Source organism: Melitaea cinxia, chromosome 22 (assembly GCF_905220565.1).
Source record: "Melitaea cinxia chromosome 22, ilMelCinx1.1, whole genome shotgun sequence".
Taxonomy (NCBI): Eukaryota; Metazoa; Arthropoda; class Insecta; order Lepidoptera; family Nymphalidae; genus Melitaea; species Melitaea cinxia.
The window spans coordinates 7,831,188-7,975,366 of NC_059415.1; the positions used below are offsets into that span (position 1 = coordinate 7,831,188).

The following is a 144,179-nucleotide window of genomic DNA, read 5'->3' on the forward strand; positions in this document are numbered from 1 at the left end:
ATTTACTAAATAAAACCGCATCGAAATCCGTTGCTTAGTAGGTATTAAAGATCTAAGCGTACCGACAGCGGGAAGCGACTTTGTTTTAAACTATGTAGTGATTTATTAATAACTATATATAATAAATATATTAACGAATAAGTGAAATATATAATACACTAACGTAAAGAACGCTTGACGTTTAAATTGAAAACTAGAATGTCAGAATACGAACGTCGGTGCCAATGAAAGCAATTAAACCATATAAGTAGCTTCTAAATACATCAAAATTAGAATGAACTAAAGTAGGGCGCAGCGGGTAATTTTATGCTCAAAATATGGAGCAGACGACTTGGTTAGTACCTCGATCTTACAGAAGAACACAGCAAAATAATACTGTTTTCTAGTAGTGCTGTGTTACTGTTGGTGAGTAAAGTGACCAGAGCTACTGGGGGAAATATGGGATAGGGTAGGCAACGCGTTTGTTATGCTTTTAGTGTTACAGACGTCTATAAGCTACGGTAATCGCTTACCATCAAGTAAGCCGAACGATTTTTTGCCGACCTAGTTATATAAAAATAAAAAACAAAGCAAATACAAAGCTACAATTTATTACGTTAACGTTATTGTAGAATGTACCCCTGGAAGCCTACAAATTTATTTTAAATTTTCAATTTCACAAATAATATATAATAAAAACAATAACAACGACGTGTAAACGTTTGATTACATTAGAGGGGTGATGTCGATGTATTTCAGAAGCAAGCTATGATGACATCGAGCCAAAATTAATTTTGTACGAGCGTGAAACTCAATTAGCACATTCTAATCATGTACCCACTGCTACCCCAGTTTGAAAATAATAAATAATATACTTGGAAATATTTAAATGTTAACAGAATACATGTTATTATGTCTACAATTGTAAATGCAGAAATTTGTAGTGACTGACAGCTTTGTACAGATAAAACTAAACTAGTTGTGTTATCGCCTTTGTAATAATTTAGAAGATTTAAAAAAATAAAATGGGAAATACATTACTTAGTTAGGTAATACCAATCAAGTCAGTCCAGTGACTGAAACATATAATATCATGGATGTTAGTCAATTCAGCCTATTGAAGTCCACAGCTGGACATAGACGTCCCCAAGTTTGCACCAGATATTCCGGTTTTCTGCAATCCTCATCAATCCTATGATTGATGTTAGTTAAAGTTAAATTCTGAGTAAGCAGTAATATTTTTCTAACATTTGCTTAAAAACATGGTTTAACCCTTTAAGCGGAGAATCAATTACATCGTGAGGAAACTTGAATGACTTATTTCAATTATCAGATACGTAAATTTCAAGGTTACAGTCAAATAACACGATGAATGAAGCCCAATCCTTCCAATTAATCGGTTAAAAAATGTCGGAACTTTCATTGAACGTAATCAAGAGAACTCGGTAGAAAACAAACTTTAGTCAGTTCCTTTAGGCATCTCTATTTTTTCCTTAACCCTTACCTTCGTTAGTTATACAAAACATCAGTATAATATTTACAGTACAGTGGTATAGCTTAGATTATACCTGTAAACATCTAGTTTCCAATTAAAACATCAAGATACCAATAAAAACAAAAACATTATACAAATTATAGCCGGCGAGAGAAAAGTTCAATAAAAGAAATACCCAAAAACATTCTCCACAAAAAAATACATTTAATATGTCAATTTACAATTTCTGAACTCTGGGTGCATTGACATTTGATAGGTACGAACATTTTGTATGGGAAAATAAATTTGAATCTTTGACTTCTCTCCTTGCAAATTCTTTATACTTTCGCCCGTTTTGAACCAATTTTGAACGATTCCTTGGACTACTACAAATATTTCAAAACCAAACTTAGTCAAATCCGTTAAGCCTTTCTCGGTTTTATACGTAACAATCGTTATTTCATATACTCGTAGTATTTATAAACAGATGAAACATTAATTTGATACCTCGGCCACTAGAACTAAATTATCCTTTAGTAAGACATTAAAATATACGAAATTGGCTTAAATTATTTGTACTAAGCCGTCCCAAAGTATTTTTGTATTCAGCATAAATATTGCTGAAAAAGATCAAAACAACGCATTTTACGAGTTTAATTACAAATTACAGGGAAGTGCCGCAGCGACAAGCCCTAATGTTGTCAAAATTCATCGAAGCATTACAGGGAATGGCTTCATGCGACAAACTCGGACCTCCTGTCTTAGTACAAGTATGAAAATAAACGTAAAATTACTTTTTATTACTTAATAAAATTATTGAAATATTGAGACGACGAATTTTTCTTAAAAAAAAAAACTGGAAAGTTTTTCATAATTAAAACCAAGCAATTTTTAACCACCGAAAATTGTTAAAAATTTGAGTACCGAAACATTAAACGTAAATAATTATTAAGCCCAAACTAAAATCTAGCTAATCCCAACCATATAATTTACTTAAAAATAACAAAACTTAACGTTCTCGGTTCGTAACAACGTAAAATTTAGTTCTTGAGTCATTTTAATAATAGAGTCTAGTTTACGTCGTCACCTTGCTGAAATGAAAGTAATTTCACATTAAAAATATATTTAAGTGTGCCCCTTTGCATAATGCGGGCCACACTTTAACACACGAGTCGTGCCCTGAGTTCGGACAGCCTAATTAAAATATTTCCCTTGCTAAAAAGTAAAATTTCTGTGTCGACTTAATTATTACTTTAAAAATGTTTTATATGAACGGAAATTTTACGTAAATAACTGCCGCGAAAGACATTCGAATATTTGTTGAGTGGAAGAAAATTATTAAATTTTGGCAATCAAATGCTGTTATTATCTATATAAATAAAAATGAACGTTGCTAAGCGCATAACTCAAGGATGGCTCAAACAATTAGGCTAATTTATTTTTTGTATATTCTTTAAGGTCCACAAAAAAATTAAATATATTTCATAATCCATAATGTCTAATAATAAATTAATTATGAATTAGTTTTAAACAAAATTAAATGTTTTCTTTCCTTGAATTTACTTAAATATACTAGAAAATTGATAATAAATAATCTGAAGCACTACTTTATACTCGCTAATATAAACATTTTACTCATCTACATAATTATAAATGCTTGATCATGAATTATTTATTATAAACAAAACTAAACTCACGATGTTTTAACCCTTTAACTTTGATTAAATTTTTCATCAAAAAACACAGACATTAAGTTTAAACCGACCACTATTAGGAACTATTGACTATGTTCGTGGTGTATATTGTTAGATATATAGCTAAAACGAACCTTTTTATACAACTAGTTCGGCAGCGCAGCGTAAGCGTATGGTGCCATCTGATGGTGAGTGATTACCGTAGCATATAGACGTACAACACACACCAACGACGACGAACACCAAGACGTGCAACACCAAAAGCATCGCAAGTGCGTCGAATTTACTCCTGACTTTCCCCATGAATTCTGGCTACCTTACTTACCACAGGAACACACCAGTATTATTTAGCTGTGATGTTCTATAAGATCGAGGTACTCCCCCAGTCGGGCTGCTCAAAATTTTGTGGGGAAAATTTTCTGCTGGGCCCTACGTCAGTTAAAATATTCAAGTTAATTTTGTACTTAAACTTTAAAAAAAATAGTTATTGTTTATAAAATAAACTTAAATACAATTTTAATACAATTAATTTAATAAATTCGACTGATTTATCAATGTTTAATGGATATAATATATGGAGGTCGGTAACATTGTAGAGGCGAACAATTTGTTACAAAGAAAAATTTTCTTAATATACACAAATTAACTAAGAACTAAATTATCATTTCTGTTTTTTTAAAGGTATAATAACAATTTTGTAGTGTTAAATTAAAACGTTCATATAAAAAACTGCAACATAATCAGCATATTTTAAATTCACATGATGACATCGTTTTAAAGTTACGACGTCTGTCTTTTCTCATTTCAATTTCTGTCTCTTTTTTTATTCTAAAAATTAAGAAAATTTACGCATTCGCTTAAGCGGCCCAATAATAAATATCCCGTCGTCTTTATAGTTCCGGATATAAAATTCAAAAACCTTTTAATTAGAAAAATCGTTAACGGAACGTTACAAAGTGATTTTTAATCTGTCGCATTTTACTGTACAACATGGATTAACAACGTTTTTACGATTAGTAATGACAAGTAATTACGAACCGTAAAAAAACAATTTACAATTTTACGGTCTCTTAAACTTTTATGACTTGCTATCTTTCTACAGTGGTCTGCGCTGCGTCGTTAAAATAATTGAATGTTTCTAGTTTTCTACATTTTCGTTTTCATTCAAATTCCTTTCAATTAGGACTTTTATATTTTGAATGCGAATTTAAGAATAAGAAAGAGAATAATCTAAAAAACAAATCTAATAGTGTTAGCTCGTTACGAAATCACACACACGTAATTCACTTGTAACTTGTACATAATACATACACCACACTGTAAGCACTTGGTGCAAAGTCCAGTATGCCTCAGATTAAACAATTATCTCCAAATGTAAATACATTGACATCCCTTTTAATCTACTTACAAGCTTTACTCGAGGTGAAAATCAGTAGCTTTCAACATTTACAAACCATTTTGCGATCACTATCTGGTATCAACATAGGCTCTGCTCTGTTACGTATGTTTGGTTACAATGCAATATGGTGATAACATCGCAATAATTCTGTAATGAAACCTGTATGTTGGGCTTAATATTCTAATCGATCAACAGTAGAATACTCAAATTTGGGTTAATCTTTGATTTACGCACTGTTTAATTATTTTTAAATTATCAACAAAGTCCAAAGGATTTTCAATTAACTGATTGAATTGATAGTAGATTAGTGGTTACATTTGACACCAACAACTTTAGGATTATACGGCTTCTGGAATAGAGTCCTGAGATGAGCAAAAGAATTGACATGATAATACAAAAGATACTCCTAAATACAAATTATTAAAAATATAAATATTCATTTTCTTTGTTCTGATTTTGTAATAATAATTCACAATGATCCTCATCAAACACTCACTGAATAAATAATTTGTGGTTATTAATATAATTTTATATATTAATCGCATTTTTATCGTTTTATATAATAAATAATTCGTTGAACCAGTTACAAATACATCAAATACAAAATAATGAATTTATAATGATAAAGTCTCGTATTACATACATCATTATTTTAATGAAAAGCAGTTCTCATTTCATACATTTTTGCTCCACTAAAAACTATTTTGTAAAACATAACTATTGACTATAGGTAGATAAAAGTATGATTCAAAAACTATCCTGTCAAAAGGCTCGTTAAATCCCAGCTGTCATTACACATTCTTACAAGATTTATTTTAATAATAATATATTTTAAATAAAAATATAAATGAAGTAAACTATTTAATGGACAATCAAGAAAAAAGTGAAAACAATGGAGAAGAATCAAGAAAAGAAGAAATAAATGATGGAAATAAAAAAGTAACAAACAAACCAATTACACAAGTCTTAGACGACGCTGGTCCTTCAAGAGTTATAAACCTTCCTGGGGCTGTTCCACACTGTTTGAAAAACAACACAAGATTAAAACCGGGAGTATCAAAATCAGAGCATAGTATACGACAAATTATAACAACTAAAGATGTTGCAAATGCACTGAGACTTACTTCACTAAGTTATGCAACAAACCAGACGCAAATCGCTGATTTGACAGAACTTAAAATTCCCATTCTAGATAAAAATGATACAGAAAATGACGATATAACTTTAGTAGAATTGAAACGTTTTATGGCATCTTGTTTCAAATTAAATAAAGACGCGCCTGTTGTAAATGAAACATCAAATTTAAATGTACACGCGGCAATAAGTACTATAACTAATGATCTGGTACAGAACATTCCAGAAGTTAGTCTTACTGCGAATGAGAGAAACTTTAATAAAACAATAGTTAATAGTACTGATCATAAACAACAAGCCGTCGATAAAAATAAAAACAAAAACTCGGACAGTTTGTCTGAAAAGTCCGACTTCGGAGTAACACAAAGGGATTCTCTCTCGAGCATCGGATCAAATGTTTGCAGAATTTGTATGACCAGAGGAAAGGAAAGGTTAGAATTTAAATTTTATTTTTGTCCAAAACTTGAATATAACGCCAACAATAGGTATAGACAATAAGTGCAGTGCGCGGCACAACTTGTGCATGCCCAATTTCCTGCTAAGAATTTTGAAAAAAAAATATGTAAAAAATATAATTTTCAGACTTCAATCGACTGAATTAAATAAAATAATAATTGCTAAGTTTCGCTTTTAAATAGATTTCTTCATACGTAGAAATTTTAGTAAAGTTTATTGTTGAAAGATTTATCTTTTCTAAAATTTTCAATATAATAGATAAAAGATATCATTAGTACTTGCTTTCACAAATTGTAAGCTTTCTCAAAACTGTTTACATACATTATGGTTATTCATACTAAACGATATTATAATTTTCAAATCGATTTTTACGACGATGAAAATACATCAACATAGTTCTATACCAGAAGTAACATAATTATCAGTGCTTCCAGGGTACGCCAGGGTACGGAAGCTTCATTAAGAGCCGTCGAATGAGTTTGAAATTGCGTTCGACATTACCGAATTATTTTCGACATGCTTGCCTAAAAGGAATGTTTTGAAAACCGTTTCATCGTTATTTATGTAGACATGATTATATATGACAATGTCGTTTGCGTTTACCATGTATATATATAGATATATATCTTTGATCGCTTAATATCTTAATGAGTTATTCTATATTCGCCAACAAACTTGTTGATATCTGCGTGAAATGTGTATCTGTATAATAAGAACTCTACTGACAATTATTTGTTTTATATTTTTTAAAGCTTACATAATCTGCTATCTAGTTTTAAGCAGTTTTTGATGATGTTTTTCGTATTCGATATAATTCGACGCTGTAACTGTATGTGTGTGTGTACATAAAAATACAATTGTCACTGAGCGTTCCCTATAGTTTTTCGAACTATTTGTTATTTATAAAAACAATGACCCATGCTTTTTTACCTTTTTAGGAAATTGAAAAAAGAATATCTATATGTAGCTATATTAGAACATACAATAAGGACACACACTTTTCTACTCCACATGAAATATAATTTTGTAGCCAGCCTTTCAACTGGTGACATTGAACGCAGCGTTCTAATTTACTACGATTTAATTGGTCAGCTTGCCTAAAGCTTTACTTGGTAGCAATGTCTGTCTATTTCTAATCAGTTCAGCCACACTCCACAGTCCACTGCTGGACATAGGCCTCCCCAATTTCGCGCCAGACATCCCGGTTTTTTCGCAATCCTCATCTAGCCTACACTCAATCTTACGTAGATCGTCGGTCCAACGGGCCGGAGGACGTCCCACACTGCGTTTGCCAAGACGTGGTCTCCACTCCAGGATCCGTTTGCTCTAACGGCCATCGGTCCTGCGTCACAGATGACCAGCCCCCTGACACTTCAACTTGCTAATTCTGTGGACTATATCGATCACTATCGTTCTCTCGCAGATAGTCACATTATAACATAATATTACTATTTATAATACTTAACACAAAATGCACAAGAGTGTTAATTATACTAATTACTTACTATATTTAATAAAATGACAAACTAACTAAAACATCCAAGCATATTGCTAAATTTAGCGAGAATGAAGACATTTTCTTAATATTTTGTTTATGTTACAGATTAATATCGCCCTGCAACTGCAAGGGTTCCTTGGCAAACGTCCATCTGTCCTGCCTACAGAGGTGGCTCAATCAAATGGGAAGGAACCATTGTGAGCTCTGCGGCTACAGGTGACCTTAATACCTTGTGTTATTTGACTAGGTTTCGACCTATACGTTTCTGTTACGTATTTACGGAACATATGTACATATATAGCTTTACTTTATACGGTACGTACTAAGATATAAAAGTATGCTAAGTACACTTGACAAATTTAAGTATCATATGTATACGTTATATGTTATAATTATTGACTTCTTTGACATAGCTTTAGGTATACTCTAAAATTGCCGAGCGTGGTCTGGTCGAAAGGTGCTGGTCGACCTTGGCCTCCTTCTGCGAGGAGGTCAACACGCTATAACGATGAGAGAACTGCTGGGTTTTAGTGGGTATTCTGGGTCGTTCACTTCGGACCGGCAGCCCCGCATTCCCGCCGGCCTCGTCGGCGGGGTGCGTAAAAGCATTTCCTAGCGATTAAAAAAAATACCATAAAATATTTACATTATGCTAACAAACTTGCAACTTGCACCTAGAGACATACCTACGTTTGAGACGATATGAGAGCGCAACATGTTTTAAGGCAGTTAATTTACAGTCGGCGGTGTTGCAAGTATTTTATATACATAATAAATAAATTTCTAAAATAAAAATAGCCTAAGTTACTCCTTATGACATAAGCTATCTGCCAGTGAAAGTCCTGTCAAAATTGGTCCAGCCATATAAGGAATTCACTGGAACAAACAGACAGACAGACGGACAGACAAATTTTTTATAAAATGTTATTTTGGTATATGACACTCGTATGAACTTAGTAAAAAGCGTTTAATTTAATATTACAAACAGACACTCTAATTATATTTTTTTATATAGATGTATAGATACATGTATTTTATTTTATAAAACTGCGAACTGAACAATAACTATTTGTTAAATTCTACGCGGACGAAGTCGCGGGCAGAGCTAGTATACAGTAATAATAAATTACTTTGCATAATTAAGCTTAAAATTTAAATTCTGTTCCTTTCTATTCTAAGTATAAATACGATTAAAATATATCTTGCTACGTATTTAATGGTACTTGAATAAAAATACAAATCCATAATAACCTCACTTTTATGTCCGTTAAAATATCACAAAAACGTAAATTTCGTTTCAGTGAAATATTTTAATTTAATTTGTGTTCGTTTAGTGAACGTGCTCATTTATAAATTATTGAAATTTTAATAAACCAATCCGATTAGCAGATTCGGTAATTAAACGGTGGAATGACTACTGAATTTATCTTCATTGCACAAAATGTGCCCTGAATGGGACAAATAATTGAATACCATGCAATGAATGCAAATAATACGGAGCAAATAAGAGTGAAAACGACGCAAACATGAGATCTTTATTATAGAAAATTAAATTAAGAAACAAAATTGTCCATCACAATAATTATTTTATCGTTTTGATTCGATAAATCGTTGTTGCGTAGCACAGGCCTATTCTCCTTATAAAAGGATGGTTAGAGCTTAATCCACCACGCTGCTCCACTACGAGTTGGTGGCTGCGTTCTCAACTATGAGTAACAATCATTATCAGCTGTCTATGATAATAACCGGGACCACCAGCTTCACGTCTTCTCTGAGGCAAGGTTAGGAGACCCACAATGACAAACTTCCTGACCAAAAAAAAACGAGTGCGCTTTAGACCACACAACTAAAGTAAACCTTACGAAACGTAACTCTTTCTCTTTCTATCTTCACTAACTTATATCTCCCTCTCAACTTCCGTTCGCCTCACCCGATCACTCTTTTCGTAACATTTCACGCATACACCGGCTTACTTCCCAAGCCAAGCGTGCGTAGAGAAGTTTTACTTCAAAAATATTTGTACAAATAAAAATGCCAGCCGCCAGCGCAACAGCCGCAAGCCATTGATGTGATCGTTCCGCCAACGCGTCGTCAAAGATAACATAAAAACCGGAAAATAAAATAATTTGACAATTAATTCGGTAGCCCGTCTGCGCTACTCCGAAAGCTTTTAAAACGTACCTCGCCAGTAATATTTCATTAGTAAAACTTATTTAATGGCCCCGATCGTAACAGTTGTCCGTAGATTACAGTTCGCTTGTTCCTCTTTTAAAGATTGAATTTCGAAGAATTGTTACTTAATTATTTTGATTTAGATGAAAATACTATTACATACATTTTTAATGATTAAAATTCTTTTTTTTTTTTAAATCTAAATGCTAAAAAGTTTGAAAGGCACTATAATTTTTCTATATATCTTTTATAAAGCTTAATCGAAATATTGAGATAGATTTGTACTGTTTATTTAGTATAAGGATACAAGATAAAAATATAGTGAATGTTATGTAAAACGTGAATGTTATGGACCGACCAAATAGTTTGGATCCCTTTGAAAATAAAGTTGGCTGGTCTCTTGTTGTCATTTTAGTATAAAAAAAAAAAAAAAAACAACAACAATCATGTAACCCACGTATGCGTACATATTTAAATTTGTATTATTTTCTAGATACATCGTTTAATGTAGATACAGTTAAAAGATAAATAGTGTTCATGTACAACAAAGAAACAAGAATGAAATATACAAGGGTGTACCGGAAGTTCTTGCTTCCATTGGAACGGACATCTCCGACAGATAAATCACATCAACTAATTGCGGGAAATCGAACTGATTACGGTTGGACCGAGACGGTTTATCGTGCAAGTTCGAGTATCCGAACTAACTGTAGAGGGTTGCCAGATAGAATAATATTTATTATTTATTTATTACTTACTAATCCTAATTATAAATTCTTGCTGTGCTTTGCCCCGGTTTTCGACTGTTATTGTTGATAATTTGACATACGTATTCAATATGGACTAAATCCCTGCACGCACGCTTGTTTCTGTCGTTCTATTTGTTATAGCTACTTAACAGATCTTCCTTCACGAACAAAACGCTACTATTTATTAATTAATATTATTATTTAGTATTAAGGAAGCATGTATAATCAATTTATAGTTTCGCTCATAAAGTAAGTTACTTTTAAATAACTATAGATATATAAATAAATTTCAATATTATTTTTGCTTTGCTTTTTAAAACCTTAATATTGCATTTTCTACTATTTTCTTTATAATATCTTGATTTAATCTAACCCTTACAGAGATTATGCCAGACACAAGTTACGATGTATCTACGATTTTATTACAATTCCGTATAACCATAAGCAAATTGTTTATGCTAAAACTCAATATAAAACAAAAATACCAGTAAATTAAGATTATATTTATCTGTGTAATAATAATAATAATAATAAAATTTATTGTGCACCAATAACAGACACATTACTTAGCAAAAAAAAAGATTTTAACAAAGTATAATAACGTACAACGGGTGGCGTTATTGCTAAAAAGTTATCTCTTTCAGACAACCTTAGGGCAGAGGAAATGGTGTCTCAGTTTCATGTGAAAATATTTCAAAATTTACAACTGACAACCCTCACAGATAAAATATCTTCGGTCGTTTCAGTACCACTTTTAACCAGTTTCCGATTTCCTCAGTCTGCCGGCGATCGAAACTCATTAAACACTTTAGACTTGATTTTAAATAGTGCTAACCTCAGACCTAGATCATTTGTACACTATCTCAATTTTAACTTACTGGGAACTTACTTCCTAAATCAGTTTAATTACTTAATCTAAACAAATAAATAAAATTAGAGTGTCTGTTTGTAATATTTATTTTCACCGCTTTTTACTAATACATGTCTGCCTGTCTATCTGTTTGTTCCGGCTAATCTCTGAAACGGCTGGAGCGATTTCCACGGGACTTTCGTTGGCTGATAGCTGATGTAATAAGTAGTAACTTAGGCTACTTTTGTTTTTGAAAATTTATTTATTTGATAACTCTGCGAACTAAGAAATAACTTTTTTGTTAAATTCCACGCGGACGAAATCGCGGGCACAGCTAGTTCTTTATAAAATGAATCCCAATTTTCGTTAGTCACGCCATAAATTGAGAACGAGTTTACCGATTTCTTTCTTTTAAGCTATTGCATAGCTTCTATCGCGGGCCTTGAGCGCGGGGACCGAATCCAGAAATTCCGTAACGAAAAAAACCTCACGCTCCCTACTCCGACGGGCACGCAGGTGTGGCTTGAAGGCCGTGCATCGTCTAACGTCGTTTCAGTTCGGCAGTCTTCGACACGGCGTTGTGTGCGTGCGTTAAGTCGCAAACTTATGTTTCTTATTTCAGTTATCTTAAACCTATAGTGTCAATGATAAATATTCCTGGATAACCAACAGCTACTGTAAGATAATAAAACCCACATGTATTGTAAAATAATAAAAATATTTTAAACAATATTAACTTTTTATTTATTTAATAACAGAAAAAAATTTGTTTTCTTATCGGTCACCACGCTCAAAAAGTGTAACTTGAATTAATATCAAAGAAAAAGAAATACTGCATAAATAAAATAAATAAATAATTATAATTGCATAAGTTGATACAAAATGCTATGCAATAGCTTTACCGCGGCAGTCCCCGAGTGCCACACGTTATTTTTTTTTTTAATAACCTTATACTTGCAGAAGTTTTTTACTCTATAAAATATTGAGAAAATTGGGCTAGATATAAGATTATTTATAAAAAACTATTTAAATTTCAAGCGTTAGAAAGACAGGATATTTTAACGTACAGAGATTTGTTACAAGGCGTATCAGGTTGGTGGGCGTCGTGGTAGTGTGCGAAAGCGATCCCATGGCGTCCCCACATGGTGTCCCCACATTGCACTTTAGGCTGAGATTTCCACACTCCCGTCCCCACGTGTGGTGGGGCTAGGGCGTAAATTGCATTGCCCCATCTATAAAAAAAAGGCGTATCCGGTTGATCGCTTGAAAATAAAACGTCGATTAAATATCTCAGGCGTATACTATACGTAACTGATGACAATATATCATTTATCTGTTACAATACTTGTGACGCAAAGCTATTTACTTATTTATTTATTAATACTTTATTGCTCAATACATTAAAGAACTGTACAAAAGGCGGGCTTAATGCTAAAATCATTCTCTACCAGCCAACCTTAGGACGTACAAGAGCAGAAGTTTCTAGATGTGCAAAATCGGGTATTAGTACAATTCAGATAAAGAAGAAGAAAAAAGGGAGGAAATGTAAAGTAACGTTAGTGGCTTAGTATATACATGAGCAAATAAATTCATATATATATATATATATAAAATATAAACATACATAAACAGATACAACCTTGTATACATATTGATTTCTATTGGTGCTAGTGTAGTGAATTCGATCCTATCCTGGCTTCTCTAATTGTCTAGAGAAATACCCATAGCAGACTGCCTCGTTCCTACGAAGAATCAGGAGCCTTATGGTTCAATTATCACTTGCCAGTTCGGTATCAACTACACCCAACCAAAATTACTTAACACAGCCAAAGAGTACTTATTACAATAATAATATAATATTATTATTTCTTCTTCAGTCAGTGTCACTTTTTTCACACTCTGGCATATATTTATAGACAAATACTGGCAAAACACAATTAATGACACTAAATCGTCGTATAGGTATGCAATTGTAAGCAATAGGCAAAAAATAGCATGACCAAAGTTTAGCCCCAATGAAAAAAACTTATAACGATAAAATCTTCAAAGCTACCAATGCTTATTGGTTATTATATTATAGCATAATAAACCTTACAAAATTATTACTAAATCATTACATTGAAAATGACATACACGAACAATTCTTAAATTAAATATGTTTCACTAAAGTAACTGAATTTTTTTATTCGTTTGAAAACAATGTACAATAATAATTTTGACATTACATAGTTTCATCTCACAATCCACATATTCTCAAACAATTATCAATCACACTCGTAAGTTGGTAATTACAAATTAAAAATGCGAACAATTTATTTATTTTCAGTTATCCAGCAATTCGCACGCCTCGTTACACGGTTCTTCAGGCGTTGCGGCTGTGGTTTTGTAATCCACGAAATAGGAGTCATCTACAGGTGAATATTGTGCGGTATCGTATGTCCATAGCATTGTAAAATTGTGGATTTGGGTCACTTTTTATCTGTAACTAGCTGACCAAACTTTGTAGCCATATTTCTTTTTTCATGAATATAATATGATTTTATTATCTTTAAACAATAACTATATTTCTGTTCATTTTTGAATATTTTTGAATATCATATCAAAAATTGACCGCTCCAGCGGGATTCGAACCCGCGTCTCCGACTGACCGTGTCGGCGCTCTAGCCAATTAAGCTATGGAACGATATACCGCTAGAGCGAAATTTTTGATATGATGATTTTTATTTTCGGTATTATTATATTTCTGTTATTTATTTTGTTTATTATATAAATAGATCTATTCTCGTGTATTAAAAATCTATAAAAGTGTGTTTAAAATCAATTTAACTGTGTTTTAAAATTAACAAATAGTATTTTTATAGTTTCGTCTACCACTATCATTAATACGTAAACCATTCCAAAGTAAAGAATATCTCGTTTTTCGTCAAACTCCATTTCGCTAAAATACCTAATAAAGCACTTTTATTTTTAACCTACAATCTATTTTTTTTAATATTGTCTTCTCCATTAACAACACGTTCTTACTTTTCAATCAATTATAAATCTGTAATTAAATTTGTTATTTGTTTGAAAAAAAAATGTATTTTATTTTATATATAACCTAAATAATAGTCAGTCAATCCACAGGAAACAGATTAATGTTACCGCTTCAATATCTAAATAAAAGTTTATAATCCGTAGAAACATTATTTTGATTCTTCCATTACAATTTCACGCAGTTACTTTACAGTACTGAAACTACGAACACTTCATTTTGCAAGTCTTTTCAAAATCCAGTCTTCCATTCCTAAATTTAAAACCATAGTCACACTAATTCTAGCCCATTTTTCTTCGCGTACCATTTACGGTCGGCCGGCCATCCGGCAATACGTCTTCGCATTTTTGTCCGCACTCTGAATTTTTTTTTTTTTTGTAGCAATTTTTTCGAACGCTCGAACTGGTCCTTCGCTTTTAAAAGGCCATTTACGTCGGAACCTTTTTTTTTACGATTTGAAACTGATGAAATCTAAATGATACTCCTTGATTAGTGTTATTTTATATTTTTCATTTTCGTGTTATAGTATGCAGTGTTCTAATGAATCATTTAATAATTGTGTTTTCTCGCGAACTAAAAAAAGACCAACTTCAATTTACATCGACCAGTAATACAGGTCAGTAAAATAAACAATTTAATACGCATTATTAAGGATAGCTCAAAATATATTCATTACTAGTCAGGTCTCTATTAAATGTAAGTGGAACCACATGACAAGCACCAGCTTACATTTAAAAAACGAATCATCAAAATCGGTACACCCAATAAAAAGTTCGATACAGATATAATGAGTATTGAGAAAGGACTTAAGTTAATTTAAGTTGAAAAAAAATCAGAAGTACTAGGTATTTCATGTATTATATGTAACTATTCCACTCTGACGAAATCGCGGGCAAAAGATAGTATCAAGGAAAAATGAAATATGTTTTCGTTCAAGTGCCTTCATATAAACATAAAAAGATTAATAATTTGGTTTACATTTGGAATTCAACTTAATCATTACGTAATCTAAGGATATTCTTGAATTTTGTTAATAAACTTGACCTAGCCACCAAGTTTAATTACTCATTTGATTAATTGTCTATCCTTCAACAAAACAGAGGCAATTAATCATCAACCTAAATAACATTGTTGTATAGAAAATCTATGTACCAAAAAGTAATGTAATACGCACGTGAAATATCAAATATCTTTCTTAATTGAATTTTAAATAGGCGTACTCATTTCTATAAAAACATTTTCATTGTTTATAGAAATTTTCTCGAGCTAATTAGCAATAATGAAATGGGACAATTAAATTGAGTATTACGAAAAATTCTTAAGTATTCATCTGAAATGATAAGATGAACAGCGTTAATACGGCGTACGGTTGGAATTTAATTTATCGGCAGGCGCATATCACGTCCCTTTGTACGCACTTTTGAATAAGCATTTTCTCATGACTTCACTCAAATTCTACATGGATGACGCTCAATGTAATCTCGGAATGAAAAAGTATAATCAAATAGAATTTCAGGAATTCATTATTATATTAAAACTTTAATGAATAAAATAGTATTGTAGGTCATCTATGATTTAATTTTTTTTTTTGTATGTTTAATTGAGGTAGAGCTTAGCTAAAAGTATTTTGTTAAAAATCTTGATCATCATTACCAGGTACTCTACCTCAACTTTACAAAGAATCACAGGCAGATAATACTAGTCTAACAATAAGTCTCAAGAAGTGTTACGTTCCTATGGTGAGTAGGGAAGTTGGAGCTCTTGAGAATGCCTGATGCTACGGGCGTCAGTAGGCTACGAGAAACGTATATGTACTATCAAGCTCACTGTACGGTTCTTGCCACTCTAGACTAAAAACAATGTTCTTATTAACTGCTTGAATGATTTTGAATGAATGAGCAGAGTTTTAATTATAATTTTTTTCTGGATGTGTGCTTTAATTACTACAATACAAATTATTTTGACATTTATTCTGCAGCGCTTTTTACTGTCCAATTCTTGTTTTATTATAATGTCTTGACTCATCAAATTATTTTTTCTTGTAATCTCTGAAACGGCTACGTCGATTTTAACGGGACTTTCACTGGCTGATAGCCGATGTATTAAGTAGTAACTTAAGCTACTTATACTATATTTTAGAAATTTATCCCCCCGTCAAAATTCTGCCTAGCCGTTTCGGAGATTAGCCGAAACAAACAGACAGACGGACAGACAAAAATTGTAAAAAATGTTATTTTGGTAAATGTACCATGTATACATCATGCATTTAGTAAAAAGTGGTTATTTTAATATTACAAACAAACACTCCAATTTTATTTATTTGTATTGATATGTTTATATGTCTATATATGTATACACATCTCCATACTGTCTAATTTTTTGTCATGTCCTTATCATGCTAGAGGTTGTCTGGAGGAGATCACTCTTTTAGCGATAAGACCGCCTTTTTTACTTGTTTATGTTTTCCTTTTTGATATAAAAATTTCCACGCCTAGTGTACAATAAATTATAATTATATTATAATTTTATATATATAAATGTTTACGTTATTATCGACTGATAGACATATGGTTTTCAAATATTCTCTTAACTATTATTTTATACTAGCTATGATACCCGGCTTCGTTCGAGAGTTGATATGAGATTACGTGGTAGTTGAAATAAAAAAATAAGATAACTTTTTCCTTTTCGTTTTGAAATCGCTTGTTTCGCTGTTCAAATCGAACTAACTCTGGCGGGCGACACCGGGCTCTTATATATTCAGAGAGCTAGGCTCTAGTATATTCGAGAAAGTTTGAGAATATTTTCTTTCTCACACTTTCTAGAATGTTCTCGACATTATCGTCCGCCGTAACAATAGGTTCTGCAGCTGTAGCATACGCAGTAAAGGCACGAAATTTGAAAACTTAAATTTTAAAATGTTTTCAGAACTAATTTGAATAACTAAAATTATGTCGCACTAAACTCCAAAATATAATTTAGCTACTGCTGTTAAATACATAAAATTTAATAACTTTACTATAGTAACAAACGTAATTTAAGACATTAGAGAAATTGGAATTTTAAATTTCGCGCCATCACTACACATGCTGCAATTTCTCGCAGCGCCTTTCGAAATGCAACCCAAACAATCGTTGTTCTGAATGAAGTTCAAATACTCGACAACAGATGGCGCCACTATGCTTAATTTCCAAGTTGAAGGGTTGGAAAAGCCCTTATATCTTTAAAAACACGTCCTTTAGGTTAAAACGGGAACTTTCTTGTTCGATGGAGGATAAAGGGCTATCACACTATATAAGTCCCTTTATCGTGCCGGGACTCCTTTTTAAGTTTTATCGGCACGCACATTTTATCAACTTAGTTTTATTATATATAATGATAATGACGATCAATAAACTTACACATTAATATTATGACATATAACTAATGCTCATACTAGGAATAATTAATTAAATTGTAACGCTTCTCAAACCAACGATATTTTACCCTGCGACCGCAAGAGGCCTTAGCCCGCTAACCGCTTTAAAGATGGCTGCCATCTGACGTGACACAGCGAGCATATTGAATTTCTATATCGCCTTTGTCATATCTTATTAAATTACTGAAGCTAACGTCTAAAATATACCTAACATTAATTTATTTCACATTTACATAAACAATGTCGCGAGGAGTGGAACATTTGCTGATGGATAACGAAGACGAGTTTTTATGAAAAATATGTTTAATAGCAAAATTGTGTATTAATTTTGATTTTCACTAACTAACTCGAACTGTATATATAGTTTTTTCTTTCCTTTTATACAGACTTTATTATGACAATAATAATGAAATCTTCCCATTCGTTGCAGTCGTTCGAAAGTTATACGCCTACATACATTTCGGTTATGTATTTTTATTTATATCAATTGCTATTTTGATTTTTAATTGTTTTAATCCAAAATACCGCGTTTAGGAAGTCTTAAATAAATGTTAGTAAAATTAAAGCGTGAAAACAGAAAATTATCTCCTCTTAAATTTAATATTTTCTTTTTGTTTGCAGTCGGATTGTCTAATTTTTTGGCTGCTCTCAACAGTGACTGCCGGTTTGCTAGCTGTGTGCATCGTTGGCACACAGTACTTTGTGATTGAGGGTAACAATTTTGGTAAGCCCGATGCTGTTAGAAAGAGCGAAGGTTTGTTTTTTTAATTTTTTTTAAATACTTATCAAAAATTTAACATCATAAAGCAGGGGCTCCCAAACTTATTTTGTCTACTGCCCACTAAGAGAATAAATTATTTTATAGTGCCCCCTTCGAGCAATATTTTAATGAATATCAGTTGATGTTCACAAGTTGTAGTCGAGTGTCCTTATAGATTAAATGAAAAATCGCCCCCCAAGCTTCTACACAACGACACCATTTTTTTTTCTAGGTCTCTTACTTTTAGTACTACAGCGCTTACAAGGGGGCGTTATCGCCCACTTTGGGAAACACTGTCATAAAGCCTCATCAAAATTGACTGTAACACATAAAGATTGTTGACTTAAAATATTAACTACATATTATTTTATTTATAAAGATTCTAATAAGCATTCAACCTTTACCGTTTTTTTTTTTTAACATTGAAATAACAATAATAATAAATTCTTTATTTGGACCAAATATATTTACAATTACTCACACTTACACTAAAAACTAAAACGTCAATTAAACAACATGAAAAGACCACATTAGTATTAAGATTATTCTACATTCTGTTAGTTGTGTACCCGCGAATTTACGCTACACCAAAAAAAAAAAAACGAGTGTGCTTTAGACCACATAACTGAAGTAAAACTTTCTTAGCTCCATCTAACTTATATCTCCCTCTCAACTTCCATTCACCTCGTCCGATCACACTTTTCTTGCTCTCGTAATGCATTCACCAGCTTACTCCCTAAGTCAAGCGTCGTAAAGAAATTTTACTTCAAAAATGCAAACATAATTACTTATGTTTTTATCTGTCTATTGATTAAGTCACCCTCATCAGTAGTTTTCACTAGAAAACGTGTCATCTATGTGCACAAAACAGATCTCTTTTTTATATTTTATTCCGATATGTTCCTTCACAGGTATATCTCATCGTATAACGGAAACTGCGATGGATTTCTTCATGGCAATAGTGTTGTGTGGCTATTCGGTGACAGTTTACTTCTTATGGAAAGACCACTACGTTATGTGGAATCGTTGGCGGAGGGCAAACGTCAACGTTCAACTGTTACTAACCCCTGATTCAAACCCTGTACCATTTCTTCCGAGGACTAGATATAATGTTGTTTGAATAAATATTTTTTTTCGTTTTACAAGTTGTGTTATTTCAAATCGTAGATATAAGTTCCGAAAATTGCTGTTACACTCAGTTGCCATTAGGTGAGGTTACTCGCAATACTTTAATAATAATAATATTTATTTTACACCATTTAAAGAAATAAAAATAAAAATTATGCTTATAATTAAAGAAGTGCAAAGCTGGTTTTACTAGCGGATATTTTTTTGTTGAGGACCAGGCATTTTTAATTTTAATAATGAATACAAACCGTTTTATTATTTTATAGTTTGAAAAAATGTTAGTTTTTTTTCCATATTATTTATAAGTAAAACTTTTAAATGTACCGAATTTCTTCATTAGATTTACCCATTTTGCAGAAAAACAAATTAAAAGTAGCGAGATACTGTTTTTTTACTTTTAACCGACTTCATTGACCGATATCATACAATATGTTTGGAGATAACTTCGTCGCTTAAGAACCGATTTTGACAATTCTTTTTTTGTTGGAAAGGAATATCCCAAAGGTGGTGCCAAGATAAGGAAACCAGGATCTGATGATGGAATCCCTGAGAAATCGAGGAGCCTCCTCGAAAAACGAATTAACGACTTGTGCGTTTGTTAATTTTTGTCGTCAACTTACGTTGTATTACTTGTCGATGTAATTGAAGTCGGTTTTTTTTTTCGTTTGCTAGTAAACACAATTATTAATTTCATTTTTAAAATATCACCTTTTTATGATATCAAAAGCAGCCAATTGCACACTATACAACCAAAAGATTTTATGGCAACTTTTTATTACAAAATACGAAGACCTTTTCGCCGATGTATTAACTTGGACATTATGATTATAATTAACTATATCTAAATTTTTGATGATCGTAATTCATTGTCTTTGATGACGTCCTAGACACATTAACATCGCGAGATTCCGGCGCATTAGCAATTTTCAGGTCAAACATATTTATGTATTAAAGAGAGAGAGAGAGAGATGGCTCTTCCTGACAGGCCTGCGGGCCTGTCCGGGTACGGGCTTTTAGGCATAGACTCTCCACCCGGGCTGTCATCACCGAGGGACTACGCCCTCGGGATCTGTGTTTTGACCCGATGGGTCAGGGCCATACCTACTTAAAGTAGGCTATGGCCTGTTAGAAATTTAGTTGGGCAAGTCTAGTCCGGTTGGGATTCGAGGGGACACCGCGGTTGCAACCCGGGTGTCCTAGCCGTCGTCGTAGTCATCACTTTCGTCGCCACCGACATCGGTGCTGGGAACCGGCGGTGACAGCAGGAGCTCACGAGGCAGGGGACGTCCGTCTGGCAGTCTCGCGTGAAGCGGTGCGATACCGTGAAGGTGTGTGCACGCGCTCCTGTCCGCGCGGGCGAACATGGCGCGTGCGAGGCGACGCACATACTCCTCCACGGTGGGCGTCTTGGTATCACGGTGTATGACGTCGTTCCTGACGTACCTCGGAGCTCCTACTATCAAACGTAGGCACCGGTTCTGCTGGACCTGAAGCCGTCTGGCCTGGCTCGCCGAGCAGAGGGCGTACCAAGCCGAGGCCGCATACGTCAATCGCGAGCGGATGTAGGCTCCGTAGACCTTCAGCTTGGATCTTGTCGGTAATCTGTATTAAAGAGAGATCAAATTATTTAACATTCTAATAGTGGAAATTAAGGAGAACTATACCTTAAGGAGCGCTTCAAGTATCATTGTAATACACACAAACGCACCCTTAGATCTGAGTCTACTTTGATGCTCAAAACTCCAGCTCACACTAATAAAATAAAATATTGTTTTGGTACTTGGTACGTCTGCACGTAAATATACCTTATGATAACCTAAACTTTTCCAAAATACTTTTCATAATTTAGACGTAAGTTCAGTGTATGCATATATTTTACATGATGTACAACTAAGCCGAAAATTGTTCGTTTTATATGTATATGGCAATTAGCTTGATAATTTATATTGGAGCATATGAAGAGAAGGGTGTTCAACGTACACCTTGCCTCGTGAACGTCGTATAAGTTTAGCCGGGATATTCGGTCCTGATATACCAAAGACAGTTCAATATCAAACAAACGAAGAAAAAACTAAATAGTAAATTCACGTATAAAAGCTACTTTTACAAAAACCATGTCTGTTTACAGTCCGCCAAACAAATGTGCCCCGATTGTGAATAGCTTTGTTATTGAATTTTTTTCTTTTTTCTAATATATACAACCTTTAAGATAAAGAACAGCTAGTATATTTCATTGTTCCTCAGATGTTATATATCTTTTAATTATTTTTATTTTGTGAAGTATAATTTTTCAGTTAAAAAACGGAGCTAGAGTTTAAAAGGCATATTAAAATAAATTTAAATAAAGCTGATTAAATTAATTATATTCTTTTTCATTGGTAGACCCCACATTAACAATACGACATACATATTGTACATATTTTCCATAATACTCATCGTCATAACCACGACTCTGCAGGCCTTACGTCGGTAGTGCTACGATCAAATTAAAATCACATCGGTAGCTAAAGATCGCGATTATTCTATATTGACAAAAATATAATTATATATGAATGGACCGACGATCTACGTAAAATTGATTGGTAAGGTGTAGGCTGGATGAGGATTGCGGAAATGTCTGGCGCGAACTTGAGGAGGCCTATGTCCAGCAGTGGACAGCAATAGGCTGAACTGACTGATAATAATAAGGTTTCATTTTATGTATTAATCGGCAAAATCCTACAAGACATGTAATATAAAAAAATATAATTATAAGTTATTCGTTATGTTTTCATAAGTAAATCGATTATCTACTTACATAATGCAACGTTTATATTTTATATAATTCGAATAGATTACTGAACGTTATGACGTTGAATTGAAACTGGCAACATTTTGTAACGGCAGACGAATGTCACTTGGTGTTCCGCGGCGTTTATTTGTTAAAAACTTAATATTAAAAGATTGTATTTTAAATTGTTCCTTCTAATTATATGTGTATAAATTAATTAAATAGCTTAGTAAAGTGGAAACGTAACTATTTACAATGAGTTTTTCATTTGGTCAAGCTACGACAACTTCTGGAAGTACTTTTGGTACTAATACAGCTTCAGGTACATTATTTTTATGAGATTAATTTAAAAAAAAAAATTATATTAACCTTATAGAATGTTATCTGTCATTTTTACGTAATTCACTTTTATTTAATAACTTATTATATTGTATTCTAATCAAAACATAACCTTCAATTTTGTGTTGATTCTATGCAATTTGTTGTGAAAGGATTTCAGGTGTTATTATCTGCCACCACATACAAGACTATTTTCAAAAACATATTTCATGTTCCTTGGAATTATCATTTTAATTTTCATGATTTATATTTATTGGATTATAATTCGACTTTTTTTATTTATTTATTATTTATTTCATTTGAATTTTCAGGATCATTATTTGGTGGTGGTGGTGACACAAAAGCATTTGGTGCAAACACTGGTACTAACTCATTTTGTAACAATTTTTTTAAGTTAATTTTGCTAATTAAGCTTAATTTTAAAATCTCATAGCAAACTATTTGTATATATATCTAAGAAGAATAATTAGAAGTTATTACAACTGCTTACAAACTAATGTTAGGGTAACAGATTTGGCTTGAAATCTCAAATTTTGTCCAGCACAAATTAAATTTTTAAGATAAAAATTAATTTTCACTATTTAAACTAAATCTTGAAAAAGAAATATAATCATGTAAATATTATTTACAGAAAACAAACCAAGCATCTTTGGAAGTCCTTCGAGTAGTACTCCAGCATTCGGAGGTTTTGGTCTCGGAGCTAAAACTACAGCCTCAAGCTTGTGTAAGATATAAAATTTTATTTTTACTACAGGACTCAGTCTCACACTCTCATTATGAAACTTAATTAAACAAGCCCGAATTTGCATTTTACAGTGAATGGCTTTATGCTCTGATTCCTGGTCTAGGTTGTACATCTAATTCCTAGCCATAGCTACTTTTTATTATATTTATATTGATCACCTTATCAATTCAATCTCCTCTTTCTATTTCCTTTGATTGAACTGAGATGATATACATTAGTTGGTCTGTCCACTTTTTCAGGAGTTAGCCCAGCTTAGATACATATAAAAAAAATAAGATAAAACTTAATTGTCTATTAAATAAATTATGCATTTGCTTTCCCAATTTAAGAGTATATGATATTCGATTGGTTTTACCTTTGTGATACCAGAAATGCTAGTGTTTATAGCTGCTGCTCTTTTATTATTACCCTAGCATGCTAACATTAACCTGGTGGATGGAACTAACGAACGAACTTCTGTCATAACGTCTGCCACAAAGATTAGATTCATCCTGTAACATCCCATTTCTGGGCATAGGCTCTTTCTCCATGTAGGAGAAGGATCAAAGCTAAATCCACCACGCTACTCCACTGTGGATTGGCAGATATATTTTCTACTATGAGTAATGATTGCTATCAGGTATATATAATAACAGCCTGGACCGACTGCTTTACGCTCTCTACGAGGCACGGTGGTGAGACCCACTTGGACAGACATCAAACCGGAAAGAAATATTTAGATAAATACAAATATATCGTATCAAGTTATTATTATCAAGTTTATACCATATTTTGATAATTTCTTCTGTATAATAATATCAATGTAAAATATTACTTTTCTAGTTTCAACCCCATCTACCACCAATACGTCAGCGTTTGGCTCAAACAAACCTCTTAGTTTTGGAGGTTTCACTGCGTCTCCAGTTCAAACTGTTGGCAGTCCGGGCTTCGGACAAGCAAAACCGGTAAGATTTATTGTTACTAATGTATAAATATTATTATTCATAATAAACATATAGTTAGCATAATTCTGTTGAAATCTAACATAATGTTTTATAGTTGTAACTAAAATGAATTTAAATTGCACACTTCATACTCTGAGATACCCAGTAGGATGTGAATTCTGTGTCGAGGGTTCAGAAATACACACAAGCACAAATAAATATACAAAGATTTATCATGATCGGTCAACTCCATGGCCGTACTAGTGCTACAGCCAGATGCAAACTAATTAAGCTTGGTAATTCAAAACATATTTAAGAAATCGTAAAATCAATATTGATGTATCCTGAATTAAATGTATTTTGGTAATTTTTTTAACTTTTTATTTTTATTTTTAGTTTGTACTAGTAAGTATATTTGTACAAGTTCATAATAAGTACATGTTTATTTACACAGTGATCTTGCACTAGTTTAATCTTAAATTATTAAATATTATGAAAATAAATATAATACTTAATGTTCTCTAAAAAACAAGTTTTAAATGTACAGAAATGTTAATTAAAAACATTGAAAAATCAAAAATATCCAAAAGTACTACCAAGACAAGTGTATAAAACTTGTAAAAATCCATAATACTTAGCCTTCTATTTAGAAATAATTATTTATTAGTGTAACTGTTTCATTTAATTATATATTATTTCAGGCTAATGCAACGGATAAACCTCAGTCAGCATTCGGAACCACAACTCAGCAAGCCCCTGCATTTGGCACTCCGGCAACACAAGGTAAACTCAAAATTATCGATATTTTAACACAAATTTGCTCCTTTGAAACTGCTTCTTCGGCAAGACAAGTTAAACTCCCACCTGTAGTCAAATCTATTTACCATGTGGCTTTATGTATAGGTTCTCTTTGATGAAAACTTTATTTTTGCTATAGTTAGGCAGATACCATCTGCATTAAATATGTTTTGGTATGTGAATCAGTAAAATAAAACTTGATATTTTAACGTCTAAAGTTATATAATACTTTGTATATTCATAGCTTTGTTTCCAATCATAGTTTAAAAGTCAGTTAAAAAGTATCAAGTATAGTCTCTCAAGTTAGCTCATTGAAGCATGAATACTGCTCAAATTATACTGATTTGAATACTGAATTATATATACTGAATTATACTGATTTCCTATGTCCTTTTTTTAAATGTATGTCCGGGGATAACTTTGTCGTTTATGAACCGATTTTGATAATTCTTTTTTTGTTGGAAAGGAGATATTCCTGGTGTTGTACCATAATAAGGATCTGATGATGGGATCCCAGAGAAATCGAGGGAATCTCGAAAATCCGCATAACTTTTTACTGGGTGTTCCGATTTTGATAATTTTTAATTTAATCGAAAGCCAATGTTTATCATATGGTCACATTTAAATTTCATCGAGATCTGATTACAACTTTTGGGAGTAATCTTTGATAATTCGTATTTACTTGACTAATTTTTCGTCTACCCACGTTGTATTACTTGTCGATATAATTAAAGTCGGTCTTTTTTCGTTTGCCTGCAAACACAATTATTATTTGCCTTAAAATATATAATTGACAAATATTTTAGTATTTTCTATGATGGTATTTATTTATTAACAGCATCAGTGTTTGGTACATCGGCTACATCTGGATTTTCGTTTGGTAAATCAGGCGGAGGTTTTAACTTCAGTACTCCTACTTCAGGATTTTCAGCTCCACAAGCGCCTGTAAGTTACATATTATATCTACAAATTACTATACTATTACATAGCCATGCAGTTTTGACACGATAATTTCTAATTGCGTAAGAATACTGAGATGAAGTAGCCTATATGTTATTTTGAATCTTCAGTTATATACATACCGAGTTTCATTACCATCAGTACCAATAGTTTTTGTCTGAAAAAGTAACAAATGGACATCTATCCATCCAATCTTACAAATTTTTTGCATTTATTATATTGATATGATTGTTAGTTTCAAATTTATCCATTACGAATTATCTGCTACTAATAGGACTTGGCTGTGTGGCTATGGCGTTAAAGAATATAGCTACCCCCTCTCTTTCTGTGGGTGTCGTAAGAGGCGACTAAGGGATAACACAGTTCTACTACCACCTTGGAACTTATAAAGCCGACCGATGGCGGGATAACTATCTAACTGCTGGCTTTGAAATACACAGGCCGAAGACGGGCAGCAGCGTCTTCGATGCAACAAAGCCAGCCCTGCGGTCCCCAACCCGCCTGCCCAGCGTGGTGACTATGGGCAACACACATAAGTTCACGCCATTTTTGGCGCGAACTTGTGAAGGCCTATGTCCAGCAGTGGACTGCAATAGGCTGAAATGATGATGATGAATAGCAAGTGTTTTTAAATTATACTTTTGTTTCTATGAAACCTACCGTTATTTTCATTTTGAAACTCCCCATATTTCGATATACATTGCAACGATTGAATCGAAATCGAAACTACCATAAAATCAAAAGTGTTAAATGTGAGTTCTTTTTACGAGGCTACAACGATGGCAATGTTTATAATATTTCATTTCATTCCCAACTATCAAATTGTAACTAATTCTTTTTCCTAGGCCACAACATCTGCACCACAAACGACTCAATCACTAAATCAAGCGGTAACAACTCAAAGTTCATTAGGGTTCGGACAGTCAAGTTTTGCTAAACCTTTCAGCTTTAATGCTGCTACTACGGCACCTACTGCAGGTAATTTTTATAATAACTAAATACTAAAATATTTAATTTCATTTAATTGATGTTGCTAAATCTACTATCAAGAATAGTAAGTAACAAGTTACTCATAGATCTTTACTTTTTATATTAAATTATTAAGAAATCAGACTGATTTTTTTATGTGTTTCTTATTATCTTAAAAGATGTAGTTCTTACAATTAATTGATTGTTGATTCATGAATTTCTTGATATGATTTTTTTACTATAAAACTTTAAAATCTAAATAATTGATTGTTAATTTAATATTTTCAGGATCAAGTTTTGCACCAACAACGTCTTTATCATCATTTTCATTCGCGCAAACTAGTCAGCCTAATCAAACAACACAACAACAACAGCAGCAACAGCCACAACAACCAAGCTTTGGTTCAACATTCACAACGCAACAATCAGCATTTGGAACAACAACTACTAGTTTTTCATCCCCAACTTTCGGTCAAACAACTACAACACCGAGCTTTGCCCCTCAAACAAGTCAGCCATTAAGTTTTAATGCCCAAACGAGTCAAGCAGCTTTTGGAACAAGCCAAACGACTCAATCGGCTTTTGGAACACCAACGACTCAATCTAATTTTGGAATAACTCCGAGCCAACCGACTCCTACTGGTTTTGGTACTGCGACGAGTCAACCAGCGTTTGGAACGAATCAAACGACTCAACCATTCGGAGCGACAACTCAATCAGCTTTTGGTTCACCAACAACTCAGCCAAGTTTTGGCACGACAACAACTCAGCCAAGTTTTGGCACGACAACAACTCAACCAACATTTGGCACAACTACAACTCAACCAACATTTGGCACGACTACAACTCAGCCAACATTTGGCACGACTGCAACTCAGCCAACATTTGGCACGACTACATCTCAGCCAACATTTGGCACAACATCAACTCAACCAAGTTTTGGAGCAATAACGACAACTCCACCATCATTTGGCACAACAACAACTCAATCAGCTTATGGAACAACTCAAACAAGTCAAGCACTAAGTTTTGCAAAGCCTCAAACGAGTCAATCAAACTTTTCTTTATCGGTACCCAATACAACCGCAAAACCAACCCAACCAACATTTGGTCAAACGAGTCAAACGTCAAGTTTTGGTACTACACAAAAGCCTACTCTAAGCTTTGGTACGACCAGTCAAACAACTCCGAGCTTGTCTACTCAAACAACTTCAGCAACTACTACGCAGTCTGGATTTTCGTTTGCCAAAACACCTACTAGTAGTCTTTCTTTTGGTACAACAGCATCTTTGTCGTTTGGAAAATCAACTTTGACGACTACGTCTGGTACAAGTAAGTAAAAATGTTTGGCTTTAATAGAACTTATCATTATTAAATCAGTTTATTCAGAAAGAAAAAGTTTTAACATGATGCTTAAATATCTTCAAAAACATTAACATGTGAATTGATAGAAAACCGACAGCAAAATAGAATAGTTGATTATTTTCAATCTTGTCAAATTCTATTTCACAATTATTCCTGCAACATTTGAAAGTAAACTCGTAATTGTTAGTATACAATTTTTTCTAATAGATAGAATCTTATATTCATTTGCAATCCGCATGCATTATTATATATTATTATATTCATATGCAATCCGTCCCATCCCAATCCTCCAATCCACGGGGATAATTTGAAAGATTTTTGTTCAAAATGTTACATACACATTGTTGATAATTAACTCTTGGGCTCCAATATATTTTGATTTATAGATAGATACTTATTTCAATTAAATATCTGTCTGTTAATTTTAATCGTTTGTCAAATGACATTTTGTATTGACATTCAAATGTAAGACAGTATAAGATAGGCATGACAAGTTAGTAGCAGAAATTATGAAAATCTACTAAATTTGATAAATACACACTCATGATAGATATATAATAACTCCTAAAACTCCTAAAACTCCTTAAAATTATTTACAGTCAAAATTTTTCATAGAACAATATGTGTTTATTGTAACTTCAAGTGTTTTATAATGTATAAAGTTTGTTAACTAGTAACAAATTCGTATTTATGATTTGAATTTTATACTTAGTGCTACTAATGTACCACAAATTAAAAAATATAATATTACAATTTGGATAGCAAAAAACAAATGCATAGTGGCGGGAAACTGTTTTTTTACTTTTTAATTTCACTTGTATAATGGCACCTTTTCATGGTACTCACAATACAACCAAAAAGATTTTATTGCAATTTTTTACTAGAAAATACCAAAAGACGTATATCCCGACCTATTATTAGAACACTGATTAGTTCAGTTCAGTTCAGCCTATTGTAGTTAACTGCTGGACATAGGCCCCCCAAAGATTAGATTATATTATAGACACTGATTAGAAAATACTTTAAAAGAATGCTAAAGTTTTTAAGCATTTTTGGTGCAAGGTTCATCTAGAAGCCAAGCTATTTTGGCTAAGAGTAGCAGACAATGTTAGCTTTACATTAAGTCATTAACTGATTTAATTAGTAAAATGACGATTCAAAAGTGCTTTTAAAGCGCACTTGAGTAAAGTAAATTTTGATTTATTAACATAATATTTAACCCTCTGTAATTTCTCTCTGTAGCTATACCAGTTGACTGTTACCCATAACACGAGCATTAACTTGCTTACTTTAGGAACAGACGACTGTGTGTATTGTGTAGATAAAAAAAAAATTGCTCTCTGTAATTTTTCCTTTTTGTATGTACTAGTAAAAAGGGATAAGTACACGGTTTATACTTGTGTGTCACGGCATGTATCTTTTCAAGGTACATATAGGTTATAATAAATTGTTAAATAAATGAATACTGTCTAAATTTTCAGCGTCGACTACAACGCCATCTGGTATAACGGCGTTAGGAAAATCAATCGCGTCTACGATGCCTTCACTGTCAACTACAACTACGTAAGTGGTAGTCCACATAAATGATTAGCAGATAGCGCTTGTTACTCATAGTAGGAAATATATATAGCCAACGCGAATTGGAGCAGCATGGTGGATTAAGCTCCAATCCTTCTCCTAGCCCAGTGCCTATGCCCAGCAGTGGGATATTACAGGCTAAATCATCAATCATCATTCATACAAATATCATAAACTACCTGTGTCGAATTTTACTCTTGATTGCAGCTTGAACTGGCTTTATGCTTTGCTTTGAATTGGTAGATTTACATGTCTCAGGATTGTGTTCAATGCATTACGGTTTCTTCATATTTTTAAACCAAGCACCAGATAAAAATAAAGGTGTGTGTATTTATAGACATATATTTATAAACTAAATAGAGATTTGTGCTTATTTTACAGTACAACAGTAGTGGCCCCCCCAGCGATGATATCATCGATAACATTTGCTCAACTAGAGGAAAGTATTAACAAGTGGACGTTGGAACTAGAGGAGCAAGAGAACAGTTTTATAAATCAAGCGACACAGATCAACGCTTGGGATAGACTGTTGGTTGCTAATGGTGAAAAGGTTTGTTCATTTTAATTTCATGGTATTTACATACTGTTTTTAATACATATTCTTATTATCATAAAAAGACTTTAATATTGACTGGCTTTCCATCTGCAAGGATTACGCGATTTTGGTTACTCCGTTATTTTTCGTTATAACCTATGTTGTTTAGTGATAATGTGCTTACAGTAGTAAAATTCCCTGAATGCGGTTCAGGATTTTTTGAGTTTGTCAATTAAGAACATAAAATCAAATCTTTCCTATTTATAATGTTTGTATTGATTAGTTTCACAGAAGTACATAGATAAATTTAATTAAAACAACTGATTTTTTTCTAATAATTGTATTAAAATTTCTAGATTCTAGAATTAAACGAAGCAGTTGAAACAGTAAAGAACGAACAACAGAGTCTCGAACACGAGTTAGATTTTGTTCTGGCTCAACAAAAAGAATTAGAAGATCTACTCGCCCCTCTAGAAAAACAACTTCTAGAAGATAAGAGCGATAGAATGAGAGATCCGGAGAGAGAGCATATGTGAGTTATTCTCTATAGTTTATTTAATTGACTTACTAGCTAAAAATTAAACTAATATCTGTACCCTGCGGTTTCACCCGCGTTTTTTTTATAACCTAATAATAGCCTCCAACACAAAAATATTTTGCACGACTCTGGCTGTTAATCAAATCTGCAATAAAATTTTGTACATAGACAGCTGGCGAACCATAATTACTTACAGAAAAAAAAAATACAATTTATGTGATAAATAGTGCAGCAAAGAAATTAACCGTTTTATAGTACTGTGTTTCTTGAGTAATACTAAAGTATTAAAGATATTATATACTATTATAAAAATATGCCATTAAACTACAAAAATTACCAGTTATACATGTGAAAATATTTGGGAAAAAAAAATAGCATAGATTACATTAATTTTATAAAACAAAATGTTAGTTCCTAAAGTGTTACTAAAATAAACAATAAAACATTCTAGGTATACATTAGCAGAAACACTAGACACGCAACTGCGCCAAATGTCTGAAGATTTGAAAGAGATCATCGAACACCTGAATGAAACAAACAGAAGTCAAGACAATAATGATCCTGTAAGTTTATGAAAAATTAATATTTTCGAAATATACTGTAAAGTTAATTGTCTCTGCATTAAAATTAGAAGACTTTATTAAGTAACTAGTACCCTGCGTGGCGTCGCTACGCTTTTTTTTTTACTCTGAAACCTTTGTGGGCTCGTGCACAACACAACACTGCTGAAGATCATGACATGATCAAACCCATAGTTTACGATTCTATAAGGGAAATACAGAAAAACATTCATTTTTGTATATAAAGAAGAGATGAGAATTCTACTAGTTTTTGTCTAAATTCATAAGCTAATATTAATTTAGAATTAGGTGTGTGTTATTGTTGTACCTACCTACATTTTATTAATGTAAAGATAATAATGGAACAGACCTATTCTCAAACTAAAATTTGCAGTTTTTATAGACAACCAAATTTTTAATAATTATCTCTGTAAATATTCCTAATTTTAATTTTACTTTATCTTTAATATTTTGTTTCACATTTCAGATTGTTCAAATTGGTCGTATTCTCAATGCCCACATGTCATCGATGCAATGGATAGACAGTTCTATTGCGCAAATTTCTACTAAACTAGATCAGTTAAAAGCAACCCACGATACTTTGAGGAGAGATAATGAAAGATCATTTCAACTGACTTATAATTAATTTTTATATTTTTCAATTTGTAATAAAATACAATTTTCATAATGTTTTATTGTGTCAAGGAATAATATAGGATTAAAATATTTTTCAATATGAACAATTTGTTGATTGATTATGATTGTCAGCCTTGTTTTGTTGTTTGTTATCATTTGTGAAAAATAAAAAGTATGATTAGTCTATATTTTTAACATAAAGGACGTTGATTTCATTTTGTTACACCGTTAAAAAATATTTTGTACATTAGACTTTAGGTCTGGTTTTCTTTGTTCATTAATGAAAGTAAAGTAGAAGGATGTAAGTGCTTCATTCTGCAAAGAATTAAGGATAATTTAATGAATGCTAACAGTCGGTAAAAATTCCTTTAGTAAAATTGGAAGATTTTTTTTTACTGATTCAAAAGAGTACTTTGTCTTAAATATCAAGCTGAATTATATCAAAAATCACTTCTTAATTAGATTTATTCCATGAATCAATCATTAATACTATTGTTTTGATTTACAATGTTGCACTTCATATAGTGGATCGAAATGTAAAAAAAGGAAAGTAATTGTTATGTTACTCTTATAATAAAAAAATAATTTCATACAAAAATAAAGTTTATTTGTTTTATTTACAAAACTAGTTACAACACTTATTAATATACAATTCCAGTAATAAAAAATTGTAACTTAACGTTTTCTTCGGTCTGAAGGCACAAAATTACTAACTTTTTATGTACAATACTACAAATAGTTCTGTTATGAGATATTTGTTCGGAACTTAGGAATATAGAAAATTTCTTAACATCGACGCGACAATAACATACTTTTGACATATCTTCGTTTGCTTGACTTTCCGTCTCCGAATCAGAATGGTCAATTGGTCCTATAAATGTATAAATAATAAGTTTTTCAAAACAAACAAAAACTTTAATAGGAAATGTATAAATCTAATATAAACTACACATGACATTTATTTTGTATTTTCTGCTAAAATTAGCTTGAAACGTACAAAGATAGTATAGTTTCTGTTCAACAATAAAACAATTGCTTCTTTTATTGTTAAACAGAAATTTTAAAACACTAAGTTGATTAAAATGTAATGTATAAGTGCCAAAATTATCACATACTGTGTGGATAATTATCCACAAAACTAAACAAGATTATAATGATTTTTTTAGCTATAACAAAGTAGCTTTTTAGATAGAAAATTAAATTTAAAAGTAAATTGAAATTAAAAGATTTCTAGTACTCCAAAAAGTTACCTTCAAAAGCCTCAACTCTTAAATCTCTAAATCTCGTTGACACCTTAGCCATATTTGTTTTAATCTGCAATGTGAGTCTACCTTCGGCTGAAGCTCTAATAATAACCTCCGAACTCATTGCTCTCATGCGGTCAATTGTTGTCCTTAATTGTTTTAATGCTGGTAATTCTATTGTTATCTAAAATAAGAAATATCCATGAATCAATAGGTTGCAGATCCCGAATCAGGTATTAAAAAATTTTTTTGGTAAATCTGTAAAGATAGTTTTGTACTTGACAGTAAAGATTTCCCTTGACCCTTTACTTTACAGTGAAGAAATGGGCTTGGCATATTCAAAAGTTAGAAAATAAAAATGCTTTTTTTACCTTCACTAATACACTATACTTAAATGCCTGTGAATGTTTTGACCAATCTAAAATTTAAATTATAAATCAATAAACTTTGTTATTAGCTTCGAGTCAGAATGGTTCAAATGCCTTAACTTGAACTTTTGACTGGGTGGACCGATTTTAATGATTTTTTAAATCAAAAAATGTTGTGTCATGTGGTTCCGTTAAAGTTTAATTGGGATCTAACTAGTACTTTTTAACTTTAGCAAATAATGAGTATTTACTTGACTATTTTTTCGTGTGCCTATTATTATTTGTCAATAAAAGAAAACGAAAGTCGAAGAAACAATACATACATCTGGTTGAGGAATTCTAGGTTCTTGAAATTCACTCCACAGCTTTCTCGGAACAACTACAACTGGTATATCATGAGTCACTTGTCTTGTTTGAGTAGATGTTGATGACGGCTGAAAACAATAAATAAAATAAATATCAATACTAGTCTCTTATTTGTGTTTGTGATTCCTGGTTAATTAAAAAACCTGATGTTAATTTAAAAAATCATATTTTTTTTTTTTTTACTCAAATAATAAAAAGCTGAATAGTCTGTATTGTTTATAATTGTGTTTGCTCGCAAACGAAAAAAAACGGACTTCGATTGCATCGACGAGTAGTACAACGTAGATCGACGAAAAAATAGTCAAGTAACTGCGCGTTATCAAAGATTACTCAAAAAGTAGCTATCAGATCTCAATAAAATTTATATGTGACCACATGACAAACATCAGCTTTCGATTAAATTAAAAATTATTAAAATCGGTACACCCAGTAAAAAGTTATTGCGGATTTTCAAGAAGTTTCGTCGATTTCTCTGGGATCCCATCATCAGATCCTGGTTTCCTTATCATGGTACCAAACCAGGGATATCCTCTTTCCAACAAAAAAAGAATTATCAAAATCGGTACATCCAGTAAAAAGTTATCGCGGATTTTCAAGAATTTCCATAAATTTATCTGGGATCCCATCATCAGATCCTGGTTTCCTTATCATGGTATTAAACTTGGGATATCTCCTTTCCAACATAAAAAGAATTATCAAAATCGGTACATCCAGTCGAAAGTTATACGGTATAATACAACGTAGGTCGACGAAAAAAGCGTCAAGTAAAAACGCATTATTAGATATAGCTCGAAAAGTAGTTGTTAGATCTCAAATAAATTTAAATGGGACCAATTGGCACACACCACCTTTCAATTAAAAGAAAATTTGTCGAAATCACTCCACCCAGTCAAAAGTTCTGATGTAACATACATAAAAAAAAAAAATACAGTCGAATTGAGAACCTCCTCCTTTTTTGGAAGTCGGTTAAAAAATACATTAAAAAGTACAGCTAAAAAACTTCTCTTTGTACTAAACAGTGTTATTTTAAGATTTTTGTAATATTTCTAAACATTTTAAAGTTAGTAAAATTATACACACATCAGCCTATCGCAGTCCACTGCTGGACATAATAGGCCTCCACAATTTCACACCAAAAATGGCGTGAACTCATGAGTTTTATTCATAGTCACCACGCTGGGTAGGCGGGTTGGTGAGGTTAGTCTTTCATTATTTCCTTTCAGCGCTATCTATTCCAAAGAACTTGTTATTTCATAAAGTAAAAATATAATATTAATATTAAATACAAGAAATGTAAGAAAATGTAAATATCATCATTCCAGTTTATCGCAGTCCACTGCCGGACACAGGCCAAGTAAGAGGCGACTAAGGGATAACACAGTTCCACTACCACCGTCGAACTTAAAAAGCCGACCAATGGCGGGATAACCATCCAACTGCTGGCTCTGAAATACACAGGTCGAAGATGGGCAGCACCGTCTTCGGAGCGACAAAGCCAGCCCTGTGTTCACCAACCCGCCTGCTCAACATGGTGACTTTGGACGCGAACTTGTGGAGGCCAATGTCCAGCAGTGTATTGTATTAGGCTGAATTGATGGGATAACACAGTTCCACTACCACCGTCGAACTTAAAAAGCCGACCAATGGCGGGATAACCATCCAACTGCTGGCTCTGAAATACACAGGTCGAAGATGGGCAGCACCGTCTTCGGAGCGACAAAGCCAGCCCTGTGTTCACCAACCCGCCTGCTCAACATGGTGACTTTGGACGCGAACTTGTGGAGGCCAATGTCCAGCAGTGTATTGTATTAGGCTGAATTGATGATGATGATGATGTTAATCGATTTGAACTGGTCGGAATGGTTGCATTTCTTCACTGACTCATCTAAAATTAACCCCGATCTAAACTTTTGTTCCACTGTCTGGATTCCTAAATACAATATTATTTTGAATTACAAACTGCCTCCTCAATCCTCCACTTTCTTAGGTGAATGTATTGCCATATTGGATGCTGTTTTGTATATTAAATCCCATGGTCTTAATAAATCTGTAGTATTCACTGATTCTCGAAGCTGCCTCCAAGATTTATTGAAAAGTCCATTTCATGGTAAAACTAATCTTCCCATTACTCTAAAGATAAAAGATATACTGTTCAAATGTCATCAGTCGAATATTGAAGTAGTGCTTGCCTGGATACCGAGTCACAGCGGTATAGCAGGTAATGAGATGGCATATGTGCAAAAGATTCCATTCGCCTAGGTTGTGATTAATATAATAAGTGCTTTTCCCGAGACTTTATATGTTTGGCTAAGCAATGTTTGGATAAATCTTGGGATAGACTATGGCAATCCTCAAGACTAGTTACAGGTAAATATTATGGCAATATCCAGCCATGTATTCCTACCAAGCCATGGTTTTTAAAATACTCCGACCTAGGTAAAATAACTACAACGATAATTATACGTATACAATTGGGTTTCTCCTGTACACCTATGTTCTTGGCTAAATTGCGCATTCGTGACAGTTCCTTATGTAAATGTGGCTGGGGGGAGGATCTCTCGATCATTTGTTTTTTAATTGTCCAAAATTAACTGTATCACTATATGATATGCTCCCCAAAAACATTCCGCAGCCGGTTAATGTTTGTTTTCTTCTAACTTTAGTGCCAACTTCTTTTTGTGTTGTTCTAGTTAAATTTATTATATATTTGATTCTAAAATCAATGATATAAAATTATAATTTACCAAAAAATAAAATTAAATAATCATTTCAAATATTTTCAATTAACCACAGCTTAAGCGGCTTAATCCACTATTGTTCTGTCAAAAACGGACCCTGTCTCCGGACTTCAATACACTTTCAGCACTTGTCATTGGCAAAAACTGAAGGAGCCACAGTCTTTAAAGAAGAAGAAGAAGATGATGTTATAATAACTTACCATGTCAATGTCCAATGTTAAGCACGGGCATTGCTTTTTGGTTAATTTTATTTTTAGGCATTTTGCAGATTTCAGAGTTGTTAGTGATCGTGCTAAATTAGCTGAAATCAGTAAAAATCATCTTTATCGATCTTAGAATCTGAATTACAAATTTTTTGGAGGATAGTATAGACTATCAGAGAAAATTCTATAAACTGTAAAATCTCATAACTATGCTTAGAATGAGCAGTAACCACACACATTAATTAAACATTTAGTTCCAAAAGACTGGGAGCTTCTGCATTCATAATGAAATTATAAAAAGGAACACTCATTTCATTCGCTTATTCATATATATATATAAGCAATTTCTAGAAAAGGAAGAAGTTCTCAACTTGGTTGTATTTTTTTATTTATGGTACTAAAGAGCTTTGACTGGCTGAACCAATTTTGAAGTTTTTTTTTAAATGGAAATGTGGTACGTATCATTTGGTCCCATTTAAATTTAATTGACTGACAAGTACTTTTTTTTATACAGTGATAGGCTTGCGTTTGACCACTATTTCACCTGATGATAAGTGAAAATGCAGTGTAAGATGGCATGGCATGGCATAATTTGGGATGTTGGATTTAGCAAAGTATTCCTAAAAAAAATTCCACAAAACAACTTTTTAATAATTTAAATTCACAAAAATATGCGAAAAATTATTACATACAGCACTAAGAAATTACAATTAGTAATGAAACTTTAAGAAACTACACTAATTATTCAGTACAAAAAGAAACGCACATTTAATTGTCGACAATCACCAAATGGTTAAATACCTGACACAACTCCTAAATAAATATCCCTGTGTTCGTCATCTATTCCAATCATTTGATATTCGGAGAAAAACACATCTTGAGGAATCTCACACCATAACACGGGTGGTGTGGGACCACTATTGTCTTCACTTACTATGAAATACAATTTACTATCGGACAACCGTAGCACACATTCTTTCGATAACTTTGATATGGTGGTTACAATATCTGAAAGCAAAATACGTTTAAGCTAAAATTTTCTATAACTTATTTTATCACATACTATTTTAACTTCTTACTTGAAAATTCTCTCATAGGAGCTGTATCTATCATAACAGCACGAAATTTCATTATTCATGTGAAATTCCACTTATTAGCTTATTACCAGTACTTTACTACTTTACAAAACTTTTTTTAGTAATATTTACAAGCACTTAAATGGGTTAAGTAGGGAAAACAAACATTTAAAAAAAAATTTGTAGATTCGCGCGGAAGTCGCTGTCAAATTGCAATTTCTAACGATAAATTGTTTTGCCAATTATACCAATATTAAAATTAAAAAGACAAAATATTGTCTATACTCTACAATGAAGCAAAAAACGATTTTGAAATATTAAAAGTGAAAATAGTTTTTAAGTATTACAATTCTATTACAATAAGTGGTTTTAAAATTATAGAAAAAGCATTATCATGTTTATACATATTCATTTATGTTAAAAAGGTTCTATTTTGCAATCAAAAAGTGGTAAAAGGAATTATTTTTCGTTAACGTCACTGTTACTTCAATCAATACAATAGAGTCATTATTATCAATGAATTAATACATATGACAACAAAGTAACGGATCGCTGTCTGTACATGGAAGGTATATGAGAAAAAATATTATTGGGACCTTTATCAACGCAAATAGCACCCAAAACAATAGTTGTTAGAATTTTTGTCTGTTTGTCTGTGCGTTTTTGCACGTTAATCTCAGAAACGGCTTATCTGATTTGGTTGTAGTTTTCACTACTATATTGTGGTAGGTTTTAATTAACATTTAGTGTAAGTTTTATGTCAATCGGTTAACAAATAAAAAAATTATGTCAATTTAAAGAATCACATTGAACCTGCAAAGTCGCGCGGACGAAGTCGCAAGTACAGCTAATATACAATATAATTAAATAAATTACAACAAAGAATAAATATTAAAAATATACTAATTTATCAATAATTAAAAAAAAAAAAAACATTTTCGTTAAATTTAATAAAACAAACATATTTTAACGACAAACAAAGCAAAGATGAATAACCATAAAATTAGAAGGTTAAATTACCGAAGCTTCTAATATGAATAATTAAATTATTATAAAATATTAATATCAATATTCAATTCATAAAATACTAAACAATAAAATAAGACTTAGTAATGGAGTTTTTAATAAATTAATTAAAAATAGTTCTAGACAGCTATGCACGCAAAGTCGCATATCTAAAATTATAATTAGTTACTATGTAATCTTTAATAGAAATATATCTTCACATAAATTGATTTTTAAATTTTCACATTCACTATGAACACTTTTTTTAAAATCGATATTCGGCTGATGTTTCGGCGTCGTTGCAGGCGCCATGGTTAAAAGTAACACAGTCACTGTAATATCGGAGAGTTTCGAAATAAAAACAATATTCGCGGTAAGTCCCGTTTCACAAAAGTATTCTCAGTTGATTGGTCATGAGGTTCTCAATTCTACCTTAGAACTTTTGACTGGGTGAACCGATTCCGATGATTTTTTTTTTACACTGGTAGGGCGTGTTTAATGTTAAATGGGGTCCTATTGAAATTTAATTTAGATCTGACAAGTACTTTTTGAATTATCGACAGTAATGCGTATTTACTTGACTAATTTTTCGTTGGTTTATATTGTATTATACCTCATTTATTTTTACTGGGTGGACCATTTAAATTTAATCGGGATCTGCCAAGTGCTTTTTGAATTGTCTCTGATAATGTATATATTGTTATGATGTAATGTATTAAATCTGTATTTTAATTCAAATTTATCAACATTTCTTATAATAAAAACCCACAAAATACAAGGCAGAAGAAATACGGTTTGCAAGCATGAAATTATTAATTAAAAATAATTATTAATAAATAACAACACAGCATCAGCAGATGCGATCAAATAAAAATAAATAAAAGTAGGTACGAACTTTTACTTTCCACGCAAAACTTTATAACTTAAAATAATGTCTTATTGCCGCTCTTATCAATTCGCCGCGCGGGTTGACGCGGTGCGGGAATTCTCACGCGTCGAGTTGAACAGTTTTTGCCCGGAGTGGCAACTTATAAGGGTGTCGGTAAAAACATCTTTATTTAATAACGTCAGAGGTAGCGTTATTGGTTTCGTTACCAAGCCCTGCAACACAGTAAGGTATTAAAATTTCTTTCTCTTAATTCAGCACACATTTACGTTTATTTATTTATTATGGCAACATTTTGTGAAGTCATAGACAAATTATAACCGTACTTCCTACAAAGATGGCGCTTGACGTATCTGGCATACTGATAAGTTTATTTACCCTGGAATTTTTTATCTCTTTCATGTGCTTTAAAATTGACTATTATATGACAGAGACGCATGATGTCCTCTTTTGATTGTAACGAATATTAACGAATTGTGGTTATTTTACTTCAAGATACTTATTTATTATCCTTATTTATTGTGCAATTTTAAACCTTATTTATTATTTATAACTTTATGATTTTGTTAAAGATTTTATTACATACCTTCATTTGTAAAGGATTATTCTAATAAGAGGAATATATATGGAGAATAATGCTAAGTCAAGGTATGTGTACAAATGTACGATCGATAATGTCGTCATTTTATAACCAAACAATATTTCCTTATTTATTCGTTGTTACGAAAAGCTTACCGATTTGTGAATACGGTGTAATATTTATAAAAGACTGAACTAGCAATAAAGGATCGATGTAATACTTATTGTTATTAAAGTGAGCTATGAAATTAAGGTTGCCGTTGCTTTAACGTTTTTCCTTCGAATTCGATCTTCAAATATTTAACGGACTTGTGTTTTGAAAGATGATATTTTAAATGTTGACAGACGGGATGTGTTTATTAAAAAATATTTATGCGTGAACTCTATAGAATTAGCTTCGCCCTACATTTACCTTGGTGGACCTATTCATAGTAATCGTGTATGAAGTAATAGGTTCAATGTCGTCCATGATTATGCAACGTACTAAAGTTTTCATAAATCTCATATCTGTCTGTTTTATTATATTTGAATCGTTAATTAAAGCATTAACGTACTATTTTGCTGTTTTAATTTCTGTTAAACGCATAAAGTAAGGTTATAAACGTATTTATGCGAGGTTATTTTTATCATTCTGATAATATTGACCGTGCCTTGCACTTCTAAATATTGTTTGGAAATTCTTACTAAGAAGTATCGTGTGTTATTTTTCTTCTTTTCTTGTTTTATTCTTCATTTTTTATTAAGTACTTCTAGGTCTCGGAAATATAAAGAGATTTACCAACGCATTTACATTAATTTTCAATTTGTCGTAATTTTATTAACGACTTGACAATTTGTTTTCATTCGTTACTAATGGTATAATAATTACGAGTTATACCTATAATTCGATTCCGATAGTAAATATTAGTAATAATTAAATAATGAAATAATTATACATAGTATACAAATTTATTACAGTTATGCACAATAGAAAAAGTTATTTATTCGATACATAATTACATAATTATGCAAAGGTCTAGATGGTGAAAATGTAAACTTTTTAAAAATTATAAAAAGAAAACGTAAGTTCATTTCACATAAACACTCAAATAATTTCACTACTTATCATTAGATGACAAAAGTGTAGTATCGTATGTAGTTGCCTAGAATCAATACTGGGGAAAGTAACCACATAAAATAAATTAAAACTTGTTTGAAATTATAATGGTTAATATTTGTAATACTATATTATATTATTAAGAGAAAAATATTGTAACATTCATACAAAAAGTTAATTTAAATAAAACAAAAATATACAAATAGTCTAAAGCTTGTTAAAAAAAAAAGTTATTTGGTTTCTACACGGCTTGGAAGAAATTAATATTTTTATTTCTATTATTTTATTGAAAAATATTTGTTTCGAACAAAAAATAAATAAATAAAAATACGTATTATCAATGGTTTTATATTTCGACTGTTCGTTTTTCAGTAACACGGTGGTATTTAATACCTATTATATATTTTTAAATTTTTGTTTCATATAAAACGAATAAAAAACAAAAATAATGTAAAAAATTCAAATATACTCGTGAATATTTACACAATATCCTCTCACTTCTCACGCTACATAATATGCCATTTGCCAACTCAAACATTCATATTTGGAATTTCAATTTTTCCAATTAAAGAGAAAAACAATGTTAAGGAAAAGTAAATAACTACCATCACCTCTTTCTTGCTATTCAATCTTTGCTAATTAACAAACATGTAAATACATAATAAAAAAAAGTTACGTTTCGGTAAATTTATTCAATATATTTAATTTCAGCATGGAAGAGGAAGGAACCAAATCCTACCTGCAGTTTCAAATAGAAAGACTGAAAGCCTTACAAGCGAAACTATCAACGGAAGCCGAAGAAGATTACGTTATCGTCAAAGAGGAACAGTGAGTACTGATTTTACTAATTAAATACAGCCTAATGACGGTATAGGCCAGAGTTAGAGCGTACTACTGTGTGGCTACGGTAGTAAAGAATATAGCCACCCCCTCTCTTCCCGTGGGTGTCGTAAGAGGCGACTAAAGGATAACACACTTCCACTACCACCTTGGAACTTACAAAGCCGACTGATGGCGGGATAACCATCCAACTGCTGGCTTTGAAATACACAGGCTGAAGACGGGCAGCAGCGTTTTCGGTGCGACAAAGCCAGCCCTGCGGTCACCAACCCGCCTGCCCAGCGTGGTGACTATGGGCATAACACACGAGTTCACGCCATTTCTGGCGTGAACTTATGGAGGCCTATGTCCAGCAGAGGACTGTGATCGGCTGAAATGATGAGAGCGTACAATCTTTTTTGTCAAACTAAGAAAAATCGGCATACTTTTGACAGTGCCAGTCTACTATGACTATGCCTTAACTAGTACACAATGTAGATAGAAGGCTGCCCTTCTAAAAAAATCCTAGCTACGTAAAGTCTTAGCGCAAGCTTTCATAGAAATAATATCTATCTTTATATATCGGTATTGGTATCTTTGTAAGTAACTTTGGAAAAACAAGATTATTTTGGTCATCCTTAAATTTGTGAATACTTTAAAATAGCTAGGCATAGAGTTAGGGTACTGGTTAAGCACATTCTAAATGAGTTTTTTTTTACTGTAACTAGTGAATTTGAAACTTACGCTTTAGAGCCGACTTTAAAAAAAGGAGGAGGTTCTCAATTCTATTGTATTCTTTTTAATGTGTACCTCATTATTTTTTGTCATTTTTTTTTTTCGTTTGCAAGCAAACGCAATTATAAAAGAATATAGTTGATAGTAATATTAATAATTACAATAAGTAACATTGCCAGTGGAGGCTGGCTGAGGATTGCGGAAAACCGGGGTGTTTGGCAAACTTGGGGTTCCTATGTTTAGCAGTTGACTTGCGATAGGCTAAACAGAGAGAGTGAGATAACATTTTGGTGTCATACTTAAATATAAAACTCATAAAATGAGTTTATTACTATAAAACTTTCTGCAATATTCATTTTTTCTTACGTTAGGGTATTTTTTCATTGTTATTTTCTACGTACAATATTTATACAAATAGTGAAATAAGCTTATCAAGGTATGTTAAACCATAGCCAATTTAATTTTAATGTCTAAATCACGACTTGTTATCATTCAATGATTATTTATTTGTAAATTATGGTCGAATATGACGAAGAATTTAAAAATAAACCTACCTATCGTAAGTAGTCAAACTTGTCGTCGATCCACAAAAAGTATGTTATCTTAAACCTGGAAGTGGTTTATCCAGTGAATGGTTGCACCGAGAGTTGACGTCATTAAACCAACAATTTAATATCGAAAATATTCTTTTTATACTTATTATTTATATTGAAAAAAAAAAATCTTAAAATTAAACTTTTTTATTATTAAAATAAAATACCTAAGTACTTATATTAAAAACTGGTTGCATTAAATTTTATAATGAAAAGAAATAGATTTTGAGACAACATCATATAATACTATAAAATTACTTACTGCAACTCTTTTACTATTTTTACTAATTGTAACTACTTCTAAATTGTTAAAAAGAATGAAAACTATAAACTGGAATTTCACGACCATTGTAAGTTGTAACCAGGGCGATCCGGGTGGGACGACCATGTTGGTTCCCGCTCTACAGCGCTGCGTTTTCGTTCGTTCAGTCAGGCTCCGCACGCGCTACGGGCAGTGATTCGTCGTGTTGCTGCCGATAAAATTAAAAATAATAAATAATAAAAAAGGACTTTTCAATATTTCCTGTTTTGGCGGCAAAGCTTTTAGGCATTTTATATACCTATAAAGTTTACGTGTTTATGTTATATCTATGATAGTGAAATAGTTCGATGTAGTATGTTTTGTAATGATGATTCTAAGGTCAAGTAATGATAAGGGTGGTTAATTTCGTTATACGCATTGAAATTAGTGTGTAAGCGATGCAATATCAAAGTAATGAAGAGGACGACTTGCAATATCGGATTTTTGGTAAATCCTTTAACTTTCCGGACGAGAGTAATACCTCTGGTAACCGGCGTAAAAAGTGAGTCAAGTTTTTATATTTGTTTACGAAAAATATCTCTTGCCTCCATAGATTATACATATATTATACTTTCTTTGTAATAATTAATAAATATTGCAAAAAAATAATATATTTCGTTTAATTAAGAATGAACTACCTACATCAAATTCATATTTATTAATTATTAGAATTTCTATTTTTAAATTAATAATTAATTAGTTGTCGCTTATCAACATCTATGTTTTTAAGTTTCCATTGTTTTTTTTACAGCTGTTTCGAAATGATGAATAAAATAATTATTATTTAAATTATTTATATTACAATTAACTACATTTGTAAGTTACCATGTAATTCGATTATTATGGTTAACTGATTTTGATAATTATGAGACTACACGAAAATCACTTTTTAAAGTAATTGGGGAGGTATTCTATTGTAAAAGATTAGAAATATGTTATTATACCTACTTCTATATAGGTGTTCTCTTTAATTTTAAGCGGACCGGTATGATATATTTATTTTATTTGTAAATATGTGCGTCTTATAGGATAATTAAATTTAATTGGGAGACATCATACTATGGCTTGATATATCAGACGGGTGGCAAGTAAAATAGCCTAATATGCTTTTTAAAATATTCAGACTACCAGGAAGATCCGGTTTTCTTTACAACTTCGATTGTATGAAACTGCTTTAAAACTTTTTATACTACTCATTATATCGTTTTATTCTTCAGTAATTACAAATGATATATCGATAATATCTTTTTGAATAAGTACTATGAAGACGAAGATTAAGGGTTCAGTAAAAATACAAAAATTAAAAACATGAAGATCTAATCGGGTTTACTATGAAAAGCTTTCAGCTAAATTACTTCTATTCTATAGCGTAGTTTTGAATGCAACAAAATATCCAATAGATATAAAGTATTAAGATATTCGTCGGTTTTCTCAAAAGCCAAATTTGAATAAGCCAAGCGACCTTCAACTCGTCTGGGTAATCCTGCGTGCTCTTATGGACCTTGAAGCATTCCAAGGTCCCGCGTACAATGCCTACTTAACTAGACAGCGGACAAAACCTCTACAGATGATCTGGAGTTATAAATTTGGCCGAATTCTATCGCGTGTAATGACTCTAAGTTGAGCTTCGTTAAATTCCTATTTCAGTCACGTTTTTATTAGTTTACTTATCTAAATTCTTATCAATCTTCATATATTTTTTGTTCTGTTTTTAGACCAATTTTGGGTGAAAATTCAGTGCCGCTTTTATTATTTATAGTTCTCGTATTTAGAAAATGTTTTTATTCAAATTTCGTAGGATCGTATATTAAGGTTGGGCGTCCTACTCATTTGCGAAACATTTTCGTATTCTTTAAATTATCTTTGAAATGAATGGCGTTAGAAAAAATATGTTCATCTACCTATATCCTTTAGAAGTTATATAATCCTCGTAGTTAGCACATCGGAATATGCATTCGAAAGACAAAAATAGCAAAAGCGTCTTACTCTTGTAAAAGGTAATTGAAGAAGGAATTTTAATGTGATAAAAAGTAACTTGAATCACTTGATCGTAAAAGACCGAGCGGCTATGCTGTCGCTGGATTTTTAGCTTTGCTTTTGTATGTGACACATTTCAACTGGAATAAAAGATTGTAACCGAAGTATACAGGTTGTAAAAAAAGTGTGGTTTGTAAAGATTTACCATCGCCAACATCAAACGTGACTAACATCGGACTCTCAAAAAGTTTTACTACATTTGGACTCTCTCCCCTCTTTTGTTTTGGTAGAAAAATATTACGGAAAATCCTTTTTGTACAATTTATTTGATTTAGCTTCACATGTGACGAATTAAAACAATAAAAACATGGTACACTGATTTATTATAATAATTAATAATATAACAAAAATACAAGTTTTTTCTTCAAGTTGTTAACTAGAAAATATTTCATTGAAGTCATCATTCACATACATAGCATTTAAATAAGATATTTGTCACGATGTTTCCGGTCTTATCTAAACGAGTTTCGACTACAATCCGCTCACAGAATTTATATAGCGTATGTATATATTACATAATTATACCTAATTGCTGTAATTCGTACACGTATCAAACAGTGAGTTATTAATTTTTGTTAATATTTTAAAATAGTTTGAAAAATCCAAAAGTATCCCCCTAAGCTATAATTTTTTTTATTATTAAATAATGAATTATTGACTTTACCTCTCATAAAGATAACTTATATTTCGTACAGTTAAAATAATTGATTTATCTTCTAGTTCAAAGATAATAAATAAATAAAGAATATTGAAAAAAAATGTTCATTCCTTCATATTAAGAAGGCTTCTATAGTTTCCTGACATAATAAAAAAACAGCTTAATTCGTCAAGTGCTTCTCGCGTTATTTTGGTATCATTCCTACGTCTAAAAAGTTGACGTGGAACATAATAATTATTTATTTATTAATTCGATTTTTCTTACTGTACTTAACAGTATTCAAAAAAGAATTCAAATGATATTAAATTTACATTTGGACAAGTATTCTGTATAACAGTGTGTATTTTACTGCATATTAATGCATTGTTATATAAATATATAGGTTTAAGTGTAAGCGCCTGCTGTGTGGTTACGGCAGTAAAGAATATCTCCCTCTCTTCCCGTGGGTGTCGTAAGAGGCGACTAAAAGGCCTTCTACACAGTCGGGATCGACCGCCGACCATCGTGTCCATGGTCGGGTTGGTATAAAAATGGACAATGTGGAAAACGGTTGACCCGACCAATATTTGTTTGATGTCAACGGCCTTGGTTTGTGATTTGTCATGTCTTTGGGACATTGGATCCGATTTATACAAAGAAAAGAACCAAATAAACTTCACTTCACTTTAGCATAAAAAAGTTATTGCCACACCCACCTTGTGTTGCTTTAAAAGGCAAAGAGCCATCGCTTCAAATACCAGAAAAGAACTGACAAGTTGAGTCAACTACCGACCGTGTAGAATGAATACAAAAATTGGTTGACCCGACCAAGAACACGACGGTCGGCGGTCGATCCCGACCGTGTAGAAAGCCTTTAAGGGATAACACACTTCCACTACCACCTTGAAACTTAAAAAGCCGACCGATTGCGGGATAACCATCCAACTGCTGGCTTCGAAATACACAGGTCGAAGACGGGCAGCAGCGTCTTCGGTGCGACAAAGCCAGCCCTGCGGTCACCAATCCGCCTGCCCAGCGTGGTGACTATGGGCAAAACACACGAGTTCACGCCATTTTTGGCTTGAACTTGTGGAGGCCTTTGTCCAGTAGTGGACTGCGAAAGGCTGCTGTGATGATGATGTGATGAAGTGTAAGCGGTTCCCGTACTTTTCATTTTGTGAGAGTAATGCACAGCTTCCTTGGAGGTGTGCAATATTTTCAATTGACGCCCTTGTCTATTGCCCTTGTATTATTGGAATGAGAATTTAATGAGATTATCAAATTTGACGGTAGTCGCAATATTTTCTAACGTGACATTGGCGAAATTACCCGTACTATTTGGGCACTACAAAAAGCCATTAATACAAATAAATGAATAAAAAAATTCTCTTTTTTACTTTCCTCTATAGTCAAGAGTTCTTATCACTAAATATATATTAATAAACAAGAATGTGAATGACAAATAGATAAAATTGAAGAAATTTTAAATTGAGGGCAAATTACGCAAGTTTCAAATATAATAGCTTCATTATCGGAATAGGCAATGATGATATGGAAAAATTTAGAAATGCTCTTGATTGATAGTCGTGAAATGGCGTCTTCAGTTTGTGATGCATTGTATTTGTCTAATTATAAACACGCCCGAGGTAGATTAGAACCGTACGCGTTTTGGTGATCCAGGTAAAATGGTCACATCTTGGTAAAGTTAAGATTTTTTTTTCACTTTTATGTGTTTCCAATAACATGGTTTGTATGTTAAAATAATAAAATTTTAGCAAATAAATCGCATTGTGTTTTATTAATTTATTACATACGTGACGAGTGATAAATAGTAAGTAATTTTTTTATTTATAAATATTTTTATTAATTAAATAAAAAAAGTAATTTTTTTTAGATAAATGTTATCTCTTGATGGCCTTGGCTTATACAGCGGTGTAAATGGTCGTTTCCCACACTACAAAAAAATTAAAACAACCTGTTCTATAAAAAATAATACATGTAAAATATTCATTCTATTTCACCCATGGAATTTCCATCGCTTAAGTTTCGGAAACCTTTAAGTGTACTTATAGAATCGTCGATGAATTTCTCGCTCGCTCGACGCTCCATACCTCAGATTAATAAACAAAACTCCATACCTACTTATTAATGTATACAAAACTTTTTTCTTTTTAAAATTAGTAGTTATAAGTATTAGATTTCTTATAAAATATTTCTAAAGTGATTAAAGATCTTGCGATTAAATTGCTAACTTGGGGTACTACGGTACTATATTTGTGTTTGTATTTTGAGTTGATCAAATTAAAAAATGCTTGGGTATTTTAATTGTAAGTCAGTACTAATAAGTGACTTTATAGTTTATATTTCTATATACGAGTATATATACATAACCAAAAGCTTAAAAAGCTAAGAGTTTAGACCTCTTCTCTAAACATCTATAAAAACTATAATTTTAAGGAAACATCAATTCTTTAATCCAAATAAATTTTATGTAGCCTAAGCCTTTTTTATTCAAATATTTTTATAATTAAAACAGTACGTACTTATTTACTGTTCTTTTGATGTGAGAATAAGTACGGACAAGTAGAGTTGACCGCGCAACCCCTCTAAAGGTAAACGACCAACATACGAGGGTGGCACCCCCAAGGGTTCGATGCCTTAATTGCCTCACGTGCATCGGCAGATGGCTGTCAAGGTGCGAGCCAGTGATGACCTTTGCTAACTTATCGATGATTTTCATTCTATCGATAAGGAAGATGTTATGTGGTCGCGTGTTTTACTAGCAGCTGCTAGTGTCATGCAATGTTCGTTTATTTAACTTATATAACAAGTCGAGTTAAATATTATAACATCAAAATGATATTTTATTAGCTTTAACACAGAAACGTAATGTTGCCTAATAATGTGATATTATATTTAATTAAAGCAATTTTAATTAGGCTGACCACAGAGTCAAGGCCCATCCTGTCTTTTCATAAGAATTTGTTTTAAAAAAGTTTCATAACTGTAATAAAGCATTATCGAAAACAAAAAACTCATTTCGATTAATAGTAAATATCAGTAGATCCAAATTCTCCCAAAAATGTGACGCGTAGTTATCGATATCGATATAATTTAAAGTTCACCCTTATCTAACTATTCTATGAATACCAAACTAATTGGGGTGGAGGCAATGGCAGGACGCGACTTTCACACGATGCAACTGAACAACTGTAACTATGCGCTAGTCACTGTAATAACACTCATGCATTATGCTCAATAAACATTCGTCTTTGTGTTTTTTGTATCTCAATTAACATTAGAAAAACTTCAGCTTCTACTTTTGAAAATTCTAAACGATTTTCCAGTGTAAGAGCTAATCTTCTTTCTTAATTAATTATATCTGATGACAATTTATTTTTGGATAAACAATTACATACTCTTCCTGCCAGACATTGGCATCTACTTAACCGAGATAGGGTACAGCAGGAAATTTCCTGCTCAAAATATGGAGCAGTCCGACTGGGGGTAGTACCTCGACCTTACAGAAGATCGCAGCTAAATAATACAGTTTTCAAGCAGTGTTGTGTTTCTGTTGGTGAGTAAGGTGACCAGAGCTCCTGGAGGGAGTTGGGGATAGGGTCGGCAACGCGCTTGCAATGCTTCTGGTGTTGCAGGCGACTATAAGCTACGATAATCGCTTACCATCGGGTAAACTGTACGCTTTTTTGCCGACCTAGTTGCATAAAAAAAAAGTTATTTATATTTATAACCTTATAAGAAGTTTCCCAAATCCCTGTCATTGTTCTACTTTACAGAATGGTGCCGTTAGGACGTACTTTTATCAGTTAGTGACTCAATTCAACTTTTAGGGTAAAGAAGTGTTGTAGGTTTTATTAATAATTTGAAAATAATGCTACGTCATAATCGTAGTAAGAGAAGAAAATCTTGTCGATTCCGTAAAATTTTTGTGTGAGTTATCATTGACAGTCTTTTCACACTACATATTACGCAAATCCTTGTAACTGTTACGTCTGTTGTGGTAGCAACAGTTAACTAAAAAGTAATAATATTTGGGTCCACGTGACTTGACAGCGTTAGTTTTTTCTTTCAATAACATTGAATAGACCAGCTGTTTCGGGGTTCGATAAATACACTTAAAATAAGTTAAGAAATCGGGGGAAGTTTTTGAGCCCGTTCTACGACGGATTCGAACACTTACATCTTTTGTTCGCTACAGACATATTCGCAATGGGCGTTAAGTAATACTTTTTTTTTTGCGAATGAGATGGGTAATTCCTGTATGTGTGTCAAAGTTCAAAATGAGATTTTTACGTCGAATGAATACGAAAATTGTTTTTTGGTCGTGGGGAAAATTTGAAAATATTTTAACGCCATACAACTAATAATTTTAAAATATAATTGTGTTTGCCCGCAAACGAAAAAAAAACCGACTTCAATTACATCGACAAGTAATACAACGTAGATCGACGAAAAAATAGTCAAGCAACTACGCGTTATCAAAGATTACTCAAAAAGTAGTTATCAGGTCTCGATAAAATTTAAATGTGACCACATGATGAACATCAGCTTTTCATTAAATTAAAAATTATCAAAATCGAAACACCCAGTAAAAATTATTGCGGATTTTCAAGAGTTTCCCTCGATTTCCCTGGGATCCCATCATCAGATCCTGGTTTCCTTATCATGGTACTAAACTAAAGATATCCCCTTTCTAACAAAAGAAGAATTATCTAAATCGGTATATCCAGTAGAAAGTTATGCGGTATAATACAACGTAGGTCGACGAAAAAAGCGTCAAGTAAAAACGCATTATTAGATAGGTATAACTCGAAAAGTAGTTGTTAGATCTCAAATAAATTTAAATGGGACCAATTGGCACACACCAACTTTCGATTAAAACAAAATTTGTCGAAATCGGTCTACCCAGTCAAAAGTTCTGATGTAACATACATAAAAAAAAAAGAAAAAAAAAAAAATACAGTCGAATTGAGAACCTCCTCCTTTTTTGGAAGTCGGTTAAAAATGGTATGGTTGTTTTTTATTAAGTGTATTTTGAAGCTGCAGCTTGTTTTTATTTAGAAAAGTAATCTCATAGGTATATCTACTAGCTGACCCCGCAAACGTTGTTTTGCCATATATGTTATTAACCCTCTTAATCCCCCCTCCCCCTATATATTGGGGGGGGGATATCTTAGGGATATGAAAAATAGATGTTGGCCGATTCTCAGATCTACCCATATCAGGTACACAAAATTTCATAAAAAACGGTCCAGCCGTTTCGGAGGAGTATTGTAATTTGTAACTAACATTGTGACACGAGCGAAAATGAAAACAGTGTGAATATATAACTATAAACATAATTTCTTGTAAGTGTAACAAATAACTGTATGAGTGATCTAAATCGGCGCGTGCGCATATCCCGGTGTTTTCGTGTGCTGCCTCTATTGACAGCTGTGACTGTCACTGCTTTTTTTAACATGTTTTTATATTAAGATGTCTGCTCTGATGCAAGATGTCGCAAGACACATCTATAATGTTTAAATATTAATGTAATTGTTATATTCGTATAACAGATTGTTTTTATATATTTGGAGTGAACTGTATCTTTTTTTTGTTTCAATTTCAGATTAACACTGAATCTTTATCTAAAACAATTGAAATGTTATATCGACCAATAATGTTTTTTTTTTCTATAGAATAAAATTTTGCATAAGTCTTAAATAAATAAGTCGTGTTAATTGATATAACTGCAAATGAAATAATGAATACGTATTTGATTGAAATCGCCGGATACTCTTTCATTATCTATATTTTATGTTCATATAAACAGGAAAGTCCCGTCAAGCAACTCCCCTCTAGATATCGCTAAAGAAAATTACACTAGAATTACACGCCTACTTAGTGTTTCTAGACGTGAAGAACAAATAATATAATGTATAATAGTCATATGCGTTTGTGATGCTTTCCGACAATAATATTTCAGTAATAATATTAATTCAGTAATAAATATTTCAATAATATTTCAGTAAGTACCGACAATAATATTTTGTTTTATTTCAAGCAAAGTTTTATTTGTTATGTGACTCTTTTTTTTTACCGACTACCAAAAATTGGAGGTTCTCAATTCGATTCAATTTTTTTTTATATATGTCACCTCAGTATGTCACCTCAAAACATTCAACTGGGTGGACCGATTTCGATCATTTTTGTTTTAATCAAAAGGCTGTACCTACGTGCCATGTAGTCCCATTTAAATTTAATTATTGACTATTTGTTCGTCGACCTATAAATTTTCATTGAATAATACCGATTTTAATGATTCTTCTTTTATTCGAAAGCTGATAGATACTAGTTGTGTATTCCAATTTTAATTTTATTGAGTTCTTTAGTACTTTTTGAGCACTCTTTGATAACGCCTATTTACTTGACTATTTTTTTAGCTACTTACGTTGTATTATTTATCGATATAATTGAAGTAGATTTTTTTTCGTTTGCGAGCAAACACAATTATACTTTTGTGTTATGGAAAGAGTGTTGCTTTTTCTGGTTTTTTTTTTTTTGAAGAATTTGAAACTATTTTTGTAATTTTTTTTTTTACAATATCAGTAACAAATTAAACGTAATTTGAGACATTGATTAGTGTGAGATTAGCAACAATTTGTGAACTACTGGAGTATAACAAATAATTCTAAATGTTCTTTACAGGATATAGGCATAAACTGAGCGCTTTGTTTATCGATTAACACTTAATTTAACTGACATTGTCTTACATTGCTCGGTACCAGCATGTAACTGTATTTTGTTATAACATATATTAATTAAAATTGAATGTTGATCGTAATAATGTTATCGATTCCATGACATAAATATGCAAACCATAAACTGAAAGTGTAGCACCTTTCGAAGTATATTATGCGGGTAGTTCAAATGTTATTTCGAAACTGTGTAGTTACTGGTAGGGTTGTCATTTCTTTCTCAATAAAAATGTACAATAATACTGTTGTAAGTTCTTAAAATTAATATTTATAAAATGGAGCTTGATTATTCATTTAAATGGTATAAAGTAATATTGCCATAGAGCTTACAATAGATTTAAATTTTAGGCTCAAGTTCAAAGAAAAATCTGTAAAGCCATTTAAATGATCCATAGCTGTGACTATTGTAAGCGCGCCATCCCATCGGTCCAAATGCAACAATGTAACTAACTATATTTATAAATATTATAAAGGGAAACCTGTTATTGGCCTTATTTTTTGTAATTTTTTATAGTATGAACTGAAACGCTGTTGGTTTTCTTAATAAATAAATGAATAAATAGTGAATCTTTGTATCTTCACTTCAGCCTAATACAGTCCACTGCTGGACACAGGCCTCCACAAGCTCGGGCTTAAAGGCGTGAACTCATGTCTTTGTATCTAGGGCTTTGAAAAATCATGACAAGAATACATTCAATGTACAATATGAGATTGCATTAATGTTAGCTATTGATCTACCATCTCTAAGGACACTCAAGACACACAGGAATAAAGACGTCATGTATGTGAGATAAAACTGCATATTCCATTGTTAAGCTCATATGAATGTCAAGAAACGAGAAACAGTCCAAAAGTAGTAAAGTACAGAAGCACAAAAATCTAACTTAGGGTAATTAACGATTTTTTGAAATTCTATTATATATATTTATATAAATACTTGTGCCAAGATAGTTTTTGTTTCATAGACATTATTTTGGGTTATTTATTGCACTAATACGCACATCGCAAAAGAAGGGATAAATGCTAAATACTGATACAATTTTCACCAGTCAATTTTAAGAAGTATTCACGAGAATGTTTAGAAGTGCGCAAAAGGGAAATTGGGAAAATTTACATATAAAAGGCTAATAAGAAGATTGTATAGATATATTAGTGTTTTTTTATTTAAAATTAAAAATCCACGGGCTTTAAAACGCCCACGCCATTTATTAAATACTTATCATGCAATTTAATTATGCTTATTCTACAGGCAATTTTTTTACTAAAACTACAGATCGACAGTCCTGTGACAGCCTAGTAAAGCTAGGGACGTTTTCCCACGCTGAAGGAATTTTCCTGTTACAATATCTTAATTTTTTTAACTGTACATACTTAATTTTTTTATGCATATAGCCTAAGCTGGAACTATATGTTATGGAACTATATGCTTGAGACCTTAACAACACTTAAAAGAAATTAATGTCTCTGAAAATAAAAAGTATATGTACCTATTTTTATTTTTATTTAATATCGTTGATGGTACACATTTAAATACAATTGTAGTCAATAAAATAAATCATGTTTCATAAAAATAAAATGAAATAAGCAGGCAACCCTAGATAATATTAAGTGCATTTCGAATACCCCTATAAAGGTAATTTTTACTGTTTTACGGAAACTTTGCCATAGTTTCCTCGGCGTATGAGGGCTTTTTGAATGCTTATCAACGATTATATTGCCTTCGAACATATGGTTGCCGTATTGAAATCGGTTTTATAGATTCGAATCCGGTTTCAAGCGTTTATTAAAATTATTAACATTTTTTTGTGTCCATTTTTAATTTCCTGCTCAATATTTTAATACATTTTTTTTCTTAAGGTCCTTCAATGAAATTTAGTTAAAAAAAACTATTCTGGTAAATATTTTGATTTTGAAAACGGTGTTTCTAATATCGTATAGTACATGATAGTAGGTGTTAGATAATTATAATATAAAATACATTCATACACTATCTTCTTTCTAAAATTATCAAATTAAAATCTTTAATAATAAAAAATTACACTTTTTAATTTATTCACCAACAAGAACTACAAAGTATGTGTAAATCACTTCATTCAAGGAGGCTTATTATAAATTCAATGCTTTATCTGAGTAATATCAATTACCCGACTAAAGAGCATGTAATTGTGAGCTTCCATACAAATTAATTTAATTTATTCGTGTTTATGGTCATCAAGAGGCGTGACCGTCATATTGCACCTTTTTTACGCGCGGACAATTGAGTGTTCTATGGTAAACATTTTAAATATTTACTATCGATATAATTTGTGTACTCTTAGGTGAATAATTTTCTAGTGTTTTAGTTATTTTATATAATAACGATGGTATAAGTATTTTATTTTTTATTTATTTCTTAAATAGCTTTGCCGCTAAGGCGACTTCTCTATTATTACGAGTATACACATACATATATGTATATACAGGTACATGATAACATCTTAAGACTATATTGAAAAAACTTCCTCTATCAATTTATACTATTTCTTTGCCGTACTAAAGTAGTTTAATTTCAATATATTAAAAATCTACATCAAGAAAGAGGCCCATGCCCAGCAATAGAATATTACAGGTTGAACTAATCAATCAATTGATCAAAATATTAAAAATAGTGTACTTAGTATAATTTAGGCATATAGTAAACATTTTGATCATCGTACAAATACACACCTTAATAATTGTTATGTGCATTCGTAAATTTTATGATTTCTTATTATCGATTGACTTTAATGTACTACAAAAAACTGTTTCAGTGTCATTAAAGTGCTACACGTCGTACGTAAGACGTGATGCAATATTGTACGGTATTTATTGATTTCGATGTGAAGATTAACTGGCTGTAATTATAAACTTGTATATCACGTCTGGAGTTATACACGAAGGTAGTTTTTTCAGCATACATTTTAGCATTGTGAGTAATTATTGGAGTAAAACTTCGTTATGAACGGTTACTTGGGGAGTAAGCTAATACGTGACGAGAGCGTTACGAAAAGTGTGATTGGGCGAGGCGATCGGAAGTTGAGAGAAAGATATAATTTATTGAAGATAAAAAGAAGAGATAGTTACGTTTCGTAAGTTTTACTTCAGTCGTGTGGTAAAGCACACTCGTTTTTTAAAGTAAAATTATGTTAACGCTAAAAGTACCACATTATATAAGTACGAGTCCTATCACTAATATTGTAATAGAGTTGAATTATCAGTAATAGCATAAACTTTCTTTTGTAATAGTATTAAAAAAAGTTTCAATTTTTGTTACTTAAGTGAGGTCACATAATTAATTATTATTTTTCTTAATTCAAATTTAAATCGGAGTTATTACCTTGTGGGAGCAATATTTCTCACAAAAGACCTCGATCGTATATGAAAATACTGATTGCAATATATTGCACCTACAATTAATTTAGGGGTGTGAGTTTTGTACTCCCTAAACAATGTGTATTGTGAGGTTCATATGCTGTCATGTAGCTACAGGTAAATGTTGATTCCCACGATTTTAAGAGGGGGCTTGCATATGATCGGACAAAGGGACAAGTCCGCGTGCATGTCGCGGTATCAGACAGATTTCTATAAGTATTTCACAAGGGATGATACGTTTGTTTTGATCCCGTTTATTGACCCCAAAGTTTATTACAGAGAGTAATTGATTCTCTTGTTCAAGTGCTATTTAAAAAGTGCGATTTTTCGAATCGTTTATTTTGAACTTAATAAATTAAATTGAAAAACTACATGTGTTATAAAACAACCAAAAAACTATAATTAAGTAAAATTAACGTAGAGAAAGAGTATGTTTCATTGCGTATGGTAAAGCAATTACAAAACCGATGACGCGTACTTAATTAAACTAATGCACGATATTGTTATCGCATGGTATATACAAATAGTGTTGTAAATAACAAAGCTTACTGTAAATTGCCTATGAGTAGGATGATGTTATCATCTTGTTATGTACAAGTCTGTAATTTTCGGCAGTATACTAATACAAGTTGCTTGGCGGTTTTATTATGACTTTTGATAAAAACGTAAGTAGAACACTTGTTTTGTATAAAAAAAAACCTAAACCATTAATTTTTCATTATTAATTCTATGAAAACACTATGTATTATATCTTATCCATTAACACTTAATAATACATTAAAATTAGCTACATATTTTCATACGAATCAAGATGTTGATATTTCTGGATCGTGTCAAGATGGTGGGTCATTAATTTAAAACAATATTCAGTTTAGGAAGTACGTTGTTATCCCATTTAAAATCCTTGTGTTTTCTTCATGTAAACTTGTACTTGCTTTAGTAGTTGTATTAATCGTACTAATATTACCTATTGAGTATTATAGTTTATGAGGATGGAATAATGAATGTGTATTACTACTTTTACGTAGACTACTGAATTTATCGTAATGAAACTTGTTGCATTCTCGTTTTTTTTTTTTTTTTGTTATTGGAACGAAGTTTTGGAACGAGGTTCCTTACGGCAAGCTTGACATTTGGCTGGGCGACCGAACTGAAAAAATGTGAGACTAAAACCGTAAGAAAAATATGTAACGGAAGTGACGTAATATCAGTCACACGACTGTATAATATGACGTTTGTAAAACTGAAATATTACTAGTAAACTTTATAGAATTTTTTTTTACTAAGTTTACTGTTTTTCTCAGTTCGGTCGCCCACCCAAATGTCAAAGCCTGCCGTAAGGAACTTCGTTCCAATACATTTTTTTTTCAAATTGTGTTGCTTCTATACTATCCGAAGGAACTTCGTTCTTACCTGGTGTCCCATGACACCACATATTCTTATATTATTGTTTTGCTTGTTTCTTTTTCTTTTATGTTACATGTATTGTTTCTGGTTGTACAATAAAGTATATTTGTATTGTATTGTATACATAGCTGGAGGTCCAGAATAACACATAAGCTACTTTTTAGTACGTCATGTCCATGGTATAAAGAATTACGTGGCAAAACCGTTAGGTATAGTCAGTAGGTACATATTTTAATTGTAATAATGGTTCTACTGTCGTTATCTTGTCGCTTTAAATGTTTTTGTTCCTGACGTATTATGATTTCTATTCGCAAGGTAATATTGAGGATAAAATAATATACAGTAGGTAGACATCATGTGGCATGTTAATGTAGTTCCGATAACAGCAGGAAATACACCAGTGGGCTTTATAAACGGATAATAATACAATGTATAAAAAAGTGATTCGAGAATAAAGTATAATCGCTAATACATCGAGTATAACCAGGATGTTAATACCCTTTTATCCAAAAAAGATACATTCAATATTTTTATTAGGGTTCCGCTAAAGTACGAGATATACCTGAATAATACACGAATTTAATGAAATTGATGAAGTCATAGATTTAATTTTATAGAAAACTTGCATAATTTAATGTACTATTTAAAAAAATTACAAAACATGGCGCGTGTGCTACACGCCTTCATCATAGTCACAGTGTTAAATTATTAATTTTGTTACATGTAAATCTTCTATAAATTATTTAAATATATATATTTATTTAAGTTTATGACACTTGTTGTAGTTGTTAAAGTAATTATATTTAACTTTATACGGAACCTATCGTGTCGGACATAGGGTTTTTCCTAGGCTCATCGCAGCAGCTGCTCGACAATCATTGTGGGGGCCGCAGATGGCGCGTGTACTCCCGCATTTGAATTCGATCGATATTTATGTATTATTTTATTATATCGTGTTGTGTTATACATTTATTATTTTTATTTTCGTAGGCCTAAAAATTTACCATTGGAAGTTATCTTCCAAAATGATTCTAATTATGGAATAACAAAATTTTGAATTTTAAGTTTGTTTACTACAAATGAAAATAAATAAAAAATATACAACATACATATACAAATTTTCAAAAAAGTTATCTAATATTTTAACACGATCTTGTCATACACGTGCAGCCGATCGTCACGCCGCTGTCAGACCTTCGCCTTGTCCAAATTTTTTTATCTGCGCAGTTTTTGTACTCGAAATCGAGTCGAACTAATTAATTATTTCCCCGTTAATCAATTGTATCACAAAAGGGTCTATTAAAAAACGATAAACACATTATCAAAACAAAACATAATTTTTGTACTGTTCGAAATCTAATTCCGGATAATTGGCACACGATATCAGTGAATTTCGATTGACACGTGGTTCCCAGATGGCATATCACCTGCCCGAGGCTCGGCGCTTGGTTCAGACTGCATTCTTCGCCACTCAACTACCGGTCGTTGCACTGCAATTTTTTGATTTTTCCAACTCGAATACGAAACTTTGTCCTTTAAAGGATACAGCGAGACCCTTTATAAAAATTAATTAAATTGCCGCCAAACGTCTGGAGCATTTAAAAAGAGTACTTTTTGTTGAGTTTTCTTTAAGTAAGTGTATTTTTACACTGGTGTAACGAATTAAAATGGTCGCACTTTAGCAGAAATTTATTCCATTGCCCAAAAATTTTCACTTTCTGGATAGATCACATGTGATCTGAATAAATTTTAAATATCTCTTAAAAACTTCATTCAGTCTAAAATGAAAATAAGGAATTGATTTCAAATATAGACGACACCGTGTTCCAAGAGCGGATTTGGTCTTTCGACCATTTACGATTTATTGCAACATAGAGTAGCGATAATATGATAAACTGTAACAATTTAGTCCCGTGGCGCTTGGCAGTTGGAACAATGACCTCATACAATAAACACAAGAGGCCCCTCGGCTGTGTGATTGCTTTGTGCCATATATCAGAAACAACGTTCAAGTAAATATAGAATGGTATTCAAGGTATTATTAACAATTTTAAAAGCGTACTGCTAGTCTTAATATGGTTATTTGTAAGAAAAAGTTCGATTATTTGTAAAGCAGGTGATGTTTTATACAAACTATTATTTTATTAAAACATTTAAAAGCTTTTTATACTTCTATACGATTCTATGACCCGTAATTACAGAAAATTCTTCAATGTTCCAACATTGGTTAATTTTCAAAAGCAACTGGTTCATTAGCGCTTTCTCTAAACACCTTTCGGACGCGTGCTGCCTTGTAATTATTGTAAGACGATAATAAGGGGAGGAAGTTGAAAGAACAGAAAAAAAAGCGACTCGGGGTTGAGAAATGTCAAGCCATGTGCGCGGGAGTCATTGTACGCCTTGAGACATTAATCTTAGGGGAAATGACCAGGTGAACAACCCCTAGACTTTTGTTATTCAATAAAATAAGTTTTTATTCATGTTGACTCTGGGATTTGTTCGTCTACGTCTTGTTCGAAATTTAAAAATTTTCTGAAGACGATTTTATATCATTAAATATTTTTATTAATGTCCCGTCGTACCTACAGCGATCGTAATCACCGTAAGGGAACATCTGTCCCTTTATAATTCACCCCACTTTTGTGACTATCCTAATGTCCTTTGCATAATAAAAAAGCAATTACAATTGTTCCTTTACTCATGAAACCAATGTTTTCGGTTTGACCAGGTTTTGGCACACGTGAAAACAAATTATTAGTTTCAAGTCAAGAATTTTCGTTCCCGTAAAGGCGGCCAAGCGATCCTATTAACTGTCGAACAAAAACATCACATGTGCCTTAAAATGTGTCATCGCATGGCATATGGTCTGGCGCTGACGCGTCGCCTGTTTCCAACAAAAACCTGGAACCCCTCGTTCAGTAAACAAGTCGGAAGTTGCTACCAGATTTTTGGCGTTTTTATATCAAAACTTATCACTAACTCTTAAAATAAACGTCCGTTTACAGTTGACATGATTGTATTTAAGTCAATATAACGTTACTATTATTTGTGCCACCTCTAATAAGTAGTTGAAAATCTTAATTTATTAAAAAAGTTGTTGTTTTTTCTTCACTTATAATTTAAACAACACAAGTTTTAATATAATTACAATGACATTCTACGTTGTTTTAAAATTTTAAATAAATTACAAATGACCGTGACGGTGCGTGAGAAAATCGTAATGAATATAAAAGACCACCATTTCGCATATTTCCCCTAGCTTTTAAACACCATTGTCGTCACCTCACGTGTGCACATTAGATGCGTCTATTTGTCTATTCTCAAAGGGATACTGAACCTGTTTGAACCCTCATATGTTTACTTTAGGCTTAGTCTTGTCTCATAGGCGAGACCTCACATCCTCGAAATATTTTAGAGATTAGATAACTAATACCTAAACTCTTCTTACCTAATACTGTACTAATAGTCTGCCTTTTTAAGTAATCGCCTTTTAATAAATTGCGTTATTAAATTAGTTACATGCGTTTCAAATAATTACCTTTTTTATATAACTAGGTCGGTAAACAAGCGTACGGCTCACCTAATGGTAAGCGATTACCTTAGCAATTACCCCCAGGAGCTCTGTTCACCTTACTCACCAACAGGAACACAATATTGCTTGAAAACAGTATTATTTAGCTGTGATCTTCTGTAGTCGAGGTACCTACTACCCCATTCGCTCTGCTCCATATTTTGAGCAGGAAATTGCCTGCTGTGCCCTACCTCTATTCAAGACTTATTTAGGGTTATTATAACATAATTAATCATTAATTTGTTTTAGTTAATTGGAATAAGAGAATAGAATTCTTCAAAAAAGTGTGATCGTTATGTCTCTGTCAGTTTTAATGATGACAAAATTTGTATATTTAGAGATAATGTAACATATACAAAAATTAATTACAGGTATTTAGGTTACCAATATAATTGCTGATAAATACTTATAATAAAATTCCAGTTAACTGAATCATACTGAGAGTATAAAGCAAGGAATTCATATTAGCATCAGACGTCGATTAACATTAAAATAACGTAAAGGGGCTACGAGGGACCTAGGACAGTTATTTTTAAATAATGGATTTTAAAAGAAGGTTAATAATACATGCAGGGTATTATTATCAAACGAAAAGTCGAAAAGACACTGTCTTTGATAACAAAGAAAGCTTTTGCTTGTTTCATATATATGATTGTTTCTGATACATGCTGGGTATTATTATCAAACGAAAAGTCGAAAAGACACTGTTTTGGATAACAAACAAAGCTTTTGCTTGTTTCATATATACGATTGTTTCCATAGTTCCTAAATATTCATCATCGTCATCATCATCATCATCATCATCATCATTTCCATATTTGTTATTCTAAATATTACAATACAGTAAGGGCCGGTTTCACCAGTTGTGGATATTGATACCAATAAGTTACGATAAAACATTAACAGTAGAAGGTAAACTACACCAATAGGACTTATTTCACCAATATATACTTGCGGATATTAATATATCATAAATACAGTGGAGTTCGACGTTCAAAAGGAATAATACATCAAAATTTTTAATCGTTGGATATCGTTATCCGTCAAATAACTTTAACCGCAACTAGTGAAACTGGCCCTAAGTGAAATTGAATAAACAGTGTTTTAGATTCAAGTAAATTTTTTAAGTTTACCCATATATGTAGTATGATGGTCCATAGTTTATAATCAAGCATCTCGAAATAGGATACACTTACATAATATGAATGGCATGGTACATGTTGAAATTATCACATTAAGCGTCGAATATCAGTAAGTATTATATAATATTTTATTAAAATTTCGTTGGTACTGTAATTATGTTATCATTGTTATATTTGTTTTATTATGTATAGTTTTCTTATGTATCAAATATATCCTAATCACAGTCAGATAAGTTAGTGAGTATGTACATACTTTATTTGTGAATGTTTTCGATTTTATGATATTTAAAACTGCAATAAATTCTTTTAAAATTAAGAACGTTACACATATTTGAAGTTATTGGGTGTTCTCGATTGTACTCAATATAAGTTTTTTACTAAGTATTAAAAGTTTTCATATTACTAATTTTATTAGCCCGCACAAAAACCTGTCCCGCTTTGAGGATGAAAATAATTACTTCCAATTCATTGGTCGTATAGTGTTACGTAAAATGCGTCGCCGGAGGCCGGCTAAGTGTTTTCTCATAAAGCAGAATCCGGTGTCGTATTGTCTTTCAAGTACTTGTTTATAGACAAGATTTATTACTATAGCGACACATTCATTTACTTATTATAATAAGTAAAAATATGTCCTTTGATTAGAATTTTTAACCGACTTCCAAAAAAGAAGGAGGTTCTCAATTCGACTGTATTTTTGTTGGAAAGGAGATATCTCTAGTTTGGTACCATGATAAGGATACCAGGATCTGATGATGGGATCCCAGAGAAATCGAGGGAATTTCTTGCAAATCCGCAATAACTTTTTACTACGTGTACCGATTTTAATAATTTTTAATTTAATCGAAAGCTGATGTTTGTCATGTGGTCACATATAAATTTTAGTGAGATCTGATAACTACTTTTTGAGTAATCTTTGATAAATCGCAGGTACCTGACTATTTTTTCGTCGATCTACGTTGTACTACTCGTCAATGTAATTGAAGTCGGTTTTTTTTCGTTTGCGAACAAACACAATTAATATATAAACTTTTTATATTTTAATTTAAATTATTGTTGAACAGAGTTGACTATTACATGAAGTTCACACAAGCTAGTGATTGCAAAGACCAAACTTGATCGAAACTTAAAATAAATCATAATGAAAGTTTTTGACTATTTTTGTACTATAGTATAATAGACATTTACATAAATTAAAACACAATATTGTCACCATTTAATAAACAGCCGCTAGGTGCTACCCTAATTTGAATAATTGCGGCGATATGTGTGATTTCCAATGTCACTTACAAGTGACTAGAGATTTCTTAATAATTTTTTTTTATTTTATTTCATTTTAATGTTTTAACTTGTAATACAATGAAAAACAAAGCTGTAAAGGCTTTAAAGCGTCTAGCCGGTTGAAACATATAATTATTACGTTTGTTTTTATCCTAATTAACATAAACCGAGTTATTTTTATATGAGTGCTTATAACTGTTTAAAATGTTATGGTGGTCACACGTACTCGATATTACAATTTTAATTACTTCTAAATGTAATTTTAAACCAGATGATACAAACTCGTTCTAAAAAAATGTGATTCATTGATTCTGAAAGGCACATTGCATTATCAAAAGACAATCCAATACCAAGAAACAATGCCTCTGGGAACATAAACAGGTTAGTTGGGTAAAGACAGTGAAAAACAAAGAAACTTCATAAACGCCCACATGTTATCGATAAAGCTAGAGCGGGTCGTTATAGAATACAATGTCTTAAATGAGAATGTTAAACATTATGTAATTAAATGGTTTTAATCAAAAACATTATTCTAAACTTTTAAACAAATAAATTTTCATATATACAATACCCAAGGAAACAATCTGTGAATATAATAATTATGTATTTTTGGAATTAATTACCTACTTGATATTTTAGGACAGTTAAGTTTTCTTTGTTGATTGAGAAATGTATAATTATGTTCTTCCAAAACATTCTTAAATGCTTTTCAAAACCTACCCATATTAGTACTTTTCTAATTATCAACGTATTAACAACTTTCCCGAAATGATTACCAAATGTAACGGGACACTGAGGAATTCCTTCTCAAAACTTGTTTGGAGTATCTTCAAGCGCTAATGGTTAAACATTCAAACGGTGGGACATAGGGGACATAAGACAGGAAACATGGAATATGCGTGAGTTAACTGGTCATTTCCTTAAAAACCCCTCTATTTTGATGAATTTCAAGTAAAAGGAACTGTCTTAATACTTGATAATTATCAATCGGAGCTGGTAATACATGACTTGTTTAGTAAAGTTAAGTGTTGTTGTAGAAAGGATGTAGCTTTGTTGGTGGTAAAATACTGAAACAAACTCGTAGATGATTATTAAATACTACCTTCGCCTTGTCCACCGTCCGCATATTTTCCGATTCCGTGGCGATATCGTGATAATTTTTTTAAAGGATTTACTGGTATCTACGCAACAAGTTCCATTACAATCCGTTTAATGGTTTTTAGTAGCGTGAAAGATTAACAAACATACATTCATCCATCCTCACAAGTGTTTCTATTTATAATATTTGTGGAATAAATAAAATAATAATGCGTACAAATACAATGTTTTACGTATGAATATTACGGAAGAAATAACCTAGGATTTCTTATGATATTTTCGAAATTGGTTTAAAAATTATGTCACAAAGAAAAAAGTAAGGACAAAAATGAAGTGATAGCACAATTAGTTAATGTTTCGGTTGGTAGATAATCGGACTATTTCCGCTTATGTACAATCGCGGTTAAAATCACATGTCCGAGGGGTGGTCCGAGGACAGGTGAAAATGACCATAGATGAACTATCTACGGACTTCCTTACTTTAATTAGAATTTATGCTACATTAATCCACCTGACGTTTGTTGCTAAGGATATTTCTATAGTAATGTAATAATCCTTTTATTTTCATAGTTTGTGTGTGTTGTATATTCTTTACTTTTTTTAGAATTTCATATCCTATCCAATGTCTTTTGATTTAGTGTCTGTAGGTGGTACCTTCTTTAGGAAGAATGACTTAAAATTAAAACATGCTACGTCACAAATAAGTTACATTTGCGTGTTATTTCAAAAGAAGGCTGCGTCTAGTTAATATAACTAATTCTGGAAAAGGGACAAGATAAACTTTGTACACATAAGTCATTTTAGTGAATTTGTGAAAGAAAACTCGTGCCATGCGGTATTTAAAAAAAAAAAACTAAAAGCAAGAATGTCATCGATTTATCAATTTTATATCACCGAATTTGGCTCGATATGTGAAAAAGTTTTACTTATCAACATATCTGATTAGATTTTTTGGTATCTGGCAATGCCCTTAGGATGGTTTCAAAGAAACTTTATCATTTTGTATACGACAGGAAGTTGATTTACGATCATCGATTGCATAATCGCTAATTTGTTATGTGATGTCAGAATATAAGTTTAGTTAAAAAAGCTTTTTCTTTACGATAAAGGTAAATTAAGACTACGTATTTAAATATTTTAAAAGGAAATTGAGTAAACAAATGTCAGCTGATAAACATTTGCAACATGTGACCTCTTGAATTTAGCAAAAACGAAAGCGACGGGATGGAATTAGTACGGCATCCGCTAAAGGCACTGTTCAATTTTTTTTTGTTTGTTTTTGTGTAGCTTACTTGAAAGTCCCGTTTTGTGCTAAAGTTACAAGCATCGAAAACGCATCGGGATAATTTATACGAATTCTGTAAAATTTTGTAGCTTGGTAACCATTTTGTTACAATTTTCGTAGAAGATAAATAAAAGAAGGCATGTGAATCGTTTATGTTTATGTTATATAACTTATACACACACCTATATCTCTATGAATGAGAAGTTTTGTGATGTATGTATTAGATTTGCTCATATTTTTTCACTGAATTTGAATACGAATGGAATTTAATGATCTTTGTGTCATATTATTAGTATTAAGGAATAAATTTAGCTCGTATATGCTCACACTAATCAAAACTTTTCTAATTTATTTTTCTATATTTTCTAGCGACTGACCTATCCAACAAAGTTATAAAATCAACTTTCTTTGTCTATGTATGTTGCCTACACCTGCTTGCCTTCGGCTGTGTTGCGTCACAAGTTCCCACCGGAGGGTATGATTTTATACCCGGCTCTCCGTCCTTGTCGCTCTTTTGTATTTCATTTCTCGTCCCTTTTACTGTACCGCGTCCCTTTAAGGGTTTTTGTATTCTTCACCCTTATTTAGTTCTGCGTATGCGTTCTGTGTAGGTGTGTGCGTTGGACTTGTGTGTGTTAAGGATAGAATTTTTCTATACTACAGTGTATGCTTGTCCTTCAGTGAGCGTGCGAGGTAAAAATGTGTTCACAGTTTTAGCGGGAATCGAAATAAATTGTTTTTTGACATTTTTGTGTTTTTTTTTGTATGTGTAAAATGGACTCAAGTGGATAATGGAGATTATGAAGTCTGGATTTCGGCAATCACTGTCGCGTTTTGTTTTTGGATAATAAGACGGGATGTCATACGAGTAAGTCATAATTGTGTTTGCAGGCAAACGAAGAAAAACCGACTTCAATTATATCGACAAGTAGTACAACGTAGGTAGACGAAAAAATAGTCAAGTAAATACGCATTATCAAAGATTACTCCAAAAGTTGTACTCAGATCTCGGTGAAATTTACATGTGACCATATGATAAACATTGGCTTTCGATTAAATTAAAAATTATCAAAATCGGAACACCCAGTAAAAAGTTATGCGGATTTTCGGGTTTCCCTCGATTTCTCTGGAATCCCATCATCAGATCCTGATTTTCTTATCATGGTACCAAACTAGGGATATCTGCTTTCCAACAAAAAAGAATTCTCAAAATCGGTTCATAAAAGAGGGAGTTATCCCCGAACATACATAAAAAATATATACGGTCAAATTGAGTAACCTCCTCTTTTTTTTGAACTCGGCTAAAAAAGAATAAGCCTACGTTACGAATAATCCGAAGTTTTTTGATCAACAATTAATCCGATAATATATTATGAGGTTCCTTAATTTTAATATACTTCTTTATATCACACAAGCCGACGTGTGTGTGGACTTTAATTATTATTTTGGTGATGCAATAGTAAAGTTTTCATCTCGCTCGCATTTCTCCGACTTGAACATAATTATACTATTATTTTTCAATGAATTTTTAGTTCAATAACAATAAAATATTGCCTATAACACTCTGAATAGTGTAGCTTTATGTTAGTGAAAGAATTTTTATAATCGGATCAGTATTTGTGAAGATTACCTCTTTATAATATTAGTATAGATTGGGCAAGTTTTATTGATGTCACTATATTTACCTATCTTTTACTTTATTTTAATAATAGGTACGATTGTTGATACGTTTCATTGCTTTTAATTTTTGTTAATTAGTAGTAGGTAGGAGTCTTTAATAATATAAAACTTTATCGTAACATTTATGTTAGTCAAATTAAAATAACAACCGTGTGAATTTTATAAATATCTAATCGAACTTAATTACATATAAACGTTACATAAAAACTAAAATATATGGATCACACGAACGATACGATACGTTGGTAAAAAGTGATCAAACATGTAGGTACATACAAAAAATTAAGTATTATTCGAAATCCGGTTCTAGTAGTTTTATATATTGTTATCGATTCGGGAGCGACTCGCCCGGCCTCTTGAGGCCTCGTAAAAGACGTTCTCTAATGACATCATAGGTCTGTGTCGAGAATATATGACACCAAAAAAATTTATACTATTTATATTAAAGCTGTATATTCTGGTTATAAAGTTTTGTAGTATATTTTTTAACTATTAAAATTAATGTTAATATGTTTCTTTAAATTTAGAACTGGTAAGTTACTTAAAATTTTAATATTCAAAATGGAAAAATTAAGTATTTTAAGTGAAACAATACACAGATTTTTCTAAAGACTCGAAAGTTGCTACAAAATGTAATACAATTAAGTAATTAAGTTTATGACTCGGGTAAACAACCAATTATAATGTCGCACCTTTTTTTTTTCGTTAAATCAAAGGACGGTCAACAAGACAACAAAAAAAAAAAAACGAGTGTACTTTAGACCACACAACTGACGTAAAATTTCTTTAGTTGCCCCTACAGTAATATACGAAACGTAACTCTCCCTTTCTATCTTCACTAACTTATATTTAACTCTCAACTTCCGTCCTATCACACTTTTCGTAACGCTCTCGTCACGCATTCCCCAGCTTACTTCCCAAGTCAAGCGCGCGTAAAGAAGCTTACTTCAATAATGTAATGTTACAACCAAAAACAGATGTGTGTTACTATTGAGCATATATGTAAGTATTTTTTAAATAAATAAAAAATATTTTTAAACAGTAACCATGATTATTAATAAATCACATAGAACACTAACAGATTGAGACCCGTGACTCAATTCGCATAGTTATTGTCGACATTTCCGCGTCTCAAGATTTGCAATGAATGAGAAATAACTCGTTTCCATCAGCTGATGCTCGACGGCATGCATACATTATTATATTATTTTTATTTCCATTCTTACCTCATCGAAAGTATGGACGCGAATGAATTATAAAGCTTCCTAAAACCGGAATGCCTTATTTATCTACATACTTAAAACTCGTTTTTTGATATTTAAGAATGTTTATTATACATTACACAAACGTGATCTCTATGTGTATGTGTGTAAGTCTTATTATCACACTTTATATTACTGAAATGCCGACATAAACTCGCATCGGCCTTCTGAGAATTCTATTCTGTGTCTACAAGTTGAATGAACGGCGCCAAGATTCAAGTAACTTTTGTGATAAATAGTCTTCTTAATCCTGTTGCGGTCGTAAATAATATTTTTTTCATTGTCTTTCTTTTTACCTGCATCATGGAATGGAAAGAGTAACAGCGATTCATATTACTCGCTAGCGGTCCCGACATGCGTTGTTCTGCCTTGAAAACTTAAACAAGCATGAAGTTGAAGTAATCTTTCAGTTTTCTGAAATTTGTAAACTTTAACGAAATATTTAATTCGAATTTTTAATAAAGTATACGAAAACTTAAAAAATATAGCTGAATTGGTTCAGCCGTTTTAGAGTATTGCTTTGCTATATATTAAACTAATTCATTATATGCATTAGCTTAAAAGCGTGAGCTACTCTAAATTTGCTGCATTAAATGTTTATTTTTGTTTTATGGTAATTAAATTATCGGATTATATGATTTCGAAGTATTGCAGCTAAAATATTAATCAGGATATTTTATGAATGCATCAAATTATCTTTTTTGGTTAGAAAGTCCTTTAAACATGCTGCTACTCTAATTGCTAGATCAAGCGAGTCAAATTTCGGAACGAATAGAATTAAATAGTCGGGACGGTTCTCAAATCTGGCCAGCTTCAGCGATAAAAACTACTTCATGATACCAGAATTTATTTTACAAGAAAAAAATGTTAACAACATTCCCCACACTGACTAGTTTAGACGATTTTTTCTTTTATAGCTTTTACACAGCATAAAATATGATGACTACAAAGGCATGCGGCATTCCAATCAAGGGTATATCTTAATTTGTAACAGAATTTAGTAAATTGGAATGGTCCATTTAAATGTCGACATCTGGTTACATTATGTCACTCATAGAAGCGTTGCAGTATGTTATCGCAATTTTCTTGTTTATAAAAATTTTATTTCTATGTAAATAGCCAAAGTAACGCGAAGAAGACTGATCACGCAAAACATCTAACTCTATCATAAAATAAAAGAGTTTGTTATTTTCAATGCGCGTGTTAGGAAAAGAATACAGGCCGTAAATAATAACGCAACTATAAATACAAAATATTAGGCACATAGGCGCTACCGCCATGATCCGGTGCTATAATATAGGCTTTATTTAGGAATTGACTAAATCTTTTTAAATTTAATAAATTAGAATAGTATGTGTAAACAGGTATTGATACTTTGTTTTTTTTTGTCTGCAGACGTAGCGGGTATGATTCCGAGTCGAGTGAGTATTCAGAGGACTCAGCGGCGTACGAAGATGTGCCGGCTTCAACCAAAAGCTCTGGGCCGAGGAAGAATATTAATAGGGGGAGGTGGACGAAGGAGGAGGTTTGTATAACTCTTCGCCAAAAACTCGAAAAACAGGAAAAAGAAGAGTTAGAAGAATTTATTTAAGAAATAAAAAAGTCGATTATTTTAAATTGATAGTACAATTATGTACCTTCCTCTCTGAGTAGATTTACAACTTTCAAAGTTAGGTTATAGATAGGTACAAGAGAAATTTCTTATCCCTAACAACTATTGTGAAAAGTTGGTTTGTTTGAACGCGTTGGTCTTAAGAACTATTGGCTCGAGTTGTTTTTTAGTATAATATAATTATATAATTTGTAATATTTGGCTAGTCAATTATAAAAGAGGATATTTTGACGTTTTCAGGACAAAGTCCTCAAAATGTACGTTAAAATGTACAACGAGAACTGGGATATGATAGCCGCCCAGTTCTCAGACAGATCTGACGTCCAGTGTCAACAGCGGTGGACAAAGGTCGTAAACCCTGAACTAGTCAAAGGCCCTTGGACGAAAGAGGTAAGTTTGTATACTCTATTTTTAGTTTATTTATTGCACAATTTTTTGCAAATAACACGTAAAAGTAGGTATAAAATGAATAGAGCGATTTATATTTTCAAACTTTTCGATTTCGGAATTTTACAATACAAAGAAGAATCCGGTTATAACGGCGGACGGATTTTTTTTGATAAATTAATTCTTTTATCGTTAGGTTTTATGTATATGTATATGACCGTCAAAGACAAAAAATTTAGTCAAAATATGTATTTGTCAAATGTGCACGCACGTAGATAATGTGCTTCTACGACTAATTCTTTCGCAAAGATTATAATATTGATTGATTTTTTTTTGGCATAGAACAATATTTTTTTTTGGTATTGCCAGAACAGTCAGTTTTTGTCCGTCTTAAAATTTTATAGAATACAATCGAGGCCCCTTGCGATTTGTCTCGCCTTTGGTTTCTATGCTTTAACGCCAAAAACTTTCCCAAAGATCTCTTTAGATTTGCAAGAATGGATACATTCTTGTCTTTAACTGGCGTAGAATTCATAAAAAAAGGGTGTGTGTGTACTTATGTACGCACGTAAGAATTTATACTTCATTGGCTAGCTAACTTCACGTTGCTAACTTCTTCTATGTCGACTAGCTAACCTCAGGGTGTCGGTTTTTTATGACAGTGTGCGCGCGCATCGTAAAAATTTACTTTCATCCTTTTTCCCAACGCGCCAAATGAAGTATAACTTCAATACGTTTTAGGTATTCTAGTTCAAGAAACTAATGCCTATAATTACGGAAACGGTTAAACAAACGTATAGTATTCGCCATTCAGTCTAATAGTGCAAAGGAAGGTGAGTCATCAACTCGGGTCAGTAACTTGCACGCGTGGTGAATGCATCTCACATTCATTCACTAGCGACGACCTTCGTTCTAATTGTTTGTAGGTTGTAAAAAAATGTAGATGAATGTATATATAAATCTGTAGAGGATTATAAGGTAATTTATATTGGATTATATGTATATTGATGATTGTACGATTTTATTTTTGTGTTACATTAGGAAATTCTAAATATTTTTTAATATCATATCAAAAATCGGGATCGAACCTGCACCGATCGAAGACCGAATATATATCTTTTGGTTTATATCTAAGTATTTTTTCGTTACATCAAAAATAAAATCAAACACATTTTAACAAAAAACTTAATATATTTTTATTACAAAAGTAAATTTTCTCTTGTACTAAATTATAACTTATTCCATCTATGGCTTAGTAAACATTAACTATAAAAAAATTTGAATAAACATAGCCAATAAATAAATAGCTTGAAATAATTTTCCTATTAATGTCCGAAATAACTCTACTTTAGTATTCTTTATTTCTCAGATTTCATGAATGAGCCTATTGTCGTTTGAACGCGTTGTGAATTTTAAATTCACAAACATTAACACAGCATTGCTGGCGTTTAATAGGTCTTATGTTGGGTCATGTATGACATCATACTTGAGATACGTATGTAAACTTAGGTTCAATCTTTTGTATGTCAGAATATTTTACTCACAAAAAAAAAATTGCAATAATGATTGCATTACGTATCACAATAAAATGTTCTTTACGTGTTAAATTTATTAACTTAGGTTTGGTACAATGGTCACAGCAATTATCGAGGTAGGGCACATCAAGAAATATTCCTTTCAAAATCTAGAGCAACTCGACTGGGGGAGTGCCTCAATCTTACAGAAGACCACAGCTAAAAAACGTTACTCTCAAGTAGTAGGTTCCTGTGGTGAGGAAGGTAAGAGTTGATGAGGATCGGGAGGTAGGGTCGGCAACACTCTTGCAATGCTTCTGGTGTTGCATACGTCTGTCTATAAGCTATGGTTGTAATCGTACGTTTGTTCCCCGACCTAGTTGTATAAAAAACTAGTTATTGCGCTAGTGTCTGTAGATTAGATGTCGTTCATGACATTATATGCATAGACTACGCTTGTGTTTGTCGTACTTAAGACATTTATATTTATATTGTGTTTCTGAATCCCGTACATATTTATTAACTTACCGGGGATCGCTTTGAGTCATTACCCGACTGTCAAGAAGGGTTATGTTTTTCGTGCGATCTAATATGCACCTTTATTTTAGTTATATTTATATGAATAGCAAAAAGCACTTTAAAATTTATTTCAAAAGACCAAATACAATTCTTTAATTTAAATATTGTGTATATTTATTACTTAAATTTAAATATTGTCGTAAAAGCATAGTTATGTTGATATCATCTGTTAAAATTGAATGCCGACAATTTATTGTATACCACGTCCCGAATGGTATTTACGTTTTTATTAACATAACATAATGCTTATATTTCTTTGACTTATAAAATTATGTACGACTAGTTTTATGTACATCGCCCGTCTTATGAATGATAAAAAGATTTAATGTTTGTAGGTGGCCTGATAAAAAAACACAAGTATTTAACAATATAAATAAAGAGTACTAGATTGTGCACATATTTATTCTTCAAGTTTCTCATATTAAATATACATGTATTGCTACTTCTAAGGAATACCACACCATCTATATTTATCGTAGGTATACTGGAAAGTTTCTAAAGAAAAAAAATGTTAATAATTGCTTCATTACTAAAGTTTTTTAACGAAATTGACTGGTTAGTAAGCTTATAATTTGATAAAAGTATTAATAACGTAATATTAAGATTCTGTGAATGGTTTCCTAACAGAAAAATATCTTTGACGTCCTGCATTGGCGTACTAGATGTACAAAGTTCATATGAATTTATCTTTCTATATCGCAAGAAGTCCTTGGTGGTCTTCTTTGAACCACTCCAATATAAAGATCTATTGATCATCAACACTTGACATAAATACTAATCACAATTTCAAATTGTTATACAGCCGAGTTTTATCTATTGGTACGTAGATGTTATGCTTAGACGACTTCGAGATTTCGACCGTTGTGTAAGTTCATAACTTCTTCTATCAATTTTAACTAATATATTCTGTTATTTAAAGAAAATAAATAAGTTTTGAATACGTTTTTGGCATCAAAAATGTTTTTAAGGAACACATTTCAATTTGCCTGTTTTTATCTTCGTAGTTTTTTATGTCTTAATTAATACACCTACATAGTTGTCCTCTTAAATTATACTGTGTGGGCGTCTCTGAAGTTTCCTAGTATGAGAACAAAATTAATTTGATTATTATTCAGATTAGGCAGGTTCTTCGTTTGCAGTACGTACACTTCAATGAAAGAATATTTAAACGTAATATTATTATAACATTAATTTTTTTTAATATTTTTAACGAGTTAATCAGTTTATATTTAAATATGACAAAATTAAAAAGATAAACTGCTGTTGGTATTTTTTATCAATACAGAGGTTAGAAAGCGTTTTGAAAATGATGTTTTAACATGATTTACAATTCCTTTTATTGTAATTGCAGAAAATTTGCGAAAATGGACGTATGTTTGTTAATATTTATGGTAAAACTACTGAAGAGATTGCAATTAAACTTTATATCTAGATCCAGAATTATACATAGGCTACTTTTTCTTCGATTGCCAAGAAGGGTTATGTTATTTTATCCCGATATTCCCACAGGTTCGGAAATTACGCGGGTCAAAGCGAAATATTCATTAGATGTGTCTATATGTATTTGTATTTTATGCTTCTAGTTACAATAAGAACATAAAAAACTTATGAATTAATTAAAAATAAAAATTAAACAGACGACATCTGACATCATTATTTGATAATATCTGATTACCTACATTTAAACATTTTGCTTGACCTACTGTATTCATCTCTTATTGTATACTTTTTAATGATTTTAATGTCAATTCATGAATAAAATAGTTATTAAAGTTTCTGCTAATATATCAAAATAAAAATCAAAAACTATTTTATTCAAATATGCTTTGTTTTACAATTTATAATTATATTTGTTTTAGTGACTTAATTTACTTACTTACGGCCTTTTACAATAATTTATCTATCTCTCATTTTGCTTATTAGTGATAGTTTTTTGACACAATTTGTATGGTGTTTACGTAAAAATTCTATCTCTAGTAATCAAAATCAGCGAAAAGAGTATTGAAACTGGCCGTAAGTGAACCTTTTTTAAAATATATATAACCAGGTCGGCAAACAAGCGTACGCCTCAGCTACAACAAACGTTTACCGTAGCTTGTAGACGTCTGTAACACCATAAGCATCGAAAGCGCGTTGCCAATCTTATCCCGGATGCTCCCGGGAATTCTGGTCACCTCACTCACCAACAGGAATACAACACTGTTTGAAAGCAGTATTGTTTAGCTATGATATTCTGTAAGGTCGAGGTACTACAAAACAATGTAGATTCTGCAGAGAAGATTCGGCAAGAAATTTCTCAGTTACTCTATTTAAAAAAACTGTGCAGAATAGGACCCCATACAGAATAAAAGTATTGTTTAACTAATAGTAGAGATTAAAGTAGACATATTTTAAAACTTTTGCTTACCTGCCCATGTTAAAGCTCAAGACGTTTAATTTTTTGCCAGCATGTACTTGCAAATGTTAAATAATTGAGTTTGCTCGCAAACGAAAAAAAAAACTAATTTAATTACATCGACAAGTAATACAACGTAAGTAGACGAAAAAAAGGTAAATTAAATACGCGCTATCAAATATTACTCAAAGTCCTCATAAGATCTCGATCAAATTTAAATACAACCACATGACAAGCATGAGCTTTTGATTAAAGCAAGTATTATCAAAATCGGTAACCCAGTGAAAAGTTATGCGGTATAATACTACGTAGGTCGACGAAATACACAGGCTGAAGACGGGCAGCAGCGTCTTCGATGCAAAAAAGCCAGCCGCAGGGCTGGTCACTAGCCTACCTAGCGTGGTGACTATGGACAACACACATACATGAGTTCACGCTGTTTTTGGCGCGAATTTGTGGAGGCTTCTGTCCAGCAGTGGATTGCGATAGGATATTTTTTTAAATACTCTTTCTTATTAAGGGCTCTTTCATCAGTTGTTGATAATGCTATTTGACGGATGGCGGTATTCGACAGTTAAATTTGATTCATTATTCTTTTTTAACATCGAATTCTACTATATTTATGAGATATTTCTATTTGCATGTATTAGTTTTATAATTGTAGTTTATTAATTGAGGAGAAATAACAGGTCCTAATGGCCTATTCTACCTCCCGCTGTCGAAGTCTATTTGTATGTGATTTGTATCGTCATCCGTCAAATAGCGTTATCCATAACCGATGGAAAGGGCCCTTAAAAGTAATTTTGTTTTTGTCCTATAGCCTCAATGTCATAGACCTATGTCCGCTAACCGCTTTTTTAAGGGTTCGCATGCATTTTTTAACATTTTTTAAACTCAAAATAAAGACTAACAAAAAGCATAAGTACCTATTATAAAATAGATATTCTCTTTTTTGAGAATGAAAACAGCATACTCTTGGAAAAACAATATTATTTCTTTAGATAAAACGACTTCCTTTTTAATCTTGTTTCCGTAAATGGTGCTAAGCATAAATAACATTTGAACCAAATAACAAATTTATCTATATTTGAATGGAAAGATCAAAGATTTGAATGGAATGTGGACTAGGCGGGGACACTTGAAATTTTAAATGTAAGATGAAAATATTTTTTTATAACCCATACATACTAAAATGGGTTTTTACAGTTTTGTTATAATTATTTTATTCAACCGTCGTTCAAAGAAATATTATAATAAGAATCAAATACATACATAATTGTGTTTGCTCGCAAACGAAAAAAAAAAACCGAATTCAATTACATCGACGAGTAATACAACGTAGATCGACGAAAAAATACTCAAGTAACTGCGCGTTATCAAAGATTACTCAAAAAGTAGTTATCAGATCTCAATGAAATTTATATGTGACCACATGACAAACATCAGCTTTCAATTAAATTAAAAATTATTAAAATCGATACACCCAGTAAAAAGTTATTGCGGATTTTCAAGAAGTTCCCTCGATTTCTCTAGGATCCCATTATCAGATCCTGGTTTCCTTATCATGGTACTAAACTAAGGATATCTTCTTTCCAACAAAAAAAGAATTATCAAAATCGGTACACCCAGTAAAAAGTTATTGCGGATTTTCAAGAATTTCCATCAATTTCTCTGGGATCCCATCATCAGATCCTGGTTTCCTTATCATGATACCAAACTAGGGATATCTCCTTTCCAACAAAAAAAGAATTATCAAAATCGGTATATCCAGAAAGTTATGCGGTATAATACAACGTAGGTCGACGAAAAAAGCGTCAAGTAAAAACGCATTATTAGATATAGCTCGAAAAGTAGTTGTTAGATCTCAAATAAATTTAAATGGGACCAATTGGCACACACCACCTTTCGATTAAAAGAAAATTTGTCGAAATCGCTCCACCCAGTCAAAAGTTCTGATGAACATACACAAAAAAAAATACAGTCGAATTGAGAACCTCCTCCTTTTTTAGAAGTCGGTTAAAAAATAAATAATAGTTTAAAATGTATTCAGATAATTTTCAGTGAGTTTATTATAAACAAATAGATATTAATAATAAGATGGCTCCGAGAGACGTTGTTAATTCTTCTGAACTTACAAATGCGAAAATCTAATAATCCATTTTCGTAAATTATCGGATTTTTTTGCGCAATTATTTCTAATTTTCCTTTCCGTGCGAACTTTGTAGAAAGAATAAGAAATTTTTAAAAAGAAGAATTAGCTGAATTGGTTTTGAAATATTGCGATCTAGCAACACATTAAGCTATTCTTTTTTTATTTCTATAGATATGATAGATAAACGAGTTTTTATTGGAATTCATACACGTGGGTGTATATGTAATTTATAAATATTTGACTGTATAAAAAAAAACGTGAAAACAATTAGCTCATCAAATAAAAATGACTAAACATCTTCGCAATCGTCGACACGTTTAGTCCGTGACTTAGACCGACCTTGATTTTTTTGTCTGTTTGCCTGTCACAGTAATGATTCTCAACCGATTAGCTGGGGGCTCTGTGCTTAGATCCATTAAGGCAATTGTGTTTTCGAGTCGCTGGGAACCTGTCAAACATATGATGCTAAAAATATATGTATTAACTGTTTAGCAAGCTGTATAAATTACCAATAAAACTCTAAGTGCAAACTAGAGAACGGCTGGACAGATTTGACATTTTTAAAACCTTTATAATACATAGAAGGTTCGTATTGCAAGATATCCAGAAGAATGGAAAACTTCGGAAAATGTAACGATTTTTTAACTTCACGTGTCTGACATTTGGCAAAACAGGACGTCAGTCGGGTCAGCTAATCTATACATATAAATAAAATTGAAGTGTCTGTCTGTGATTTCAAAGTACCGGTTTTTTTAAAGTGTTTTTAGTTATTTACACGAGAGGTACTAAATCACAAACTATTTTCATTTTTTGTCTGTCTGTCTTTCTTTCGATTCGCCCGGACTAATCTTCGAAACGGCTGAACCGATTTTTATGGGACTTACACAAGAAGATAAAGGAGATTTTGGAGTAACATATAGACTACTTTTTTATCCCGGAATTCTCGCGAAATTAGGATTTACGCGGGAAAACGTGTTCCCCGCGCGAGAGTACTTACCGAAATAGATATGAAATAACTCAATTTTTGAGAGCGAAATTTTTTCGAATTTATGTCTACAACTACGATATTATTGAGCTGAAAAGTTCGTTTTTTGCTTAAACGCGCTATTCTCAGGTACTACTGATAGTGGTTCGAATCGAAAAATTCTTTTTGTGTTGGATAGCCCATTTACAGAGGAGGCCATAGGCCATTTTTCCTCAAATTAATGCGGATGAAATCGTGCGGAATAGCTAGTTTGAAATAATTGTACAGTTTTATTTAACAACTGAACTCATATGTTTTGCCCATAGTCACCACGCTGGGCAGGCGGGTTGGTGACCGCAGTACTGGCTTTGTCGCACCAAAGACGCTGCTGCCCGTCTTCGGCCTGTGTATTTCAAAGCCAGCAGTTGGATGGTTATCTCGCCATCGGTCAGCTTCTTAAGTTCCAAGATGGTTGTGGAACCTTGTTATCCCTTAGTCGCCTCTTACGACACCCCCGGGAAGAGAGGGGGTGGCTAAATTCTTAAAACATATGAGTTCACGTTATTTTTGACGTAAACTTGTGGAGGCCTATGTCCAGCAGTGGACTGTATAGGCTGTAATGATGATTTAACAACTAACTTGTTGGTATAGATATTACAGTAATATAACGTTTCGTTTAAATAATATATACTAGAGGTATTACTCAGTTTTACCTGGGTTTACAACTATTGGACAACGCACTTCCCAATTGCTAACAAGTGGCTAACAGACAGGCTATTGTCTTGTATTTATTGTGACCAAACAAAAAATAAGACACGAAACTCATTACTTTAATCGACTTAAAAAGGAGGAGGAAGGAGGAAAAAGGGGCTGTTCTCAATCCGACTGTATTTTTTTCCCTTTTTTATGTCTGTTACCTCAAAACTTTTTAGTGGATGTATCGATTTCGGTGATTCTTGTTTTAACCGAAATCGAATGCTTGTCGTGTGGTCCAAATTAAATTTGATCGATATCTAACTAGTTATTTTTGAGTTATTTATAATAATCCGCATTCACTTGACTGTTTTTTCGTCTACCTACGTTGTATTACTGGTTCATGTAATTGAAGTCGGTTTTTTTCATTTGGCAACAAACAGTTATATTTAATTAATGGTACACCACATATGTACACTTATGATTGTACAAGATATAATTAAAAAAATAGTTAAATAGCGTTTTAAAACGTAAACCTCAAAAATATGTGTCTAAACTGAAACAATCTGAAAATATAACAAAAAAAAAATCTTTTTAAGCTAATTCACATAAGCTAAAAAACTAAGTATACTCAATCGAATGGAGAAGTCTGATGAAGATCTTTCTATACGAGAAAGATAAAAAAAATCTTTAGTATTATTCTTAACAGCCTTGTCGGCAAAATGTCGGCATAACCTACAAAAACAAGAAAAGCACATGTCACACAAAGTAATGCCTAGTTAAATTATAAAGATGATATAATCAACAATCGTGACCGCGTTCTCAAATACCCAGTGAATATTAGTTATAGTACTAGGATCCAAGGACGCCAATTATACACATGAAAGAATTTTTTGTACAATAACAATAGTAAAAACGTGTATTGAATATTACTATTTATTATTAGTATTGAAATTCATTTTAGGCATGACCAATTTGCTAGAGCAATTTTAGCACACGATAAAATCGATTTTTAATTCATATTACAAATTTAGAATTTCTTAAAAGCAATATCGATAAAGATAGAAAAATGTATTGTATTTAGAAATCTGCACTAGTGCATTACAAAATATAATAACAATTTGCTTAAAAATATATTTTTCCGTTTCCTTTATATCAAGGATGGTTTGGGCTGTAAAAATTTATTAACCGACTTCAAAAAAGGAGGAAGTTACTCAATTGGACCATATATATGTATTATGTATGTATGTTCGAGGATAACTCCTTCGTTTATGAACCGATTTTGATAATTCTTTTTTTGTTGGAAAGGAGATATTCCTAGTTTGGTACAATGATAAGGAAACCAGGATCTGATGATGGGATCCCAGAGAAATCGAGGAAAACTCTAGAAAATCCGCATAACTTTTTACTGGGTGTACTTTGATAATTTTTAATTTAATCAAAAGCCGATGTTAATCATGTGGTTACATTTAAATTTCATCGAGATCTGAATACAACTTTTGGAGTAATCTTTTATAATGCGTATTTACTTGACTATTTTTTTGTCTACCTACGTTGTATTACTTGTCGATATACGAGTAATTGAAATCGGTTTTTCTTCGTTTGCCTGCAAAGACAATTATAATATTTATTATTCACTCATACGACTACAACGGTGTATCTTTAGTTTCGGTCACCTTAATAAATACTTGAAACAATACGCTCATCCTGAAGACAATCGACAAAAGTAAAGGAAAAAAAATGCTGTGAAATCTCTTTGAAATGATAAAAATGGCTTTACATTCTTTCAAAGATGTTTTATATGTACCGTGTCTAAATCATAAGACAAAACAATAAATAGTTTATTGCAACTTTAATTATTATCGAATCGTAGCAAACTTTTGGTTATATGTTGTATGAAATGTTGTAATTGTACCTTGTGATGGATATATTTGGCAGGTTAATGTATAGTATAAAACTATTTATAAAAATTTTACACTCGAAAAGTACTCGGAAAGGATTATTATTATAGGAAATTACTTTTGTAAATATTTTCAACTCCAATTATATATAAATATATTGGGTTATGTTATTATAAATATATTGGGTAAAAGCTAAAAAATGATACTAACGTCAAGTCTTTCGCCATACCGTTGGTAATACCTATGTATTACAAATATTTAACTAATGTAAGTTACATTTACTATACTACTGTAAGTTACTTTGAATGTGAGTTACAAATATTAAAACAAAACAAAAATGTGTGTGGGCAATTCACACACGGCAGATGTGATACTTCTGATGAGTTCTGAAAAGTAGTAGAAAGTAGTTAAGTGTATATTGTAAGTAGGCCAAGTAGGCCATAAGTGTACATATACGTTAACTAGACAATAAGTGTACATATATTATAGATAGCAAGTATCTATAATAATAATAATAATTATAATAGTGACAACAATAATTAAAGTAAGGCGCAATATAATTCTGTCTTTTTGCATGTAAGATATCAATTAAGTTTAGCATAATTTTGGTCGGTGGACTCACGTCTGCATTAGGGATACTAAGACAGAATAATTAGTTCTCTTAATGTAAGCTGCAGTAGTGTAACAAGTAAACGATCAGTAATAAAACTAAAAATCGGAATAACAAAAGCATGGGCACTTTAAGCCTGTGGACATAACTTTATTTATAAAAAAAAAAAAGAAAAGTAGTAGAAGAATTTTTTCACTGAGAATATAAAATACTGTGTACATTCTCTCTTGTGCATTTATGTCTTTGTTTCTACATATATCGTAACGCATTTTCGTTTCATCGAGTTGCAAATCACAGCGATTCCACAGAAGTTTCACTTCAAAAATGATTGCTAAAATGTAATAAATGATAATGAATAATTTGCATTATAACTCCATTCAAATTAGGATTTTAAATTAAAACATAAATATTTTATTCAAAATTATGTCCAAAAAAAAATGACTGTATACAGATTTGAACACTTAAAAGGCGAATGTTTGCCGTTCGACGAGTATATTCAAACACTCGCCGCTCAGCTGATTCAACGGATATATTTTTATAATATTTTTTACAATACTCGATCGCCTTGCAAAATAACGACTTCTCATATTGTAAAGATAGCATATCCTTTTGTTTTTTATCGTTCTGACCATTGATAATTTGATGATTGCTTTTTTTGTGATTCTTTTATTGATGTACTTTTGATGTAATGGTATTCGAAATTAGTGCGTAACGAATGATTGAGATAATGTATAGAACTCGACTATCTTCATGCAAAGCCTCAATTTAATGGAAATTTTAGGATTAAATGAAAACTATCACTTAATCTTTGTCTATATCTATATACGAGGTTTTGTCCTAATCATCAAACACTTACTTGTGCGAAAGAAATAATAAATCACTACACAAACCCGTTGCATTCATATAATAAATGCGATAGATACATTTAATTCAAATATTGACCGTATAGTAAATAAAATGTAGGTAAGACTGGTCTTGTAACGAAACAAAACAACCTCTCAACTCATATCATGGCGTTTGTTTAGGATATTAATTTGTTCTCTAAACTAACTTCTAATATATATGAAGACGACGCGTTGCCACAACGGTCACAGCACTGGTTTGTGGCTGTTGCGTTGGCGGTTGCGGGTTCGATCCCAGCACACGACAATTATATTGGCCATATAGATGTTTGCCGTGGTCTGGGTGTTTGTGCGGTCCTTGTGGGGTCTCCCCACCGCCCTTCGGAGAGCACGTTAAGCAGTCGGACCCGGTTGTTATCATGTTGACAGCGATCGTTACTCATAGTAGGGAATATATCCGCCAATCCGCATTACAGCAGCGGTGGATTAACTGATCCTTCTCCTACATGGGAAAGGAGGCCTATGCCCAGCAGTGGGATACTACAGGCTGAAGCGTATGAAGTGTAATATATATGAATATTATAGATACATAAACGTTAACTGTATATTAATTACATATTTTTTTACGTTTCAGGAGGATGAAAAAGTAACGGAGTTAGTTGCTAAGTTCGGTCCAAAGAAATGGACATTAATCGCGAGGCATCTGAAGGGCAGGATAGGAAAACAGTGCAGGTAATGCTACTTTGTTATTTCCTATTTACTTTAAAATGAATAATTATTTATCATATACTTAATATATAAAAAACTCAAGGTTTTTGTAATTATAATAATAATTATTTTTAAGTTGTGACCGGTACTTACAATTGATATTTTTGTTGATCTACAATTTTTTTTTCTGATGAAAAGCATTATGGCTTCATTATTATGTCAATCGATATTTGGCCATATAGTTTTTGCTTCCTGTTAGTAGTTTTATTTCATGTTCAAAAATAATAAGATAAGTTTTTAATGAAATTTAGTTTAATTAATTTACTTAATTTAGATTCGAAGGAATTACAATAATTGTTACGTTCACGAATATAATCAGGTTTAAAGGTTAAAAGCATATGAATCTGTAAAGAATTAATTATATAATCTTTATAAATGGAATTTTAGTCATCGTTTATTACGTATATAAAATTATGGATTGACGATATAATATATAGAATTTAAAATTGACCAAGTTGTGTGTATACATACAGTATATAATGTATTTGTGTATATATGTGTGTCAGTATAATATGTATATTGTTTATATGTATGTATATGAGTATAATATGTGCATGTGTATGTTTATTTGTATGTATTTGTATATATTCCTGTTACATAAAATATTTGCGCCATGTTAGTCCTCTGCCCAAAGGTTGCCTGGAGAGATCGCTGTATTAGCGATAAGGCCGCCTGTTGAAACTGATGCAATTTCTATTTTTTAACCGAATTCCAAAAAAGGAGCAGGTTCTCAATTCGAATGTATTTTTTTTTATGTATGTTACATCAGAACTTTTGACCGGGTAGACCGATTTCGACAAATTTTGTTTTAATCGAAAGGTGGTGTGTCAATTGGTCCCATTTAAATTTATTTGAGATCTAACAACTACTTTTCGAGTTATATCTAATAATGCGTTTTTACTTGACGCTTTTTTCGTCGACCTATGTTGTATTATACTGCATAACTTTCTACTGGATGTACCGATTTTGATAATTCTTTTTTTGTTGGAAAGGGGATATCCCTAGTTTGGTACCATGATAAGGAAACCAGGATCTGATGATGGAGTCCCAGAGAAATCGAGGGAAACTCTCGAAAATCCGCAATAACTTTTTACTGGGTGTACCGATTTTGATAATTTTTAATTTAATCAAAAGCTGATGTTTATCATGTAGTCACATATAAATTTTATCGAGATCTGATAACTACTTTTTGAGTAATCTTTGATAACGCGTAGTTGCTTGACTATTTTTTCGTCGATCTACGTTGTATTACTTGTCGATGTAATTGAAGTCGGTTTTTTTTTCGTTTGCGAGCAAACACAATTATTTAATATCATTTTTCGTATTGTTAAAACCTTGTATTGGTTTGTGAAAATGTATATAAATAAATAAATAACATATATATTTTTCTGACCCATATATCTCTATATATTTACTCTTTATTTAAACTCAAAGCTAAGAGTTTTTTCGTAGATGCTATCTTACTTAGAATAATGAAAAAAGAATTAATAAAAACTACGTATTATATTGATTACGTCTGTTTCTTTTACAGAGAACGCTGGCACAACCACTTGAATCCTTCAATAAAGAAATCCGCTTGGACGGAACACGAAGATAGAATCATATACCAAGCTCACAAACAGCTCGGCAACCAGTGGGCTAAAATAGCTAAGTTACTGCCAGGCAGGTGAGTTAAAAGTATAAATATTGGTTAACTTATTGTAATAAGCATTTTCTTGATATCCAGTGTGAATAAAGTTGTATATATATGTATGCATGTATGTATGTATGTATGTATGTATTTATGTCTCACTTTAAATGGTATATTACAATTTGTACAACTACACCAACACAATAACATCTCTCGGCAGCCCTTTGCACATTAAGATACTTTGTTCAAGTCAATCTGATATGTTTTATTTCTGTTTTGGTGTACAATAAAGTGTGTTGTTTTGTTATGTTGTTATAAGTAGTGTTTACTGTGTTAGACTAGCATTAGCCTGTTAATGTCTAATTAACTTGCCTCTTCTCAATAAATATTTAGGAGAAAGGTAAGAGCATCCAGCTCGCTTCTGCACCGGGATTCGGTAAATTGTTTTCCGAACATAGGAAACGGTTTGTGATTACAACCAAGACTAATGTTTTTACTTGCTCTCCGAAATCGAATAGTGTTGGTTCACATTCCTAAGGATGAACATCTAAATCAGGAAAATATTTTCAATTTTTTCTTTCTGATTCCATTGGTTGCTATGTATTTGTCGTTATAAATACCATAGAGATTTTTGTTTAAATAATCATTTAAACAAAAATCTCGTAAAAATCTAAACAATTTTAATAAAAACTAGTACATTATTATTTATAATAACATTATGTTAATATCTAATTCCAGGACAGACAACGCGATAAAGAATCATTGGAACTCAACAATGAGGAGAAAATATGAGCCTGAGCTGTTAGATAGTTTTGAGAACATTAGAAAGAAGAGAAAGAGATACGATGGACCGGAGGACCGAAGGGTTACTGTCGCTTATAATGACGTTAGTTTGCTTGCTTGCCTGCTTATTTTTAAAATATAAACATAAACGCTTCACAATTAATGGCCCCAAATATGATTTTCTCCGGTGTTGGAAACACAACACACAAGCAACACCTATACATACATTTGTATTGGTCATACATCATATGTACATCTGTATGACCAATACAAACGTTTGTTGTGAGCGATGAGCGAAGGCGACAAGCACTGAATAATGCTTGCATCAGATGCGCCAACGCGTCGTCAATTTCTTTAGTATGTGTGTCTTTAATTTGTTATTAATAGCTTAGCAAAGACACGTATGGTATGCCTGATGGCAAGCGGTTGCCGTGAATCCCATATACAATCTTCACGCGTACGTGGAAACTATAAAAAATTACCTTTGTTCTAAGGTTTTCTCTGAGCCATACAATTTAGAGGCTTTCAAAGTTTCAAGCATCGAGTATGCAGTCTTATTTTTTCTAAACGCTAGGGGCAGCAAATTTTGTATTTTATGATGAAATATATCGGATTGTACTGTCTGATCGCTTGTCCCATTATAAAATATGTAAAAAAAATTTTTTTGGGATCCTCCTGTTAAACAGTTAGACTTATAATTCAATGCGAATAAGAAATTAAACTTGTTACAGAAAATGATACAGTGATACCTCTTTATTATATTTCTTTGTCTTATTATTTTGCGCTTTATGTTAATAAATATGCAATTGTGAATTAGTTATTAGTAATAGTTTTGTGTTTGTTAGTGAACTTTATATGTGACGTGTTTAACTTTTGTGTTGGTCAAAGCCTTTTTATATTTATCAGCTATAATTTTATGTTAGAAGAACTTAAAAATTTTAACGAACTATATAATAACATTTTAAATCAATGCCAACTATTATTTCCTTTCCATTCAATAAATTTGTAAAAGCTTTATACAACAACCTGCTTCACTTGCAGTTGATATTTTAGAATTAACCTCTTAAAACATTGTTGGTGACTTCAATTGCTAACCAACTTCTACTAAAAAAAGTTTAAATTTTGTCTTCTTCCAAATAAAATAATAAAACTTTGTATCCACAGTCGAATTGGTCGGATCCATTCAATGAATCGACTCAAAGCAACTCATCAAACACAAGTCAGCCTTCGAAACAAGTTTTGCATTTCCGACAATTACTAAAGGATCAATTAAATAATTTACAACAACAAATACCCAAGTCTCCAGATAGAGGAGGCTTGGTACCTGCGGATACCGTGGAAATTATTGAATCACCCTACGAGTGAGTATTGATTTACTTATTTATTTTCTGTTTAAAATTAAATTAACAAACATGAAAATAAGAAAAGGAAAAACAAAATAAACAAGATGATAAAAACCAACAAAAAAAAAATACTTATTTTCTATATAAGAATTTAAACCAACTTGATTATTTTTTTACTAAAATTATTTAAAATGAAAATGAAAAAGTTTAGAATTAAATATCACTAATCATTATCATTATCATTTTTGCTTTAGTCTTAATTGTTGTCATTGCTGAGTTTTAAAACTTTCGTAGCCACTTTGAACACTTGATCCTACGTGTTATGTAGCATTTACGGTCTTACTTATAAAAATCTCGCTAAGCAATACTTAGCCACCGCTTAGTTAAACCGCTCTTAAGCTACAAATCCATGTTTAACTTTTGTTTACTTATAAACGTTGATTAGCTGTTACTTAGATAAGAAACAAACAAAGAATGATAATTTTTTTTTTCTAACAAACACACGCAAGTAAGTAGATCAAACGTCACAATATAACAGCTGATCTAAGTGAAATCCGCCATCTTGCCGCTTAGCAGGAGTTAAACTATGCCTCGGCAGTGTTTAAATTTGACGGCTATTTAAACACTACTTAACGACTTCTTAACGCTAAATAGTGTTTATAAGTGAGGTTTTTGCTAATCCGTTGCTAAGCAATTGATTAAAAATTAAGAAACGTTTATAAGTAAGACCGTTAAAGTAGAGCTTTCTAATAGTGAAAGTGTTCTTGAATAAACCAACTGTGTTATTAATAAAGAGAGACCTAATAAGAATGAATAAAAATTATATATATATATATATATATATATATATATATATATATTACATAGCTCTAAAGCCTTCCTCGGTAAATGGATAATCAATCCAAATCAAATCCAACACAAAAATTTTTTTTTTTTATTCAAAATCAGTGTGTAAATGTCTTATGTATATAAATATAAATTTCGTGTTACGATGTATCTTAGCGATAAACTCCGAGACACTGAAATAATTTTTATCAAATTTTGTAAGCATCTGTAATTTGGTCCAACTAAATAGGGTTTTTAGGGGTAGTTTTTATCTCAGTTATTGATCTCAATATTGGTTATCGCAAATAAAATGTTTATTAAACAACTTTAGTGTGTATTTATCGGTTAGTTTTATAAAACGCTAATAGGTGATAAATGACATAATACCTATGTATAGTATGGTGATGTAATAATGTTTTGGCATCTAAGTTGCACAGATCTCCGGTAGATGGCGCCGTATTTCTATTTATAGATTATAGATGGCGCGTTTGAATATAGAATTTACATAAATTTTTATAAATTATAATTACTGAGCCATGTGTATATAGTAAAATAAAAACATTGTTACTTTTTACAGGTATATAAACATCAATACACTTCCAATGAATTCTCCTATTAAAAATTTACTAAGTCAGACTTCTACAACCGATAACAGTGATCAAAGCACAGGTATATAATAATATATAACATATATATAGGTTCTTATAATTATTTAAAATAAAAACCTAATTCAAATAAATTGAACTCATGTAAAATGGATAAAGGGGTTATTTGGATTCTGTAAATTTACTCAAACGAATAGATATACAGTTTTCTACTTTCAGTTTCTTTTTTATAATATTTATATAGAATGTCTCAACAAGTAAAATCTATATAAACTGGACAGTAAAGAAAAAGCGTCGGAACACATGAGTTTACGCCGTTTTTGGCGTGAACTTGTGGAGGCCTATGTCCAGCAGTGGACTGCGATAGGCTGAAGCGAAACAATTGATTTGAATTTTTTTGGTACTATATTCAAAAAAGTTGTTGTAGTAATTTTAATTACATACATATATTGTATAAACTAAATTACATACATATATTTTATAAAATAAATTAGACTAGCCCGTTGGCGCAGTTTGTAGTGGCCCTGCTTTCTGTTCCGCGTGTTGCGGGTTCGATTCCTGCCTGAGTCTGGGTGCAATATATATATTTATTTATATATGTATTATTTATATGTATGTTTATCAAAAAAAAAATAAGTTATAACCGTCGGCTGTTACCTGTAACACAAGCATTAAGTTGCTTATCATAGGAACAGACGAACGTGTGTGTTATAAGATATTTATTGATTTATTATTTATAAAGATTTTTCATAGTAATTTAATCTCAACTAATAACTATTTTAATATTGTTTTCAGTAACGTATTCTATGCAAGAAACAGCCAAAGAGATAATCGTACCGTCTATGTTTTCTCCTAAGAAATGTGATACAAACAGTCCACCTCCGATATTGAGGAGAGGAAAAGTTAAGAAGCAACAGACTTTAACGCCTAATCCTAATGTGAGTCGGTATCAGTATATAATGTGTTATTTTATTCCATATACTAGCACTGACGGTTTTTCTCGCACTCATTTGAGGAAAAATCGTTTTAAAATATTTTATTTATTTATTTATTCTTTATTGTACACCACATAGAGTAATTTAATACAGAATTGTAAAGAAAAAAAGAAGTATAATGCACAATGAGGCGGCCTTATCGCTCGATAGCTATTTCTTCCAGGCAACCTTAGGGCTTAGTTAGAAAAAAAAACAAAGAAATACGTAGGTGAATATTGAAATATTGTAGTTATAGCCTAATATATATATATATATACATATACTCTTTTGTTTATAATTATAGAAGTATAGTCTTTGACGACAGAACCTTCATAATGTTAATAAACTTATAATTTAAATTAATTATGGTCGAATTTCGACCACTGGGCGATCACTAGTTTATATAAATAAAGTAAACAGTATAGATATAGAAATAAATCAACAATGTGTGATAATAATTATTTATTTTCCAGACTTGGTCAGAGACAGTATCGAAGGCCCTCGAAGGCGCAACACCGATAAAAGCTTTGCCATTCAGTCCATCGCAATTTCTCAATTCTCCGGCCGGTTTATCGTTTCCTGCCTTTGATTCTACTCCACTAAGACATGATAGTAATAAGGTTAATATTATAGTATATATATTAAAAATATAATAAAAATAAAATTAACACCCAGACTCGGGTGGAAATCGAACCCCCAACCCGCAGAACAGATAGCAGGGCCACTACAAACTGTGCCTTGCTAGTCAATTATTATTTATTAGATTTATTTACTAGTTTGACAATAATTAAAAAATTTAATTTGTAAAATGACGATTCGAAGATGATTTTAAAGCCTATTTTTGAATAAAGTTATTTTCGATTTGGATTTTGATTTTAAGTGGGTAGCATCTGTCATCAAGTGAATAAATATATGATGGTATACAATATGATTACAAAAGTATTGGGAAATGATATATTAGTGAATGTTTTGGTGCTGTTTTCAATCTTTCAACACTTATAAAACCTCGAGATGATTAAGTTATGAATTTCACAATAATTTCGTACAATGTCTGCGACTATTGTTTTTAATAGATTCTAATAGAGAGAAGTTGTCAACTGAAAAATGAAAGTTGAATAATTCTGTGTAAATTGAATAATGTCAATGACTTTAAAGTGAAATATATATGATATTTCAGGAGCTGGGAGTAACTCCATTACTGCATACGCCTACACCGGCGAGTATTACACCCGGTGGGAGTCAGCTTAAGAGTAACACTCCCAAGTGAGTAGTTAACTACTTATTATTTACATTTTACTATACTGAAAAAAAAACTGCTCTGGTGTAATGGTGCGTGTGCCGTGTGCGGTGCCTAAAACACCGACGGTCGCGGGTTCGATTCCCGCTCGGAGTGGATATTTGTGTTCATGATTCGGGAGAGCACGTTCAGCCGTCGGTCCCGGTTGTCATATCGTTACTCGTAGTCGGGAATTTATCCGTCAACCCGCATATGGAACAGCGTGGTGGATTAAGCTCTGATCGTTCTCCTACATGGGGAGAGAGGCCTATGTCCAGCTGTGGGATATTACAGGCTGAAGCGAAAAAACCTGTAAATCTATTGCTTATGAACTTGCTTTGCTATAACAAGATTCTCTATACCTAAGTCTGCCTTGCTGCAGGCAACAACACTCAGCAAATAATTGTAAAATACTTGTAAAATCTATATTAGTATTTTTTTTTAAGTGGTCCTAATAAATAATAAGTAATATGTTAAACATTGTGTGTTCATAACGCTTTTAACACTAGACAAATAGGACATTGATAGCTAACAGAGATTTTCTATGTTGATTTATTTATTTGTTTTGTTTATAATCTCTTTAAATCTTATTAGTTAATAATATAAAAATCAATTAAAAAAATAATTAATTGTAGTCAAATTAAAGCAATGTATTTACTAACAAAAGATAGCAAATAAAATTACTCAGAGCTATATTGTCTTTTCATAAACAAATTTGCTTTATTATGTCAAGATTGATATTTCTGATAATATTTACTGACACTAATACTTAACCATTTATTTAATTTTACAGAACACCGACACCATTTAAAATCGCAATGGCAGAAATCGGTAAAAAGTCTGGACTTAAGTACGAGCCTTCTAGTCCTGGGTTGTTAGTTGAAGATATAACTGAAATGATACAGAGGGAAGGAAATTCAGAAAGCACGGTGCAATTAAACGACTCGATGTTGTCTTGCACTGCTCAGGAACAAGAGGTAAATGTACAGGTTTGTGTTATTATATTATAATACTAGCTTATATGCTGTGTGGTTACGACATTAAAGAATATAGCCACCCCCTTTCTTCCCGTGGGTGTCGTAAGAGGCGACTAAGGGATGATGCGTGATGTATATAATGGATGTCCCCTAATGGGGTAATGGGTTTTATTCTCAATCAATTATCAAAATGAAAGAATTGAAATTACAGAATTTATAAAGTTCCAATTTTCAATGAAGCCATTACATGTTCCCGTTTATTATAATTGAAATTGTTAAGATAACATTTTTCTTTTACCCTTAAAAAATATGAATCTTTGTAATTCATATTTGTCAATTATATTGGAGAGGAAAGGAACTGATAATACTTCTTTTAGAAATGTTTTGATACCTAACTCTGCTCCAGTAGAGGGATATGCTTAAGTGTAAAAATTATATAACATTGAATAATTACATATTAGTACATAGTATATAGTACTTCAACTTTACAATATTGCTTTAAAGCAGTGTTGTGTTTCTGTGGTGAGTAAGGTGACAGAGCTCCTGGGGGTGTTTGGGGGTAGGCAACGAGCTTTCGATGTTTCCGGTGTTGCCTATAGACAATAAGCTACCTACGGTTTTATTTTTATGTTACCCACACATTAGGAATTCTAAACATTTTTGAATATGATTATCAAAAATTTCGATCTAGCGGGTACATCGTTCCATAGCTTAATTGCTTAGAGCGCCGACACGGTCAGTCGGAGACGCGGGTTCGAACTTCGCTGGAGCGGTCAATTTTTGATATGATATTCAAAAATAGGCTACCTATACGTTTGTCATCTGATGGCATACTTGTATGATATTCTTCAGTCTGTAATATCCCACTACTGGGCATAGGCCTCTTTCCCCGTGTAGGAGAAGGATAAGAGCTTAATCCACCACGCTGCTCCAATGCAGGTTGGCGGATATACTTGTATGCCCTAGTAATATAAAAGTTATTTGTTATGGTATAAGTGTACTGTGTGCCACCCCTCTCTTCCCGTGGGTGTCGTAAGAGGCGATTAAGGGATAACACAGTTCCGCTACCACCTTGGAACTTAAAAAGCCGATCGGTGGCGGGATAACCATCCAACTGCTGTTTTTGAAATACACAGGCCGAAGACGGGCAGCGGCGTCTTCGGTGCGACAAAGCCAGCCCTGCGGTCACCGACCCGCCTGCCTAGCGTGGTGACTATGGGCAAAACACATGAGTTTGCACTATTGTTTGGCGTGAACTTGTGGAGGTCTATGTCCAGCAGTGGACCGTATAGGCTGTAATGATGATAATGATGAAGTGTGAACCCAACGATGGCTCCCTCCTTGCAGGTGAACGACTCCGGCATCGGCAGCGGGCGGCGCGGCGAGCGCGGCAAGGAGAACGTGCCGGCCAAGCGGGCGCGCAAGGCGCTGGCGCACAGCTGGGCCGCCACCAGCACGCCGCAGCACCGCCGCGTGCCCGACGTGGCCTTCTGCGTCGAGACGCCGGTACGTCTGTCTCGCTCGCGCGGGCGCACGCACGCACACACACGCACGCACGCATGCGCACGCACACGCACACGCACACGCACTCAAGAACACCACTATATTAGTAGAGACCTTCACTTACCTACACTACCGTTATCCGATCGTTGATGTGTGTACGTACTTGCAAATCGTGTCTAATCCTATATGAATATAAACGTATTTACTAATTCTTCTGACACGTAACTTAGTAAAATAGTCTTATATCTTACTGAAAATTACTTACAATAACTGGTTATAAAAGGATGTGGTAACTTGTACACAATTCTAAAAATAAATAATGATTTATAGCGTTTAATATTTTATTAAAAGGTCTGTTTTTGTTACAGAGTAAAACCTTAGTAGGCGACAATTCAGTACTCTTCTCGCCGCCTTCAATCGTGAAGCACTCGCTTCTAGAAGAATCGACCAGTCTTCACAGCCTCGTGAGCGCTGAAAACACACCCGAACCGATAAAGTACGAGGAAATCGAAATCGAAAATACGGAAAAACCCAAGGTACAACACAGGTCCTTAGTCCATACTAATCCCTTACCTAACACCATCGATCCCAACTTAATTGTGTACGAAAATTATAACACGACGCAGAACGTACAGACGAATCCTAACGTATTTAGAAATATTACTAATATCGAATCGCCTCGAAGCTTTGCAAGGCTGAATGCAGAGAGACTTCGAACGATAACGTCTTCGGAATTAGCATGCGATAATATTAACATAAACCTCAATAACATTTCGAATAACGGGAATAATTTAATAGCTCCAAAAGACGTATTAGCAAACGCGTTAGCTGATCATATTTACAAAGTGACCAATCAGAAACCATCTACGTCGCGGATCGACGAAATATTAACGAATAAAATTAATAAACCGACTGATGTAGAAAAGGAAAACCAGTGGTGGCAAATGGATAAAGATACGGCTGACGATTTGTACAACGATTACTACATGTTCACAAATTTGTGATAAGAATGTTGAAAATTGGGTTGGTTTTGGTCAATTTTAGTAAAATTTGGTCTGCAGATAATAAATTTATCGTTATCTTAAATTGACTCATTGAAAAAAATCTGAATACAAGATTAAATCTTAAAAGACATTGGTTTTATAATATAAACAATCTTATTTAATATTTAAAAACTATGAACAAAGTAAACTAACAACGATATTTGTCAAGTTGCAAATATATTTTTTTAAAGCCTACTTTAATAAGAGTACAGGATATTTTTTGTTTTATAAAAATTGCATAATGAGAGCAAAGTAACAAAAATGGATTTTATTCGATCAGTTTTAATTTAAGCAATATAATTTATAGGTATCTCGTAACTTTTATATGCATTGACGCTACAAAAAGATGCATTTAGACGTTTTTTTTTTCTTGTCTGCGTAATTAACGCAATAATTGAACAGTATTAAGACAAAATACGTTCATTCGTTCATCGATTAATACGTTATAACGTTAAATCGGTTAAGGGTCGATTTCATTCATCGAATTCAATACCCACTTTTTTCTTCGCTTTTCAAAAATTCTCGTTTTATTAGTATTAGGCACCATAATGTTTATAATTTCAGTTTTATGTACAGAATAAAATTATGTGCGCAAATTTAAACAACGGCAAATTTTAACAGCTCAAAAGTCGGTTAAAATATATCAATTTCCCAGAGTAATTTTTTTTTCAAATTTTTATTTGTTTTTTGAATCACTAAAATCACGGGTCAGACGAATGAAATAGTACCCTGTTTTTTTTAATAAGTTGTGAATAAATAAAAATTGTATCCATTTTTTAATTGAGCTATTTAGGAAGTACCCCATCGATTAATAATTACTGGAATATTGACAAGTACAAAGAAATTATAATGCAAACTTCATTTTTACAGGTGTTTTGAAATCGACCCTTAAATGTCGGTTGTGATTTAATTAAAATCGTGTTCGATTTTTTAGACACGTAAGAAGCCCATTGGTTTTTGTAAAATAAATTTATTATTCGTTTTAGAATTATAACATGGGATTTTTTAAATTATTTCTATGGAGACTTAAAATGACTAGTATGTGCTTCTATGGAATAATAATAATACTAAAGTATTGTTCAACTTTGTCAAAGAAATAATTTCGCTTAGCACAATGCGAAGTTATTTTATTTGTATATATTGATTAATCGTGCTGGGAATAATCGTCACCAAATTTAATTTTTTTTTGTCATAATAAATTAACGTTATTAATAAGTTTCGAATAAAATTTGGATTCGATTGCGAAAATGAGAGATAGATAGATAGATAGATACTCGATATTGTACACAATAACGATCAACACAATAACATATTTCAAATAAAAAAAAAAAAACAGTGTACAAAGGCGGTCTTATCGCTAGAGTAGCGATCTCTTCCAGACAACCTTTGGGCATATAGGACACAGCGTAGTGAAAAATGATTTCAATAAAAACTTAATATTTACGATAGATGAGAATCGTCATTACGATAAATGGAATTTTAATATTAAATCATGTTTAATATTAAGAATAACATCATTTACCTTTAAGAAAACGACATTTTCGAACTAACATAATTTTTATCGATTTCTTTCAATGTCTGTAATTGCAATAAAACGGCATGATGACGATAACAAATAATCCGATTTTCGTTAACTTTCCGCCCAATGTACAAAGCTTAATAACTTAATTATAAAATTATTATATATAGAATAAGTGCACCAAATTGAAGAGATTAGGGCGTAGGCTACCAAAGATGAATCTTCATCAAATGAATATTTGTTCTTGAATTTCTAATATATAAATTAGTTTATTATAATAATTATTATTTTAATGTTTAAAACTTATACCTCAAGTTTACCACGCACCAAATTGTTTTTAGTGTTACTAGGTGTAATTCGATTTATTTCAAGTATTAATTATAGGTTAGGGATTTGTTTTTCGATAGATTTTACGCGAAAGTATTATGTTGAAAACAACTAAAACATGTTAGGGTATGACGGTCTAACACTAACTATCCCTGTAAGGCGACCTATCCTGTCCCTGTATTTATTTTTTATAAATGTCTATTAAATAGTAATTTGCTTTGTAATATTGCATCTGAAATATTTTGGTAACTAATATATCCGTGTATCGTGATCGTGAGTAATGTAATTACGAAGCTATTTATTTTCTTAGACATTTTTTTTTTGTTATAATAATCGCAATTTTAATATAAATCGGCAGCTACTTAAAAAGTACTTTATTTGAAATAAAGAAATGACATTTTCCTTTTTACCCATACCCGCCATTTTGTCACCACATCCCTCCATCTTGGATCCATTTCCCGCCTTTTCCGTACAATATTGACAGGCCAGTGTTGAATCTACAATTTTTTTTTATGTTTATATTTTAAAACGTATTTATATTCTTGTTAAAGAATTGTTTATTCTGTTGTTAATTATTTTATGTTTTTTTTTCTTTTAAAATTGTTTTTAATTTATTCTGTAGTGTAGTTTTGTATAACATTTTTTTTTAATGAACGATGTGTTTTCTGTTTTGTAGTTTAGTATCTGTCAATATTGTTAATTCCATTCCACAGTCCAAACTAAAACGGATGTCATTTTTTATTTCAATAAATGTATTTATTCACTAAATATGTTTGTTTATTTTTTATCCACCGCTTATAACTTATTTCATTAAAATTTGTGTAAATTTTAAATAGAAACTGTGTGATGTGTAATTTAATGAAATGGATTATAGAAATTTTGTAACATTAAGTAGTAGGAGATCCGGCTGGAAATTAGTGCACTCATCGAGTTTTTGCTAAGAACCAAATTTTTATGTATATTTATGATTAGGAGAATATTATATCTACAAGGTTGCCCATCAAAATGCTGCCGCTAATATTTTTAATTAAATTATTGTTTATTGATTTTTGGAAAAAACTTTCGTTGACTTGTTTTTTAAATAAGATATCCTCTACATCACGGCAATATATATAAAGATTCTAAAAAATCACGGTTGCCATTGTGCACCTGGCCGCACCTCTTCGCAGCCAGGTGTAAACAGGTATGATTTCGATACGTTTATACGTTTTTAACGCATATTTTTGATTTATACATCAAATTAAAACTAATTTTTTCTATTTATTATATATTATATTTTTTATATAAATAAAATTAAATGCGGCCGCAAATAAGAATTGCTGGCTGTTGAAAATGGTAAATATTTAAAGAAGAGTGAAAGAGAATTAGCGTGTAATATCATTTATTAGATGAGGATAGCGATTGCCAGCTGTACGACGCTTTATAACCATTGCCCAAGCGTCGAATGCCAGTGTTCTCAACCACTGGGGAGTTATAGAGACGACTTAATAAATACTCCTAAACATATATTTTCTTTTTCAAAATGACAAATTTAAAAATTACTACAAAAAATAATAATATTGATGAAAAATAAAACCAAGGTTACTTCCAAGCCCCAAGGTTACTTATATAAATTATTGAAATCGCTGGTGTTCCCGAAAGGATAGAAGGCAACACTGAAATTATTACAAATAATGTAGCTACAAAACTCAATATGAAGAAAGAAGGTATAATTTTTACCAAAAGTGTGAAAGGAAAAAATTGAAAGGAAGGCATCCGACTCGCATTTGGTCGGTTTTTATAATTCTGATAGATTTAAAAAAAGTATTTATTAGAAATTGTTTTGTTTCAAAATCCGAATATCCCGGGATTTTACAAATGTAATCCCGGGATCTGAGTACCGAAAAATGAGCGGCATCTCGAAAATTGCGATCCCGGGATCGAATTTCCCAATGCACATATACATCAGTGATATATTTTATGAGTACATACATAATGCTTGAAAATAATGTAAGAAAAGGCTAGCGTGAAATAAATTTTATAACAATGATTTTTTAAAGAAATAACATGCACAGAGTCAGAGTATGATTTCAGCTGACAAACAACCAAAGTTATTTTAATCTCTTATGATTATAGTCCACACATTACGCAAGGTATCTTTTCTAACAACTTCTAAATGTGGCTCTATTAGGCAGACTCTTAAGGCCTTACTACACGCGAGAGGCCATCCACCATAATTACGTCACAGGTTAAGAGGGGTAAGGTAGATAGGTGGGAGGTCGACAAAGTGTGAGGTGTTAAAAATTTTGTGACATCACATTTCAAATATAATATTTCTAATTCATACATTTTAATGATTAAATTGAAAAAATTAAGGTAAAAATTAAATTATTGTTGTGTTGGCTACTTGACACTAGTTTTAGGAACTGACCTTGAAAAATAATTTACATGCTAATAAAAATTATGTCGAAATTCATGTAAAATTGTAAAATATGTGACGTTGCACTAGGCGGAGGGGTCCCTCGTAAACCGTCGTCGACCAGCTGAGACAAGGACGGGGTTGGGGTCAAAAAACCGTAAAATTTGTTTCGTTTTATAAAAAAATGATAATTATGATCTTTAAAATTCAGTCACTTTTAAGGATCATATCATATCATATTAAATACAGAAACTACTTTAATAAAATTTACTTGACGTAGTATTTCTTATATGTATCGATTGCTATAACTAAGCATATTTGTTTGAACTACTTCTAAATCATAGTATTTTAAAAGGTTTCAAATGAACTCTATCTCAAAAGTCTCATGCGATAAATGCTAAAGTCATGATTATGAATTATGAGCGTGTATTAAGTAGGGATTGTTATTGTACATTGTAGATTCGAAGGCTGTCAGGTGAACCGCTGGTTGTAAAGAAGTCGGCGGTTCGTTCTATCAAATTTGATCAAGATATTGCAGAGGAAGTGAGCAATGAGAAGCCTCTTATATTGGTTTGTATTTTACTATATTAAATATATATTAGCCCGTTGGCGCAGTTTGTAGTGACCTTGCTTTCTGTTCCAAGGGTTGTGGGTTCGATTCCCACTCCGAATCTGGGTGTAATATAAATATTTATTTATTTATTTAATATATGTATTATTTATAAGTATGTTTAATGAAAAAAAAAATGTAGCTATACCAGTCGGCTGTTACCTATAACACAAGGAATAAGTTGCTTACTTTAGGAACAGATGACCGTGTGTGTATTGTGTAGATCTTTGTTTATTTATTATTATATTTTTGTTGATGTAGCTTAAAGAGTTATGAACAATACTTGATAAAAAAGAATACTATTCACATATTCTACTTAACACATAGTATGTTGGAGTTCAAATAATTTTGGGAACTACTGTAAAGTTAGTCTAAGGTAGGGCACAGCAGGAAATATGCTCAAAATCTTGAGCAACCCGACTGGAAAAGTACCTCGACCTTACAGAAGATCACAGCTAAATAATACAGCTCTCAATTGTAGTGTACAGTTCCTACCGAGCTCCTGGATAGGGTGGACAATCCTAAATTATTAAAGTTTTATGAATATTTAACGTTTTTAATATTTCAGACTGACAACAAATGGGAGACATTCGCATGCGGTAAGACTCAGGATCAGCTCGATTTAACATTGTTAGCTCATCAATATTTAAGGAAAACTGCGTTGAAACCGCGCTCATTAAACTTTTAAAACTTCAAAATGAAGTTTTTATCATTGTGTTACTAATATGAATGCAAAAAACGGCATTTTTTTTTTATAAAATTGTAAATTACATATCTAAAATATTGCTATATAAATTTAGGCAGTGCTTACTTTGATTATTAGTATTGCTATTGTATAAAATTGCATGCTCAACCTTTAATTTTCTGATAATTCTATTACGAAATTGTGTATCTGTTACAAAAAAAAAATCTTGCAATATTTTTTTACCTCTATGAAATTAAATACATTAAATTTTCGTAATTAAAACCTAAATTTTAATTTAAAGGCTATTTGTTGTTATATGTAAAAATTATAACAGGCAATTTGTATTAATTATGGTCAAGAATTACTTTTTTTCTAAAATTATTTATAGTTAAACATTTAATAACAAAAACAGTGTGATTTTAATTCAAGGAGATTGATTTAAAGCAATGCTTAGTTATAGCAAGTTAATTATTTTAGAAATTAAAATCATTGTTAACGGTAAATTATTTTAAAAATTAGGAAATTGTCCCTGGCGACTAAACTAATGCGAGACTTTTCAATCTTCAAATAGTTTTTGATAAATTGTAATAAAATCAAAGTTCTACGCAATCGCAGGTTTACTATAATCATGGAATAAATACAAACATCATCATCATCATCAAGCGATCTGCGATAATTGATCATCGTGCGATCGTTTATTTTATTAATTGAAACCACAATAAAACACACGTTATATTTGTTGCAATACAACTAGCGCTGCCACCATTTAATAGAGAATTATGTAAGTTCTATGTTCACCGATTTTTCGCAAGAGGCAGCGCTTGCGATCGCTTAGTTATCGCTGATAACCAACAAATTTTGTACAATTTTTGCTCAGTTATTGTAGGTAACAACGATCAGTGGAAATAACCTGAGTGTATTAAATTAAAAATGATTAAACGTACACTTTAGAAAAGTTCGGTAAGTATTTTAGAACTATAATGGCAACAATTAATAAATAAATTATTTTTTATACATATTGTGTCTGTGTGTTTAAAATACATGTTTGATAGTTTTTGTGACACTTTTGCTATACATTTGCTACATATTTTGCATTTGCGATTTTGTTTTAAATAACATTGTATGAAATTTTTTAAATAGGAGTTTATTTTGGATGTGAAGATCGAATATAAGAGTTTAAAATAAATAATTTTTTAACAATTTTATATTTTTTCGATGTAAACATACTTTTTAACAATTTTGCTCGAAATAAAATATATTATATGTTGGATGATTTTGTTTTGGTTTAAAAGAGGTTTCTTTGAGAGTTTAAAATGCAAATGTAAAAGTGCCGTTTTAATTTTGGTGATGTTGGTTTTATAAATACATACACTTTTTAAGTTTAGTTTATTAAGAGTAAATTATGTGCAAAAAGATTTTAATTATAGTTTTTAAGGAAAAGTTTTACATTGTGACAAAAGTATAGTATGTTATTGTAAATAGTTTTTTTTTTAGGATGTGGAAATAAAGGATTGAGTATATGTGGACTTCTTTTTAATTTAACGAATATCTATTTTTAACTAGACTATCATATAATAGAAAAAAAATATGATGACGAATTGTTTAGATTGCTCCAATAGCTTGACTTCCGTCAGGAGAGTGTGTTAGTGACTTAAAAATAAAAATACATATACCTAAAAAGAAGATATGCAGCGTTTTGAGTTGATTTTCGTTTCAACTTAACACCAAAAAATGAGCAGTTGTTATTTAACGAATTTGTTAATAAATCTCATCTCCTTTCCTTTTAGGGATCTCTAAGGGGTTCCATCTGGGACCAGTTTTGTTAAAAGCTTTGTAATTGAAAGAGATTGTTTCAAAATTTTGCCACTATTAATTTGATGATTCAAGAGTTGCTTCAAGCTGATCCGGAGAGAACAAGTATTTGGTGCAATGACATTGCTATGAGATCAAATATTAAGAAATGCGATGAATTAAACTTTAAATAAGTACATGAAAAAAAAAAATATTATTCAAAAAATGTTCAAATGAAAGTAATCATATTTAACAATGTTGGTCTTACGCGATAAACTTGTGACTTTACATTTTTTTTATTATCAAGAATAAGACCATTATATTATCAAACTGACTAAACTATAAAATAACTTTTACTAACCGACAATCACTGCTTTATTAATCAATAGCTTTAACGACCATATATTGTTAATATACAACAAAAATTATAACCATATAACTTCGTCGCTTATGGAATTGAATTATATGTATTTAATTATCAAGAACATTTTATTAATGAACATATTAAACCAAAGAGGGTCGAGTATTGTACCTTAAGCCTGACAAAATCCTTTTTTAAGTTATAGCCTCGTTTCGCTCTCGTGTAAATGAGATTAAAAAATATAATGCAGGAGAAGAATTGTTGTGTATATATGTATATGTATATTTACTTTCAAAAGTCGTCGGGGCACAAGGCATGAGAAATTTTGTCATCAGTATAACTACAGCTTCACCTATCGGGTCTTATTATGAAATGTATTAGGAATCAACAATAATCAGATCAGCCATTTGAAGGAAATCGGAGGGAATTATTGACGCAAAGCAATAAAATCAAATCATAAATTATTTTAATTAAGTAAAGTTCAAAAGTATACTGTTTGAATTGTCATTATAGAGGTACTACAATATTCAATTTGTTTAGGTATGGTTGATGAGAAGCTAGCAATAGGCTAATTGTAAGACAAAGAGGCAAGAAACTTAACAGTTTTTTAACAACCGTCAATATAATATCAATCATTATAAATTCTGTCAAACGTCTCTGTCATCTGTATACTAGCTGTGCCCGTGACTTCGTCCGTGTGCAATATATATATATATATATATATATATATATATATATTTAATGTATTTCGTTTCAGCCTGTAATATCCCACTACTGGGCATAGGCCTCTTTCCCCATGTAGGAGAAGGATCAGAGCTTAATCCACCACGCTGCTCCAATGCGGGTTGGCGGATATATTTCCTACTATGAGTAACGATCGCTATATAACCGATTTTGATAATTATCTTTTTGTTGGAAAGGAGATATGTAACTGAGGTAGGGCACAGCAGGAATTTCCTGCTCAAAATATGGAGCAGCCCGACTGGGGTAGTATCTCGACCTTACAGAAGATCACAGCTAAATAATACTGTTTTCAAGCAGTATTGTGTTCCTGTTGGTGAGTAAGGTGACCAGAGCTCCTGGGGGGATTAGGGGTTGGGTCGGCTTAGGGGTTGCAGGCGTCTATAAGCTACGGTAATCGCTTACCATCAGCTGAGCCGTACGCTTGTTTGCCGACCTAGTGACATAAAAAAAAGATATCCTAAGAGTGGTATCAACCACCAACACACCAAGTATGGTAACCAGGATCTGATGATGAGATCCCAGAGAAATCGAGGGAAACCCTTCAAAATCCGCATAACTTTTTACTGGATGTACCGATTTTGATGATTTTTAAACATTTAATTTTCATTGAGATCTGATTACAAATTTTGAAGTAATCTTTGCTAATGCGTGTTTACTTGACTATTTTTTCGTCTACCTACGTTGTATTACTTGTCGATGTAACTGAAGCCGGTTTTTTTTGTTTGCCAGCAAACAATTTTTATTTCTTAGAAAGATCGAGTCATCATAACAACACTGTAGACAACATACATACCTATAACAAAAAGTGAATGCAATAAGATTAGCCAGCCCACTACAGAAGTAAACAAATTTTTATACATAAATGCATCCACATAAACAGTACCTATAACATAAGTAAAACGCCTTGAATAAACACCGTCTGCCACTTTAAGCCTATTAGCGTGAAGTCGGATTAAGTTGCTGATGTAACGCTGATACCGGGTAGAAGATTTAGCGGTAGCGGGAAAAAAGATATAGTGATTAAAAGATGTAGCCAAAATAATATGGTGTAATAAATAATAATTGGAAGTGTTGTTGTTTTATAATTTACATGTGTAAATTCAAATGAAAGTTTTAACATATAGAGTAATTTAAGAGAAATGAAAAAGAAAATCAAGTTGGTATAACTATTGCAAGTATTAAAGTAGCTTACGAAATGAAATATATATGAAATATACCTACAAAATTAAGTATTTCAAGGCTCAGATTAGTCTTAATTTTTGTTAAAAGGCAAAATATGTGAGAAATTTTGCACATCTGGTGGAGAAATTTTCAAGTCCGGGAGAAAATCCAGCATACTAGACTAAATTATTAAAACAAAAAAATCATGTGAAACTTACGCTTCAGCCTGTAATATTCCCTACTGTGGGTAACGATTGCTATCAGGTGTACATGATAACAACCGGGACAGACGGCTTAACGTGCTCTCCTAGGCACGATGGGGAGACTCACAAGCACTGTAGAGACAGAGTACAGACTACGGCAAACATCTGTATGGCTAATACAAATGTTTGTCATGTGCGGGGATTGAACCCGCAACCGCCAGCGCAACAGCCACAAACCAACGCGTGTTGCAAAACTTGTTGATTGTGAAATATTATATATCAATCGCATATACCTACTGTTACAGTAAAACAAATGAGATCATCAATCAAATACTTAAGCGCTTACTCTGCCAATGTGGTTCATCCTTCAAGGCTTCAACTATCAAAGTACCATAAGTCAAACGATTTGAAACCGTTTCTCTTAGGTGATAAAGTCTTGTTTTAACATCCCGCGAATTTTAGTCAAATTGAACGTAACATTGCCCGTAGCAATTAAGATTGCATGTCTCCAAATTTAGTTTCAGCCTGGCTCCAATTTATCGGTCCGTTTGTTCGTAATAGTTGTGTCTAAGTTGCTACCGTCGTTAAACTGCAATCAGCAAAGATAGAAATTTCTTAATTCGAAGGATATTTATAGGAATTTATCTTGTAAATAGAAATAGAATGTTGATTTTTTTTCCGGGGCTAAGCTTGCTCTTTAAACAGAGAAAGGTTACTTAAATAATTGTATTTGCTGACAAACGAAAGAAAACCGTACGGTACGTAAGAACGAACGTAGGTACGTAACCTAACTTCTTCTTCGTTGACTAGCTAACTTCAGGGTGTCGGTTTTTTGTAACGGTATTCATGCGCATCGTTAAAATTTATTCTCATCATTTTTCTCTAACACGCCAAAAGATGTATAACTCTAAAAATCATCGACATACATAAAAAAATACAATCGAATTGAGAACCCCCTTTTTTGTAGGTTAGTAGAAATTATACACATATAAAATAATAGGAATTGAGTTATACTCGTAGAGATAACACAATAGTTCACTAGGTTGCGTTAGATATTTAGGAAACTTCTCTTGCCAACGTCCATACCACGTTGAATACACCGGTTCTCGTCCGATCACCGAAGTTAAGCAACGTCGGGCGCGGTCAGTACTTGGATGGGTGACCGCCTGGGAACACCGCGTGACGTTGGCTTTTTGCTAACTAATAATTGTCATACATTTTTATAACAACCACTTCGGTGTGGTGGTGCTAGTGTCGCTTAAAACACTGAAGGTTTCCCCATGGTAGTCCCATTTAATTCGATTGAAATCTGATGATGACTTTTTGAGTAAGCTTTGATAACCCGTATGTACTTGGCTATTTTTTAGTTTACTTACGTTTGTTTTATAGTATTACTTGTCGATGTAATTGAAATCGATTTTTTTCTGGGAGTAAATACAATTTTATTGAATATAGTGTATAATGTATATAATTATGCTCTACGTATTTTTATCGTGTCGGTTCAATATTTCCCGTTTTTTTATTTTTGAACATTGAACATAAGAACATATCAGACGATGTATACTCTACATCACTTGTATATAAAATAAATTTTCTACAACCGTGTCAATCGATTTCTTTACAATTTTTAGATCGCCTTTTTTTCTCTTCAAACGTATTTTACAACACGTAACGTGAACGTTAACGTATTGTACAACATCTACAGTAATAGATAAAGGTAACACAGCGGATCTCAAAACAAAAGTACCGCATACTCTTTAAATGATGCAATCCACCACGTTTAAGGAATAAGAAGATAAATTTATCGATACATCGTCTGTCGAATAAATCGTGTCTCTTTCCGTCCACTACATAAAACCAATTCAATGTTTTCTAGTAAAAATGCAGTCGAATTGACAACCTTCTCCTTTTATTGAAGTCGGTTATAAAGAAGCTTGCATTTGTCAGCAATAGAGTGAATAGCAGTACTTTATACTTGTGATCTTTATATGAACATACGCTATACACTATACTTTAATAGGTATTTCACCTTAACTGGCGGCTTCGATACAGCAACAAGCAAATGGAAATTACGATCGGGCTAAATGTAATCAAATAAGGCCTCTACGCTACCTCTCGTCACGTGTCAGTGATTTGGTTTTACCTCGCTCCAGTCAAACTAACCGTAGCTTTGACTGTTCACACGAATTTTGGTTTAGAACATTTGGGTTTTGGATATTGCATAATTCTTTAATAACCCATATGAAGGCTTGAATTAGGCTAATGTTACTGAGATAAGAAATGTTATAAGATGTTGGATTTTTAAAGAGAGATAGTAGGAAACAAAGGAAGTAACGGAGGTGGTAACCAAATTTATTTTTTTATATAATTTTTTTTAATTAGTTTTTCCCTATATACTTTTATTGATAACTAAATTTAAAAGTAAAGAAGGACCTGATTTCAAATAAGAGTTTCAATATTAACGATATGTTTTTGAACTTGTTTGTTCACTCTCTAGTTAGATATATCTACCTAGTATATGTACGGTATGCATAATACTTATTAAATCCACGAAACATATCAGAAATAGGATAATATTTTCCAAAATTTTATTATACGTGACGAAAATAGTAAATTTATAGTTTTATCTTAACGATCTTTTAATAAATAAATACTAACAATAACACTACAAGACACGGGAGTTCCATCACGGTCCTTTTTGGTTGAACAGAAAATATTTTAAAGATTGTACCGTAGATATTTCAATAATTTCAATTTGATAATCATAACGCTTAGTAAAAGGTGAAAATAACTTGAAACTCTGAATTCGAATTAGTGTTTGAAGGTATACATTAAGCTCTAGGGTACGTTTTAGTAAAGGTGTAAGTTTCATTAATGAAATTTGTGAATAGTTCCTATTTCAATACAACAAACCACTTTAACTTAACAATACTTTAATAAATATCAACAATAATACTATAAGATATGGTCGCGGCGGGCTTCACCAGCGGTAGTTGAAGTTGGCGAGCCCGCCGTACTCGCGCCGCATGCCCGCCGCGCGCCCGTACGTGCCCTGCAGAGAGAAGTCGCCGTTCTTGCCGACCGGCCAGCGCCCGCCCGCCGCGGCCTGGTACTGTGGACAGACGGAGCGTTACTTCACGTGAGCTATCAGAGAGATCTCAGAGAGCGGACTGCTTCATATCGAGCAAGAGACAGTCTCAGAGAGCGGAGAGGGACTCACCGAGGTGCCTCCGTGGACCTGCTTGCTCATGTCGAAGGAGGCCGCCGCGTTGGGGTTCTTCCAGTTGAGACCACCTCCGAAGTGCGACGAGCCGCCGTCAGGCCCCAGAACGCGCATGCCGTTCGCCTGGCCCGTCAGCGTACCGCGCGCGTCGTTGAAGATCTGGTGCTCGTAGCCGGCCTTGCCCTGCGTTACAATAAGAAATTAATGAAAGTGTATCAACAGAAAGAGTTACTACGTTTATTACTCAGTTAGAGAACAGGGAGCCGTTCTTACGAAGAGCCCGGCGTCGCTCTGTCCGAGCGTGCCGAACACGCGCCCGTCGCCCATCTGCTTGTCGAACGTGACGTCGCGGCGCTGTCTCGTCGCGTGCCACATCGGGTAACTGTGGAGAATGACGTTTGTGTTGAAGTAAATCTTTTTTACATAGTTTTTATTACAAAAGTACACAAAAGTCATAAGTAGGCTAGACTTTTAGAAAAATTGTTTTTAAAAAGTCTGTAATTGTAGTGCCACAATACTCACGGGTCAACGAGTAGGTCTGGCTGAAATTGATAGTCTTGTGCCGCGGCTGCGACCACCAGGAGCAACGCGGGGAGCGCGTTGATGAGTTGCATCTCGACTGAAAATATATTATGAACGTTATAAAGATAATTCTGGCTGATAAATATATACTTAATTATAGTATTTTAAGAATTTAGATTAACGTGGTTACTTCTATTACTAAAACTATTCATAAACGGGATATTTACCATGTTTTTTATTTTCATTTTGCGGAGCTCGATATTTCGACATTAGCTGCGAATGTCTTGTTCACGAGACTCCTCTCGTGTACAAGGGTATGAGAGTACTATCGTTCCCGTTTATGAATAGTTTTAGTGAGTTAAGAATGTTTATAGACATCATTTTACATTATAAACGAAATTAAATAATTATTAATAAAACCTTACCTTTTACAAAGAGATATATTAAAGTGCCAAAGTAGTAAAAACCCCAAATGCTGCCGCACAAGTGATATCTTCAACCCTCTGGAACTGGTATTTATATACGGCGCAGTGAGCCGGGACTTCCTTAGAATATTCCGATCTGTCGGTAAATGTTTTTCCCCGCACGCGCTCGTCTCGGTGAATCTTATTACGTTGATTAGAGGTTCATTCTCTCGCTTATCAGTTGTCGGGAAAACAAATTAATCATATTACAAATAAATGAACAGCTGACGACTTATCTTCAATGTTTGTAAATGTACAAATGTGTGCACATTTAGCAATTGAATAAGTAAATATGTTTAGCTTATAGTAAAAGGAACATTGAGTTAAAAATTAAAGTTTTATTTACATACTCAAATTTAAAAAAATCACTCCATGTAGATGCTATAACAAGTAACATAAAATATTGATTATACACATATGTACTTACAACAGAAGCCATTACTTTACACAAAATTATAATGCTACGTGTCCATACTACGCTACCCGAAACCTTAAATAACATAAAGCCCTTGTTTAAACACCCATATTTCATTTTAATCCTAAATTTCCTTGTTCCAGACATAATAAACCCAGAATGGCTATTAAATTTGCAAATCCCTTAATGGAGATTAAAAAAAAAATTAAAATTTTACTGAACTTTGATCTTTTTTTTAATAATATATTTTGACTTAAATATGTTTAACAATTTTTTTAGTTTAAATACATAAGAAAGAGCGGTATATTATGGTTCTTTGTTTAAGTATAATAAGTGTAGAAACCGAAAAGATTCATAGCTAGTAAAAAAGCTCAATAGGCTCGGGTTTTCATTGAGGTAAAGTACAGCAGCACTCTTGTTAGACGATCTATCTGTACCTATAAAAAAGGCCGTATCAGGCTGTTATATCTTGTTCATAAAGCCTATCAGTACCTTATATGTAAGATAATCTTTTTCGGTAACTTCGATCAATGGACGATTCCTTCTAAATTCAAACTAATTGACAGCCTTTCTCAGTCAATTACTTTTTAGGAAAACGGTTCTGATTACTTTAGTATTAACAGTGAGTAATTTTTTTGTATTTGTTGTAAAAAGGATGATCTCAAATACGATCAAAGAATTTGGAATTATATATTTTATTGTTTAAGTAACAATTTTAACCAACTTCCAAAAAATATGGAATCAGTTGCTCTACAGTCCATAATTTAGAGTTCTCTGGTGTTAAAACTTTCTCGGTAGATTCGGCTGTCGATAAATTTAGATCTTCTTATTATGCTTATTCCAACATGGTGGCTTGCATCATTTAAAGATGCGGTACTTTTGTTTTGAGATCCGCTGTGTTGACTTTATCTATTACTGTAGATGTTGTAATACGTTACCAAATAAAAAATTATGAAGAGAAGCAAAAGAATAGATCCAAAAATGTGTTCTCAATTGATAGGTAATTAAAAAGCGTAAAATAACAAAAATGCAAAATATACAACCGACACGCCAGGAATACGTAGAGCAAAATTATACAATCTACATTCAAAAATAAAGTATTAATTTGTCATTGGAATTAAAGTTAATACGCACGTAGAGATAAATTATATATATCAAGTTTGGGTTCGATGTTTAATTTAATTCAGTCGCCAACGTCCATACCACGCTGAATACACCGGTTCTCGTCTGATCACCGAAGTTAAGCAACGTCGGGCGCGGTCAGTACTTGGATGGGTGACCGCCTGGGAACACCGCGTGACGTTGGCTTTTTGCCTTTTTAACCGACTTACAAATATAGAAGAAGTTCTCAATTCGGTTGCATTTTTTTATGTATCTTATCTGAGAACTATTGACTTGGTAGACCGATTTCTATGATATTTTTTTAATCGAAATTATCGTAGACTTAGGAGAAGTTAAAAAGTCTCAAATAATAAGGAAAATACATATAAATATATAGGTATTTTATCAGGTAAATACACCTATTACCAAATAATAAAGCAATAACTCGAGCATAGGTAGAGTAATTACGATTAGACTTTCTTTTCTATCTTTAGAATATCTTATTTTATCAAACAGATGTCCTACTATTCCTAAAGTATGGAATATATTCTTAGTCATAAATAAATAAAAATAGTTAATATTATGATTTATTTAATTAGTTAATATTTATGATTTATTTTTTTTTATTTTTTTTTTATATTAACATAATAGCTTTTACTATTAATTATATTATTTTCCTTATTTATTTATATGTACAGTTAATGCCTCATGTCATGTGTCAACATCCAGCAGAAATAAAACAAATTCCAAAATTCCGATATAATCGGCTGAAATTGATGAACTTTCCTTTAGAGATCTGCAGAGGGGTTTTTTGGGATTTTTGGAACACTTTAATTTCTTAAAGACAACTAACTATCTCATACTTTTCGTTCGCGGCTTGTCCCGTGTGGATTACACGTTCGTTAAGATATATTCACACATTACATATTTCATATTTATTTCATATTATGTTTCAACTTACAAGGAATGCAAACAAACGAAAGTGGCATGCATGGAACTCATAAATTGAATTACCAATTCGTCGTTAGGATTCCTAAGAGCTGCCACGATAACCCTGCACTGAATTGTGCCGTATTAACATATATACACCAAAGTAGATGTCGTATTTTCTATACATATCCATCTATTTTTATTTATACAAATATTTACTTCTGGTCTAGGTTCTATCCTTGAAGGTCTCCTCTTCCATGTTTCGAAGAGTACGCAAAGCTGTCGGTATGGGTTGTTATCATAGATACCCGACATCGATCGTTTCTCATAGTAAGGAATATAACCGACAACTCTAAGTAGAGCACTCTTCTCCAACTAAAAGAAAAAGACCTGCCGGCCCCGCCAGCCAATTGCCAGTTGTGAAACATTATAGGCTGAATCAATCAATCTAATATCAACAAATCGAATAAATATGAAAATTTATCGCAGGTGAAATTGCAAAGCGATCCACGTCACGACTAAGTAAACGATATTGTATTTTTATTAAGTTTCTTAGAATTCACTTTATTCCGTTGAAAATCTCGTACAAACAGTGACGTCTCGGGGACAGGAGCGGGATGTAATTTGTAAAGTTTATAATGAAATACTCCGCTGAAGACGACGAGTTTGTTATAGAGCGAGAAACTGAACTTCGTGAAGATACGAGAGGATACACCGGGCTCGCAATTTAGTCGCATTAATATTATATCAGCTAAAGCTTGTAAAGTTAATTTCTATAAGGCGTATACATTTTTAAAAACTTTTTACTATCACTACTATTATCTAGCTCAGTCATTGAAAATCAAATGAGATATATGGAACAAAGGTAAATAAATATTTTTTGGAGTTCGATTCCATATAAGGCCCCCAGTATGAAAAAAATACGAGGATCTGAACGAATGATTTCGTTACGTTTTTGTTAACGCCATCTATCGTATATAGATGGGTGGTGTGATTATTTCATTCGTTTATTTACCATTTGATATAGTATTAATTTTTTTCTTAGACTGGTACACAAATTTTTGTTTCTATTTGGATACTCGGTCTGAAGGAGTAAGCTTCAGTCGTGCGACGGAGCTGACACATGCACTTTTTTTAAACTATAATTTTTAATAATCTATGTAGGCATAATTTAGGATACTGTGTGTGTTATTTTTATGTTATAAAAGTGGCAAATAAGTAACGGTCCGTTTAATGGTGAGCGGATATCGTAGCCGATGGACGGCTGCAGCACCAGGAGCAAGTATACCTTACACAACTGGAATACAAAGTTACTTGAAAGTCAATTATTTGGCTGTAATCTTCAATAAGGTACGAGCAAAATACTTCCAACTATGCTCAACCTTAATTAATCTAGCGATTGTTAAATTGTATTATAATAACAATAAAATTTAATTTTCTCAAACAGCTACTTGCTCTCTCATTTTCTTTCTGATCTTCTTTTTTAATAATTACTTATTAAAGGAAATGTAAAAATCAATTGTGTCTCAGTCCTAACTGAGGAGATCCCAGTACCGTCGAAGCGCGAAATGGAACGACTTGTTAGTTCTGCAAAAAGAAGATTTATCTCAAGTTTATAGCGGCCGGCAAATGACGTCCTTTCACGATGCATTTCGCGCCGCGGGAGATTAAACGAAAACTTTCGATTCTGAAGTACGTTTTAATTTTATCGATTTTAAATAAAGTATGATATCAACTTGTTTTAAGATTAAATTAATTATAATTTACAATAATAATGAATAAATCAAATATGAATATTATTCATTTAAAGTTGCTCGGACAGTACCCCGTAAGTCATAAAAGATTTTTTTTTAATTAAAAATAAAAACTTGAATACGAAAATTCATTATTATAATTTAACCATTACCTAATAATATTATGAATTAGATTAATTAAATAACACGTTGCCACACGGCGCTGAATCATGTAGTTTATTTGCTGTTAAGTATGGTGGACTGTAATTTTCGTGAATTTCTTATCTTTTGCATTAAAATATATTTTAAGGCATTCGTTAGATTTTTTTTATTTTTAACGTATTTTACGAAAGTTGATTAATCGAAATAGAAGTACAACTGCATCGAATCTGAACGACTGAATCGTGATCGATTTTTGTGTATCATTCCTTGGCAATGATTTACCTATGTATATGTAATTAGACTAATTTTTGCTTGTACGTATAGTACAACTCGTTTTGTACTATACCTACAATATACTTAATTAAAAATCACACCACAGATTACATAATTATTTTTTTAATGTCGTTTTTTTTTTCTATCTTCTAATGTAACAGGCGTCTTCGGTGCGACAAAGCCAGTACTGCGGTCACCAACGCGCCTGCCCAGCGTGGCGACTATGGGCAAAACACATGAGTTCACGTTATTTTTGGCGTAAACTTGTGGAGGCCTATGTCCAGCAGTGGACTGTATAGGCTGTAATGATAATGTAACAGTGCTCTCATACAAACTTCCATTCCTTAATTACTTTGTTATTTACTTTATTGTAACTATATTTTTTAATAATTTAGTTTATTTCTATCTTTAATTTTAATAGTACATTGAACTCGTGCGAAGCTGTATTCGTACCTTTGTTTTTGGATTATTGTATTTGAGCTTTGTATAAACATTCATTTCATAAAAACTAAGCGCTTACAAAAACTTTTCTCTCATTTAGATTAGTAAAAAAGGCGAATTATTAAATTGATTAAAAAATAAGGTATTTTTTTAACCAGAAATTATGACGATTCTCACCACCGTCGAACACTGACATAAGATCAAGATCATGTGGTGACATAATTTTACAATTGATATAGGAAGGAATTGCCTCTTATCAAAATATTCATTAAGTTGAACGTACGCGGGGAAGAACATCAACTCTGAGCGCATCCCGTTTATCTGGACGGTGTATAAATATAAGTTCCAATTAGATTAATTTATCATTTCTTTCGCGACATTTGAGAATATAACTGCTCTTAACTTTAGGTAAATCTTTTTATAACAGGTAAGTTACTATGTTTATTTAATTTGGCATATAATTATTGCTTAATTTTTTTAATGAAAAGTAGGTACCTACCTATGTGCTTTTGATTCAAGACAGTTTATTCTGAAAAGAAGCGTATTAGCAAAAGTGGACGATCATTCTATGTGTATATTTATATTTACAGCCAAAATGCAGATTCTATACACAATTTCTATGGTTTTCCTGGTGGTCGCGGCGCAAGATTATCAGCCGCAGCAAGACTTCCTCATCGACCCGTGAGTATTTTGTCGCTCCAATAAAGTTCTCCTTAAATGATAAATTTTTTCTTAAGATCTAACCTACTTTTGACTTTTTAAAAAGATATTATATATATTATATATAAAAAGATTTGCCTCAACACAGACGTCATTCCCCACAGTTACCCGGTGTGGCACGCGACGAGACAGCGCCGCGACGTCACGTTCGACAAGCAGATGGGCGACGGGCGCGTGTTCGGCACGCTCGGACAGAGCGACGCCGGGCTCTTCGTAAGAACGGCTCTCTGTTCTCTAACTGAGTATCTCTTTCTGTTGATACACTTGTACTAAGTTCTCACTGTAACGCAGGGCAAGGCCGGCTACGAGCACCAGATCTTCAACGACGCGCGCGGTACGCTGACGGGCCAGGCGAACGGCATGCGCGTTCTGGGGCCTGACGGCGGCTCGTCGCACTTCGGAGGTGGCCTCAACTGGAAGAACCCCAACGCGGCGGCCTCCTTCGACATCAGCAAGCAGGTCCACGGAGGAACCTCGGTGAGTCCCTCTCCGCTCTCTGAGACTGTCTCTTGCTCGATATGAAGCAGTCCGCTCTCTGAGATCTCTCCCTGATAGGTCAGGTGAAGTAATGCTCCGTCTGTCCACAGTACCAGGCCGCGGCGGGCGGGCGCTGGCCGGTCGGCAAGAACGGCGACTTCTCTCTGCAGGGCACGTACGGGCGCGCGGCGGGCATGCGGCGCGAGTACGGCGGGCTCGCCAACTTCAACTACCGCTGGTGAAGCCCCCGCGACCATATCATATAGTATTATTGTTTATATTTATTAAAGTATTGTTAAGTTAAAGTATTTTTTTCTATATATTTCCCCTTATTTTAAGCACAAATTAATAGTTACTGGTTCAGTTTTGTTTATAAATACCTAGATTTACGACACGTGTTTAGTTCGTTAATTTTAAAAATTTTGAATTGTGATTTTATTAAAACTAGTTGTACTTTGCAAGTTTTTAAGAAGACACAATTTTGAAACATATCTGACGTATTAACTGTTGGAGGTATATTCGTATTTATAATAGTATGCTTTTTAGCACAAACGGTGAATTATTTAGTAACCATTTAATTTAAATACACTCCACTATAATAAAAAGTTCTGGAAACGATATCCTTAAATTTGTAAGTCAACAATTTCGTTACTGTTATATATTGTTATAGTAGTTTCGTCCTACAATATAGTAGCTATATGGATAATTTAATTTCTATTTGTGATCATAATACTAATTTCTAATAGTGATCATAATACTATATTGTAATCAAAAATGATCAATCAAAAACTTATGTACATATATTATTTGACGTATAAAGCAAAGGTCGGCGCGAGCTTACAAAATAAAACCTTCGTGTCCCAAAGCTTGTTTGCTATCAAATCAATAACAAGGAACTAATATTATGAATTATATTTTAAGCGCGGTAAATATTTTTATTTACTCAAATCAACTCGCTCGACCCTTCATTAACTTTTTCATGCACTATTTTGTTTATAAACAATTTAAATGAACTAGGATATTTTTAGCTTTATTACTTTTCCTACTAACGTTAATGCATTTTTTTTAGTGCAGAGGGTTAAATATTGGATTAAACTATTTATGCTCTTTCTGTTAAAGTTGTGCAGATCATGGATCATCATGGATCAGCCGTCATTTTAATGTTTTGAAAATTTGACAAAAAATCACAAACGGCGTGTATTATTTATTATACATAGGTCCGAGAGGTGTTGGTCCGAGAAGATTTTATTTTGTTAGTATATTGGGTAATATTTAACTTGTTCTTTTTAATTTCATAAAATTATAGAAAATAATAAAGCGATTGTTTAATTCTATGGTCTCGTCGACTTTTTATCTCTAAAGTACCTGTTTCGTAACATAAAGTAAACATGAAACATAAAGTAAGCTAAATAATAATATTTATAATAAATACTATCTTACAACTATACTCTATACAAATAAACATAATTGGAGTGTCAGTTTGTAATATTAAAATAACCGCCTTTTAATTTGTACATTAGGGAATTCTAAACATTTTTTATATCATATCAAAAATCGACCTATCGCGTTATCTCTAATCATGATATCGTGCTCTAGCCGAGAGCACCGACACGGTCAGTCGGAGATGCATGTTCGATCCCCGCTGGAACGGTCGATTTTTGATATGATATAAAAAAAATATTTATAACCGCCTTTTACTAAATGCATATGGATGTATACACGGCACCAAAACACCATTTTTACAATTTTTGTCTGTTTGTTCCGGCTAATCTCTGAAACGGCTGGACCGGTTTACTGGCAGGTAGCTGATATTAGGCTACTTTTATTTTAGAAATTTATTTATTTTATAACTCTGCGAACTGAACAATAACTTTTTTCTTAACTCTAAATTCCACGCGGACGAAGTCGCGGGCACAGCTAGTTTGGTTATATATAATATAACCTATTTATCAATTGTCATCGGTAATAAACAGATGACAAATGCCACAACACATATCAATAAAAAAAAACTGTAAGTAATGCCAAAAGTAGTTCATCATACCGTCTAAACAGCAGGCGTTGCATTGCATAGATTTATATTTGAAGTAGTGCACGTTTTCAACTGTAAATCACAGTTGAGTCTCAGTACCCGGCCACGCTGACGCTGTCCCCCGGTAGACGCTGTTACCCGGTTGACGCTGTCACCCGGTTGAAGCTGTCATCCGGTTGACGCTGTCAAGGCCTTTAGGGCCAACATCAAACACATTCCGAAAAAAATCAACTATAAGTCTTCTCCATAGTTAATAAAAAAGAAGAAACAAGTGTTCCGTTAATTTAAGTTTAAGAAAGACGAATACTCCGATCGAATCCATCGCTGTGACCGTTGCGCTAACGCGTCGTGTGAAAAATACGTTTATCAAATGTTAAGCTTAGACTAACTCATAGCTAATATTTTTCGTTAAACATTACAAAGGTGTGGAAGATACGAGTGGAAGTCTGAGAAGTTCCCAAGGACTAAGGTTTCAAAGCATTAAAAAAAAAAAAAAAAAAAAAAAACTAGAAGTCACGGAGGAACGCTGTGAGAGCGTAATGGACATTTCGTGTTGAAGAATTGACAACTTATAGTAGGAGTGACTGAAAGTTAAATCTTTTTTAAGTTCTCAACTTCACGGCTTCACCGCTTTACTTATAAAATAATTTAAAGCGATTAAAAGCGACGTGTTTAACTTAAGATTATTACTAACTGCCTTAATAAAATATATTTAAATGTATTCGACAGTTAGCTTTAAGGACCAAAAAGGGTGTTAAAAAATCGACATTTGATATCAGGCGAGAGGCCTTTTAACTGAAAATACAACGCTTGCTAGTATTCGTTTTTCAACGCTATCTCAGTCACCGCTATATACGAGGCAGGAATGCCTAACATAAAGGCTATGTGGGCGTTCAATCTCTTTTAGACTGTTCGAAAAAATAGCTCTCTTTCAGAGCACTCGTAAAACATCGGGTCTTGAATATTTCTCAAAGCTCAGATGAATTTTATTTTTTCACTTTCATTCATTTAGGAAATTGACGTGAGTGTTAGAAATGTAACTTGGACTTATCAAGTGACTATTTGTTTGTCGATCTTGTGTAATTTATTGTACAAATCAGTAAATACAGTCGCTGACAGAAGCAAGTAAATTTTGACAGATTTGTATGAAATGGAAATTGGTTTATTGTAAGAATAATATGGAATGACAGACAATTATATCATATATATATATATATATATATATATATATATATATATATATATATATATATATATATATATATATATATATAAAATATATATCTATATATATATATATATATATCGACACCTCCAGCGCATAAGGTCGTATACAGAATATGGCAAGTTTACAGTATGGGCATTTAAAGTTTACTTTTGTCACTACTCGAAAACGAGAAGGAAATTTAAATTTTAATCAAGCTTATAATTAATGGTGCCATAAGTCATCTTTAAACAAACACTATTTATAGGAAATGAATTGTAATTTAATGAAAAAATACGGAAATTACATACTTAAGACTTTATGCGTAGGGATGCAAGTGTTATATTATTATGTTACGACGAGTTACAGCGATATGCGTGGAGTAAAGTTTCCTTGCCTTCAAGTTACGCCGGGTTGCTACTTTATGCGTGGTAAGAAATTTACATACCGTCAAGTTGCAAATTGTTACGACATAATTCTTGGTAGACAAACAATCAAAACTTCGGTCACCATAAACGGCAGATGAAAAAATTTGACATACTTATAAAAAGATAAGATTAGTAGCAATAAAAACATTTTTTTTTTATCAACTTTATTATAATTTGGTTTGTTATTAATAGTTTTTTCCATCCAATAACTTTTTGAAATTATAAAAATCTGTAATACTCATCTTAATCACATTATATAAGGCGTGGTAACTTTTGACCATCTTTCTAAAGCATACCACCATTACTCTGGCGTATATATGAGTTTATTTTTTGAATTTCGCTCTAGCGTGAACAGAATCTGCTTCATTTTGAGTATGTCCTCGCTCTAAGAAACTATGATTTATTGTTACACCATATTTTTTTGCAGCATAAGTATAAAATGAAAACACAATAAGATTTCGGAGTACAATTATCTGACCAAAAAATGAATTCCTTAGCGCCATCTTTTACTTTAGACACAACTTGCAACTTTACATGCATGGTGCTTCCCATTAATCTTTCACCACATGTGCTTCTTTACTGGCTAGATCGAAAACTGTAAAATTATGGACCGATAGGTTCCTTTTGTTCCTTTTATAATCAAATAAACCTACATTTCCATGAGAATAATTCAGAATTTTTTAAAAATCGAAGCATGCTGTAATTATTTTTCCTTTACTTTCTACAACTAATTTTTGTCTTTTTCCTTAAAACTTCTTGCTAAATTTTTTTGATATTATATGTTGTTTTTATTTATTTATTTCTTCTTCTGTAATATTATTTTTTATTTGTGTCGTAAGTATGACATTCGTTACAAATATCCTTCTTCCGTTTGTAAAATGAATAATTTAAATTGTGATTTATACTATCCCTATATTGCCGACTTGTTTTAACTTTTCTTTTTATATTTTCATTAGTACACCACTCATTATATAAAGAAAACATCTTTGTAAACGTGAGTCCGCTATCTAAGTAATGTTTCGTAAACTTTTTGCGCACATAGTGTGATTCATCTGGTAGAAATATTTGTACATGCTTTATTACTCCTTGTTTAATCTTTTCGTCTATGATAACAACTCTCGAACCACCACGATGGTCTGGGGAAATAGATCCAGCACCTGAACACCACTTCGACACGGCCTAACTGTTCGCTCTCCTATAGAAAGAGTATTGAGGAACATAGTTTTACACACCAAAACAATATTATTATTATCTGAATTAGGTTCTGTTAGTGGGACGGAATATTTCAAAGTTTTCTTACGTCTAGATTCAGCCTTTGTACTGGTATGAGTATTACAATTCAAACTTCAAATATATTTAGCTATGTAATCTTGGTGTCTAGTATGGTCACCAAGCTTCCAAAACGCATAAAGTTGCTGAGAACTGAACTTCTGATGACATTTAAGGCGACATGTTGAGGTACACGGAAGTTTAATCACCTTAACATCTCTACTGACGCTGTCTTCTTTGCTTATGTAGGCTTTACCTAAATTCTTAAGACATTTTCGTTTTACATCTTTCCAATCATCTCGTCGCTTGAGTCGTTTTCGACTAGAAGATGGTGTTCCCTCAACAGACGAACAATGTGAAGAAATAAAACTATAGGCGTCACTATGCAGAGGTGTGTCACCTCTGCTATTGGTATTTGATAAATAGATATTCGAATCTGGCACCAGGCTGTGATCAGATGGACAAGCATGAATGACCTCTTCGACTCGAAATGGTTCGCTTAGGGGTGAAGGAATAATGTTTTATCAATTTGAGATTGATTGCTATCTACTACGTACAGTACCTCGGATTCCAAAGCCACATTAATTGTTTCACCATATCCTTCGATAGGCATAAAACTCTTCATGTCTTGATTTGAGCTAGTATTATATAAATTATTTAATGCTAGTCGTACTTCTTGGGAACTTTTTCTAATGTCATCGACCTCAACCAAAAATTCCAGTTATGCTCGGTTTCCAGTTGAACATGTGATTCTAAAAACACACACACTTACATTTCATTAACCACCACAACATATTAATGGTACAAAATTTTAAATTTATTTATGATTTTAGCAAATAAAAAATGGCATAAAGTCTTATTTAATATTGAGTTCGAAGCATAACGTTGTATGATCTACATACGACTATAAGAACACAGATTTTGTTTTTTAATAACGACGCATATTGTCGTAAGTACTAGCTACAGCCGTTAACTTTGGAAAAAAATAACGCATAACGTCGTAACTATAATATTACGACGTTATGCGTGGAACTAGATTAAAATTATAAATTTCAAAAAAAATCACATAAATATAATAATAAATCTAATCTAATAAGTTTGTATAGCGATATGATTTCTAACTATTTAATAAAAAACAATCAATTAAAAACCAAAACTTACCAATTTGACTGGATTCATTAGAAGTAATTTTTTCATTTTCATTAAGTACTAATTTTAAAATTCTTGATGATCGTAATTGGTGGTAATATAATACAATCAACATATCACAACACACTCGTGATAATATCATAACGTAAAACACTTCAAATTTCTTATTACTTGCACATCTTATTATATGCACTGTCAGTGACATACGACGGCGGTAACTGACCTTGATTGGTCTTGCACGAACCAGTAGTACAACGCTTATCGTCGTAACGTGAAATGCGACTATATGCGCGGTAACTATCAAAATATACGACCATAAGCGTTTCTAAAACTCGTTAATTAAAAGTAATTTTAAGATTCTAGTTTCAGGAATTTATAAAGCTTATATACGTTATTACAAAAATGTAAAATATGGATTTTCAATAAAAAATGCGTTAAGACCTTATGCGTCGGAGGTGTCGATATATATATAGATATATATTTGATTGTTTTTAATATTAATAACTAATAATGATTGAGCTGGTATAACTTAAAAGAATATTATGTCCTAGTGTATATATATTATATAATATATAGTAAAAATATAATAAGTCAGTGACAGTGAAATTTTTTGTAACGTTGGAAACATGTATTATAGAATCATATTATAGAATCGTCGATTCAATTCATCGCCTTGCTACAGCCTGTAATATCGCACTGCTGCGCATAGGCCTCTTTTCCCATGTAGGAAAAATATTCAATTCGTCGTATTACTTAAATAAAGTCCAATAAATTCCAAATTGGAAGTTAATAATAATAATAATAGTTATTAATTTACTTCAAAAATGCTTTAACATTATAAAATGTTAGTGGATACAGCTTTGTTTTTTTGTTTGTAAAGATAATACTTTATTCACAAAGTTTTATTTAAGTTGAACTAAAAAAAAACATTGAAAACTCAAAGATACTAGGTGACTAAACAAAATTAAAAGACTTTCAAAAGTACACGAAAAAGTAGGTACTTAACTATAAAAAGAGTGTATTTCGATTTTGAGTGCTTCCCGTGGAATACTGTTCGTTAGCTACGTGCCAGTAGCATCGGAGGCACGGAATGCCAAATATAAAGGCAGGCAATCTTTTAAAGTAACTCTCGTGTATAGACGTGCTTTAGTACGGAAATAAAAATGTTTGCGGTCCGTTTGTCTGTCTTCCTGCCACCGTTTAGGGGTGAACAACTTGTATGACATTATATTCGTGTATTTCAGCCGTGTTTTGAGTGTCTGATAAATGTTTTGAAGTCAAATAGTGTTGTGTACGAGTATGTTTTATATAACAATTTTGACGTATTTTTCTGTTTTAATATGTCTTCTTTTGTTATAACATATTTATTTTGTGCAATATTGAAACAGACAAAAATTGCCCTGACGTAGTAGTGCGTGTAGGTTAATAAATACCGACGATCGCGTGTACGATTCCAACTCGGGATGTATATGCACAAAAATCCTAGTTTGGTGTTCCTGTCCTTGTAAATCTCCTCGCATGCCTCGGAGAGCACGTTGAGCAGTTAGTCCCGATTGGTATCGCGATTGGAATATACCAGCCAACCCGCAGTGGAGCATGGTGGATTAAGCTCGGACCCTTCTGCTATATGGAGAAAGAGGCTGCATCAATCAATCTATTAAATATTAAAATAAAAGTTTGTCAGTTACCGTACAATTTCACTGCTCAGGTAAAGTTCTATAATTACTTTCACAAAATCTTCAAAATATCTTTGCGGAATCTTTGCGGATGATCTAAAACTAGTAAAGCAGATTGTGAAAGATAACGACGCTCTTTCCCTTCAGGAAGACGTAGATAGAATTGCTAGTTGGTGCAAACTAAATGGCATGGATCTAAATCCCTCCAAGTGTTCATATATCAGTTTTAGTCGCAAACGCTCTGTAATAGAAAGAAAGTACACTATTAACAACTGCCCACTGCAGCGGGTTGAATCTGTCCGGGATCTGGGGATAACTATAGATGCAAAATTACGTTTTAATGTGCATATCGAAAACATCTGTAGATTGGCACGTAAAATGCTGGGGTTCGTGATCAGAAATGCTAAGCCTTTCAAAAAACTCAGCACCATTAAAACTCTGTTCGCAACTTTAGTAAGAAGCAAACTTGAGTATGGCACGGTGATATGGAACCCTAGCTATCAGGTACATAAAGATCGTATAGAAAGCATACAGAGGCGATTTACCCAATTCTATTCCATTGGAAAACATAAAAGATCACCTTATTGTACTCGTATCAAAACCTTCAAATTGCTCTCACTGTCAGATAGACGCAAAATTCACGACATGGTCTTTTTGCACAAGCTCGTAAACGGTACATCGAACAACTCAGAGTTGTTGGGCCAAATCTCTTTAAAGGTTCCCATCCGAACACCGCGCTACCCTGTTCCACTCTTCACCCACCGATTCTGTAGAACCAATCTTGGTCGTCACTCTTTGATACCCAGATTAAGTAATTTATACAAACATTTTGTTGATAAGGATAACTCGATATATTTAAAGACAAACTGCCAAATTTCAGAGATAAAATACTAAAAACTCTTGGCTAGCCAGATTCTAATTATAATTTATTGTACTGCTTTTTTCCATCATTCTTTTTTTTTTTTAATTAATATAAAGTTCCTTTTTGTTGCTTTTGTTTGATTAGTTTTTATTTGTTTTATGTACTATTAGTTACTTTAAGATGATGTAATTTTTAATTTCACTCAGCGTCGACTTGAATAATTACTATGCATGCTGTAGCTACCTTTAAGTTGAATCATATGTTTATATAGCACCTAAGGCTACTATATATATTATGTTTGTATTATATATGATTCTGTTGGTGGCGCTTTAAATAAATAAATAAATAAATAAAAGGTTGATAGACTGCTCAGAGCCCCTGGGGGATTGGAGGTAAGGTCGGTAACGCGCTTGCGATGCTTCTGGTGTTGCAGGCGTCTTTAGGCTACGATAACCGCTTACCGTCAGGTGAGCCGTAACGCTTGTTTGAAGAGCTAGTTGTATAACAAACTACATTGCTATTGGCATTAAGATCGTCTGTACGTACTACATGTAATTATTTTTGTGTCTTTTACTCATTGTAGCTGAAGTGAGCAATCAAGTTTTTATTTACTTTCTTATTAGTTATACGGCAGTAATATATATTACAACTAGCCCGCGGCTTCGCTCACATTGAATTTTTTTTAGTAAAAAGTATCCTATGTTCCTTCTGATACCTCCAAGAATATGTGTACAAAGTTTCATAATGATCGGTTAAGTAATTTTCGGGTAAAGCGTAGCAAACAAACATATATTCAAATTTATAATATTATATATATAATGACAGAAAAAAATAACAATAAATATAGAAAAATCCCAAACAGCTGAAACTGTAGTCAATTGGATTGGATATTGACGTGACCGTCGATAATACAGTGCAATGGTATTATCGACGGATTGGAATCAGGGTTGGAATCTCAGGGTTGGAATTTCATTACTGGACTGCTAGATTGGACTACTCTTAAAACTACAATGTTTATTTCTAGTAAAACAATTTTTATTAGTGACGTCAAGCAGCTTAACGTCGTAATGAAATGAGATCTAGAGGGACTAAGTCAGGAGCAGTGTGATCACACATTATACAACATACCCATTACCGATTTTGTAATTACCTTACTAACCAAAAGAAATTATGAGGAATCAGTCCACACCTAGTTGTGACGGGATTTTTGAATGGATTATTTTACAAACAACCTACGCAACTTTGTTTTTAAATACGAGTTTTGATTTGCGAAACAGCCTCATTTTCAAAAGATCCAGAATGAATTTTGAAACAAAAAGTATCCAGTGGCATAGCTTCGAAGTATAAACTCAAAACGGTATTTTCTAAACATTTTTGAATATGATATCAAAAATTGACCGCTCCAACGGGGATCGAACCCGCGTCTCCGACTGACCGTGTCGGCGCTCTAGCCAATTAAGCTATGGAACGATGTCAAGGTCAATTTTTGATATGATATTCAAAAATGTTTAGAATTCCTAATGTGTGTGTAAAAATTTCAATCAAATTCATGCAATAGTTTGAGGTATAGATGGCAGTCGAAAGAAAATGAAACATCTTGCAGATTTGAGTTTCAATTCGATTATATTCGTAGCATTTTTTATTTTTTCAAATCTATTCAACGAGTCTAGTTTGAAATTTTAGTTTTATTATAAGTATGAATATGAGAAGAGTTAGTTATCTCGCAGAATTTTGTTCGACATATTTTTGTAATTTATGTTCAATAAAGTTACTGTTTTTTTAAATAATATATAACTGAGCTGGAAACAATTTGAAAGGAAAGAGAACAAAATTTTTTCACAGTATTATTAATTGTTCAAGATGTCTAATATTTGACGAAAAATTAGGTCTGATAAACGTGACAACATAAAAGAAATTGTATAAAATTCTTACAATGTGCGGGCAGATTAAATCAAGTCTGTTAATGAAAGATTGGATGCCCAGCAGGTATTCTTCATAGGCATTCATGATACCGCCCTGAAGTCTAGCGGCAAATCATCTTTGAGTATCTTTTGTCTGAGAATCTTTAGGTATTTGTAAGCGAATTTTTCATTCATTTTACATATTTTGTAGTTATAGTTATCGCTTTAGCCGCTTTACTTCAGCTTGTAATATCCCACTGCTGGGCATAATCTTATTTCCCCATGTACGAGAAGGATTAGAGCTTCATCCACTACGCTGCTCCAATGCGACTAAAAAATAATAATAATATAGTCAAAACATCATTAAATAAACAAAAATATTAACAAGAAGCTACGGCAATCGCTTGCCATCAGGTAAGCCGTTACCCTGTTTGCCGGCCAAGTTATATAAAAGAAAAACAAACAATTTATCATATATGTGGCATCGGACATACGACTACTAATGTAACAGTCAGTTGCTGTGATCACTGAGTCAAACCATAATAATAATAATATATTCTTTATTGTACACCAAAATATAAACAAACAGTAGTAACTAAAAAAAAATAAGTACAAAGGCGATCTTATCGCTGATGAGCGATTTCTTCAAGATAACCTTTGGGCACAGGACACGAGCATTTAAAAGAACATTAGCAAAACAGCAATTGATGTAACTCTCAATTGATTGCCTCAATTGTTTATAAACGTTTGTTATCTGCTGGCGCAGGGACTTCACTGCACGTCATGCGATGACTATGGAGATTGTTTTATTTATAAACTACGCATCTGCGAGTAATAATTACTAATATTATGTCAATTAATATACATACCTATATAAATAAAAAATATATCACTAAATTTCGATTACATCTTGACCAATTTTAGCCGATTTCTTTTTAAGCTTTCTAATACGTTGCAGAAGGTTGAAAATTGAAAGGTGAAAGATTTCAGAAAACAAACATTGTTTCAAACTTCACGCATTTGTCATGAATGTGAAGGACAATTTGAAAAAGTAACTGCGGAGTTTGTTGGCTATTCTTCCCTAAAGAATAAAGATTCAGTCTGCAGCATCCTGCTGGCCGAGGGCCTCTTTCTCCCTGATGATGATAAAAGATTGGAGCTTAATCCACAACGCTGCTCCATACATATTTTTTTTTGTAAATTAAGTAAACGGTACAATGACGATAAAAAGGGCTTTTGATTCCTACAATATACAAACTACATACAGTGAATAGGCATCTTCTAGAAAAGCGCGCACCATCTTAGGCTGCATATTAAAAAAAAAAAAAAAATATATATATATACATAGATCGAACCGACCAAGTTTGAAGTTGAAGTTATTGTAACATCAATTTTCTATAGACAATTTATGAAATCAAATATACGAATTATTATCTCTTTTTGTGGAAATGCCTATTATTATTATCTTTCACCTTTTGGTAGAAATAAATTGTCACAGGTTTCCTACGATAAAAATCTCGTAATGGGTCGTCCTATTAAAGGATGAAGGCGATTTTTTTTGTACTTCGCTGAGAGTTATTGTGTAAATAATATTATTTAAAAACATATCAGGTAATATTTCTAATGTTTTTATGTTTGAAAGAAAAAAAAAATCAGTAAACTGTTGACCATTTCTGTACTTAATTGGTAATTTGTGGTAAAGAAGTGTAACATGTTATTAAAAAATTAAGAAAAAAAAAACTCGATTTTTGACTGTATTTTAGTAACTAAAAAAATTATAAAGTAAGTAGGTACATGATTTAATCCTGATCATATCTCATCCATCTCATTCTGTATAAATAAAGTACAGTTGAAATGAAAAGTATTTAACCTAAGTCTTTGTTGTAGTCCTTCGTTATAATAAACATCAAGAAGATTCAGAATGTATCCTATAGGTAGGTATGTATATGCGCTACTCCGAAGCGATAATACCACGTATCAACATTAAGATTTAAAGGCTTAAGAAAATTAATTATTTTGATTTTAAATACGATAACCTTTTTTAAATTATTTTTTTTGAGAAATGATGGTTCTGCGTAACATTCTGGTTTTTATATGTATACGCGAATAAAATAAACCGATAAAAAAGATCCTCCCTTTTACAGATCAGTAAAAATCTTTGAACTTGTTAACCTTTAGTATATGTGATTATAACTTATTTAGCGTTTGTGTTGATAATTATTATGTGTGCAGTGTAATACATGTACAACCTTGCGTTCCCAGAAACTGGTACCCTCAAGTGGTAGGAGTAAATGAAACGCCGAGTATGAATTGTACATCACGATTTAATTTATGTTTTTTTTTTTTCGAAATGACTGTTACTGTTGGGCTGGCCTTTACAGCATCACCGGTAATTTAATCTTTTTTTTTTTTCGATATGACTGTTGCTGTTGGCCCTACTGGCCTTTACAGCGTCACCGGTGAGAGGGGCCGGGCACTTAGGCAAACCGGCCGCGAAGGAAGATGTGGGCCCTTTTCGGCGGGCACGAGGGTGACGTTCGTCCTAAGGGTGTCTCCTAGCGAGATCGCACCTCGGCTTAGAACGTCGTCGGGATGGAATTTAATCTTTGGTTTCATTGGTTTCACCAATACTCATATACAGAGTTCGACACAATAATAGCGTGACCTAAATGACGCCTAGCGCCATCTATTGTAGACGTGGTAAACCAAACTTATAAAAAAAAACTTTAATAATTGTAAGTTTGTCAACTTCAATTTTAAGGCGACCAGAGCTCCTTGGAGATACGGTTGGCAACGCGCTTGCGATGCGTCTGGTTTTGTAGACGTCTAAAAGCCGCGGTAATCGTTTACCATCAGGTGAGCCGTACGCTTGTTTGTCGATCTAGTATAAAAAAATTAAGATCAACTTAACAATTTTTACGGTTATAGGATTTTTAGGAGGGAGAGTTTTAGGAATTATCGATATTTAAATGAAAATGACTACAAACTACATGTCTAAAATTATTATGATAACAGAAATTGTAGTATTGTAGTAGCTAAATGTCTAAAAAAATATTTTTTTTCCATTATACAGGAAAAGTTCAAAGTATTGCAGTATAATGTACTTACGTTAGTAATAACAGCCCAATGATTCAAAGTCACGTTGCTCCATTGAGGATAGATGGATTATTTCCCTATAAAACGATATCCCCCTATGATAATCGTTATTAGTTTCTCAATTCTCATGACAAGTACCGGAACCAACTTTTCTTTTTCCAAGAGAAAACCCACAGGGACGAAGTTACTACCCGACTAGAAAAAAGGTCAGGCTCAACCAGATCAGGCAGGTATCTAGACCGGATCAGGATAGAATGAGGCATGCCAGATCTGGCAAGCTTTATCAGGACCCAGTCCGGTCCAGATCAGGATAGTCTGGTGTAAAATATAATAAAGTATGGTAAGGCATCCTGGATCAGGACCCGGTTCGGTCCAGATCAGGATAGCCTGAAAGAAATTACGCGGACTGAGCCTGAATCACGCTATTAATGTTTTTGAGCGCACTTAGTATATATACAGTTATCAGGACAGTATAGCAGGGAGTCCATTTCTACACAGTGGAGCAGTCGTAAGTAGTAGGAATAGTAGTTAGTTATTAGAAGTTAATAAATAAAATTTAATTAATAACAATAATTAATTAATAATATAAAAATAAATAAAAATAACTGATATTTAAAATAAAAACATAGATAAATAATACATTGGAAAAAATAAACAGAAATAAATATCATAATAATTGTGTTAAGTAACATGTTTATAATATCAATTCGCTTTTTTTACTAAACAATTTTTTCAAGAATATACATTCATGTTTTTTAAAAGGACCGGACCAAACCGGCTGATCAGGATGAGATCGGGTCCAGATCAGGAAATCTCATCTAATTCTGATCAGGTCCAGACAAATCTTCTGCATTACATATCTTATCCGGTCCAGATCAGGCATGCCCGGTCGGGTCCTTCTAAGGAACAGGAAAAAAATTCTACTCGGGTATATAACTATCAATGTTAAAATAACATACGGTTTTAGTATTTGTATTATAATAAATATGTGTTGTGTATTGAAAATACTTGTAAACATTTATTTTACCAATTTTAATAGTATATATACGTACTTTATAAACGTATAAGCTATTCAATTATTATACCCTAATTCGTAACATTGAAATTCAAACAATAAAGCATTGTTTTGAAGGCAAGACTTTTTACCCTGTTTAAATTTCAATTTACCTCGCATAAGAATCTGAGTCAAAAGGCCATCACCCACTGAGAACCTCTTACAGTTGAATGCTATGCTATAATAAAATTAATACTTTTCTAAATATCGTTTTTACTTTAGATTTACAAATATTAATAATTTTTAATGTAACATTATCTAAGATAGCTTATACGAGAAAGACTAAAAATTTTGTGCTAGTTTATATAGGGTTAATAAGGATTACATTTTATACTTGGAAAATGTTACCGCCAAATGGAGATATTACTTACATACTAATCATCAATCACAAGTGTTTATGAATTACACATACGAACAAAAATAATATATAAATTTATTATTTTTTTAGTACTAATAAAAAGGCAATATATTATGCCTCCATATATAAAAATACATTTTGAAACTTTCAACATTCACATTGTCTTTGGTTGTGTTTGTTCTTTCTATAAAACCGTCACAGATCACTGAAAACAATAATAAATATTTTAGTAGGTACACAACATTATAACATATGAAGCAATACGCTTACAACGAATAACAATATTTATCTATTAATTTACGCTTCAGTCTGTAATATTCCACTGCTGGACATAGGCCTCTTTCCCCACGTAGGAGAAAGATAAGAGCTTAATCCACCACGCTGCTCCAATGTGAGTTGGCGGATATATTTCCTACTATGAGTAACGATCGCTATCAGGTATACACGATAACTACCGGGACCAACAGCTTAACGTTCTCTACGAGACACGGTGGGGAGGCTCACGAGGACTGCACAAACACCCAGACTACGCCAAACATCTATATGGCCAATACAAATGTTTGTCATGTGCGGGGATCGAACCCGCAACCGCCAGTGCAACAGCCACAAACCAGTGCTGTGAATGTTGCACCAACGCTAATAATTTAGGTATATGCAATACAAATTACACATTTTATGTTTGTAATGTAATAACTATCTATCATATGAAACATTTGGCAAATAGATATTATTAAAATATGATTTCACAAAACAAACAAGCACATTTTATCTTTTTTTATTTTCAATCCGACGAAAATCGTAACGCCGTATTTTTTTTTACTTAGTGATATTTTTAACTTATAGAAAGTTTTACGTATACATAAGGTATGTCCATACAACTAACGAACACAAAAAAATGTCCAATTGTGTACAGAAACCAGTTCGGAAACAATGAATAAATATTGGCATAAATAATAAAAATAAAAATAAAAATTGGCATTTATTAGGTTTTGATTAAACAAAAAACGCAAAATATAAATATTATATTTTTTAACTTCAAATTAAAGTTGTAGTAAATAAGACAGTGAACAGCTTAGCTACGTACCGATATGTATCCAATGGAAGACAAGCCTAGCATCCATTGTCTCAGATTGGAGATCCTTGGAAACAATTTTCCGAAGCTGAACGCTCTTGATAATGTCTCGGACGCGTCTCGTTTATGTCGGATCATGGATGAAGAGTTTTATCTGGAAATGCCTTACGTTGCATTACTTGAATAATACGTAAACTTAGAGTTTACATTAAACATTAAATTTTTAGGTTATAATTTTTAAAGCATATTATTCGGTTCAAGGTATGAAGTATATTAATGATAATGATGTAATTAGTGGCACTGTATTGCAAGATGTGACTAAATTTATAATAGAGTTTCTTTTTGATTCTTCTCTGCAGATCTATATTCTGGATCAGTGGTAACTTCACTTTAAAAATAATTGATTTATCAAGTAAAACAATTTTAATTTGTAGTTACATATTTGTGACAATTCAAAATTTCTTTTGTAGTCTACTTGTATAGAGTAGTTTTTGATTTTGATTTTGAAATAACCTTAGATGAATACGCTATCTTTTCTTACAAGAACAGTCCGTGTTGGATTTCTATGATAAAGTAAAAATCTTTTGAGGTATATACGTGTAGGTTTATAATGTCAGTATAAAATATCAGTAATGTGAATAATGTTACCGCTGTTGTTCGTGGGGTCAAGTGGTTACTGCAAATCAGAGTTGTAATTCGGGGTCGTTGCATCGGTACCCGGAAACCCGGATAGGGTTTCGACATAGGCTGAGTGGCCTATCTTTTAATGTGGTGCGCTGCTGAGAAGACAATTTGCTTATACTTATTATTACCTACTCATTATATATGACAAAAATAAAGTTTTTTTGTCAATTTCAAGACAAAACAACTGTACTTTATAAAAAGACGGTAAAACGGAGACAATTGTCTGTAAACATCTCATTCTTGTGAGTCTTTTTAAGGAAGGTTTTATCATTTTGCCCAAAAAGCTTTTAAAAGGGTCAGAACTCTTCTGTTATAAAAAGAGGTCTCAAATTAATTACCTCATTGAACAAGTGCTTATAAATAAAACGAAATCTTTTGGATCTATTACAAATCGGTTTCCCTCAGGGGTCAATAATGGATCCATTTCTTTTCCTCATAAATATTCATGACTTCCTCGTTATAAAAACGGTATTAGTGTCTTGGGATTTTTTTCTTGATGATACTATTTTAATATTCAAATTTACAGAAAAATTATTATATTGACGATGATAGATATATTGTCGTTCGTGTGTCTACAAATATTATTTATTACGAACTAATTAGATTTGAATATTAAAGTGAAATGTATAGAGTTTCATGAAAATGTAAATTTTAACAATTCAAATATATATGGAGAAATCATAAAGTTAATGAAGAGTGTTTTGTTCCATTGGCGAGTAACGTGGCCAAACCCTATGGAAAAAATCTTATAAAACATGGACAAATGCAGACCAAATTCTCATACCGAGATCTCTTATGCTCTCATAACTCGGTATGAGAATCTGATCTGCATTTGTCCATTTTTTATGAGTTTTTTTCATAGGGAAGCTCCTCAGGAGTGTCAGCGGAAATGTGATGGCAATGGTGTGAATAGCTGGTTTTGTGAAATACTGAAGCTGTCTCAACCATGATTAAGAATCTTATATTTGTGATTTTATTTAAATTTTATGCTAGCGTTTAAAATTTGTCATTATAAAGGAGACAAACAAACTTACGGTTCACCTGATGAAAAGAGGTTACCATAGTATTTTAGCGCCCTCAACACTCAAGTTGTAGTAGTTATTGATACTACAAAGCTAACAACCCTACATGTAGTTATGATATTGTCATAAAATTCCACAACAAATATTTATCATCACTTTACTACCGCCTATCGCAATTCACCGCTGGACATAGGCTTCCCCAAGTTCGTGCTAAAAATGGCGTGAACTCATGTGTTTTGCCCATAGTCACCACGCTAGGCAGGCGGGTTGGTGACCGCTGGGCTGGCTTTGTCGCACCGAAGACGCTGCTGCCGTCTTTGGTCTGTGTATTTCAAAGAAAGCAGTTGGATGGTTATCACGCCATCGGTCTGCTGTTTAAGTTCCAAGATGGTAGTGAAACTATTTTATCCCTTAGTCGCCTCTTACGACACCTACGGGAAGAGAGAGGAAGGCTATATTCCTTACTGCCGTAACCACACAGCTTAATATTTATCAATATGAGTTCAATTAGATAAATGAACATGGCCTATCCAGTAATGTCGTTCACTACATCCGCCATCTATTCGTTTATTATGATTTTAACTTGCGGCCCATTGAATTCGAAGGACAAAAGGTTGCCTTCGACAAAATATTATGTTAGGAACAATGTTTTCTTTCAAATGACTTTTTTCATATAAAAATTCTTAACGAAAGTTATATTAATATTTGAGTGTATAACAATATCGTTATTTTTGTTTTTACACATCAAACAATTTATTTTGGTTTTATTTACGAAGAGGTAAAAAGAATATTTGTTGTTTTTGAGCCAAAGTTTGTGTATGTTCTATGTGCTCATATGTGTTTAAAAATACAAAAAACATTCCATATTATTATATTTTGCGGTCTTGTGAATTTTTCTCTACCTAATGTGACTTTAGATCTACTTATGTTTCACACAAAATTTTGACAACCGATCTAGTAAAATAATGATGGTAGTCATCCACATTCCGACGGTCGCTGCTTCGATTCCATTATTATTGATTTCCTACTTCTTACTCGTGGAAAATTACCCAGCAAACACATGGTTTTTTTTTATAATCGTTTTTTAATTATTTTTTTTTTTTTGAAAAATATGGTATAATATCATAATAGGGAAAGTTAACAATGTAACCTTGATTCTCTTCAATCTCTCAACTATCGTGCAGAAGGATATCGTAATCAGATAAAAATAAATGAGTGTGGATAAAAAGATACGACACAATAGAATACAAAAATAAATCGAAAGGAAATTTAGAGTGGAATCGAAGTCACTAGATATTAGGATTAATATTTTTTTACGATTTACTATTTATAACTAAGATAATATATAACTGAGGTAGGGCACAGCAGGAATTTCCTGCTCAAAATATGGAGCAGCCCGACTGGGGAAGTGACCTTACAGAAGATCACAGCTAAATAATACTGCTTCCAAGCAATATTGTGTTCCTGTTGGTGAGTAAGGCGACCAGAGCTCCTGGGGAGAGATTGGGGATTGGGTTAACAACACACTTGCGATGCTTCTGGTGTTGCAGGCGTCTATAAGCTACGGTAATTAATCTCTTACATCAGGTGAGCCGTACGCTTGTTTGTTTATATATATATATATATATATCATCATCATCACTTCAGCCTATCGCAGTCCACTATATATAAATAGGAATTGATTTAAAAAGTCTATGGTTATCAATATGTCGGGAATTCTATGTTTAGGATCCGGAAACACAACACGATCATAAGCACCATGGCAACATATATATGGCCTATAATTACTTTTATCATGTGTGAAGATCGAACGCGCGAATATAGCCATTTTCTGCGTCCAAACCGTTGATTACTGCTGCGTACAATACAGATTACTTTAAGAGCTTAAGTGACGGTGAGTTAGAAGAGAGCTTATAATAATAAATAATATATTGTAACACATAAAATTATTAAAAACAAGCCGTAATAGAAATAGGATTTGATAATCCATAAATTTAAATAATTGTGTTCGTTAGTTATAAAAAAACGATATTGATTCACATCGACAAGTAGCACGGCGTAGATAGACGGAAAAATAGTCAAATAAATACGCGTTATCAAAGATGACTGAAAAAGTAGTCATCAGATCACATAGCTTTTGAACGGTTATACAAAATTCGAAAACACTTTTTTGTGCTAGTTACCGTCAGGACAGATTTTGATAATTGAGGAAAAAATATAGCAGTAAAAAATTCGTCAGTTATTAAGTTAAATATAATAATAATAAAAAAAAAAAAAAAAATTGAATATAATATAATAAAGTTTTTTTTTTAATGTGTTTATTGTTTAAAATGTAGTTGTGGTGTACAATAAAGTATAAATAAATAAATAAATAAAAGTAATTAAAATAAATTTACAGAAATATAATTGTTTTACGCTTACACTTATATAGTGTTTTAAAAGTACTTACTTTTGAAACTTGCCTGAAAATTTTAATTTTGCATTACTAATATTAACCAATGGCAAGACTATCACACTCGTCCATAAACATCTAGCAACACAAAAATCTTCAGTAATTCAGAGCAAAGACGTATTTCTATAAAGCTATTGGGGAACCGCTTTGAAAAGTATTAAAAGCTTTAGCCTAGATAGATGAAGGAACCGTCGGAACACAAAACGCTCACATATTTTGGATGAAAAGAAAAAGGAAAAAGATAGGACGAAGATGAGTAATCAATATTTAGGTATGATAACTTAGGAATAGTTTTAGGTATTGATAACTTAGGAATAGTTTTAGGAAAAGGGAAATGATCTATATTAAACATAATGAGTAAATACTGAAATTCAATTGAAAAAGAGCTATATAGCAAGTTAAATAAAATAAAAATAGGCAAATAATCGTCGAATTTCCGTTACCTTACCTTTCGGTAAATACAATTAGAAATTACTTTGTAGATAGTTACTAAGCTCTCTCGAGATAAAGACAAAAATCCACTGAAACAAAATAGATTATCCTTGACTGAGATTTATGTTGAACAAATATACGTAATCCTATTTACTTAGGGCTCTAATTCAACGGACTTCAGACGGATTTTCTGAAATCACTGCGAGCCGTTTTACTATCCACTCGTTTTATATAACGCTTATCATCTTCTGACTAACGAATCTCAACTTTATTACCCGATGATAAAACTCGTTTTCGACTGAAGTGATGAATCTGGAGATTATAATATATGGGCAATTTGAAAATATTAATTTTAAGCCTTAATTTGCATTAAGTAAAGTTTAAATTTAAATGTGCGAATATAAAGTGCGTTTAATGGAACGAAATTCGAGATACGTTATTTAATAAAGTATGGCTTATTTACATTTTATATTTAAGGAATGAGTTCTGTAGTTAAGAAGAAATAAGCTACAAACGCACTGCTTTTTATAGTTAGTTTTAGTAGTTAGTAGTAGTTACAGCGATTGTTAGTAAAAGAAAACAGGCCAGGTGTGCATTAGACTCGCGCACGAAGGGTTCCGTACCATTGACAAGGTAAAATATTTAAACAAAAATTTTCTGTCTAAATGTTTTTATTTTTTTTATTTTTTTTTATTTATTATTAAAGTAAATATACAATTGAGTGTTTTGTGAATATTTCAAGTAGGCACTTGAAATATTATAATATATACAGTGACTACCTGTTACCATTTATTGATGTCGAGCAAAAATAGGCAAAAAATGCGTTTTATGTATGGGAGCCTCCCTTAAATATTTATATTATTTTAAGTATTTGTTGTTATAGCGGCAACAGAAATACATAATTTGTGAAAATTTCAACTGTATTGCGGTTCTTGAGATACACCTGGTGACAGACAGACGGATGGACGAACGGACGGACGGAGAGACAGCGAAGTCTTAGTAATAGGATCAAGTTTTTACCCTTTAGGTACGGAACACTAAAAAAAAACTATGTATTTATATAGTATCTATAATTACTTATGTATTACTAGTTGTGCGCGCGATTTCTTCCGCGTGGAATTAAAAAAATATATTGTTCAGTTCTCAGAGTTACAAAATAAATAAATTTTTAAAATAAAAGTAGCCTTAGTTACTCCTTATTACATCAGCTATCTGCCAGTGAAAGTCCCTCAAAATCGATCCAGTCGTTTTAAAAATAAACCGGAACAAACAGACAGACAGGCAGACAGACTGACGGACAAAAATTGTAAAAAATGCTCTTTTGGTATATGTGCCGTGTATATATCCACGCCAATTTTATTTATTTTTAGTATAGATGTCTACAGAATACAAACAGAAGATAATAATGCGACTTTTCATTGTTCAACCATTTCTACTGCTGGCCGAAGTGAGTGATGTCGGTAAATTTTAAATGTTAGTTAATTTTGAAACGTCCGAACTTTATCAATTCTGAGAGCGAGATGTTTTCGCCCGGATGTACAAAACGGTGACGAGCGTAAAGCAAAGCATTTACCTGGCGTAGGGGACACCGTGGTCATGAAGGCGGTTTCCCTCAGAGCGAGGCTCCTCCATTGGGCTGGGCGGGGTTGACCTCTGTGATTATCCCTAATAATAAATGAAATGAAAATCCCTAATAATAAATGCGGATAACTCGGACGCGTAATTTTTGGTAGTGGGGACTGCGTACGCGCTGTCCCCCATAAAGAAAAGCAAATTGAACTCCATCAAATTAGAAAAAAAAAAAATGCATTTTGAGCCATATCACTAACCAGCGATTTGTTCCAAGAAACCAATATAGAGGAGACAATGTCCAAATTATTTTACCGGTACGGAAAAAAGAATTTCAATACCAATATAAACCTAGCTTATCTTTGTTTTCTTTCTGTTGAGATTCTGTAAATATTTACATAAATTATGTATGACGAATGTTAATTTAGCTTTACATCACATGTGCAATAGAAAAACAACAAAAAGCCAACGTCACGCGGTGTTCCCAGGCGGTCACCCATCCAAGTACTGACCGCGCCCGACGTTGCTTAACTTCGGTGATCGGACGAGAACCGGTGTATTCAACGTGGTATGGACGTTGGCGACAGACATGCCCTAAATATCGAACTTAATCTTGATAAACTGTGTTATCTCTACAAGCGTATTAACTCAAATTCAAATAATAAATAATTACATTATTTTTAACCGACTTCTAAAAATGGATGAGTTTATCAATTCGTGTGTTTTTTTTAATGTATGTTACTTCAGAACTTCTAGGTGAACTACTAGGTGGACCCATTTAAAATGAATTGAGATTTAACAAGTACTTTTCAAGTTACATCTAATAATGCGTACCTATTTGCTTGACTATTTTTTCGTCGATCTACGTTGTATCATACCGCATAACTTTTTACTGGGTGTACCGATTTTGATGATTTTTAATTTAATCAAAAACTGACGTTTATCATGTGGTCACATGTAAATTTCATCGAGATCTGATAACAAATTTTTGAGTAATCTTTGATAACGCGTGGTTACTTTATTATTTTTTCGTCTACCTACGTTGTATTGCTTGTCGATGTAATTGAAGTCTTTTTTTTTCGTTTTATATTATTCTGCATAACTTTTAACGCTGTGTACCGATTTCGATGATTCTTATTTTAATCGAAAGCTGATGCTTGTCTTGTTATTTCATTTAAAATTGATCGAAATATAATGAGTACTTTTCGATTAATCTTTGATGACGCGTATTTATCGTTATATGTGACAGTGCGTACGCGTAGTTGTTGAGTCGCCATCTATCGGAACCCCAATAAGACTATCCATCAACTGGAGTTACGCGGCCAGATCTACTACCTATAACGTAGTGAGCTGTATTATCCACAATTTTGATTATTCTTATTTTAATCGAAAGTTGGCGTTGTCTTGTGGTCTCATTTAAATTTGATCGAGATCTGATGATTACTTTTTGAGTAATCTTTGATAAAGTGGATTTGCTTGACTATTTTGCGTCCACTTACGTTTGCTTTACTTGTCGATGTAATTGAAGTCAGTTTTTTTTCGCTTGCAAACAAACACATTATTGTTCATATAAATAAAGAACACACATAAGCTTTAAATAGTCCGTTCCTTTGGTTGAAACACGATGAATTATTATGCTAATCTTACAAGCAATAAATTAAAAAAAAATACTTCAGATCGGCAATCCTGTGTGTCTGTGCTAGAAAATGTCAAAACCAACTAAAAGTATTTTAAAAGCGCTAATTAAATACCATAAACGTTTCCTTGCAATAAATATAAGCTAACGTAAGTATTGAAGCGCTTAAAGCGGTGGCAGCGGTCGTCGACAAGCACGCGCTACTCCGACCAGTGCAAGCGCGTGGTTTATCGACGTTAAATTAAAAAATGGGGGCTTATTATATAACTAATTGCCGTTTTTTTATTTATAAACATTTAATTTATGCCGCATTATGATATAAACAAATTTTGTAGTGTTGTATCTTTACGAATATTGAACATTCGGCGAAGGAGTAAAAGGCAATCAATTTGCGCATCGTGCAGGAGTCGCAAATATTTCCGTTTGCGCTTTGCGTATACAAATACGATGTACGATGTACACTAATAATAAGTTTTGGAGTTTACTCCTTAAGAATCGATTTTCATATAAGGCCCCCGCTATGAAAAAAATATGAGGAGTGAAATCTACTGAACGAATGACGTTACATTTCTCGTAACGTTATTTGATTCATTTATTTATCATTTGATGTGGTATTAATCTTTTTCTTAGACTAGTTAGCCTTTTTTGTGCCTATAGACAGCTGATCTGAAGGAGTAAACTTCATTCGTGCGTCGACACACACTTTTTATATTATTTCATGTATGAGAGACAATTTTTTTATTAGATATTGAAGTTCAATTTTTTAAATATTTATTATTAATTATTTTTTATAATATAAGAAAATAAAAGACGGTTGTTTGTTCAGTTTGAATGCCATTTCATCATAAGTAAAGTCATGAAGTCAGTTAGTTAATGGATTCTTTATTTGATGCACTAAAAGGTTGAGCGCCCCTGGGGCAAAAGGAAAGAAACGGAAAACGGAGCGCCAAAGCGCAAAGTGCGACGGAAAAGTCACTGCACAACAAAATGATTAACCTCGCCTCTGTGCCACACTTCGGTCACTAAAGAGACCCACAATTCGTTTATGTGCAGTTTGAAGGTCAGCTTTAAATAAATATCCATACTGATAACTATAGTTATTTAAAAACTTTCTCTTTAACTATACTCACATATACATTATTCTCCAACACTCTTGACCTCTTGGCCTATGCCCAGCAGTGGGACAAGCTACTATGTAGCATACATTAAAGCAGATTATAATTTGTTACAAACTATTTAGTAAATAATTTTAAATTTTCAGTTGGCAGGTAACTTGGCATTGAATTTTATGTTTTTCCAAAACGTACTGTGTTATATGCATAAAAATATTAAAAAACTAGCTGACACCGCAAACGTTGTTTTGCCATATATGATATTAACCCCCTTATTCCCCCCCCCCTCCCCTTATAACTTAGGGATATGAAAAATAGATGTTGTTCGATTCTCAGACCTACCCACTATGCACACAAAATTTCATGAGAATCGGTTAAGCTAAGCCGTTTCGGAGGAGTACCGCGACACGAGAATTTTATATATTAGTTAAGTCAAAAATGTAACTAGTTCTAAAGCTGTACAGTGTACGAAACACAAATTATCACAACAATTGCATACTTAGACATTGCTAATAACAACAAACAAATACGAAATACACAAAAAAAATGAAATAAAAGATATCTGTAATGTAACGTCTCTAGTCTTGTAATAACATCCATGTAAGCATTTTTAGGTATCCTTAGAAGACGTCGTGTTTATCCGCGAACGTATATTTTTAAAAGTCGAGAATTTCTTAACCGCTCTCGTTTGTGCGACATTTTTGTCTTTATTCTCAGTAGAAGAAAATATTTATAAGTTTTAAAATTATGTTTAAGATAATTCATTTGAGTTAAATATTATTCTAAGCTAGCTTCCTAAAAAAATCAGTAAGTTTTCAATAATTATACTCAAATTTTACAATGTTTTTAAACCTATTTTTGGTTTTTTTTTAAATGAAATGTTTACTTGCATTTTTATTTTGTTACAATAATTATTTGAATTGTTGATTTTGTGCAATATTTTAATTATAGTTAGAAGAACTAAATAATTAAACTCCTATGTTTATAAAAAAAATTAAACCCTTCTTTAGGCTTATAGTAATATCAATTTTCACACTTCTGTGCGATAGTACGAGTCGTACGATTTGAAAATATTCACCGGACCCATATTTCATTTCCACCGCCATTACACAGATTGAAGCAGGAAAAACAGGGATCTTGAAAATTTATGCACTGCTAAATATATGGTCTTACCGGGAATTAATATTCGTTTTAATTAAACTAAAATTTTTAAATATCGTTCGTTGACATTATCGCCAACGGAAAACCGTAAAATTAATGACAATGTAATCTGATAAAATCTATATTAATTTATAAAAAGTATACTTGTTTGCTATGTTTAAGCTCTTGCGGACACTATCAATGTTATGTTACATATAGTTACGCGAAATATTTTAAAAATGAAAATCTGCTACGGTAAGTCCTATAGAAGTAAAGTTATAGTCATTTTTTTATTTAGTAAGTAAAGTTACATTTAATAATAATAATATTTTATTTTCAAATACTTATTAGGATATGATTGATTGATTGATTTTTTATTTTATTTTTTCTTTATTAAAGAGCTTTGCCGCTACTGCGACTATGTCGCTCAGTTATTATACATTTATGTTAATACAATTACATTTATTTATTTATTTATTTACAGAAAAAAAAGATACAATTCATGTGATAAAACTACATTAATAATAACATGATAACACCTTAAGACACTATTGATTGAACTTCATCGACCAATTTATACAACTTTTTTGCCGAAATAGATTCTGGTTTTGTTAAAACACTATTAGATACTTCAACATTCGTATAAAACAGTTTATTAGGGAAAAATTGGCGTCTTCTGGTTTCGTTCTTAACACATTTCATTAATATATGATAGGCATCTTCTACTACATTTTTTTAACATCATATCAAAAATATATATTTAAAAATATTTAGAATTCCCTGATATGTGGGTAACATTATAATAATAAATAATAAAGATATAGTCGTGTGTAACTAAAGTCTAAAAACCTGTAAAAAAATCGAGTTTACTTTAGACCAAACGACTGAAATAAAATTTTGCGTAGTTGCCCCGACAGTAGTATATGATACGTATCTCTCTCTTTCTATCTTCAGTAATTTATATCTCCCTCTCAACTTCCGTTCGCATCGCCCGATCACACTTTCGTAACGCTCTCGTCACGTATTCATCAGCTTACTCCCTCAGTCAAGTGTGCGTACAGAAGTTTGGCTTCAAAAAATTCAAAATATTTATAATACCGGTTTTCTTTACCGTTAAAACTACAAGATGTTTTCCTAAATTATCATTTTTCATTTGAATGCAATACATTAATATTATACTACCAACCTTTATTAATAGAAACTTGAAATCTGATTATTTATACAAACTTTTTTTTTGAAAATAGTTACGGCATGAAGTATGCACGATAAAAGTTTTATTTTTACTCATTACGGGTTTTGATACTCAAAATACGATTAAAATAAGGATACAAAAATAACTTGATATAACTGTTAACAGATAACTGTTAAATAATCTGTTATATTAGGTTATCAATATAGGTACATGTATGTGTAGGTTTAGTATGATTTGTGGCAGCAACTAAACGAGACAAATACGTTGTGTTACAGGTTTTATCGATTTTTATGATAATTTTCTTATCGATGGAAAATTTTAATAATAAACTCATTTCCATTTATTTACTTTGCACTCATTAGCCCTTATTATGAACAAATATATCCAATTTTAGGTGTTAATACTTCATATTTTTTTTCTCTACTTTACTGAAAACATCGATAAAGATTTTGTTTTGTTATTTATTAAACGTATAAGTTTTGCTTTCTCATTAAATATATTATTATATTTACGATACCGAAAAATGATATTTTAGGCATCTAGTTCAATACTACACAAGTAAAGTTTTAGATCAGCTGTTTGTCATTTACTGCAGTGTTCTTTTTTTTTTTCTAGAACGTTTCCATGCGCTAAATTCATGAGCTTCTGTAATATTTAAAATAAATTTTTAGATGGCATGTTTACGAAACTATGTTAAAAGCTTTAAAACATCATACCTACTATAGCAATATTAAGAAATTAAAAAAAAAAAAAAAAAAAAATCAACGCGGGTGTATTTGCACGAGTTTTTCTCAGTCTAGTATAATCTGGTTTGTTCCTACCTTCGAGTATCAGTACGGTTTAAAACAAAATAATTAAAAAGAACCATCTCTTGTTAAAACGAAGTAAAATCGAAAAAGAAACTCGCACTCTGAACGAATTGAAAACTTCAAAAGTCGTTACGATATTTGAAACTTAACTGAAACATAAAGTTTTCGTTGCGTCCTAGTTTTTTTTCGAGGACGCCATTTTGAAATAAGTTTTTTACGCTTAGGTCCGTTAACCAGCAAGGTGAGAGTGATTTTTAACGTACGCTTTTGAATAAAAGTATAAAATTATAAAATAATGTTAGTGTAAGTATTTATAATTGTACTTGATGTAGGTCAGTTATATTTTACTAATATTATAGTATAAAAAAAAGTATAAACGTAC

The 144,179-nt window shown here is 32.3% G+C and overlaps 6 protein-coding genes, 3 non-coding genes and 1 pseudogene across 10 annotated transcripts; 7 read left to right on the forward strand and 3 right to left on the reverse strand.

Annotated features, from left to right (window-relative positions):
• The first annotated feature begins 5,410 nt into the window (after window positions 1–5,410).
• LOC123664741 lies at window positions 5,411–19,759 on the forward strand. Its single transcript, XM_045599233.1, has 5 exons — window positions 5,411–6,111; window positions 7,740–7,850; window positions 13,732–13,819; window positions 18,479–18,611; window positions 19,529–19,759. Exons 1-5 carry the CDS (start codon window positions 5,411–5,413, stop codon window positions 19,735–19,737), a joined length of 1,242 nt encoding a protein of 413 aa, XP_045455189.1. The 3' UTR covers window positions 19,738–19,759.
• Window positions 19,760–22,770: 3,011 nt separating this feature from the next.
• On the forward strand, window positions 22,771–33,063 carry LOC123664437 (nuclear pore glycoprotein p62-like). Its single transcript, XM_045598980.1, has 13 exons — window positions 22,771–22,837; window positions 23,166–23,216; window positions 23,486–23,578; window positions 24,422–24,543; window positions 25,224–25,305; window positions 26,159–26,265; window positions 27,126–27,258; window positions 27,538–28,581; window positions 30,096–30,177; window positions 30,574–30,742; window positions 31,084–31,259; window positions 31,717–31,828; window positions 32,313–33,063. Exons 1-13 carry the CDS (start codon window positions 22,771–22,773, stop codon window positions 32,469–32,471), a joined length of 2,397 nt encoding a protein of 798 aa, XP_045454936.1. The 3' UTR covers window positions 32,472–33,063.
• LOC123664518 (checkpoint protein HUS1) lies at window positions 33,063–38,662 on the reverse strand. The gene is made up of 6 exons (XM_045599055.1): window positions 38,460–38,662; window positions 38,182–38,388; window positions 37,378–37,478; window positions 34,397–34,507; window positions 33,712–33,889; window positions 33,063–33,332 (listed from the first exon to the last, which is right to left on the reverse strand). Exons 1-6 carry the CDS (start codon window positions 38,509–38,511, stop codon window positions 33,103–33,105), a joined length of 879 nt encoding a protein of 292 aa, XP_045455011.1. The 5' UTR covers window positions 38,512–38,662; the 3' UTR covers window positions 33,063–33,102.
• Window positions 38,663–40,795: 2,133 nt separating this feature from the next.
• On the forward strand, window positions 40,796–101,192 carry LOC123664438 (myb protein). The gene is made up of 17 exons (XM_045598982.1): window positions 40,796–40,995; window positions 42,734–42,850; window positions 71,411–71,540; window positions 71,868–72,017; window positions 84,299–84,396; window positions 85,964–86,098; window positions 86,801–86,948; window positions 88,010–88,206; window positions 89,591–89,682; window positions 90,414–90,556; window positions 91,066–91,212; window positions 91,770–91,855; window positions 92,662–92,845; window positions 94,193–94,351; window positions 94,717–94,884; window positions 100,095–100,205; window positions 100,814–101,192. Exons 1-17 carry the CDS (start codon window positions 40,973–40,975, stop codon window positions 100,931–100,933), a joined length of 2,208 nt encoding a protein of 735 aa, XP_045454938.1. The 5' UTR covers window positions 40,796–40,972; the 3' UTR covers window positions 100,934–101,192.
• A 5,070-nt stretch (window positions 101,193–106,262) lies between these two features.
• Window positions 106,263–106,381, forward strand: LOC123664835. The gene has a single exon (XR_006744941.1). It is a non-coding gene; the product is annotated as a 5S ribosomal RNA (ribosomal RNA).
• Window positions 106,382–108,106: 1,725 nt separating this feature from the next.
• On the reverse strand, window positions 108,107–109,465 carry LOC123664726 (gloverin-like). The gene is made up of 5 exons (XM_045599223.1): window positions 109,361–109,465; window positions 108,936–109,032; window positions 108,687–108,795; window positions 108,411–108,596; window positions 108,107–108,302 (listed from the first exon to the last, which is right to left on the reverse strand). Exons 2-5 carry the CDS (start codon window positions 109,025–109,027, stop codon window positions 108,171–108,173), a joined length of 519 nt encoding a protein of 172 aa, XP_045455179.1. The 5' UTR covers window positions 109,028–109,032; window positions 109,361–109,465; the 3' UTR covers window positions 108,107–108,170.
• A 1,538-nt stretch (window positions 109,466–111,003) lies between these two features.
• LOC123664843 lies at window positions 111,004–111,122 on the forward strand. Its single transcript, XR_006744948.1, has one exon. It is a non-coding gene; the product is annotated as a 5S ribosomal RNA (ribosomal RNA).
• A 3,691-nt stretch (window positions 111,123–114,813) lies between these two features.
• On the forward strand, window positions 114,814–115,956 carry LOC123664727 (gloverin-like). Of its 2 annotated transcripts, none has more exons than XM_045599224.1 (5): window positions 114,814–114,881; window positions 115,045–115,135; window positions 115,279–115,387; window positions 115,466–115,651; window positions 115,762–115,956. In XM_045599224.1, exons 2-5 carry the CDS (start codon window positions 115,050–115,052, stop codon window positions 115,891–115,893), a joined length of 513 nt encoding a protein of 170 aa, XP_045455180.1. In that variant the 5' UTR covers window positions 114,814–114,881; window positions 115,045–115,049; the 3' UTR covers window positions 115,894–115,956. The 2 variants fall into 2 exon arrangements, with proteins under 2 accessions (XP_045455180.1, XP_045455181.1); XM_045599225.1 differs by having other exon boundaries at window positions 114,816–114,862.
• A 21,948-nt stretch (window positions 115,957–137,904) lies between these two features.
• LOC123664799 lies at window positions 137,905–138,098 on the forward strand (annotated as a pseudogene).
• Window positions 138,099–138,371: 273 nt separating this feature from the next.
• On the reverse strand, window positions 138,372–138,490 carry LOC123664837. Its single transcript, XR_006744942.1, has one exon. It is a non-coding gene; the product is annotated as a 5S ribosomal RNA (ribosomal RNA).
• Window positions 138,491–144,179: the final 5,689 nt, after the last annotated feature.

Bases quoted from the DNA above. Each gene is read 5' to 3' on its own strand.
- LOC123664741 (XM_045599233.1), top strand. From the start codon at position 5,411: ATGGACAATCAAGAAAAAAGTGAAAACAATGGAGAAGAATCAAGAAAA. The intron at 6,112-7,739 runs GTTAGAATTTAA...TTTATGTTACAG, and splicing joins ATGACCAGAGGAAAGGAAAG to ATTAATATCGCCCTGCAACT. The intron at 13,820-18,478 runs GTGAATATTGTG...TTTTGTTTGCAG, and splicing joins GAAATAGGAGTCATCTACAG to TCGGATTGTCTAATTTTTTG.
- LOC123664438 (XM_045598982.1), top strand. From the start codon at position 40,973: ATGGAGAATAATGCTAAGTCAAG. The intron at 89,683-90,413 runs GTATATAATAAT...TATTGTTTTCAG, and splicing joins TAACAGTGATCAAAGCACAG to TAACGTATTCTATGCAAGAA. The intron at 91,213-91,769 runs GTTAATATTATA...ATGATATTTCAG, and splicing joins TAAGACATGATAGTAATAAG to GAGCTGGGAGTAACTCCATT.
- LOC123664727 (XM_045599224.1), top strand. From the start codon at position 115,050: ATGCAGATTCTATACACAATTTCTATGGTTTTCCTGGTGGTCGCGGCG. The intron at 115,388-115,465 runs GTAAGAACGGCT...ACTGTAACGCAG, and splicing joins AGAGCGACGCCGGGCTCTTC to GGCAAGGCCGGCTACGAGCA. The intron at 115,652-115,761 runs GTGAGTCCCTCT...GTCTGTCCACAG, and splicing joins AGGTCCACGGAGGAACCTCG to TACCAGGCCGCGGCGGGCGG.
- LOC123664518 (XM_045599055.1), bottom strand. From the start codon at position 38,511: ATGAAATTTCGTGCTGTTATGATAGATACAGCTCCTATGAGAGAATTT. The intron at 38,389-38,459 runs GTAAGAAGTTAA...TTTTGCTTTCAG, and splicing joins TCCTATGAGAGAATTTTCAA to ATATTGTAACCACCATATCA. The intron at 33,890-34,396 runs GTATGTATTGTT...TTCTTATTTTAG, and splicing joins CTAGAATTCCTCAACCAGAT to ATAACAATAGAATTACCAGC.
- LOC123664726 (XM_045599223.1), bottom strand. From the start codon at position 109,027: ATGCAACTCATCAACGCGCTCCCCGCGTTGCTCCTGGTGGTCGCAGCC. The intron at 108,597-108,686 runs GTAAGAACGGCT...ATTGTAACGCAG, and splicing joins AGAGCGACGCCGGGCTCTTC to GGCAAGGCCGGCTACGAGCA. The intron at 108,303-108,410 runs GTGAGTCCCTCT...GTCTGTCCACAG, and splicing joins AGGTCCACGGAGGCACCTCG to TACCAGGCCGCGGCGGGCGG.
- LOC123664437 (XM_045598980.1), top strand. From the start codon at position 22,771: ATGAGTTTTTCATTTGGTCAAGCTACGACAACTTCTGGAAGTACTTTT. The intron at 30,743-31,083 runs GTTTGTTCATTT...TAAAATTTCTAG, and splicing joins TGGTTGCTAATGGTGAAAAG to ATTCTAGAATTAAACGAAGC. The intron at 31,829-32,312 runs GTAAGTTTATGA...TTCACATTTCAG, and splicing joins GTCAAGACAATAATGATCCT to ATTGTTCAAATTGGTCGTAT.